Source organism: Akebia trifoliata, chromosome 7 (genome assembly GCF_017979445.1).
Source record: "Akebia trifoliata isolate Shusen 1 chromosome 7, ASM1797944v1, whole genome shotgun sequence".
NCBI lineage: Eukaryota > Viridiplantae > Streptophyta > Magnoliopsida > Ranunculales > Lardizabalaceae > Akebia > Akebia trifoliata.
Genome location: NC_141381.1, coordinates 9,969,382 through 10,113,560, shown reverse-complemented (window position 1 = coordinate 10,113,560; position 144,179 = coordinate 9,969,382). Strand labels below are relative to the sequence as shown.

Here is a 144,179-nt window from a genome sequence, read left to right as displayed (position 1 = left end):
TCTACACTAAACGAGAATGATCCGAGCTTAGGCGCAAGAAGGAAAGTTGTTCCTCTCGCCGAGGGTTACGCGTGGACGCAAAGAAATCCGATTTTCGCCGGAAGAAAATTTTGGAGATTGGCCGGAGGCGATTTTAAAGTCCATTCAACCGTTGAAAATAGCTTGAAGTAGGTTGCCTTCCTTTCTACCTTCTAGTTATGCGATAATTTCATAGAAAATCCATATGATTGTTGATAAATCGATTGTTTAATTAAGTTTATACATATTTGAATGATTTGAATCATGTTTGCATGCTTATTTATGATTGGTTTTAGTTCATTTGATATTATATAATCATTTTATAGTTAGTATAATATTTGAATCGATTTTGGTTGAGTTTCAACGAAAAATAACGAAAAATCAGCAATTCGGAAAAGTATCCGAATGTTGAGTTTGGTTCTAATTTATTTTGTGTTGCTTCCATATAGTATGTATACCCATTTCCTACATTTATTTTATTAAAACTAATTAATTATTACTTTAAGTTCTTTAATAAATAAATAAATAGTTCATTTTCAATTTCGACTTTGAAAAATCATTTTTTTTTTAACACTTAGTTAAATTTTCATAGACTTTTAGCTTTTATGTCTTATGGTTTTATCTTTGTTTTCAAGTCTCTCGACTCAACCAAAACCATCGAATGGAATTGGTTGATGCTTTATGGATTTCGAATTACTTTAAAAGCAAAATTACTTTAATAGACATGTAGGAAATTAGATGATAGATTAATCGATTTAATTAATGGATAGATAGAGAGAACGTATGTTCTCGACTGATTGATGGGACAGTGCCTCCAGTTCTACGTAGTGGCCATGCCACGTAAAACGTGATAGATAGATAGAGGGATGAGATGGTTGATGGATGGAAATGACAGATAACTGTCATTGGAGGGTACTACCAGACTTTGTTTGTATTTTCGATTAAAAAGAAATGATATATTATATACAAAATAAATTATTTTGTTTACTAGTAAAGGTTTGTAGAAAACCCATAAAGAGTGACGCGTTGCTGTGTATCCGGAAGCGGCGAGTCAATCTAGGATAACACTAGATGTCATATGCTCTTCGGTAGTATGGGATACCTTAGAGCATATTACAGCTTATGAAATCCGGGAATTTCTCCTACTTATTTCCTGGGAAACGTTGTGTGTAAAGGCAGTCTCTGTATAGTGTAGAGCTAGGCGGGGTTCACATGCATTGCCTCTTGATAGGCTTCGATGAGAGGGGTCTCCTGGGCTAGTTAGTGATCACTATTAGTCTGTAGTCGTCAAACGATCGACCTCACTGTTAGTTGAACTCAGTATTGGGTTCTTGGTCAACGGCCAGTCTGAGCCGGATAAATGGTCATCCAACCGTGGTATGCTAGACCGGCCACAAAATCAGATTATAACGATGGGATTCTACATCGGAGGTTAAGTTTGGAATATCGTATTGCCATAGCCGAGGCGGTTATATCGGCGTGTTCCTCTGCTCTCTTATCGATTACACCGCCGTGTTTTTATTATGTATCTTTTTCTTATTTTGTAATGATTGATAGATGTTTTCATTTAAAAGATGCATATGCTACTTTAAATGATAGAAATGATAGGTTGAAATTATTTAACTGTTTATTGAATATGCTTAGACATTTATCGTATGTTACATTATGAAAAACTTACATTATTTAACTGTTCAACTGATTACTCGTGCATGTATGACTCGTTGTTAGAACGGCGTTCATCCTGCTGAGTAACATTCCCCTGTTATTCACCCTATCCTTCCCCTTTCAGATTATTCAACTTTTGAAGAACCGTTCTTTGAGGAGTCTTTTTGAGGAGGTCCTTGAGGAGGATCAGATTGATGTCTTGCCGCCGCCATGTCTTTGAGGACTACTAGAGGATCTTAGCGGTTTTTGGTTGTAGATGAGAAACATGGTAGTTTAGAAATTTTTGTAACCTGATGAATTATGAGATTAAAGATCTTGACTTATATCAATGTTTGTCAATTTCTTCTGTTTACTCTAGACTCTCGTATAGATGTTAGTTAAATGTTTATTCCGCTGCGTATATTTTCTTTTCATAAGTATTATTATTTATGAATGTTCTGTCAGATTGTGTGATTGATTACCTCACACCTCGAGATTCTAACCGATGAATCATAGGGATTCGTGTTGGGATTTCGGGGCGTGACAGTTACTCCGGATACAACCAAATACTCATATCGATCAGGAGAAAACAACTTTTACTTGTCCCTTCGAAACTTTCGTGTATCACCGCATGCCTTTTGGGTTGTGCAATGCACAATCTACTATTCAACAGTGTATAATTAGTATATTTTTCAATATGATAGAAAGATATCTCGAAGTATTCATAGACTAGTTTTCAATATTCTAATCAAGTTTTGAGGAATATTTTCATTACTTGATTTTGGTCCTCGTGCGTTGTAAAGAAGTCAACCTAGTACTTAATTGGGAAAAATGTCATTTTATAGTAACATCTGAAATTGTGTTAGGACACATTATTTCTACGAAAGGGATTGAAGTAACTAAAGCGAAGGTAGGTTTAATTGAAAAATTACTACTTTTTAAGACTATCAAAGAAATTAAGTCATTTTTAAGCTATGCAGGTCTCAACCATAGATTCATTAAAGATTTCAAGAAGATCTTGAAGTCTTTATGAGAACTCTTAGGCAAGGATATTCTTTTCAACTTCTCAGAGTAATTATTTTTTGCATTGAACAAGCTTAAGTCTAAGTTAACCTAGGCACTTGTCATTCAACCTCTAAATTGGAATGTTCCATTTGAGGTTATGTGTGATGTTTCAGATTATGCGATAGGCAATGTTTTGGGTCAGCAAATCGATAAACATCCCCATGTTATCCATTACGTTAGTAAAACTCTTAGTGATGCTCAACTTAAATACTCTACAACAAAGAAGAAAATGCTAGTAGTCATTTATACCGTTGATAAAATTTGTCCCTACCTAGTAAAATTAAAAGTCGTGATCTACATAAATCATACTGCTTTGAAGTACCTTTTATCTAAGAAGGATGCTAAAGCAAGGTTAATCCGTTAGATTCTGCTCTTGCAAGAATTTGATATCGAGACCTGAGATAAAATGATACTAAAATGTCGTAGTTGATCACCTATCTAGAATTATTACTAAGTTGTTTGAGAAATCTTTACCTATTTCTAAATCCTTTCCTGATGAGAAACTTATACAAATATCTAATTTTAACATTCCGTGGTATGCTGACACTATCAACTACCTAGTTATAGGTCAATTATCAATCTCAATGACTAGGCATGAGAAACTCTGTTTTCTTAAAAAAGTCAAATGGTATTTCTAGGACGAACCATACTTATACAAGTACTATCCAAACAAGATTATTAGTATAATACCCCAAGTTTTTAGCTCGTATCTTGACAAAATCAAATAGTAAAATTTTGAGAAAATTTTGAAAGGACTTAGGTAAAACACTTGGATTTGGTTATGTTTATTTTTAATGAAAATTGACTTTGCCAATAGATTCAAAATGGTTGGAAAACATACTTTAGCCTGTAAGTACATTCAAATTCAAGTTCAGGTAGAAAAATTAGAAAATCCTTGAATTTTGTGTCAGATGGGATCTAAACAAGAAAACTTTTGTTAGAAAGAGAATTAGAAAAATCTTATTGCACCATTAGGTCTGCAAAGAAAAATTATTAAGGATAGAGTATTCATTCACCAAATTTTGAGTTCGAAAAGTCAAATTACTGTCAAAATAAATATATATGAAGAAAATACTAAAAATACCTCCTTTTAAATTTTTATAAAAGAACCAACTATTTCTTTCATTTCATTTTCTCGTTTCCAACTCAAAAAGAACCAGCTTATTCCCAATCCAAGGGTTTCGACCCATTCTCATCAAGATCCATTATAAACGACTCCGAGTTGAACCTCGATAAAGAAGGAAAAGTTATCAACTTCAATAAGATTTATAACCTCGCCATCACTGATTGTCCATTTCCCTTCTTCTCCATTCTCCATAAAAAAAAGTCAGTCACATAGTTCAAGTGGATTTCAACGCATTCTATTCGAGGGTTCTATCGAGTTAGAATTAGATTCATCTTTCATATCAGAAGGTAAATGAGAGTGCCATCATCGAAAATTTTTGCAAACCATCATTCGTTCGCAACCAAACACACTAAAACTTGAGCTCTCCTATTGTTGATTATTGACTTCCGTGTTAGATCATTACCTCTGACAACCACAATTTTGTAAGGGACTCTCAATTCTTATTAATAACCGTAGATTTCAAAAGCTTATATTTAGATTTTTAACAAAACTTATTGTGTGATTTTAAATCATAGAATATCATTTTATTTATTTTAAATTCACACCAAGAACATCATTTTTGATGTGTTTTCACTGTATTTAACAATTATACATGGGTTAGATAATAAATTTGAAGAGCTATCAACAAAACCAGAAAATTTGGTCAAAAAATCAAATTTTAGAATAAGCTCAAGCTTGTTGACAGCGACGCCGTTAGAGGCTAATGGCGTCGCCATCAACCATCGTCAATATTGACGGTGCCGCCATCAGAATAAAAAGTTGGCCAGAAATTATTTTTTATTTTTGTTTTGTTCTCCCCACAACTTGTATACATTTGTCTACCCTTTATTTTATTAAAAATATTTAAATAAATGATTTGTTACTTTCCATTTACTTTAAGTTCTATAATGCAATTATGGTTTTACCACCACTTTCAAAACAATGGGAATAATTTCATGATCCAAATCTCAAAGGATGAAAATCCAATTTTAGGTTTTAAAAACAAAACATAAATTTCAACGTTTTCATCAGATTTTCAAAATCATATATTTTTCGCATTACTTTGAATTGAATTATAAAAATTACATGATGTCGAATCTCGTGGTCAAGGCTTTCATTTTCAAAAATCTATTTTTAATTTCAAGAATTTTGAAAATTTGAGTTTCTAATTTTAATAGTTTGACTTCGCACATTTATTGGGATCCTGTTTTGACTAAACTTTGATAGTTTTTTTATTAAGTTATCAAAATTAATTTGATAGTTTGAAAAATGAATATTTTGTTTAAAAAAATAAAAAGGAAAAATATCGAAAAAATGGAAAAATGTATGAACTGGTATAATGTAAGAGTCACGTTCGAGGGGTGATGTCTGCATTTTACATTGTTGTGCTGTGTGTAGGTTGGTGAATGGATATCTAGGGATAATCATATTGGTTGAGTATTTATTTATTTTCTATAGCATAAGGTGCAGTTCATACTTCTATTATGTTATTTATTTTAGGTTGTTAGGCCACATTTGCATGGTAGGAAACTGGATATTGCAGACACCCCATTTTTGCATCTGTCTAATTCGACAATTCATCACCCGTTTGTTGTGGACTCCTAATAATGAGCATAAAGAACTCGAAGGCTTGTGAGTATTATTTAATTCCTTCTGTTTCTAATTTTTTTCATCCCCCTACTCGTCACAACTCGACATAGAAGTTTACGCATGCTTAGGATCATTACATCTTACGCTCGACTTAGATAGTACATATGCATAGGTTCGCTACATAGTTCGATAAGTTAGAAACCTCGTTACATTAGAAAAATATGACTTTGAAACTTCGAAATAATCACGCAGGAATTGAAAAAAATCTCACACTAAAATTTTTAAAAAATTGTAAAAATCACCAAAATGATGAAAATACCCCTCATAAATTTCAAACCCTCGAAAAATCTCAAAAGTATCTCCATTACACTCAGAATGTGATTACGAGTCTAGCAGGATTCAAATCGATGAAAACAGAGAAATTCAAGAAAAATCATCAAAGATCGTAAAAATGACCAAAACGCCGCCCCTTAACCTTGATCCCTAGGAAAATAAAATTCAAATAAAAAATTAAACCAAAATAAAATTAAAATTGAAAATTAAACTAAAATTTAACTAAGATCCAATTAAAATCCAAAATTTAAAATCGTAAAATCAAATTAAATTTCAATTAAATTATAAAATAAAAATTACATTTAATTAAAAAAATCAAGAAACCGATTATTAAAATCAAAATCAAATTGAAAATCAAAAATCATTCAACCAATCAAAATGCCAAATTGAATTAAAACCTTAAAATCAATCAACCAAATCGACCAATCAAAGTGCAGTCAACAAATTAAAATACATTTTGATCAAATCAAAATCCAATTAACCGACCAATTAAAATTTAAAGCCAATTTAAAATTTAAATTTAAATTAATCAACCCGTTCAAAATTTAAATTAAAAATTAAACTCAAATTAAACAATTAAAACTCAAATCGAAATTCAAAACAAACCAAATTGAAAATTAAACCAACCTAAATCGGAATCCAAAAAATTTGACAAATCTAAAATTCAAGTTCAAATAAAAAATTCAATCAATCAGAATTCAGCAACAGTAAATTACCATTGTACGGGTAGCGTGGGATCCCTCTCCCATTCTCTTAAAAAAAATTCAAAAAAAAAAAATAAAAAAAATAAAAAAAAACACGTTTTCCTCTTTTTCTTTTCTAAACACTAACGCACCCCTCCCATGTCTTCTTCTCTTTCTCCAACTCCTTCAATAACCACCCACACTCTTCACTCTCTCTCCCTTGATCTCTCCCATCAACCCACGTCTTCAATTCCTCTTCTTCTCCCTTCTCCAACTGTTGTCATGACCCCCACGTTGGAGAGCAACTAAGCTCCATCTCCTCTCTCCCATCTATCCATAATAGCCCGCACATCCGTCCACCTTCTCTCCCATCTCTCCCCTCTCTCTTTTTCTTTGACACACACACGTTTCATAGAAAAACCACCATAAAAGAGGGGAAGGATAGAACAAAGGGAGAGACATTTTTTTGTTGGACTGCCATTGAAGAAAAAAAAGATTTTTTTTTTTCAAAAATCTGTAGCTCTTCTTCTCAATTTAAAAAAAATCTGCTATAGCCTATCTCCATTTCATCTCCCTCACTCCAAATCTATCTTTGCTATCCCATGTTTTTTGAGAGGAAGAAGAAGAAAAACAAAAAAAAAAAAAAAACCTGCAACTCTCCCTCGTTGCACCATTAAAATCAGTCGTCATTTTCTCCTCTATTAACATACCCATTGCTGCCCCTTTGGTCCTTCAACATCTCAGCAACATTGCCACCATTTTCTCCTCCATTAACAGTCCCTTCTCTCTCATCTTCTCCATTAAAAACAATCAAACAACAACCATTCAAAAAGAAAATAAAAAGGTTTCTTTTGCTGCCCTTAACCACATTTTAGACATTTTCTTTTGCTATTTTTTTATTCTAAAAAAAAAAAAGACATTCGTTTCAAATTGCCATTGTCACCTCCAATAGCTACCTTCGGATTCTATTGAACTCGACGTTCACGCTTAAGTCATTGCAACATTTCATTTGGTTCTTTTTTGAAGGAATCCAAACATCCAAAATTATTCGGTGAAGGTAATATTGTTTTTTCTTTTTTATTATTTATTTTAATTTGATTCTTGATTTGGTATTTGTATATGCACTTAAATTGATTCATTGATTTTTGGGGGAATACACGATATTAATGGTAATCTTTAATTTTTCAAAAAATTAATAGATCAATTCGATCATTTTTGTTGATAGATTGATTGGGCCAACTAGTTATTTTCAAGTTAGTGGACCGGTTCATTGATTATTGATGATATCTCTCAAGTCGATTTGCTGATTTTTGATGTTATTGGGTTAACTCATTAATGTTGATCTACTCAATAAAAATTAATGGTGTACACGAATGATAAAAATAAAAAATCGATTTTCACAATAAAATTTACGAGTCAAGTCGCTTATTTTGGGGACATTGAAAATTTGAATAAATTTTTTTTTAAAATTAGGCACGTGGGTTAACTCACCGATTTAATAGACGTGGCGATTTAAAAAAAAAATCAAGATTCTTTTGATTAACAAATTGTGAGCCGACTCACTAATTTTGGGGATATTGAAAATTTGAATCGATTTTTTTATAAATTAGGCACATGGGTTAAATCTCCGATTTAATACACGTGGCGATTCCAAAAAAAAAATTAAGATTCTTTTGATTAACAAACTGCGAGTCGACTCGCTGATTTTAGGGACATTGAAAATTTGAATTGATTTTATTTTTAAATTAGGCACGTAGATTAACTTACTAATTTAATACACGTGACGATTCAAAAAAAAAAATCAAGATTCTTTTGATTAACAAATTACGAGTCAACTCACTAATTTTAGGGACATTGGAAGTTTGAATTGATTTTTTTATAAATTGGGTATGTGGGTTAACTCACCGATTTAATACACATGGCATTTCAAAAATTGAATTTCTTTGATTAAAAAAATATATGTGAGTCGACTCGCTGATTTTAATGCACGTGGTGATTCAAAAAATCGAATTTCTTTGATAAATGTCGTCAATGAGCCAATTCACTAATGTTTTATACGTGGTATTGAAAATCGATTTCATATTATTCAAAATTTGATCAAATTGATCTATTAATTTTTGGCACCATGTAAACCTTATTAAATCGTGGGATTCATTTATGCGAAATTCGAGAATATATGTAATTATCTTAATTGTAAGATTCGTTTGGCAAATCTGACATAAATCGACGATGATGATTGGACCATAGTCTTATCCTGTTGACCATAGGTTAGTTTTGGATCGTAGTAGAGAACGATCATCTCGATCGGGCGGGTTTTGTGTCTAACACCTTCTGAAACCTGTAACCTGACCCCTTACTCATCTTTCTGATCTATGGACTGACCCATATCCCTTTGGAGTTAATTTTGGTTCATACACCTAAACTAGGTAGTGACTTCCTATTCTTTTAAAGTCCTCGACATACGTAGATCAGACCCATATCTACTATTTAGCGGTTTAGCGGTGGTCGAGGCGATTTCAGTGGTGACTTCACTAAGGATCCTTAGGGTCAAACTTGACCCGATCTAAGACTATCCTTAGCTTGACTTTTTCCTCGAGTCAACCTAGTTGACTTAAAAGGACTATTAGATTAAGTTAGATTTTGTCCTTTCTTTCATTGGCATGTGATTAGATATGTTTAATTGTCTATCTTTGTTGATTGGATTGATAATTGGATGTATTTGATTCGTATGGATGAGTATTCGTGAAAACGCCTCGGGCACACTTTGTCCCTTTGCATACACTCACGAGCATGCATACGCATATTTGCATCATGTCATGTCCTTATAAACCTAATATCCGAATCTAAGTTAACCTGGTCCTTTGGGATGCTTATGAACGTTACAACTTCAGTATAGTACTTTTGGGTATATCAAACTGGAGCACCACGTATTGCTTGACCAGGTAAAACTAGGATAGTATACCGGTGTTTCGGGCTAAAGTGACCTAAGCTTTGTCCTAACCTACCATCAATCATATAGTAAGCCTAGAACTTAGGTGCGGTCCTACTAGGCCACAATTTGAATTTACCATAAGTACTCCCAAGTTGTCTTTCTTTAATCTAACCAAAAGGTAAGTAGGTGGATCGGTCCACACCATTCAAATTGAATCCGTAATACGGGTCCAACCCAATAACATAATTGATGAGACATACTGATCAATGTCTATTTAAACCAGTTAGCCCAATTGGTAAATAGATCTCATGGATCAAAACATGGATCGATTGGACTAATTAGCTTAAAAATAGCAGATGAAGTGATTCAAGTAGAATATTCAGATCCATTAACTCAAATGGGTACACAGTCCCAATAATTTTTATTAGCCAATTTAATTCAATGGTCTGAATATTTTATAATCAACAAGGTTGAGATTAGTAGAAAACATATTAAGGGCTGTATCGACTAGCACAATCTAGATCTTACTCTTAGAAGGTTTTAGAACCCTTAATCATGGTTAAATTTCCTAAGATTCCTGATCAATTGATAAATCATCTTCATGCAATTTCTTGCTCGGAATGTGCCATCAGTTAAAGACATTGAATCTAAGGGGTTAATCTAATAAACGTTATCAAGAGGGACATTTAATTTTAATTGCTAAAACCAATCTTCGGGTCAGTAACAATAATCCACCATTGATGGGGTTTAAGGATACTATTGCGCCCAAACTTAAGCATCCGCTACTTAGTTGGAGTTGAGAGTCAGGTCGTTTAGAAAGAATATCAGCGCCAAACAAACCATTAAAGATGGCTTTTGAATCTGAACTCGTGGAAATTCGTAAGATCCTGATAGTCTTTGCAATAGATATGAACAGTATAAAGAGCAAGGTAGAAGTACTAGAACAAATCTCTGAGTCAACAAGAGACCAGCTTGGCGATCAGAGGGGTAAGGGACCAGAAGGAAGCACGGTTAAGAATCTGGTTGAGATTTATGAACTTGACGGAAATTATGAGCATTATAATGAGAATCCAATGTTGGCCAATAGAATGACTCAATTGGAAACAACTGTAAAGAAGATGAAAGGGATTGACGAAATCGCAGCAGGAATAGAGGCTTCAAATCAAATTCCTAAGATTCGTATACTAGAAAAGTTTGTAATGCCGGAAATGGAAAAATTCAATGGAATAGACTGCGCAAAAACGCATCTCAAGGTATATGTCACCAACATGCGCACAATGGGCCTCAGTGATGAACATATGACATTGTTGTTCTAGCGTACTCTATCAGGATCAGCACTTCAATTGTTGATGTCCTAAGATTCAGCTGTAATAGGAACATTAGAAAATATGTCAAGGATGTTCTGGCACCAGTACAAGTACAACACTGAAATCAAAATTTCTCGAAGTAATTTGGAATTCACTAAGCAGAAGAATGGGGAAACATTTACTAATTTTATTAGTCGCTGGAGGGCTAAGGCTACACAAATGTGGGATAGACCATCAGATAATGAATAAGTGGCAATCATCTTTAAAAACCTCTCGTAAGGGTATGCTCAGCATTTAGTTGCCCAATATCTCCTCACATTTGAATCCCTTTTACAAGCTGAAAGCCAACTTGAGGATGCTTTTACCTTTGGGATCCTTTCCAACTCTTCTGACAACAAAGCCAAAAAACCCTTCACTAATTCAAACTCAACGTTAACCATGCCTATATAGCCAACACTTCCACTATGCCAGTTCAACCCCCAGTTTGAACCAATTATCATGCAAATTCGGGTAGAGCCCCTCCTCGGCAGTTCACAAATCTAGGGATAACCCTCACTATAGCCTTCCAGAAACTATTGAAAAAAAGGGCTCCTTACCCCTCTCCAACCTCGACCTCTGTCAAACCTCTTACCAGCTTCACATAACCCTAACGTCTTTTACAAATTCCATCAAAGCTTTGGTCATCATACTGATCGATGGTGTCTCTCCGCAATGCCATCCACAATCTCGTTGATGATAAAAAAAAGTCATCATTCCTACCTCAACACTGCCAAATGTCACTACCAATCCACTACCTACATATCAACCTCCGCCAACATTGAATATGGTCTCAAACACCTAACTATTATTCGACCCAGTCTCTCTCATCCACCCAATATACGTCAAACCACCCAGTTATCCCCTTGTCGGAATAACTTTCACTAACGAGGTCTATACCACAAGTCATGAACCGTTTGATCTAACTGAAGATGAATCATATTGTCTATCCCACCTCGTTACGATAGCCCATCATATACCAGCTACCTCTAGGCACAAATGATATCAAAAAATCCATTCTCTGCAACAGGTGAAGATCCTTACCTATTGGTCGAAGAAGACGAGTCATTTCCACTCTCTTGTGATGAAGTCAAGCACATGACGTGGGGAGGAAGAGTCTTTAAGCCATTGGAACTCAGTGCACACAATCCAGCAACTTTGGTGAGAAAGAAAAAAATGGATCCCATCAAGGAGACCATTGAAGAGGATGATGTTGTGATCAAAAAACTAAAAAAGGCAAGTGGCAATATTTTAGTTTGGGGTTTGCTCATGGCCTCCACAACTCATAGGGAAGCTATTTTCAAAGCATTAAGCGCAGTCCAAGTTTTCCTCCACACATCTCTGGATCAACTAGCCAGTATAGTAAGGGCAACCTATGTTGAAAATAGTCTATCCTTCTCAGACTCAGATCTCCCAAAAGAAGGGTCGAGCCACACAAAGTCGCTACACATTACAATTGACTGCAATGGAATGAGAGTCCCTTTAGCCAAGTGTCGGAGCTTATGATAATACGAAAAGGGATGTACTAGGGACTTTGCAGCTACGAATATCCACGGGTATAACAGACTTCCCAATGGAAATCCAAGTCTTGGATATTCAGTCATCATTCAACCTATTACTAGGGAGATCGTGGCTGCATCAGATCAAGGCCATACCTTGTACTTTGCATCAGAAGATTAAATTCATCAAGGACGGTTCGATAATCATACTTCATGGAGATGCCAAAATTATGGGGATTGTGAACGAAATAGAAATCAAGGATAAGTCGCTACCTAAAATTCAACTCGAACAAAAAGAAATGTAACTCAACGGGTTTGAATTTGAAAATATTCATGCTGTTCAGTGGGATAATTCTGCAAAAGAGCTCGTTCCTATCGATAATACATTCAGTTGTTGTGTGGCCAGCATGTTCAAAAATATGAGATTCTTCCTAGGCATGGGCTTAGGTTGTAGATAACAGGGGATCAAAGCTACACCGGCCATTCAAGAAGTAGTTGGGACATTCGGATTGGGGTACGAACCTACCAAAGAAGAGTGGTCCTGATATTGGAAGATAAGGAAAGATTAGATGAATGCGATGAGGCAAGGGTATGTCATCGATCTAATCAACATGAAGTCTTATCGTAAAACCCTTAATGGACGCTTCGTGAAAGCAGGGGAAGATTTTTCTTATCGTGATTTTCCAGAACCTTTCATCGATCACCTCACGGGTACCCGCCAGCCGGGATTTGAGATTTTCTTTGGAACGAGTTGGCCTGACAAGGAAGAAGATGAAGCAATTAAAGAACTCAAAGGAGCAGATGATTGATAGACAACCGTGGATTCACTCAATATTTCTCAAATATTTCTCAAAGAAGGAAACGTGTCAGTCTTGTCAGTCAAGAGTGGTGCTCAAAACCAACAGTCTATAATCAAACCCGCAGTCGAATCTCTTTTCAATTACCATGTAATAAGTCCTTTACTATATGTCGGGTCTAGTTATGTTGAGTTTGTCGAGTCCGCAATAAGTCCTATCAGCCCATCTATCTTTAATGAAATAAAAGAAATTTCTGATTACCCCGAGTACAATAATGATTTAACTGATAATCTGACTTCGAAGGATGAATCTTCTGATAAAGAAACAACTATCGAATTAATTAAATTACTTGACCAAGAAGATGAATGTCAGATTCAACCTGTAATGGAAGAAACAGAACTAGTCAATCTTGGTACTAAAGATAATTCTCAAGAGATTCAAATTGAAGTCACCTTATCTCTCGAGAAACGCAAAGGGATAGTGAATTTGCTCAAAAAGATCAGGGACGTATTCGCGTGGTCGTATGAGGACATACCAGGAGTAAGTATGGATATTGTTCAATATCGAATTCCATTGCATCCCGATGCTTGGCCAGTAAAATAGAAACTCCAATATATGAAGCCAGAATGGACTATGAAGATTAAGGAAGAGGTCACTAAGCAGATCAATGTCAGATTTTTGGAAGTGGTAGAGTATCTAGAATGGATCACTAATGTAGTTCCAGTTCTCAAAAAAGATGGGAAAGTGAGAATGTGCGTGGACTTTAGAGATTTAAATAAAGTCAGTCCAAAGGATAGCTTACCGTTGCCTCACATAGATGTATTGGTCGATAATACAACATGGCATGCCATGCTTTCATTTATGGATGGGTTTTCAAGATATAACCAAATAAAGATGGATCCTCGTGACATGCAAAAGACTTCATTCATCACGTAATGGGGAACATTTTACTATAAAGTAATGCCTTTTGGTTTGAAGAATGTTGGGACTACCTATCAGAGAGTAGCTACGACGATATTGCATGACATGATACACAAGGAGGTTGAAGTTTATGTGGATGACATGATAGTGAAATCCAAAGAACGATCGGACACGTCGCCGCACTAGAGAAGTTTCTCACAAGAATCTAAAAATACCAGTTACACCTTAACCCACAAAAGTGCATATTTGGAGTGATTTCTAAAAAATTATTAGGATTCGTGATTAGTCAAAAGGGGATCGAAGTAGACCTTGGAAAAATCAAAGCTATACAAGAAATGGTACCTCAAAGACTGAAAAGCAGATTCGAGGGTTCTTAGGCAGAATTCAGTATGTCAGCAGATTTATCGCTTAGCTCACCAATGTGTGTGAACCTATATTTAAGCCTCTCAAAAAGAACGAGCCGACAGTATGGAATGAGCAATGCCAAAAGGCCTTCGATCAAGTTAAAGAGTATCTCTCAAATCTACCTATTTTGGTTCCGTATACCCCAGATGAACCTCTTCTCCTTTACTTGTCAGTCACGGAAGAAGCTATGGGATGCATGCTGACACAGTATGACAAAGATAGTTACAAAGAGAGAGACATCTATTATATCAAAAAAAAGATGTTAGAATATGAACAAAAGTATTTAACTCTCGAAAAGACTTGCCTAGCACTAATATGGGCAACTCAAAGGGTTCGACACTACATGTTCTCTCATTCAGTCATTCTGTTATCTCGGATGGACCCCCTAAAATATCTCTTCGAGAAGTCGGCATTGACAGGTAGAACTACACGTTGGTTGTTGTTGTTATCAGAATTCGATATTACGCATGTTACGTCAAAATCTATCAAGGGGAGAGCAGTAGCAGAATACTTGGCTGATCATCCAGTAGAAAAAGGAGCAAGACCTATTGATCAATTTGCAAATGAAAATATCCTCAACCTTGAAAAAGAATCACGGGAGCCATTATGGCAGTTGTACTTCGATGGAGTGGCAAATCAGAATGGGTATCGAATAGGGATAATATTGTTTTCTCCTGAAGGATGCCACATTCTAATCGTTATTAAGTTAGCTTTCTCCAATACTAATAATACAGCTGAATACGAAGCATGCACCGTCGGGCTCGAGGCTGCTTTCAATCTAGGTATCATAGAAATTGAAGTATTTGGAGATTTAGCCTTGGTTATACATCAATCGTTAGAAGAATGGAAAACTAAGGATGTGAAACTGAAATCCTATCAAGAATATCTACTAAATTTAGTAAGAAAGTTCAAAACCATCCTGTTCCAACATCTATCAAGGGAAGATAATAGATTTGCTGACGCTCTAGCTACTCTTTCTTCAATGATCCATTTGCCTCCAGGCATGGAATTAAAGCCTATCACAGTAGAAATCAAAGATAAACCTACATATTTCCATCAAGTCGACATCGCTGCTCAACTCCCTAATGGAAAGCAATGGTACAATGACATCCAGAAAGTATTGGAAAAATAAGAATACCCAGTTGAAGCGTCAAGGAAAGAACGACAAACCCTACAGAAATTCGCATCCCAGTTCATCATGTGCGAAGAAAACTTATATAAAAGGTCTTATGATGGAATTCATTTGTCATGTGTTGATGAAAATCAAACTGAACAAATAATGGAAGAGTTGCATCCCGGAGATTGTGGACCGCATATGAGTGGGAAAATGCTTGCCAAACGAATCATGAGACAGGGGTATTATTGGCCAACAATGGAAACAGACTGTCATCACCTGGTCAAAACCTGCCATAAATGTCAAGTACACGCTAACCTCATACATGTACCTCCTTCTCACTCAGTTGGTTTGACTTCGCCATGGTCATTTTCTATCCTGGGTATCGACATAATTGGCAAAATCACACCTAAAGCATCGAACGGACATGAGTACATTCTCGTGGCCATTGATTATTTTACAAATTGGGTGGAGGCCACTTCATATACTGTTCTCACTACATCCAAAGTTGCCAAATTCGTCCAAACACATATTATCAGTCGATATGGGGTACCTTCTAAACTAATATATGATAACGGATCATACTTCAAAGCTGAAGTTGTTACTTTATGTTCAAAGTTCAAGATCCGACACCACAAATCATCATCCTACCGTTCCCAGACTAACGTAACAGTTGAAACAGCCAATAAGAAACTTATGACAATCATCAGGAAGATGTGTCAATCGCATAGGGATTGATTTGAAAAATTACCATTTGTGCTTTGGGCATACCGTACCTCGATACGATCTTCCACCGGAGCCACCCCTTATTCATTAGTGTAGGGAATGGAAGCTGTCTTACTAGTTGAAATGGACATCCCGTCCCTTAGGATTCTAATAGGAAGTCAGTTATCAGAAGCAAACTGGATTTGTCACCGGTACGAAGAGTTGAATTTAATCGATGAAAAATGACTTAGAACTCTATACCATGTGCAAGCTTATCAGAGAAGAGTTGCTTGGGCATTTGATAAAAGGGTTAAAGTTTGCGACTTACAAGTTGGGAATCTATTACTCAAAGAAAATCGAGCACCCATCTTCGATCCTAGAGGTAAATTCAAACCCAATTGGGGAAGTCCCTTCATTATCAAAGAGGTGTTGCTTGGGAAAGTTGTTAAACTCCAAGATCACGATAGCATCGAATTACTAGAACCGATAAACCTTGACCAGATCAAGCGGCATTACATTTGAGGAGGCCATCTTCGGTCAAATCAATTTTCCTATCACCCAGTTAAATATCTCCTTTCTCAACCCCTTGTAGTCATTTTAAAAATAAAAAATTTAAAATAATTAAGCATTTTTCTTTCTTAAGCCGATCACCTAACCTAGGGGAGGAAAATGTTCGAACTACGTTTTGGTCTGATCCCAAAATTCTAGGGTACGTAGACAACCTGAGAAATTACTTCAGGCTCGACCAGTTCAAAAAATAAAAAAATATATGTTCCCTCGCAAAGAAAAAATGTCAAAATGGGGAAGGAAAAGAAAACTATTAGCCTTAAGTCTCCTTTTTTTCTTAGCTTACTCCTAAGCCCACCTATGGAAGTCCTCCTAAGTACCGCATGAAAAGGTCGAGAAAAATAGCAAGCGTGATCAGACAGTAACTCCAGAAGTTAAAAAAAAAAAAAAAAAAGACAGCCTACTAGGTTGAAAATCCGAAAGAGTAGTTTAGGCAAAAATTAAGACCAGCTCGTAAGGTTGAAAATCCAAAAGGACGGCCTTAGCAACAATCATAGCAAAGAAAAAGAAAAAATTTAAGCTCGCTAGATCGAAAACCTGAAAAGGCAATCTAGGCAAAAATTAGAGCACACTCGCTAGATTGAAAACCTAAAAGGGCAATCTAGGCAAAAGGTAAAGTCATCGAAAAAAAATCTCCGTTGAGTCGAGAATCTGAAAAAACGAGTTGAGTCAGAGCATCAGAAGTCCGGATGACCAAGCTTCAATGCCCAGTTTAAGTTAGGCAAAGACTCAGAAGCCACATGTATCTCGTCTACGACTAATCTAGAAAAGCTTACTTTCCTAAGCGAGCTAAAGGGGAAAGAACGTAATCTCCAAGATGAATCTCAAAAGTGAATATTTGTTTCCAATAGACTCTTTATCAAATTTTGCTCAAACCTGCCGAGATTCTTTCTTGGATTTTGCTCAGACCTGCCAAGACTCATTATCAGATTTTGCTTAGACTCACCAAGATTTGTTTCGGATTATTCTCAGACTTGCTTAGATTTTGCTCAGAGCCATCGAGATTATTTCTCAAATTTTGCTCAGACTCATCGAGATTCGTCTCGAATTTTACTCAGACCTACTCAGATTTTGCTCAGACCTACTCGGATTTTGCTTAGACCCGCTGAGATTATTCTCAAATTTTTTACTCAGAACTTATGCTTAGTTTTTCTCAAATTATGCTCAGACCTTACGTTCGGTTTTTCTCAGATTAGGCTCAGTTTATGCTCAAATTTTACTTAGTTTTATCCGATAAAAAAAAACACGTTGCTCGGATTTTATGTTGACGTTACACAGTTTGTTATCCTTCCAACATGAATGTGCGGAATGGAGGTGCACATTTTCAAAATCATCACTACACAATGGCACACACATGCACTCGCATTGCATTTGCATTAGTCAAGGAGAATTTTTCAAAATTCAAGGATCTTACATTTTTCCAAGGAGAGATTGTCCTCAAGGATTTGGACGCTTTGACAAATCGTCGAATCAGGCTGTAAAATGGACTATCACTGGCTTTGGCATTCAGATGTCGCACTATTTACCATAATAGATTGAGCATCTAGTTTGCTTCCACCCTCTGCCAAAGACGGGCATCTGTACATACCCCATTTTTACATTTGCCCAATTTGACAATTTGTCATCCGGTTGTTATGGATTCCTAATGATGAACATAAAGAAGTTGAAGGCTTATGAGAACTTCTTGAAGGCTTGTGAGGACTTCTTGATTCTTTTTATTTCTAGTTTTTCTTCATCCCCCTACTCATCACGACTTGACATAGAAGTTTACGCACGCTTAGGATCGCTACATCTTACACCCAACGTAGCGAGCAAGTACGTATAAGTTCGATAACTTAGAGACCTCGCTATGCTTGAAAAATATGGATTTGAGATTTATAAATAACCACACAGGGACTGAAAGAAGTCTCACGCTAAAATATATAAAAATCTATAAAAAAATCATCAAAATGACAAAAATGGCCCTCAAAAATTTCAGACCTCTGAAAAATTTCGAAAGTACCTCCATTCCATTCAGAATGTGATTTTGAGTCTAACGGGACCCAAATCGACGAAAATAGAGAAATTGAAGAAAAATCTGAAAAAATAATAACAATGAGCAAAATACTCCTCAATATCCAACTCTAACATATAGACCCTAATCCCTAAAAAAATAAAATTTAAATAAAAAATTAAACTAAAACTCAACTAAAAATCCAATTTAAAACTCAAATCAAATTTAAATCGAAAATCTAATCAAATCTAAATTAAAAAAAATCAAAGTCAAGTTAAATATCAAAATCCAATGAAAATTAAAAATAAAAATGACTTTGCCAATTAAAATACAAAATCAAAATCAAATTGAAGATCATTCAAAAAGTAAAATTAAATCGAATCGATAAACCAATCAAAATTAAATCAAATCGACCAACAACCAATAATAAAAATTAAAATCAAATTGAAATTAATTAAACAATCAAAATTTAAAATCAAACACAAATTCAAATTTAATTTAAAAAAATCAAATTAAAATTAAAATCAAAATGTCGACAAATCCCAAATTCAAATAAAAAACAAATCAACCGATCAGAATTCAACGACAATAAACTACCGTAGTACAAGTAGCGTGGGATTCCTCCCTCATTCTATTAAAAGAAAATTAATAAAAAAATTATAAATAAATAATAAATAAATAAAATTGGGGGGCTACCCACGTTTTCTTCCTTCATTCATGTCCTTCTTCTCTAACGCCTCCTCTAACACCTTCTTTTCCAACTGTTGCCTTCTCTCCCATCTCTCCATAACCATCCATGATCTTACCTCTCTCCGTCTCTCACGTTCTATGGTGGAACAACCATAAAATCAAAGAAAATGGGACGATTTTGGAGAGGAAAAAAAAAAGAAAAAAAGATCTCCTTCACACTTGGCAACAACCATATCCTCATAAGACAGTCCACTATCCCTCACGTTTGAAAGGACCTTTCGCTGCGTAAAAACTTGCAACATAGCCCCATCCTCTTGGGGGAATCTCACTCACGTTCTACCCTTCACAACAACTTCTTCTTCTCCATCATTAAATCTTTAACACAGCCATCATGATCATTGTCCCAACCCTCTCTCAGTCTCTAACAACATCTCCCTCTTTGCTGCAATAGCCTTCCCAATCTCTCTATCATTCTCTCCACTTCTTCTTCTCCATAGAACCTACAACATAGCAAGCCTAGCCAATTTTTTTCACGTTTTTTCTCTACCCTCTCCTACTTGTCTTCTCTACAAAAATGCCCACTTACTCCTTCCAGACGTTATCTCCTCTAAATCCCTCTCAGACCTTTTTCCTTCTCTTAACCTCCATCTACCTCTCTCATCTACCACCAGCTCTTGGCCTCATACACGAAACAGTAACCCAGCCGTTTTCTTTCTTTTCTATCCATTGCAATACCTCTCAGATCAACCTTGTCTCTTACATCAATCATTAGCGCAATACAACGTCCCAGCGTGCCCACTTCTCTGCTTGGGCTATTAAAGTTTCTGTTACGATATAGTTACAGCATATATAATAGCGTCTACCTCTTTGTCCTCATCTCTTCACAACGAGTACTCACCGATCTTCGAGTTATACCTGAAGGAAACAATCTGCTATTCTTAGGTAAGCCCTTCTTTATTTTATTTTATTTTATTTTTTATATTTTATCTTCTCCTTTTATGTTAAATTTTCCCCCGTTCACATTGAAGTTTCATGTTAATTTTGGTGTTATGATTATCATAGAATTGGTTATAAGATGATCTTATTTTATTTTATTTATTATTATTATTTTTTTCAATACCATGTGATATTTTGTCGCATTTTGAACAAGATGCATTGTTATATGTGTTGTTTGTTTCCGCATGTCAATAAGATTAGGAAAACAATTTTATGAAATCTTATTTTCTTATTTGCTTATGTACATTGGTAGGATTAGAAATTCTTTTATGTATTCCTTATGTTTGCTTATCAATAGAATTAAAAAAAATTTACTTTATGCGGTTTTGAGTTTTTATCGATAAGATTAGATTTTTTTTAACACAGTCATTTATATGTTTTTTTTTTATTTTGGCATGGAGATAGGTTAGAAGAATATTTTTTATGATTTATTTTTGCATGGTGATAGGTTAGAAGAATATTTCTTATGCCTCCGTCTTGTTTATTTATATTTTTTTATTCTTGATTTCGATTTTCAATGTACCTAAATTGATTCGCCAATCTTGGGTATATGTGGTGCTAATGGCAATCTTCACGTTTTTGAGATATTAATGGATCGATTCATCCATTTTTTTGATTGATAAATTGATTTAATTAATTCGCATATATCAAGTTGATGGACCGGCTCATTAGGTGTTAAAACTTATCAATCGATTCATCAATTTTTGATGTTATTGGGCCAACTCATTAATATTGATATAAATCGACTCATAAATTTTTTGTGTACACGAAAAAATTAAAATTTATTTTCTCAATAATAATCAATGAGTCGACTCACTGATTTTGGGGACATTGGAAATGTGAATTGATTTTTTTTTTTAAATTGGGCATGTGGGTTAACTCACCAATTTAATACACGTGGCGATTCAAAAAAGAAATCAAGATTCTTTTGATTAATAATTGTGAGTCGACTCACTGAGTTTGGGGACATTGGAAATTGGAATTGATTTTTTTTTATATAAATCGAGCATGTGGCGAATCCAAAAAAATCAAGAATCTTTTGATTAATAAATTGTGAATCAACTCATTGATTTTTGGTACACGTGACGATTCAAAAAAGCAATCAAGATTCTTTTGATTAATAATTGTGAGTCGACTCACTGATTTTGGGGACATTGGAAATTGGAATTGATTTTTTTTTTATATAAATCGGGCATGTGGCGATTCCAAAAAAATCAAGAATCTTTTGATTAATAAATTGTGAATCAACTCATTGATTTTTGGTACACGTCACGATTCAAAAAAGAAATCAAGATTCTTTTGATTAATAACTGTGAGTCAACTCACTGATTTTTGGTACACGTGGCGACACAAAAAAAAATTCACTAATTTTGATACATGTGACAATTAAAAAATTAAAATTTCTTCAATCAAAATTGTTGAGTTTATTTATTGATTTTGTGTACAATGGAAATTAAAAATTGGGGCATGTGAGTCAACTCTAATTTTTGTATACATGACATTAAATTGATTTCTGACTCTTTCAAAATGTGACTGAATCGATCCACTAATTTTTCGTGCATTGTAAGCCTTATTAAATTGTGGGATTTCATTATGCGAAACTCAAGAATCTATGTAATTATCTTAACCATAAAATTCGTTTGGCAAACCCAACATAAATAGATGATGATTGGACCATAGTCTTATGTCGTTTACCGTAGGATATTTTTGGATAGCAGTAGAGACTGATCATCTTGATCAGGCAGATTCGATGCCTAACACCTTCCGAAACTCATAATCTGATCCCTTACCCATTATTCGTGGACCAACCCGATCCATTTTTGAGTTATCTATGATTCTTATACCTAAACTAGGTGGCAACTCCCTATTCTTTAAAAATCCTTGAGATACGTAATTGGACCCCTATCCTCTATTTAGCAGAAAGGCCGAGTCGAGGCGATTCCGACGTATGAAACCAGAATGGACTTTGAAGATTAAAGAAGAGGTCACTAAGCAGATCAATGTCGGATTCTTAGAAGTGGTAGAGTACTTAGAATTGATCGTTAATGTAGTTCTAGTTCCTAAAAAAGATGGAAAAGTGAGAATATATGTGGACTTCAGAGATTTAAATAAGGCCAGTCCAAAGGATAGCTTTTCATTGCCTCACATAGATGTATTGTTCAATAATATAGCAGGGCATGCCATGCTTTCATTTATGGATGGATTTTCAGGATATAACCAAATAAAGATGGATCCTCACGACATGCAAAAAACTTTATTCATCACGCAATGAGGAACCTTTTGCTACAAAGTCATGCCTTTTGGATTGAAGAAGGCTGGAGCTACCTATTAGAGAGTAGTTACGACCTTATTGCACGACATGATACACAAGGAGGTCGAGGTCTATGTGGATGATATGATAGTGAAATCCAAAGAATGATCGGGATACATCGCTGCATTAGAGAAGTTTCTCACAAGAATCCAAAAATACCAGTTACGCCTTAACCCGCAAAAATACGTATTCGGAGTGACTTCTGAAAAATTGTTAGGATTTATGGTCAGTCAAAAGGGGATTGAAGTAGACCTTGGAAAAATCAAAGCTATACAAGAAATGATACTTCCTAAGACTGAAAAGTAGATTATAGGGTTCTTAAGCAGAATTCAGTATGTTAGCAGATTTATTGCTCAACTCACCAATGTGTGTGAGCCTATATTTAAACTTCTCAAGAAGAGAGAGGGAGAAAGAACGTTAATGGAGAGTTTGGTGCGATTTTTTTTTCCATGGTGTAGGAAGAGGGAGATATAATATTAATGGAGAGCTTGGAAGAAGATGGAGTTGTTATTTTTTTTTAATGGAGCTTGGGTTGTGCATATATTTTTTTGTATGGAAGGTAGTCAAATAAAAAAAACCTTCCTTTTAATGGTTGCTTCTCCTTTATTTTTATAGTGATTCAAACATGATAGAGGGAAAGATAGGAGAGTGGGTGGTTATAGAGAAGAGGTTGGAGAAATTTTGAGAAGAAAATAAGGAAGTTGGAGACCTTGAGGAGAAGAGGATTGCCCACGTTTTTTTATTTTCTTTCTCTCCTTTTTTTTTATAGAGAATAGGAGGTGGAGATCCCATGCTACTCGTAATACGACGATCCTTAACGTTCATTTGATTGATTTAGTTTGCTTAATTAAATTTTATTATTTGAGTTTCAATTTTAATTGCGTTTTGTCGACATTTTAATTTGATATTTAAATTTGCATTTCGATTTGATTTCAAATTTCGATTGTTTAATTCAAATTTAATTTTAATTTTTTTTGGTCGATTCAATTTAACTTAATTTTGATTTTATTATTGATTGATCGGTTTAATTTCAATTTGATTCATAGATTAGATTTAATTTATCGATTGCATTTTAATTTTGAATGTTGATTGTTCGATTAAATTTAATTTTAATTTGATTTGGTCGATTTAATTTAATTTAATTTTGATTTTATTATTGATTAGTCGGTTTAATTTCAATTTGATTCGTCGATTGGATTTAATTTGTTGGCTGTATTTTAATTTTTATTTTTGCATTTTAATTGGTTGAGTGATTTTTAATTTAATTTTAAATTTTAATTGGGTCTTGATTTTTAATTTAACTTTAATTTTATCATGTTTTCCTAGGAATCAGGTTTTTAAGTCAAAGTTGGACATTGAGGGGTATTTTCAGTCATTTTGGTGATTTTTCTTTAATTTTTCTGTTTTCATCGATTTGGACCCCGTTAGACTCGAAATCACATTCTAAATGCAATGGAGGTACTTTCAAGATTTTTCGGAGGTTTGAAATTTATGAGGGGTATTTTCATCATTTTGAGTGACTTTTATAGATTTTTACAAAAATTTTTGTTTTCATTGATTTGGGCCTCGTTAGACTCGAAATGACATTTTGAGTGTAATGAAGGTACTTTCGAGATTTTTCAGAGGTCTACAATTTATAAGGTATATTTTTGTTATTTTGGGTGATTTTTACAAATTTTAGCGTGAGGTTTCTTTTAGTCCCTGTGTGATTATTTCTAAGTTCTAAAGTCGTATTTTTCTAGCCTAGCGTGATCTCTAAGTTATCGAACTATGTAGCGAACCTATGAATATGTACTTACTAAGTCGGGCATAAGATGTAGCGATCCTAAACGTGTGTAAACTTCTATGTATAGTTATGACGAGTAGGGGGATGAAAAAAATTAGAAATATAATGAATCTTGCAATACTCACAAGCCTTTGAGTTTTTTATGCTCATCATTAGGAATTCACAACAACCGGGTTACGAATTGTCGAATTAAACAGATGCAAAAAATGGGGTGTCTACACCAACCAAATTTCGGAACCAAAAGTCGTCACGTCACTGCGTCGCGGTGGGTCCCTACTATTCTGCAGTAATCTCGAAGAATCTTGCCTTGAGATTCAAGTTGTAATTTTTAGACTCTTCGATCATTGTAACTGAAGTCCCTCTTCGAATCGATTCAAGAGCAAACCCAACTCAACAACCCGATTAGAAAAACTATAAATTAAGGGGTTGTCCCTAAATAAAGGGTCCCTCTTCTTCATCCAAATTTTCTATAATTTTCTAGTTTTTCTTCGAGAGTAAGAGTTCTTGTAGAAGTGAGATCCCAAGAGTGTTTTCTTTCATCTTTTTTTTTTAATTTATTTTTGTAACTCCATTGAAAGATCATAAAGTTGGGAATCAAATTGCAACATAGACTTACCTCATCCTTTTCTCTACCATGTTCTCTTTATTTTACTATTGCTGTAATTTATTCCTCACAATGATCAGTTAGACTCTCTATAGAGATATCAATGATGCCGGAGTAAGTTTATCTTATTTTTGTTTAAACAATTCTTTCATAATTATTTTAATTGTGCTTGTGAGAAGTTTATCAAAATTGGATTATCCGATTTATATCGATTGTCCTCATTTTAGTGATCCATGCTTAGATAAGATCAAGCTTGATTATGCTTAATGACAACTTGAGATATAGATCTGATAATACCATTTTGATTCACTAATCACCCATACTATTGGATTCATCTACAAGAGTGTTAATCGAATTATTTTCCAATTCACGAGCAATGATTTGTTGCGTGGATTGAGATCAAATTAGGATTGTTTAGACTACCAAGATGGGTAACGAATGTTGAATTGATTTCTTTAAATCCTCTTACATTGTTTTCAATCTTCATTTTTTATTTCCATTTTATTTACTACTTAGCTGCAATTTTTTAATCTATTTTTAAAAATCTGTTTTCAAAATTCTATTTTGATTTCAATTCGAAGAAAAACTTGAATCACGATTGTCCTTATGGAACGAATCTTACTTACGAAAGTTTCATTTTAATATTTGTTCAATTTTACATTTCTACAATCTACAAAGCATCGATCAAATTGGTGTCGTTGTCGGGGATAGCGGTTTGATTCATTTTTAATTCGAAAGAGTCCAAAATAGAATCGAAACTTGTTTGTTTGAAACAAAAGCTAAAAAAATAGAAAAATTTAAAAATATCTTCATTACAATCTACGAGACATCAGAAATTTGTCCAAGAAATGTTTTTGATTTTTGTCAAATTTCGTGCTGCTGTAATACCCCGAGTTTCTAATTCAGATATCGAGGAAACCAAGTATTCAAAGCTCAATAAATTTTTTTATTATAGAAGATTAAGATAAAATACCCATATTCTATTAAGTTCATTTTTAATGAAATCTAACTTTGCCATTGAACTTAAAATGGTTGAGAAACATATTTTAGCCTGTGAGTATACTCAAATTCGAGTTCGGATGAAAAAGTCATGAAAATCCTCGAATTTCATATTAAGTGGGATAAAAAAATAGTGAATTTATGTTGAGGGGAGAATTTAAAAAATCTGAATACACTGTTAGGTCCGTGACAAAATATTAAAGGGAATGGAGTATTCATTCGTTAAGTTATCATCGAAGATATAAACAATTTAAAATTACCAACTTTGTCCTCAAGTCTAAAATAAAAGGAAATCTGATTTCTTATTCTTCACTTTTCTTTCTCTTTAATAATCCTAAGCCCTAGCTTTTAGAGAACCAAGGGTTTCCACCCTTTTTCCCTTCTAGATTCTTCGATATTGAGTGATCGTTGGACCTCGACAACAAAGAAAGAGTTGAAGATGACATCAAGCTCTACAAGTTCATGGCCTTTGAACCTAACTTATTTTTTGTTCTCTTCATCTCTCACCAAAAAAAGAAAAAAAAATCAGTAAGTGGATTTCAACTCATTCCACTCGAGGTTCATTCACTTGGGAGATGATTTTTTTTCATCATAAAAAGGAGAGGAGTTTTGTCTCTAAGAATAACAAAACCACCCAAGCATTTCGCATTCAAGCTCACCAACTTTGACCTTCATGCCACTATTTGCGTCCAATCAATCGTGGAAAGCTATACAAGTAGAATGTCTTCCCTTCTATCCTCAAGTTGTATGATATCCTCAATAGAATATAATGTTGGTAAATTTATGTTAGGAATAGAGATTTGTCTATTTTAACCAATTTTTACCTTAGTTTCATGAGTGGGTCGAAGAATTCGAAGAGTGGAAGAGGAACTTGAGAAAGGATTCAGAAAGTCAAGAATTAGTGAATGGTTCAGTACTGTCAGTTCCACCGACATCCACCGACAGCCATTCTATCGGTTCCACCGACAAAAACATGTTTCTGCCATCGTCAATTCGGTTCTATCGGCAGGAGCCGTCGGTTCCACTGACATCCACCGATAGAACTAAGCTTCAGTTACCGATAGGAACAGTTCATCAGAACTGACTTCTGTCTTTTGGGTTACCCTCCTCTTTAGTTTTTACTTTCTATTTACTTAAGTTCTGTAATGAAATTAAGGTTTTACCCCCCATTTTGAAATAATGGGAATGGTTTCAAGATCCAAAACTCAAAGGATCAAAATTTGATTTTTGGTTTTAAGAACAAAACGTAAATTTCGACATTTTCATATGAATTTGAAAATGCAATATCGTTAATTTTACTTCGACTCAAGTAATAAAAATTATATGGTCTTTCTCATGTTGTTTAGGACTTTCACGTGCAAAATCTCATTTTTAATTTTGACAACTTTGAAAAATAACTTTTTCCAACACTTAGCTAAATTTTGATAGTTTTTCCAACTTTCTCGTTGTATGATTTTATCGCGTTTTTGAACTTTTCTACTTAACCAAAATCATTGAATGGAATTTGTTGTTGTTATGTGATTTTCAAACAACTTTAGAAATGAAAATATATTGATAGATATGTAGGGAGTTAGACGTTTGATTTATTGATTGATTGATGGATGGATAGAGAGAACGTATGTTCTTGGTTGATTGTTGGGATAGTGCCTCCACTCTACATAGTGACTACGCTACGTAAATCATGATTAATAGATAGATGGATGAAATTGTTGATATATAGAAATGATATATGGTTGTCACTGGAGAGCACTACCAGACTTTATTATACTTTCGATAAAAAGGAACTAGTATACTATATACAAAACAAACTATTTTGTTTACCAGAAAAGAGTCGTGGGAAAACCTACAAAAAATGATTTGTTGCTGTATATCCGAAAGCAGCGGGTCAATCTAGGATTAGCACTAGATGTTATATGCTCTTTGGTAGTATGGGATATCTTAAAGCATATTACAGCTTCTGAGATCCGAGAATTTCTCCTATTTTTTTCTTGGAAAACTTTGTGTGTAAAGGTGGTCTCTGTATAGTGTAGAAGTAGGCGGGGTTCACATGCATTGCCTCTTGACAAGCTTCGATGCGAAGGGTCTCCTAGGCTAGTTAGTGATCACTATTAGTTTATAGTCATCAAATGGTTGACCTCACCGTTAGTTGAACTCAGTATTGGGTTCTTTGTCAACGACCAATCTAAGACAGATAAATGTTGATCCAACCGTGGTATGGTAGACCGATCACAAAATCAAATTTTAATGATGGGATTCTATATCGGATTTGAAGTTTGGAATATCGAGTTTGTTACAGTCGAGGCGGTTATATCGACGTGATCCTTTACTCTCTTAATGACTATACCGTCGTGTTCGTATTATGTATTTTTTATTTAATTGTAATGTTGATAGACGGTTTCTTTTTGAAAGTTGTAAATGTTATTTTGATGATAGATTGAAATTATTGCAATTGCTTGCTAATTATGTTTAGACAATTTCTCGTATATTACATTATGAAAAATCTGCATGATTTAACTATTTAGATGATTATTCGTGCATGTATGACTCGTCGTTAGAATAGCGCTCATCCTGTTGAGTAACATCCCCCTGTTACTCACCCTATCCTTCACCCCTTTCAGATTGCCCAGTTTCTGAGGAGTTTGTTTACGAGGAGTCATTCAAAGAGATTTCCTTGGAAGGTTATGTCGATGATCAAGAACCTTCATCAATTTGAAGATCACTTTAGGAGTTTAGATGCTATCTATCTTTTGATTCTAAATTTCATAGGACATGATGTATTTATTTTTGGGAAGTTATATTTTGGGATATGAGGGATGTTGAGGATCTTCTTGGATGATGATTTTGATTTTTAGTTCCGCTGCACTGATTTGTTGTATTTCAGTATAGTTTCTGCTGCGTATATCTTTATCTCTTAGCATTATTATCCTTGTTGATTATCAGGTTGTGTGTATATTCACCTCACACCTCAATATTTTGACGAATGAATCCGCAGGATACGTGTCGGGATTTTGGGGCGTGACAGCTGCGGTAGGGTCTTAGTTCGTCACGGTGACGTGGTAGCCTTTACTATTGATTTTTGTTGAGCAAGTTTCTGACATCTTTCTTATTGTAATGGTGATATTTGTTTTTTTAGAATTATAATTTGAATAAATCTTGTTATTTTGAAGTGAACGACTCGACAGAATTAACAAAAGGCGACACATAGAATTTTTATCCACCGAATCGACTTCTTTGCCAAGAAGACAACAACTAGCAATTTGCTTTCCATTTTAGTTTTAGTAGAAAATATTTTGTACTAGGAATTTGATTTGTAATAATTATTAATTTCATCCGAGAAGGCTCGGATTATAATAGATCTAGGGAAGGACGACAGTGGGATGAAATTATCTCAGCCCCTCGGGTTTGTACACATAAGTTGGTGTCGGTGTCCCGAGTCGACTCAAATTGTTCATCTCTTGTCTAAAACGGGAGGTAATTTTAGCCCCACTCACGCACCTCTTGCTAATGAGCTTCTGTGTTGATTTTGAATGATTAAACTGTCGACCTTGATTTGTGCATAGTAATAAGGGCATCTTTACGAGGATGTCACCATAAGATAAGAATCAGATTTCATCACTGGCATCTTTCCCTTTTAAGAAATTGGTTTCACAGCCACATAATTAATTAAAATTGATTTGACTTGACGCTAGGTCCAATCGAGCTCATTAAGCAAAACTAATCTAAGTTGCACCAATTGTACTTTTTGGTTTTAAATAGTGCCTAAGCGAGATTCTGCTCTGCTGTACCACGTGTACTAAAAGGACAGACAATGTCTATTCTAGACGAGAGGTGACTTAAGAATGCCTTTGCTCAGCATCGTGCGCCACCTCTCAACTAGGGATTAAACTAGTTGTTTACTATTTTAGAGATTTGGGTTGGAGGCTAAGATTACCACTTTGAAACAGTTAGGAGCTGTCTAATCGTAAGAACCCAATATCATGTGTGAATTCCTTCCTCTCTTGTGTGTAAATCAATAGTGTATAGATATAGAACCCAAGTAGATTTACATTTTCATGGAGTTTAGGAGAGAGTCTTGGATCCTTTGAATCCTATGTGATAATTACGATCATTCTCCCGAGCATTGTCCGAGTCTACTTATGTTTCGTGCTACACAGGCCAATATACATAATTCTCAAAACTCTTATTGGATGTCGACACCTAGTTCGTTCGTGTGACGCCCCTCGAAATACTAACACAAAACCCTATGTCAGATCTTGAGGTACTAGATGGCGCCTTAAAATTTCGGCATGGTCTCCTCTGTTTATGTTAGCATTCCAAGGCGTTCAACCTACTTCACCTGATAAACAAAAATCATAATATCATGTATATATATACAAAATATAATAACTAACGGAAGCCTATATACATCTAATAACGTACGATAAATCAAAGAGCGGAAGGATAAACACATTACAAGATTATACAAAACTCCTCACTTTAACAAAAGTCCTAACGCTCAGTATAAAATCCATAATATTACCTAGACAAACAAACACCATTAGGGGGTATAACCCCAATACTCACCAGGTAACAGACTCTGATCGTCTATCTGACCTACCAGATAGTCTTCACTCATTTTCTACACCTGCCTCACTAATTCGGATCTGAAAGATTAAAAATGGAGAAGGAAATGGTGAGTAACAATGGTTACCCAGTAGGGAAACAAATAATTTCTACGAATAACCTCTCCTAACATGAACGAATAAACATACTAAATCATTTTAATATATGTAAAGTTTTATAGAAGAAACTATTATTAACTAATACATATAGCCAGGGATGGGCAACTAAACTCACATTACATTATTAACAGTACTTACTTTAATATTTTCTTTTTACCCAAATCTAATTGACCAAATGGAAACATTAAACATGCATTTCATTTTATATATCAAAATAAGGTAACAAATATATAATACACAATGGTGAAGTAGTGGAATTAGAAAGTTGGGATTCATGACTAGATCGCTCCCAGTCGGGACATGATGTTTCATAATAAAGTATTAGTTTCTGATTTTGTGCTTGGTTGCTGTTTACCATACTTGTGAGATCATTTATTCGGCTCAGGCTAACCATTTGACATGATGGTAAGCAATGAGTTTCTTTCGATGTGTCAAAACATTCGACTACTATAGATTGTTAGTGATCATTGACTAATCATTTTTGTCTATGCCTATCATACATGTATGTGATTCCCAAATATATGACCCCATTCGTATACGACCACCTTTATATTACAACTTCACTAGTAAAGATAGAGAGGAATAAATCTGGATTTCAGTTGTGACGCCATTTTCATACGTGTTCCATATCACATATGAGTTTGGTTGTCCCTACAATACATCCCAGAATGTCATATCACTCCAGATGATATGCAGACTATCTCTTCATGAAAACAAATAAAAAATTTTCTTTGAAAACAAATAAGAAATTAACATTAAAGAGTTGAGAATGGATATCTAGTTTCTTACTATGCAACTGTGACCACACGGCTTAAAATAATTAAAAGAACAGAACATAATTTGCACCTCATGCTATAGAAAGTAAATAAACATGCAACTAATATCATTATCCCTAGATATCTATTCATCTACCCACACACAGTATCATAATTTAAAATGCAAACATCAGCCCTCGGGTGTGACTCTTATATTTTACCATTTTAATCATTTTTTCCCTTTTTTTTTATTCTTGCACTTTTTTTAATGCTTTTACAAACATCATTCATTTTTCGGATTCATTCACTTAAATATTCATTTTTTCAATATCCAATTCTTTTTCACACTTTGAAATTTATTTTTATCATTTTAATTGAAACTTTACCAAACTTATATCAAAATAGGGTTCGAGAAATGCACCAAACCCAATTGACAAAAATAACCCAGTGAAATATCCTACCCTCGTATAATTTGTTATAAAATACAATTAAACATATCAAATATACAAGTTCTAGCATGAATTTGAAATAAAAAAAAATTCTTTATTTTGAAATATACAATAAATTTTTATTAAAATCCTATATGCAATTTTTATAATCTACGTTATCAATAGAAATTGAGAGCCCTTAAAATTTTCGGTGCGATAAGATTGAAGCACATGCGGGAAAATAGAGATGATTGACATGAAAATTAAGACTAATCAGATGTCGAGATGACTAATTTTTGAATATAGCTTGGTGGTTTCGAAGATCTCGATGCCATCATTTTTTCTCCTTTCTACAACGAAAGATAGTTTGGCCTCGAAACTGATAAAATTCGAGGTTTAAAAATTGAAACCCTTTTATCATATACAATTGATTTTTGATGATACGGGATGAAAAAGAATAGAAAACGAAAGGAAATTGAGTGGATTTTGTAGAGGTCAAGACTACGGACGTTTTTTCCTTCTAGGTTGGAAGCCAACAATAGCTCGTTCGCGACGAATCTGAGGTGGAAAGTAAGGAGAAAAATTAAAAAAAATTTGTTCAAACTTTCAGCTGGTTTTGGATGAAATAAGAGATGATGAATAGTATCTTTTTAAAAAAAATTATTTATATAAGTGCGGGACGAAATCAGTATTTTACCTATTATTTTGTTTGACGATAACTTGAATGTCCGAACTCCAAAAGTGACGAATGAATACTCTATTTTGTATAATTTTTTGATCTGGATCTAATGGTGTGATCAAATTTTATAAACTATGTCTCTAACAAAAATTTACTTTTTTGGTTCGATGGGACCCTAAAAATGGATGTCGTTTTTGTTTTTGACGATAATTCGACTTTCTGTACTCTAAATTTTTTATTACAAATCCAATGGTGTGATTGAATTTTAAAAATTCTTATTATAGTAAAAAGTCATTATTTTAGTTTAGTCCGACTCAAAAATTGAGGATTTTGTAAATTTTCTGTTTGGACTCGTATTTGAGCGTGCTTATAAGCTAAAGTATGTTTTTCGAGCATTTTGAATTCAATGGTGAGGTTAGATTTTATTAAAAATGACCAGAACAAAATTCTAAAGTTTCACCCTAAGTCTTACTTTTAGAATTTTATCAAAATTTTATTATTATTTTTCTCGAGATATAAGTCAAAAACTTTAGGTTTTATAATTCGACCAACCATACCACGTATATAATTGATTTTCCTTGGATACCATACCATGTCAGAATGAGTTCACTCAAGGTAGTCATTTTGGTAATCATGGGGATTTTTATATGCATGACACCTCGATGATAGATCCAATCATAATTCTCCAACAATCCTATGATTTTTAACAATTCTTCGATTATAGAACTGTAGAGCTTGAGTCAACATTCAATCACTCATTTTTGTCCTCTTCTCCAACTTCATCATTAGAGTTTTTGGTGACTGAGTTGTTAAATCAACAACAACAGCTCATCCAACAATAACAACTCCATCAACAATAATAGGACATGGGTCAAGCCTTAGTAAACATAAGAACTCAATTGAGTCAACTAGCACTATCTTTAGAAGAAGAAAATTTTGATAAATTTGAAAATAAGGATATCTCAATCCCAGAAAATCTCCCAATTTTTTCAAAATAACTTTAGTGACCAATTCCATTATTTTTAAGAATTCGATGATTATCCATTAATAATTGATAACCCTGTCTCAATTGAAGTTCAAATTCAAACCAATGAGGTTATACTTCCAACCAAAGCAATGATGGAAGTCCAACTAAGTCAACTCATTGTGCCCTTAGAAGAAAGAGAGAATAACTAGTTTTCAAATAAGATGATTCTCGAGAGTTAAGTTGTGTTTCAAATTCCCAATGAGCAAGTTGATTGTAAAAATTTGACAAAGAAAATTGATCCACTATCTGAGGAGACTATTATTTAGGTGGAATCAAAGATGAACTTTAATTTGTTAGTCACACTAATTCCGACCACTATCGATCCAACTTCGTACCCTATCCAGCCTATCTTTTCATAAGATTGTACAGACCCTGTTTGTCTTACAACTTCCATTCTCTGAGAGAATACGACGGTTAAAAATTATTTCAAATTGGAAAAATGATCTATTTATAGACTTGAGGTGTTCTCAAATAATCCAAATATAGTCATCATTACTCTTACATATAATCTCACATGCAAAATACATAGAAGAAATTCTAAGCTGATCCAACTAAAGTAGACTCCACCACATTTAGGATTGACTTCGTTACATTACTCTAGAGACCTTCAGATCTCAGATTCTGATTGGTTGCTTGATCTAACTTACTGATTGCAGTGCATTCTCACTTATGTAATGTGGTGTTCATCTCGATGAGTTGATCATTGACCTGTATAGTGAACACACGTGATCAATTTTTTTATATTTATAATTATTTTGTGCAATTAAGCTTAATTAACATGATATAAAATAAAGTGTGATAATTTGAGGCTTAACATACTTATTTATCTAATCTAGTGAAATAAGGACAAAAATCTAGATAATGCCTAGGAAAAGGGGGTATAAATCAATGTTTTGAAATACTAATCAATAAATCGTAAGTTTTTTAAGATATCAGATAGCGGGTTGGTTCTAAAGACAATGTCCAAATCTTTCTGGATCGAGCATTTCTCGGATTAAACGAAGCTGTTGATTCAGTTCAACACTCTAACTTTGATGGTAGTAAGTTAACTCTCATTTTTAGGAGATGGAGACATCATGGATCTCTTCCTTATTCATGTGATTAAACAAGTCCGTAAGGGATGTCGATTGGCACCTATGCTCTTGAGTGAGATGTTTCAATTTCTTATGATGTGCTGAATCGGACTTTCCATGGGTGCACTCCATTTTTGCATGTAAACCAAGTTTACTTTGAAGTCCATACTTTGAGTTGAATTTTTAAATTCAAAATGATTATTTCTATGTCTAGAATTGCATTTTTCCTAGCGTAGCTAACGTACTTAGATATTCTAGTAATTTTGTACATTTACGATTTTTAGCATAAAGTTTTTTCTTAAAATGATTATTTCTAAATTTGAGTTGGGTTTTTCCTAGCGTAACATGGTTTCTATAAGTATTTCATCAAATTCAAGATATTTTTTGTGTACCTAAGCGTGTATAATTTCAAGGTTAAGAATTATCGTCAAAATTGTTGGGGACTTGAAAAAGGATCTAAAAATCTAAAGGATTTTGAGAATTTGAAAATTTTGAAAATAATTTTGAAAATAATTTTGAGAATCTAAATGAGAATTCATGAGAGGCTTAACAAAAGCTTTCGGGTTCTGCACCTTATTCTTTACTCAACATTAAGAATCTACAATAATCAAGATGACTCGTTAATAAACTGAGAGATTGCAAAATTAAGGTGTCTACAGTAGTTCAATGAGAGAAAGGGGTTGAGAGATGCGGACGTATGTGGCTACTATGGGGAGAAAGCAATGGAGGAAAGGGGTGAGAGAGAGGGGCTCATCGAGAGAGGAATGAGGTTAGTATATAGACTGTTATAAGGGTGTTTGTTCGAGTAGTAAAGAAGATGGAGATGGGGGTACTATTGCATGGGTAAGGGAGAAGAAGAGAGGTGAATGCTATTCTTTTTTAAAAAAAAAATTTTCTTTCTCTTCTATTTTTTTCTTCTCATTCTCTTATTTATTTCTTCATTTTCGAAGTGGTGACATAGGACTATTTAAAATCTTTGAAGTTTCTTTTTTCGTTTAAATTCTAATTTTTTTATATTTGATTTTGTTTCATCTTATTCTCAATCAAACTTATGAAAGCTTCCAAATTAACTTGGCCCAATGTTGCTTTTATTTCTGGATAGAATATTAACGTGTAGGTTTTCTCTTTAGTATTACTCCTTTTAGAAAGTTTAGGAATCTTAAATGTGTGAGTTTTTTAGCAATTTGGGGCACTAATCTCATAGATCTCGTATGTTTCATACAAAGTTATTCATCTTAATTTTGACTGGCCAACCTAAAGTATTAATAATTTTAAGTTCAATTAACAAATCACTTTGTCAATCTGTCTATGGTTGTAAATTTTATTGGAAGCTTAAGTCATCAATTTTCGATTGATTCAATCGATTAGTTGATTGAAGAATTGATTGATAGTTATTGGTTGGTCTGATTAGTTCAAGTTTTGTATTCATTGGTTCGATTAACTTGACTAGTGATTGGTGTTTGAATTCTTAAATTGAGGTCCCATTGTTTTTACATTTTGTGATTAAATTTCTAGTTAAAATTTCAATTTGACGTTCCAATTTTTTTAATTTAAAATTTCAATGTTTAGGATTACGACTATATTTCACGTTGTCAAATTTATTATTTTATATGATTAAAATTTTCATTTCAACGATGGGAGTGGCAAAATTTATCATTTTATGTAATGATGGATATGATTCCAAGTAAATGGAAATCATTATTTCATGTGGTAAAATTTGTTGCATCAGGCGTAAATATTTCTCATTTAATGTGTAAAAGTTTATCATTTTATATAGTGAAAATTGTCATTTTATGCGAAGATTCAAGTTCTATGTGAAAATTCGTAATTTTCTTTTCCTTAAGCATCAAAGATCTCTAGGTTTCATTGAGTTGCGTAATTATTGGTAAAAGACTTAGTTTTGTTCTGGAATCCTATTTTTCTAGCAGGTGAGGTTTCTAGGTTATCGTTGAATGTCAAGAGTATTTTGGTTATTATTTCAATTTGGATAAATTTTGATATATGACTTCTTTCAATCCCAATGTGATTATTTCTAAATTTTGAGGTCCCATTTTTTTAGTATTACGAGCTGTCTAAGTTATTAAAATGTATTGCGATCCTAAGCATACATATTTTTTCAATTGAATGTAAAATGTGACGATCCTAAACATGCATAATTTCTACGTCGAGCATGTTGAGAAAGACGATAATGAAGTCAAAAGGATTGAGAAAGAGTTGGATGAAATTAAAAAAGGGCCTCTCATAACTTTTGAGTTTTCCGTATATTCTATGTTCATCATTAAGAATCCACAACAACAAGGTGACACAGATTGTCAGATCAAGCAAATGCAAAATGGGGTGTTTACAGTGAGGATTCTAGATAATCAGTAAAAAAGATCCAATAAGCTCCTTGAAATGTTTCTAGAATTTTGACAGAGTTTTTACCCTCTTACTTTCAAAAAAAAATAAAAGAAACTAAAATTCTCAAAGAAGTAAAAGGTCCCCTAACATTGTTCAAGACCTCCCTATTTATAGATTTACAAGAAGGCCTTATTACGAAAAGAATTTTAGGAAAATACCAAAAGGTCCTTAAGATAAAACTATTGTGATCAAAATGAACACCTATTTGTTATCTAAGTGAATGGTCATTTTCAATTGGCAGAAGACCATTATCATTTTTGATTTTTTTGTTTTCTTTCCTTCTTTTGTTGATCTTCCTTCTTTTACTACTTCTTTTCCAAAGGTTGGCAGACATTGTGTCTATTTTAGATAATAAATGGGGTAAGACCAAAATACCCAACAACAGCAGTGCCCTTTCAGATTTTCACCATGCCTTTTCAAACTATGCTCGTATTTTCTTTTGATTTTTTACATTACAATTTCTATCCTTGGAATCTCCGTGTCTCTATGGCTTAGTAACTCAATTTGAACTATGAGATTGACGATTCTATTATTGTAGTGACGTTTTTTCTTGAATAACTAACTGGAATCCCTTATCTAATTCTTTGAAAACTTTTCATATTTTGGTAACTCAAGTTGAGTTACGAGATTAGTGACTCTACACTTTCAGATGATTTTCTTTTTCAAATATCTAATCTAGACTCCCATTCTAAATCTTCCAACAACTAATAAGACTTGAGATTTGAATTGAGCTACAAAATCGATAATGTTTTCTTGTCGCACTGCCACTATCATTATGCTGCTTTAATCATTCTCTGATTTGAAAAAATCTTAAATGGGTCGAAAAGTAGGCTTAGACTATGAGTCGTGGAACGACAAAGAAAAGCAAAATCTGGACTTTCTAAGGTGGGTTGGACACAGGGTTTGTTTATTTTCTTATTTCAAGAATATGATCTATATCTCCTCCTAGTTTCTCACAAACTTGTTTAGGCTTGAAGTTTGGGTAGAGCTCAAGATCAAATATTCGAATCTTGTAGGCTAAGAATTTTTTATTTTGGTTTGTCGTTCACAATTTACCGTCATACGAGCCATAAGTAAACTTTGATACTTTTGACGATTTTGAATTTTTCGATTTTTTTTTTGGTTTTTTCTTGATCTCATTTTGTAGGTAACGATGACTTGCCCTGATCCTAGGTTAAAAATGTGGAGTGATGTCTCAAAGGGGTTGACTAGGGCTAGATAGCTATTCAGGATAACAAAAAATGACCTTTCATCATCCTAGGATCAGATTTTAGGAGTAGTATTTCTTGATGGTGTGGGCATTGATCAGTTGCAAGAATACTTCTGTCAATTTTTGTAAGAATTGAAGCTCTTCCTGATGTTAACTTTTAAGTGATAAATGGTCTTTCGTAATTCGATCGAAACTTTCTTCTAGCATCTTCTTGGATTGATAAAATCTTCTTTAATAAAAAAATCTCTTGGTAAGAAATCTCGAGGCCTAACCTTCTTGTTGTAAGCACGATCTATTTTTCATTGATAAACCTAACTATCTAATTTAATTGGTCAAATCAAGGTTGAACCCATTTTATTTCATCATCCAGCTCTACTTCTTTAAAAATCTGAAGGGAAGGAATCTCAACCTCGATAAGTAAGATTACTTCAATTCCATATACTGACTAGTAAGAAATTTCCCTGGTTCAGGTTTGGAACGACGTTCGATAGGACATGAAGAGAAAAATGTAATTGAAAGCATCCTCAGGGGGAAAATTTGTGATGCATGCGGATTCCCATGTTTTGAAGTCACCATCTAGTTTAGATTTAAAAATCATAAAATGACTTCAAATGAAATTTAGATTGATCTACAATAGAGACAATGGGTAAAGGGTCAGATTATGGGCAGCAAAAGGTATTAGAAATCGAACCAATAGATCGATCTCTATTACAATCCAAGGTTATCTTATATCAATGAGAGGAAACTAAAGTTAAACTAAAACTAAGAGTCCAACCTAAATTCAATTAGGAGACTAAAGTCAAAGTCAAACTCAAACTCAAAGTCAATCAAGAAAACTAAAGTGAAAATCAAAATTCTGGTCAAATGAGATAGTAAATTCAAAGTCAAACCTATGGTCAAATCATCATCGGGATACGAAAAATTGCGGATCAACCCGAAAATAATTTTTTAAGAAAGAAAAATATAATAAAAACTATACAAGAATAAAAATAATGAAATAATATTATGGTCAGGCCTATTTTCAGGTTTCCTACGTACCCCAATTCTCAATATCAGACCAAACGTAGTTTGAAAAGAACTTGATTTGAGGATTTTATGAAAAATCGTTGAAGTTTTCGAGTTGACATGTATTACTTGATTTTTGAAATACTTTTTTAAAATATTTTTGAATTTTTTAATAATAAGTTATTGAAAAGGTAAGTTGACTTACTAGGTTATTAAAAAAAAAAAAATTGTTTTTTTATTTTTGAAAACTTTTTGAGTTGAGTTAACTCGATAAAATTTAAAGGTTTTTTTTTTTTTTTTTTTTTTTTCAACTATATTTTAATCGAAAGAAACTTACCAATGCTGAGGATCCCTTCAAAACTACCAAGTGTGTTGTTTGAGCACAAAAGTCAAAGGCAATGGTGGGTTGCTATGGATTTGCGTTATGAGCTTGCTCGTGGGCCTGTGGACTGCTATTGGAGGTTTTAAATGACTAAACTAAATATGTGTGGGACTGGCTTAAAGGACTTAACATAAGGTGTAAGAGAAGTCTAAGGGATTTGTAACCAAAGGTGTAAGAGACTCTAATGGTGCTCTAAAACTAAATTTGAATGGAGCTCTAAATGGCTCAACTAAATAAAAGATAGGAAGAATACGAAGATGGTGGAGGTGTTGCTGCCAATGAAGTAGGAGGCGATGATAGTGCCATTAATGGCTACAAACAAAAGGTGAGGGAAGTCTGGTTTGGGACTCTTAATGAAGGTGTGAAGAGGTCGGTTTGGGGATATTAATAGAGGTGAGAAGAGATTGGTTTTAATGAAGATGAAGGAGGTTTGTGAGAAATTGGTTCATGAGGTATTTGAAAGTATTTTGTGGTTGTAAAACAAAAGTGTTTGGAAAAAAAGAAGATGAAGGACTTGCGTGTTCGATGGGAGGACAAAAATGGCAAAAGAACTTGAAACGATGGAGCTTGGGTAGGCTGGGGAAGATGAAGTATAGGTTTTAATGGAGAAGAATATAATCTTTTTTTTTCTTTTTTAATGTTACTTTTTGCTGTCAAGAGTTGAGTTCCTTACTACTTTATCGGTTGTTAAGTTCACATGGAAATGGGGGTTCCTCTGTGGGCATATATAGAAGAGATTTGAAAGATCATGTCTCATTAAAAGATGGACAGAAAGACATAGAGGTAGAGTCCTATTGGGGTTCCCTCTTTTAGCTGAAATTCATAGAGGTTGAGTCCCTATGGGACTCCCTCTTTTTATCACTTATTCCCTTGATCAAACCAATGATGAGTTATCTTTACATGAGAAATTCATGGGCAATGATCCAATGCATCTCGATGTATGACTCAAAATCCTTTCCACCAATTGGATTGGTTTCATCGTTTGATCATTGATCCAATTGACCGATTCATTTGATGGGTTATCAATTTAATTTTGAGGGTGTGTTTATTAATTTGATTTAATTTTTTAAATTCAATTTATGGTTAATGGCTTAAGTGGATTAACTTTAATCGAAAACTTTAATTAAGTTTTGAGTTTGAGTTTTTTATATTTGTTTGATTTAATTTCATTCGAAGAATCTTGTTAATTTTTATGATTTTTAGTTTTTCTTAATATTTTAATTTATTTTCATTTTTAAGTTAAGCTTTAAATTTTTGATATTTTATTATTTTGGGTGATCGATGGGTGTCATTTCACGTGAAAAATTTGTCAATTCATATGAGAAAATTTGTCATTTTATGTGAGAAAATTCAGAGTCAAAGTCATGTTTTCTTAGGAATCAAGGTTTCTACGTGAAATTCTAATATTTAAGGGTATTTTAGTCATTTTTACAATTCTTTGTAAACTTCTCTATTTTCATTGATTTTAGTTTCGTTAGACTCAAAATCACATTATGAGACTAATGAAGATATTTTTGAGACACTTTGGCGGTGTGAAATTTGCAAGGGGTATTTTTATCATTTTGTCAATTTTTTTGAATTTTGGCAAACGATTTTGTTTGTTCACAATGTGATACTTTCTAAGTCTGAAGGTTCTTCTCCTAGTTTTTCAAAATCTTTAAGTTATCGAAATGTGTCAAAATCATAATCGTAAGTACTTTCTACGTTAATTATGAATAGCGACGTTCCTAAACGTATGTAATTTCTATGTTGCATGAGTAGAAAAGATAGAAGATGGGATAAGATTGGGAAAGAGAATAGGAAAGGACCTCTTACAAGCATTCGGCTCATCACATGTATCATGCGTTCGTCATTAGGATTCTCGATAATTAAGTGACAAGTTGTTGAATCAGGCGATCGCAAAAATAAAGTGTCTATAGTAACATATCATGTTAATCCTTATAGGTAATTGTCATTTTCTCTATGATTCTCTCGATGTTCTTATTTCCAGTCTCGACTACTCCATTTATCTTGGGTCTATAAGGTATTGAGTTGTGGTAAGTGATCTGGAAATCTTTACACATCTTGGTTATGTCTTTGTTCTTAAGGTTCTTGGTATTATCAATTATTATTTTGCTGGGAAGACCATACTAGTAAATAATGTTCTTTTTGATGAACTTCCGAATGTTGTTCTTTCTAACATTGGCATAAGATGTAGCTTCTACTCATTTTCTGAAGTAGTTAATACCATCTAAGATGAAACGATGTCCATTTAAAGCTTAAGGACAAATATGTCCGAAAACATCCATGCCTAGAGTGAAAAGGTCTAAGGAGATATCATATTGTGTAGTTTTGAGCATGAAGCATTGATCTTGTTGATATATATCTGACATAGATGATATTTTCAAACTTTCAACTAACAATTAATTTTCATGGTCATTCAATAGTATCCCATTCTTATGATTTTCTTGATGAGCATATGACCATTATTGTGTGGTCTGTAGACTCTATCGTGTACAATATTGATTAATTGCTTGGCTTTTATTTTTGACACACATCAGAGAAGGACTTCATGGTGTGACTTCTTGTATAAAATCTCGTTACTTAGAAAACATTGTCTTGTCAGTTTTTGAATGGCTCTTCGATTGTTTGATATTACATCTGATGAGAAAGTCTAATCCTTTAAGTATGTTTTTATGAATGAATACTATGGTTTCTCTTCAGGCCCTTCCACTTTGACAGATAGTTAGTACTCTGGCTTATCCTGAATGTTGATTTCGATAGGTCAATGACCATGTCTTCTAAGATACTAATCATAGAAGTGAGTATGGCCAGTGCATCTACAAACTAGTTATTTGCTCGTGGCATGTATGTTAATGAAATTCTAGTAATGTTTGATCTTAGTTCCTCAAGGTATTTGTGATAAGGGATTAATCTTTGTTCTTAGATCTTCCATTCTACAGTTGTGTAATAGACTATTAAGTTTGAGTCTTTGAATACATTGATTTCATCCACTTTAAAATCAATTGATGCTTTCAATCCTGTGATACATACTTCATACTAAGCTTCGTAGTTAGAACATTAGAATTTCAATTTGATAGCAATCGTTACATGAGATCCATTAGGCTTAATCAAGACTGTCCCCTATTATGTTCCCATTTTGATTGTAGTACCGTCAAAATACATCTTCCAACTTGGTTCTTTGTTATTATCTTCGATTTTAATAAACAACATGGCTTCATTAGGAAAATTCATCTTTAATGGCTCATAGTCGGGGAGTGGATGCTCAACTAAGTGATCGACGATGGCATGCCCCTTAACGGTTTCTTGAGTAACAGGTGGTGTCGAACTCGGAAAAAATTAATTGTTATTTGGTGGTATGATCTATTAGTGTTGGCTTCATAAAGAGATATTTCAAAGGATCCATTTGAGCTATGGGCATAATCAAGTTGCTAAGTAGATAGTGACGTAATTTTTGAGATGCCTAGATTAATGCACAACAAGTTTTCTGGAGCGTTAAAATTTTTGCCTCATAGTTAGTGAACTTTTTGTTTAGGTAGTAGATAGTTTGCTCTTTTCATCCTGACTCATCATGTTGCCTCAGTACATAGTTTATTGATGTTTATTACATTGAGAGATACAATAGGAAATATTTTCTCAGTATGGGAGTGAGTAAGATTGGCGGATTAAGTAGATATTTTTTTATTTTGTTGAAGATTTTTTGAAGGCCTTTATTTCATTTCTTTGGTTTACATTTTTTAATAGCTTAAAAATCAAATTACAGATCGATGTGAGTGAGGAATAAACTGACTAATATACTAAATTCTACCTAAAAAATCTCTGATATCCTTATCTGAAACGGGTGCCTTTATGCTGAGAATATACTTGATCTTTGTTGGATCTATCTCAATACCTCTTCTACTAATGATGAACCCCAATACTTTTCTCGATATTTCCTTGAATACACATTTCGTCTGGTTGAGCTTTAAATAGTATTTCTTTAGTTGATCGAATAACTTTTTCAGACTCACCAAGTGATTTTATTTTATGCTTGACTTGACTTAGTGATTATGTCATCTATAGAAACTTTCATCTTCTTGTGGATCATGTCATGGAATAAAGCCATCATTACATGTTGATAAGTTGCCCCAACGTCCTTTAAATTGAATGACATGATTTTGTAGTGAAAAATGCCCTAAAATGTAATGAATCGGGTCTTGTTTGTGTCTTTCTCTTCCATTTTTATCTTATTATAACTTGAGAAAATGTTCATGAATGAAAACATGCCATGACCTACCGTGTTATCAATTATAATGTTGATGAGTAGTAGTAAATCATCCTTAAGAATGACTTAGTTTAGATCCCAATAGTTAACACATATATGTACTTTTTTATTATTTTGATTTATCGAAATGATGTTAGAGAGCTACTCAAGGTATATAGAAACTTTGAGAAGCCTTACCTAGAATTGCTTCATTACTTCGTCCTTAACCATAAAAGTCTATTCTGATTTCAGTGATCTTAACGTCAAGATCCGTATTTAAACCTGGTATATCTTTATAAGATCATGCGAAGATGTCTTAGTATTCATGCAATAATTTGATCATTTTTTTCTATAAAGGCGTTAACAAGGCTCTAATCTTAACAATTTTTTGGTCCTTTTTGGTATCGAGATTAATGGAGTATGTATCCTCAATGTTTGGCTAAACATCTTTCTTATGATGTTCTATAAGTCTTTTTAATTTCTTTGGGAGAATATTCCACTTCCTCCTTTATATATTTTCTACGATTTCCATGAGGTCAAAGTCGAAGTCATGCTCATCATTTTCGTCTTCTAGTCAGTCTAAATGTTCATTCAATTGAGAAAAGTCCCTTGAATCTTTGAAAAACTCTAATTTCTTTGGATTTTTGAAAATATCTATTTTTTGGGGATTTTGAAATATTTTTTATTTTTGAAGAATTTTGGATTTTTTGTTTTCTTGAAATTTTTTTGTTTTGTTTTGCGAGCTTCCTATTTTTTTAAATATCTAAAATAAAAAGAATAATCATGCAAATTTATTAGTAACAATAGGGATCCTTCAAAATAATATTTTCCCAACGACGAGGGTTTGTTATAATCTTCACGCAAACTAGATTCTTCTGATGATATTTTTCTGGAGGCCTCTACAACCTCAAAACTGATAAGGAATTCCTTCCAATTCTTCAAAAAATTTCCCGCTTCTATGAGGTAGATGAGATGAAAAGGTGGTTCCCTTGATAGTTCAAAAATTACTATCACATCCGGTTGACTGTCGTTAGACCCGTGCATAGTGTCTCCAAAACTTGGTATAATGGCAATTGAATCCCAATCAAGGGTGATGGGAAAATGGGATTCTTCTTCATTCAAGCCAATTTCCACTTTCGTGGGCTTTTTTTTTTTTTTTAATTTCTAGACTCTTGTTGGAATCCCCATTGAATAAGGTATTAGTGCCATCCACAAAAGTGGAATGGGACTCAATAATTTAGTCATCTTTCACGTGGTGTAACTTAAAACTCATAATCTTTGATTTCTTTGCTTACTTCGGTGGTAGTTGCTTAGATAGACCATTGGATCTGGCTTGTGACCTCAAAATGTTGACACTGATATGAGGAACCTTGTCGAGCTTTCGAACATTTGGCTCATGGTTCTGTCTTTTTACTAATCGGATTTGTTTCTTGTTGTTGTTCATATCAACAATGTCTCTCTTGGTAAGCTTGAATATGAGACCAAAGTAAGGGGTGTGCTTCTTTGTAGTAATCAAAGTAGTGCTTCCATTTCCTCTTGGGTCCAACTCTTTCTTAGGTTGATAACCCTCCTTTTTCTTGACTCATCCGATTATTGCATTTGCTTTTGGAAATTCTACCTTCACATTCTCCTTCCCTTTCTCGATATGGTTGACGATAATAAATTGGTAAGAATGGTATATTATTTTTTCCTCATGATCTCTATGTCTATGAATGGAACATTTGGAGATTGAACAGATGGGATCAAATTCTCTGCCGAAATAGATATCACTTTTTGTCCCATAATGAACTTGACCCTTTGGTGTAGGAAAGAAGTCATTGCTCCTATAACATGAATCCGAGATTTCCCTAGAAGAAGATTGAATATCGCCAGTATTTCCATGAATTCAAATGTCACCTCAAAGGTGCAACTATGGTGACAGGCAACTCCAGATCCCTAAGGGAATCTTTTTTTGAACTATCAAATCCTCGGACAACCTTATTGTTTGGCCTAACATGAGACCAGTCGGTGTTTAGTTTGTGAAATGTTTCCAAAGGACAAACATTCAGGGCTAAGCCATTATCAATTAGCACTATTGCAACCATCATACCTTACACATGACCATGATGTTCAATGATTCTATGTACCCTTGTCCCTCAAGACTAAATTCATTTTCGGTGAAGATGATTGGGTTAAGAGCTATGATATGCCCTACCATTTGTTCTAGTTACGATGGTGAAGTGGTTGTGAGTATATAAGACTTGCCCAATACCTTCAAGAGTAGTTTTGCGAATGAGCTTGATGAAGTCTACTACTTCTTTATAGGATACTTTACCTTTTTTCTTTGCTGGCTTTTTCTATCCTTCCATGCTATTTTCTATCATTTTTTTCCTTTTTCTTTCTTTTTTATCATCCTATTCACTCTAATTCATTATTTCTTCAGTTGTTTTCTCAATTTTCAACTCCTTCTCCGATACCTCCATACCTTGCTAAAATGATCAATATTTGTTACCATAGCCTTCTTCATCATCCTTACCCTTGCCAAGGTGATAATACTAGTCTTGAAGCTCCATGGGATGGCTTGGTTGGAACTATACAAAAAAGGTTTAGGAGAAAGTATGGTCATTGGGGAAGGTTCATACTCTACGTAAAGGATAACTGGTGGTGGGTTTGAAGTAAAGGAAGAAGCAGTAGGGGTAATGATTTACGGGGTAGATGGAATGCTTGGTATGACTAGGGGTGGTCGAGATGATGGGTTGGATGATGTGTAGGATATGATTAGAGGAGGTTGGATAGGGGAGTTGGACAATTGACGTAGCTAATTTATTTTCTTAATAGACGTTAACCTTTGATCTTATTGGAACTATTAAAGTATGATTCCTTTCTAGCAAATATGTTTATTGTCGGTTAATTTCTTCCTCCATTATGGGAAGGCAAGGAATTTTGATTGATGTTTCATTGTTGAGCTTGGTTTGCTCAGTCATCCAAGATGATGACTGTCCTATTAATCAAATTATGTACCTGATGCTTGAACTACCAATATTGATCGGTAGAATACCTCAGTGCACCCATATGAAACTTACAAAAAAGACTAGGATTATATCTTGGTCCTATTGTGGCTTGTAGATTTGGTGGTCGCTTAGTGAGGTATTCTTCCTTTAGTTGTGTTGGGAATAGTTTCATAGTGTCATTGGTAGTCGAGTACAAATCCCTATAGATTCTGTTAGGTCTGGTTTGTTGATTTTGGCTGAATGGTAGCATTTGCTATATTGGTATGACTTGTGATGGATTTTCTTGAAAAAGGTTTTGAGGCACGGGCTTCCAGGAAACTTATGGTACTAATAACCAGGAAACTTGCGGTATTTGCGATCTCTAGACTAGTGCCGAAATGAAAAATGATTAGCTTGGCTATACATTTTTTACCCAAGGCTCTTTTTTTTTTCCTTTCCAAGAGGTACTGATTTCCTTTGAGTTGATGTCCTTGTCAACATCCCTAGGCTTATAAAATTGAATATTAGACCATTTTGGATCTTGTCCTCGATCGGATTTGAGACCTATACCAAATTTGAGAAGGTGCCATTAGTGTGTTCCATTAAGTGGGTGTAGAACGAATGCCTAGTGTCGAGATGAACGTAGTGTTCATCTCTTGCTCAGTCATAGGTGGCTTCACCTTTGAAATCGACTCTCGCCACATCTAAGCATATTTCTTCATTGTCTTTTTTGGCTTGCATGTCATCCTTGCCATATCATTTATATCCAATCCCACATCCGTATTAAACTTATAGCTTTTTAAGAACATTTTAGTCGAATCTTGCCAACCATTAATGAGTGAGTAGTCCAACCTTAAGAACCATTTGAGAATCAACCCTATCAGATTCCTTTATAATAGTTGAACCAATAATCCCTCATTTTCACCGAACTAGTACATCAAACCACAATATAAATTCAGATGGGAGAAATGGCATCCCACACCATGATACTTTTCGAATTCTTAACACTTGAACTTGGCTAGTGGTGATGCATAGGGACAAAAGTAGAGATCACTGAACCTTTTCCCTCCTATTGTGTTTGTTCCCTTGATTTTTCTCATCTTTTACTAGAGAGATTCGATCCATTGGGTAACCTTTTTATCCGTATTACTCTTAACTTCAATTACCTTGAAGTCATATTCGCCATTTGGGATGATTAGAGGATGTTGACGGTTTTGTGAAATGTGGACCCGAGGGGTCCTTAGTACCCCAAAACCATAGGAGGTAGGGTACTCTACTACCTTAGTTATTGTTGTTTGGGAAGATCTTGGTTCGATCCAAAAGCCTGGTGGTGGGCAACTTGTGCTTGTACAAAACTATTGTTGGCCAACATAACACTCAAGATCTTCCCATGTCTTTCTATGATTTTTACCAACATATTTATTCTTGTGAACGCTTTAGCCCTCATTTCTGTTGTTCTTAGTTGTGGTTGCTTAGAGGTACTCATCGTGGATAAAGACCGGAGAAAATACAAAGGTTTTTTTTAAAGGTTTGTATTTCATTCGTTTGGCCACCTATGGGTACAAAGACAAAACGTTATTATATCATTTACAAAAAAAAATACATGATGATTTATTAGGTCAAGTTATATTAATCCTAAATTTGGTAAAATTGAGTCAATTATACTTGGTTGGGAAAAGGGAAAAGATAAAGGTACATCAACATAGGACTAGCATCAGTACAGAGTTGGAAAATGTTAAAAAGTTTATCAGCAAAGAGCTAACAAAGTTTGTGAAAGGTTCATCAGTACGGAACTGACATCAGTGCAAAGTTGGGAGAGATTAGAAAAGATGATGGTTTCATAGAAAAAACTTGTAAGCATTGAACTATCGTCAGCACAGAGCTAGAATCAGCACATAGCTGGCATCAACACAGAGTTGGCATCAACACAGGTTTGGCATTAGCATTGAGCTGAGAAATTTTTGAACATGCAATATTGTGATAAAAATGCATGAAGCTAGAAATGATTTGATAAAAAAAATAGAAAATGTATCAGCATGGAAATGGAAATACTTTGATTTGAAGCAAAGGTAAATTCATCAGCATTGAGTTGTCATCAACACGGAGATGGAAATACTGCGTTCGGGTTCTTATGCCCCTTACAAATAGTTTATAAAATTTTGGCTTCTATTTTTTTCTTGAAAAGGGGGTTATCTTGGGTGATAGACTCTATCAGAGTCGATAATGTTTGATTGAGTGATGGTAGACTCGATCGAGGTCGATTGTGGATGATGGACTTATTGGGGTCCACGAAAGATAGTTGACCACATTGGGGTCCATGAAATTAGTGAGTTTGTTGGACCATTTGTAGTCGATAGACCCGCTAGGACCCTATAAAGTGACGTCGGACTCCGTAGGGTCAAAGAAAGTAATAGACACGATCGGGGTTGACAATAAGTTGATATGAGTTGCGTAAAAATGCATAGCCCCGAGTTTGTGTCAAGTGACCACAATTCATGTTGACTTAAAGGTAGGAAGTCAACCTTAATCGAATATGGTTAATAGACTTTCATTTTGCGGTCAAACCTTGGATAGGGTTGACCCCATTTGTATATGGGTTATGAAACCAATTTGGTTGGAGATGGATCCAATTTTTGAGTCCATAGGTTAGAATGGGCCCAATTAAGGCCCAGGGATGAATGATGTCTTAATAGGCCCTTATTCAATCAAGAGTAAGAACATTGAGTTTTTTAGGAATCATGTGCCAAAATTTTATATTTAGAGAAAAAAGTGTAATTTTTATTTGGTTTTCGATATAGGGGTTCTCTTGTAGTCTCAAAAATAATCATATCATTGGGCCTCAAAATAGTGGTCATGAACACAAATGGTTCTCGCCCGTGCTACAATTCTAGAACTGATTCTGGTTTGTATTAACAATTCGGATAAAACAAATAGTCTTTCATTAGTACATAGAACACAGTGAGATCCTTTTACATTTATTAGTATGAAACTTCATAGTTCTGTTCAATCCATATTGTGAGCATGTACCAGAAATAAATCTCAATTTCTGGAATAGATAGAAACTAGTTTTCTAGATTCTATTTTGAGTACCCATTAAATGGCCATTAGTTTTTGGGACTACTTTGTTTTCTTATATATAGGAAACATAATGTTAAAGGTTTTTCCCCTTTTACTTGAGGAGAAGAAATACATAAAAAAGAAAGCCTATGTTCTGTACAAGTATGCTTTCTTGGGCATACAAAAAGAAACTCCATTACAACTTGGCATTCAAGGCCTTAACAACTTGCCAGTGGTAGTCAATATGTTTTTTAGAGACTTGTATCCTAGATTATCTAGTCGGGCAGATGCATGTGGCTATAGAAGGTTTAAAGGTTACTCATTCTTAAACCTTGATGCATACCGAAGTACACACATCATAGATTGGTGATTGAGTTTGATGTGTTTGTCCCCTACAATCAAAATAATCGGTTTCGAACCGTAAAACTATTAAGCATTCTGGTTTAATATTTTTAAGGGTAAGGGTGGTATATGCAATGAGCTATGAGTCGCACGTGCTCATGTGCATTATATATATAGATATATTTTATCGATCCCCTTACAAGTATTTATCTGTAGACACCCCATTTTTGCACTCGCCTGATTAATCAACTCGTCAACCCGATTGTAACAGTTCCCAATGATGGATGATTATTCCAATACTTTATTTTGTTACCAGATATATTTCAGAAATCCGGAAGAGATATCTCAAATTACAAAATTGTAGAAACCACGCTACGTTAAGAAAATATAATCCCAAAACTTAGAAATCATCATTTTTCAAATAAAAAGAAGCTTCACGATAAAAATCACAAAAAATGACTACATTACCAAAATACCCCTAACCTTAAAATATCCCTAGAGCTTACATTACGCTTAGGAAAACCCTTTTGAACACATAAAACAACAAATCAAAATCAAATAAATCATTTCATCAATTTTCAAAGAATTTGACAAAATTACGAAAATGCCCCTCATAAAGTTCACAACCATTTCACACAAATTTTTTTATAAATAATACAAACTAATATTTTCATTGAATTCCATATGAAAAATCGATTCTAAAACATCCTGGAACATCAAAAATCGACTTGAAACACAAAAAGTCCTTTCCGAGGGCAAAACGATAATTTTACAATTTTTATAATTAAAAATTTCAAAATTAATAAATAAAATATTAAATAATTAATGTGAAATAATAATAAAATTAATTTAAAAATTTAAACTAAAAAAATCGATCAATCAGGCTCTCAGGCAAAATTGTTGAGGGTTGCCAAGATATTTCTTCAAGGACCCCTCCATTTGGGGGTCCAAAGAATTAAAGATATAATAGAGGGGGGTTCTCCAATAAATTAAAATCAATCAAGCAAGACTAAAGTCAAGGTATTAAAGCCAATCAAGTAAGACTTAAGTCAAAATTAAAGTCAATTAAGTAAGACTAAAGTCAAGATATTAAAAGTCAACCAAGTAAGACTAAAGTCAAAATCTTAAAGTCAATCAAATAAGACCAAAATTCAAAATCCTAATAGAGTCCTAATTAAATAATAACTCTATTTAATATAATTATAACTAAAATATAACTCTACGTAAAACAATTCTAACTAAAATACAACTCTACCTAAAATAATTCTAACTAAAATACAACTCTAATTAAAAGAATTACAATTAAACACTTATTCTATCTAAACAAACACTTAAAAAAATCTATAAATAGGGTCCTCACACTCTATTTTCATATAAAATCAAAAACCCTAAGAGAAGTAGGTCAAAAAGCTTTCCTAGCCTCCAATAAACCCTAATTTTAAAGCCCTAACTCCTTACCTAACACCCATACTTTGATTTTAGCTCGAAAAATACCTAGAAGCCCTTCAAAAACATCCCAAAATTTATCCGAAAAAAACTCATAGATCCAAGGAGAAGATACTTCAACTTGAAGATATGAAATTAGATCCGACAACAGAATGAAGTGAGGAATACTGTACAAGAAGTTATTCTACCAGATCTGAGGGAACAAGACCGTTGTATTAAAAAATGTATATATTTTTATTTTTATTTACTACTTAGGTCTTTTAACAATGTAGTTTATTTGGGAATTAGTAGAGATCGGTGTTTGCCGGGCAGGGTTGGTGCCTAACACCTTCCAACCCAGTAATGTGATCCTCGGATTCAGTTTTTCTTTAGTAGATTAGTTTCTTTATCCGTTTAGAGTCAGTATTCGGTTCCTAGATCGTAATAATTAGGTGGCGACTCCCAAATCTCAATGGTCAAAAGTAGATCCGCACACCCTGCGGATCGAGGACGCTTTCAGTGGCGACTCTGCTGGGGACTATTGAGGATCAAACTTGAAAAATCCCAAGTATGGGAGCATTGCCATGATGACCTAGTTTTTTTTTATTATTTAGTTCCATTTATTTTATTTATTTATTTCTTTTTGTAGCTTGATTGTGAATGATTTTGGGTATTACATTTTTATCCAATTAAGGATCACTTTTTGATGACACCTAAATAATGAAAGATTCAAATTGACATATGAAAATGATGGAATGATGAAAGTTAGGACAATAATGTTAAAATATTTTTACAAAACATTCTAATAAGAATTAAGTCTAGGAACCTATTAATAAAACGTAGATCTCGTCGGGTAGAATAATTTAGAACCTGAGTTCACTTGATTTCATTATTCGGAGTCTTAGATATCATCGATGCAAGTTCAATCCATAAATCTGAAATTGTTGTTGAATGAAGGTTGGGACAACAATGTTAAAACATTTTTATAAAAAATTCTAGTGAGAATTAAGTCTAGGCACTTATTAATAAAATGTAAATCTCATCGAGTAGATTAATTTAAAACCTGAGTTCACTCAATTTCGTTATTGGAAGCCTTAGATATCATCGATGCAAGCTTAATCTGTAAATCTGGAATTGTTGCTGAATGAAGGTTGGGATAGCAATGTTAAAACGTTTTTATGGAACATTCTAGTTAAAATTAGGTTTGGACACCTATTAATAAAATGTAGATCCCATCAAGTAGATTAATTTAGAACCTGAATTCACTCAATTTGATTATCGGGAGCCTTAGATATCATCGATGTAAGTTCGGATTATATTTTCCTAATTCACAGAAAATCTAAATTTATCTAGTGTTAGCATAGTTAATATTCCTGAGAACGAGCTCATCTCAACAATTATCATCCTATTATCAATGTAACAGCTATTAGAATCTTGATTTATTTTGGATCACCCAAAAGTGATCATTGATTGGACCTTAAAAATTATAAAAATCATGCCTATTGCAATGTTTGTTTGATCAATATGCCATGCTCATTAATTGATTTGCCATTGATCTTGATCAGATATATAGTTGATGTGCTTATTGGTGATTTTAATGATTTTATTGGACTGATATTTTTTTTGACTAATATTCATATGATATCAATGTGTGATGGTATGATCAGGCCCATGGGCCCATTTGTTTGGAAAAGGCCCCGGGCACACCCCACCCTGTTTTGCACACACCACTAACACGTTTATGTTATTGTCTTGCACACTTACACGTCCTATATAGCCAACGTGGTACTAGTACGTGACCCGGTCTCTTCGGAGATGCGACGTCATTCATGAAAACCACAACTCCAGTCACGTATCTTAGGATATATGAAACTGGGGCATCAATACCGTCTGACCAGGTGATTCTGAGAGGTATATTGATGCACCCAAGCTGGAGCGACCTAAGCCTTTGACCTATTGTGAGCCACACAGTCACATGTCCCGATTATCAATGTAGTAGTAGTACGTGGTCGGTCCCCTCGTGGGATGCCAAACCATTTATGAAAACGACAACTCTTGACTCGTACCCGTAGGTATATAAAAGATAATCCAAGTATATCAATTGTACTTTTTGGTCAAAATCGATGCCTAAGCGAGATCCTGTCCCGCTGTACCCTACTGTACGAGAGGGATAGACTACGTCTATTCTAGACGAGAGGTATTTAAGTGGGCCCTTGCTCAGTATTGTGCGCCACCTCTCAACTGGGGATCAAACTGGTTGTTTTTTACCTAAGAGAAGTGAGTTGAGGTTTTAGATTATCACCTATACGGTATATCAAACCAAGTCACCACGTATCAAGAGGTATATAGGTGTGTTTGGACAAGGGTGGCCAGATAAATTGCATTGTACGTAATAAACCTAAAGTCTATAAGCTTTCCTATAGGTCACGACCTGAACTGACTATGGGTGTTCCCGGATTGCTCAATTTAATCCAACCAACAGGTAAGTGGGTGAACTGATTCAGACTAATGAAACAAAACCCACAATATCGATCTGACCCAATCGATGAAATGTAACGATTAAGTTGAACCACTTAAACCAGTTAGCCCAATTGAGAAATGGATCAAACTGATCAATACCAAATCAGTTGGACTAATTGGTTTCACTTTTAAAGATTCAGACTACTTTATATAGAAAGATTCGATCTTAGGATCAAATTAATTTGTCTGATCAAAGGTTTTATCCTAATCAGGGGTAAACCCGTGACTAATCTTTTTCACATTCTTGGTTACTATAACTTATAGTGTATTTGGATTCAATATTTTCCACCGAAGGGTTAATTTATATCAAAATTTTAATCATGTAGTTAAGAGTGAAACCTTCAGAATCGATGGTTAATTTTAGGTGCCCCTAAACGTTTTAAATCCTCATCTGTGTCATTTTGGGTTCATCAAAAGAGTCGTCTAGTCAAAGTACCAATGTCAAGTCCAAGTAGTCTATCTACCTAGAAGGACCTTCTCTCTTTGTAGATAATTGTCCTTGAGTTTTCTTTGAGTTTTAATCCAGTTTTCGTCAGTTTTTAAATCCAATTAGTTGTTTTAGTTACGTTAGTCTTTCTTCAACTTTCAAGTTTTTGTCGAGTTTATCAGTCTATGTTTTTCAATTCCAATAAAATATAGAAACTTTTGATTATCATATATGTAATAATGATTTGAGCATAATATCTAACATGAGGATTGACTTAGAGCTCACTAATCAAACTTAATAACTATTGGAATTAAAGAGTATACTCAAGAAGTGCAAATTGGTGATATATTATCCTCAAGAGAACATGAAAGAATAGTAAACTTACTTGAGAAATTCAACAATGTTTCTTGCATGGTCTCATAAGGATATATGGATGGATCGCATAAAAATATAAATCAAGACATAAAGTCAAGAGTGATTTCAAAGTCAAAGATTATTAGTCAAAAATGATATAGCTGAAAGCATAGACAAAGACATTAAGACTTACAAGTGGATCTACTATGTTTCTCACTCAAAAGAAGAGAGTTTCATTGATAAGAGAATAAAAGATTTTCTCGAAGTTTTAGAAGAGTTGAATAGTCATAAAACTCAATCATACTCAATTTCACAAAAGAAAACTGAAGAATATTTATTTTCAAAAGAAGACCTTACTCGACAGAGCAATCCAGATATCAAATTCCTAAAACTTTGACCAATTCGATCAGCATTCATCAAAGGAGGCCTCCTTTGATTGAATCATTTCCTTGTCTTACCAACAAAAAAAAACTTTCTTTAGCCCCTCGTAGTCTTTAAAAAAAATAAAAATAAATAGCCTCTTTTTTCTAAATCACACCGACCAACCTTGGGAGGGAATTTTAGTATGAACTACGTTTTGATCTGATTCCAAAAGAAAAAGAAATATTTGAGGTACGTAGGCAACCTGAGAAGTTACTTCAAACCCGGTCACGCAAAGAATAAGTGCATTCTCTTAAGAAAAGTGTCATCTAAAAGGAAAATCCCCTATTGAAAGGTTCAAAAGAAAAGAATGTCAAATTAAGGGCATTAGCAAAAAGAATCAAAATAATTGATAAAAATAAAAGAATGCCAAACTAGGGGCATTTAGAAAAAATCAAAATAATTGACAAAAAAGAGAGAATATCAAACTAGGGGCATTTTGGGAAGTTGAGCCTTATATCTTTTCTTTCTAAACCATATCCTAAGCCTACCTATTAAGTTCTCCTGAATGTTAATTGACTCAGTTAAGGTGTAGGGAACCAAAAAGTTGTCGAGTTGGTTATTCAAGATCATCAAGAAAAAAGGAAAGCCCGCTAAGTCGAAAACCCGAAAATGCGACTTAGGCAAAATTTAGGGCATAACCATAAAAAAGAAAGCCTGCTAGGTTGAAAACCTGAAAATCTGACCTAGGAAAAAATCAAAATATCATCAGAAAAAGAAAAATAAAGTCCGCTAGATTAAAAACCTGAATAGGCAATCTAGGCAAAAATTAGGGCATCATCAAATGGGAGGAAAGGTCCCATAAAAAAAAAATTCAGAAGGAACCTTATGCAAAAATTAGAAAATACAGAATCATTCAAGCCACAATATTCATTTTTCAACCAAGAGCTCACATCCGACGAAGACAATGTTGAAGTCAAAAAAATCAGAAGTCATCTTGAACATTATAGGAACTTCAAAGTATGTTTACTTGTTCAAGTGTTCGCTAATGGAAGATGTAGAATCATCAACCACTTTGAAGAAAAAGATATTCTATTTTAATATTTATCAAGATTTTTTAAGTCCAGCTCAAGCATTTTTCAAATGAAATTCGAAAGAAAATGATCAATCTTTTATTACACATATGATAACCTTAAGAGTCTTAAGTGTCATTTCTTCTATCTGTCATACATCAAAGTCCATATTTTTCAAGCGTAATCGATTCCATCAGTCTCGTAGTCAAGTTTTAGTTAAAGTCAACCTTGAGACTAAGGGCATTTTTTGAAAGTCATTTAATTCCAAAGTTTTTTTCTTAATCATATGATAAAAAGAAAAATCTAATTTAAAAGTCCGATGAAGTCCAATGACAATTATGAATCCAGATGCATGATTAGCCAATAAAGGCCTGATCTTTTAAACTTTGAGCTTAATTAATAGGATTGTTTAAGTTCCTATAAATCTAAGTCCGAGAAACGTGACTTAGTAAGTTCGAGTCTGAAAAATGAGACTCTAACTTTTTGAATCATAGAATGAATAGGCTTTTTAAAGTACCTACAAACCTAAGTTCGAGTCCGAGAAACGAGACTCCAACTTTTTGAATCATAGAATGAGTAGGCTTTTTGAAGTGCCTATAAATCTAAATGAGACTCCAACTTTTTGAATCATAGAATGAGTGGGCTTTTTGAAGTGCCTATAAACCTAAGTTCGAGTTCGAGAAACGAGACTCCAACTTTTTGAATCATAGAATGAATAGGCTTTTTGAAATGCTTACTAACCTAAGTTCGAGTCTGAGAAACGAGACTCCAACTTTTTGAATCATAGAATGAATGGGCTTTCTGAAGTGCTTGTAAACCTATTCGAGTCCGAGAAACAAGACTCCAACTTTTTGAATCATAAAATGAGTAGGCTTTTTGAAGTGCCTACAAACCTAAGTTCGAGTCTGAGAAACGAGACTCCAACTTTTTGAATCATAGAATGAATAGGCTTTTTGAAGTGCCTACAAACCTAAGTGTGGGTCCGAGAAGCGAGACTCCAACTTTTTGAATAATAGAATGAATAGGTTTTTTGAAGTACCTACAAACCTAGGGTCGAGTATCAGAAGCGAGACTCTAACTTTTTGAATCATAAAATGAATAGGTTTTTTGAAGTGCCTATAAACCTTAGCTCGGGTCCGAGAAACGAAACTCTAATTTTAATAGGATTGTTTAAGTTCCTCTAAACCTTAGTCAGAGTCCGAGAAACGAGACCCAGCTTTGTTTGAATCATATTGAATTAACAAGATTATTTAAGTTCCTTAGCCCGAGAAGCTTGGCTACAATAGGCTCGAGTCCGATAAATGAAACTCAAACTTTTTCGAAATCTAAAAAATAATTTTAAATAGGATTTAACGAAGTTCCTATAATGTTATGACTCCAATTACCTCATTGTTCAATTTTACCATGATTGCTTTCGTTGCATAAGCATATTTCAATTTTGAATCATTATTGTCACTGAGAAAAGATCTCTACGACCTGACACATTTTTACTTAGTAAGCATCACACCATTGCATACATGTACACTTTTGCATTAGTTAAAAATAATTTTTTAAAATTCAAGGATCTGACATCGTCAGTGAGAGTTCAAGCTCGAGGACCTGACAAACTAGTTCGATGAGAGTTTTACCCTCAAGGATCCGAACGTCTTGACGAATTGCTAAATCAGGCTGCAAAATGAACTGCCACTAGCTTTGACATTCGGATATCGCACTATCTACCAAAATAGATTTGCTATCTAGTTTGCTTCAACCCTCTACCAAAGAGGGGCATCTGTAAACACCCCATTTTTGCACTCGCTTGATTAATCAACTCTTCAACCCGATTGCAACGGTTCCTAATGATGGATGATTATTTCAATGCTTTATTTTGTTACCAGATATGTTTCAGAAATCCGGAAGAGATATCTCAAATTAACAAAACTGTATAAACCATGCTACGCTAAAAAAATATAATCCTAAAAGCTTAGAAATCATCATTTTTCAAATAAAAAGAAGCTTCATGATAAAAATTACAAAAAAATGAACACATTACCAAAATACCCCTAACCTTAAAATATCCCTAGAGCTTACGTTACGCTTAGAAAAATCCTTTTGAACACACAAAATAACAAATCAAAATCAAATAAATCATTTTACCAATTTTCACAGAATTTGACAAAATTACGAAAATGCCCCTCATAAAGTTCACGACCATTTCACACAAAAATTTTTATAAATAACACAAACCAATATTTCATTGAATTCCTTATGAAAAATCGATTCTAAAACATCCTAGAACATCAAAAATCGACTTGAAACACAAAAAGTCCTCTCCGAGGGCAAAACGATAATTTTACAATTTTTATAATTAAAAATTTCAAAATTAATAAATAAAATATTAAATAATTAAACTGAAATATTAATAAAATTAATTTAAAATTTTAAACTAAAAAAATCGATCAATCAGACTCTCAGGCAAAATTGTTGAGGGTTGCCAAGATATTTCTTCAAGGACCCCTCCATTTGGGGGTCCAAAGAATTAAAGATATAATAAAGGGGGGTTCTCCAATAAATTAAAGTCAATCAAACAAGATTAAAGTCAAGGTATTAAAGTCAATCAAGTAAGACTTAAGTCAAAATTAAAGTCAATTAAGTAAGACTAAAGTCAAGATATTAAAAGTCAACCAAGTAAGACTAAAGTCAAAATCTTAAAGTCAATCAAATAAGACCAAAATTCAAAACCCTAATAGAGTCCTAATTAAATAATAACTCTATTTAATAGAATTATAACTAAAATATAACTCTACCTAAAATAATTCTAACTAAAATACAACTCTAACTAAAAGAATTATAATTAAACACTAATTCTATCTAAACAAACACTTAAAAAAATCTATAAATAGGGTCCTCACACCCTATTTTCGTATAAAATCAAAAATTCTAAGAGAAGTAGGTCAAAAAGCCTCCCTAACTTCCCATAAACCCTAATTTTGAAGTCCCAACTCCTTACCTAACACCCATACTTGGATTTTAGCTCGAAAAACACCTAGAAGTCCTTCAAAAACACCCCAAAATCTATAAATAAATCTGAAGAAAACTCACAGATCCAAGAAGAAGATACCTCAACTTGAAGATCCGACAACAGAACGAAGTACGGAATACTGTACAAAAAGTTATTCTACCAGATCTGAGGGAACAAGACCGTTGTCTTTAAAAAGGTATATATTTTTATTTTTATTTACTACTTAGGTCTTTTAGCAATGTAGTTTATTTTGGAATTAGTAGAAATTGGCGTTTGCCGGGCAAGGTTGGTGCCTAACACCTTCCAACCCAGTAATGTGATCCCCGGATTTAATTTTTCTTTAGGAAATTAGTTTCTTTATCCGTTTAGAGTCAGTATTCGGTTCTTAGACCGTAATAACTAGGTGGCGACTCCCAAACCTCAAAGGTCAAAAGCAGATCCGCACACCTCGCAGATCGATGGCGCTTTCATTATCCTATGAACTTTAAATAAAATTACATTCATTCCCATGAAATAAAATAAATAAAAATAAAAAACATCAACCAAGGCGCATGTAATTAAAGAAAATAAATTATTTTTAAAATTGGCCAAGTTTTTTTGTAAAAAAAATGTGTCAAACCTAACTTCCCAGTGAAGTCACCAACTACAACTACGTGATTTTTGAGTCCAAAGATCAAGACTAAGTGGATTTAGAGTCGCCACCATTCTTTTTAAAAAAAAGGGTATGTGGTCATTCGAAAATTATTTTTTAGAAAATTGACGTTTTTGGCATTGTAACTATAGATACGTGGATTTCGTCATTACGACGACCACATCTACTAAGAATTGGAGTCGCCACCATTCATTTTGTAAGTGGGTGTGAATGGTCACTCGATGTACATTTTTCAAAAAATGACATTTTTGGCACGTAGTGACTCACGATGAATAAGGGGTAGTCAAACCTTGAGATTAAGGGTAAGCGGCTCGGTGAAAGCGCCCTCGATCCGCGGGGTGCGCGGATCCGCTTTTGACCCTTGAGGTTTGGGAGTCGCCACCTAGTTATTGTGGTCTAGGAACCAAACTGACTCTAACATGGATAAAAGGAACTAATCTACCATAAAAAATCTGAATTCGGGGATCAAGTTACGGGGTTGGAAGGTGTTAGGCACCAACCCCGCCCGGCCAAAGCCGGTCTCTACTAACTTCCCAAGTAAATTACATTGTTAAAACCTAGATAAAAATAAATAAAAATAAAATTTACCTTTCCGATGGCAAGGACTTGGTTCCCTCAGATTTGACAAAAAGAGCACCTTGTACCGCGCTCCCTTGCTTCGTTCTGTTTCCGGATTTGATTTCGGATCTCCTAGATCAAGGTGTCTCCTTGTTTTTGAATCTGAACTCTTCAAGTTCGTTGCGGATTTGGGGGTGTTTTTAGAAGGCTTTTGGGTGTTTTCTAGACTAAAATTGAAGGAGGGATGTTAGCTAAGGAGTTGGGGCTCCAAAACTAGGGTTTTGGGGGGCTAGGGGAGCTTCTAGACCTACTTCTCTTAGGGTTTATGATTTGATACGAAAATAGGGTGTGAGCACCTTTATTTATAGATGTTTTTAGGGGTTGATTTGGATAGAGTTAGTGTTTAATTAGAGATCTTTTAATTAGAGTTGTGTTTTAGTTTGACTTGTTTTAGGTAGAATTGTGTTTTAATTAAAATTGTTTTAGGTAGAATTGTGTTTTAATTCAAATTGTTTTAGGTAGAATTGTTTTTAAGTTAGAACTCTATTAGATAGAGTTATTAATCAATTATAATTCTATTATGACTTTTGGTCTTATTTGATTGACTTTTAATGTTTTGACTTTAGTCTTAATTGATTGACTTTCAATATCTTAACTTCAGTCTTGCTTAATTGACTTTAATTTTGACTTCAGTCTCACATAATTGACTTTAATACCTTGACTTCAGTCTTTCTTGATTGACTTTAATTTTTGGAGAAGACCCCTCCATTATTTCTTTAATTCTTTGGACCCCCAAATGGAGGGGTCCTTAAAGAAATATCCCACGAACCCTCAACGATTTTGCCTGAGAGTCCGATTGATCGATTTTTTAGGTTCAACTTTTTAAATTAATTTCATTGATGTTTAAATTTAATTATTTAATGTTTTATTTATTAATTTCGAATTTTTTAATTATGAAAATTATGAAATTACCGTTTTGCCCCCGGAGAGGACTTTTCACGTTTCAAGTCGGTTTTTAATGTTCTAGGATCTTTTAGAATCGGTTTTTCGTAAGGAATTCAATGAGAATGTTGGTTTGTGTCATTTATGAAAATTTTATGTGAAATGATTGTGAACTTTATGAGGGGCATTTTCGTAATTTTGTCAAATTCTGTTAAAATTGGTGAAATGATTTATTTGATTTCGATTTGTTATTTTATGTGTTCGAGAGAGTTTTCCTAAGCGTAACGTAGGCTCTAAGGTTGTTTTGAGGTTAAGGGTATTTTAGTAATTTGGTAATTTTTAGTGATTTTTATCGTGAAACTTCTTTTTGGTTTGTAAGATGATGATTTCTATGTTTTTGGAGTCGTATTTTCCTAGCGTGGCGTGGTTTCTAAGGTTTTATCAGTTCGAGATACCTCATTCGGATTTCTGAAACAAATCTGGTAATAAAGTAAAGCAACGGAATACACATCCATCATTGGGAATCCTTGCGATCGGGTTGACGAGTTGATTAATCAGGCGGATGCAAAAATGGGGTGTCTACAGATGCCCCTCTTTGGCAGAGGGTTGAAGCAAACTAGATAGCAAATCTATTTTGGTAGATAGTACGATATCTGAATGCCAAAGCTAGTGACAGTTCATTTTGCAGCCTGATTTAGCAATTTGTCAAGGTGTTCGGATCCTTGAGGGTAAAGCTCTCCCCGAATCAAAAGGTTGTCAGGTCCTTGAGCGCAAACTCTCACTGACGGTGTCAGATCCTTGAATTTTAGAGAATTCTCCCTGACTAAAAAGTGCAAATGTGCAAGTGTGTGCACTGTGTGAAACTGAGTAAAACCTGAGCATAAATTGAGCATAGTCTGAGTATAAACTGAGCATAATTTGAATATAATCTAAGCATAAACTGAGCATAGTTCCGAAAAAACCCTCGGTGGTAACTGAGCATAGTTCCGAGAAAACCCTCGGCGGTATCTGAGCATAATTCCGAGAAAACCCTCGGCGGTACCTGAGCATAATTTCGAGAAAACCCTCGGCGGTATCTGAGCATAATTCCGAGAAAACCCTCGGCGGTATCTGAGCATAGTTCCGAGAAAACCCTCGGCGGTATCTGAGCATAATTCCGAGAAAACCCTCGGCGGTATCTGAGCATAGTTCCGAGAAAACCCTCGGCGGTATCTGAGCATAATTCCGAGAAAACCCTCGGCGGTACCTGAGCATAATTCCGAGAAAACCCTCGGCGGTATCTGAGCATAGTTCCGAGAAAACCCTCGGCGGTATCTGAGCATAATTCCGAGAAAACCCTCGGCGGTATCTGAGCATATTTCCGAGAAAACCCTCGGCGGTATCTGAGCATAATTCCGAGAAAACCCTCGGCGGTACGAGCATAATTCCGAGAAAACCCTCGGCGGTAACTGAGCATAATTCCGAGAAAACCCTCGGCGGTATCTGAGCATAGTTCCGAGAAAACCCTCGGCGGTATCTGAGCATATTTCCGAGAAAACCCTCGGCGGTATCTGAGCATAATTCCGAGAAAACCCTCGGCGGTAACTGAGCATAATTCCGAGAAAACCCTCGGCGGTATCTGAGCATAGTTCCGAGAAAACCCTCGGCGGTATCTGAGCATAATTCCGAGAAAACCCTCGGCGGTATCTGAGCATAGTTCCGAGAAAACCCTCGGCGGTATCTGAGCATAATTCCGAGAAAACCCTCGGCGGTATCTGAGCATATTTCCGAGAAAACCCTCGGCGGTAACTGAGCAAAATCCAAGATAACCCTTGGCGGAGACTGAGCAAAATCCAAGATAACCCTTGGCGGAGACTGAGCAAAATCCAGGATAACCCTTGGCGGCAACTGAGCAAAATCCAAGATAACCCTTGGCGGCAACTGAGCAAAATCCAAGATAACCCTTGGCGGAGACTGAGCAAAATCCAAGATAACCCTTGGCGGCAACTGAGCAAAATCCAAGATAACCCTTGGCGGAGACTGAGCAAAATCCAAGATAACCCTTGGCGGCAACTGAGCAAAATCCAAGATAACCCTTGGCGGAAACTGAGCAAAATCCAAGATAACCCTTGGCGGCAACTGAGCAAAATCCAAGATAACCCTTGGCGGCAACTGAGCAAAATCCAAGATAACCCTTGGCGGAGACTGAGCAAAATCCAAGATAACCCTTGGCGGCAACTGAGCAAAATCCAAGATAACCCTTGGCGGAAACTGAGCAAAATCCAAGATAACCCTTGGCGGCAACTGAGCAAAATCCAAGATAACCCTTGGCGGAGACTGAGCAAAATCCAAGATAACCCTTGGCGGCAACTGAGCAAAATCCAAGATAACCCTTGGCGGAGACTGAGCAAAATCCAAGATAACCCTTGGCGGCAACTGAGCAAAATCCAAGATAAACCTTGGCGGAACTGAGCAAAATCCAAGATAACCCTTGGCGGAAACTGAGCAAAATCCAAGATAACCCTTGGCGGCAACTGAGCAAAATCCAAGATAACCCTTGGCGGAGACTGAGCAAAATCCAAGATAACCCTTGGCGGCAACTGAGCAAAATCCAAGATAACCCTTGGCGGAGACTGAGCAAAATCCAAGATAACCCTTGGCGGCAACTGAGCAAAATCCAAGATAACCCTTGGCGGCAACTGAGGAAAATCCAAGATAACCCTTGGCGAAAACTGAGCAAAATCCAAGATAACCCTTGGCGGAGACTGAACAAAATCCAAGATAACCCTTGGCGGAGATTGAGCAAAACTGGCAAAGGAATGAATGAATTTGGGAGAAAACTGATTAGAACGAATCGGAGAACGAATAAATCTGGAAGATCTGGAAGAGAAATGATTGATTCCAAGAATGATTGAATTTGGAAAAGAATCTGGAGAACGAAAGAATGTTATATCTCCTATGTGAGATCCAATATGCTTTTGTTTGAACCTCAAGGATTTATCAAAAAGTTTTATGAATTTAAAACCTGAGTTTTTATTTCTTTTGAACCTCAAAAGTTTTTCGAAAGAACTGTTATCAAGAGGGTAACCTTAACTTGGGGTTCCTATTATTTTTTGGATTAACATTGCTCGAAGACAAAATGCCCCTAGTTTGACAATGAACATGGCCTTGAAAATAATTGAACACATCGTGCAAAAAAAATGCCCCTAGTATAAGGGGGAAAAGTTACATTAAAAAAGAAAGAAAATGCCCCTTGTATGAAGATTTGAAATAATTGATTACCACAAGCGCAATAAAGACTCAACTTTTAATTTTGATTAATTTTATTGAAGGTTTTGAGTCAGCCTCAAGAGTACAAAATTATTTCCTTTCGAGACTCATCATAGAATTCACCCTTATCTCCCTTGGTTCACTTAGGGTAGTAAACATTTTCAGATCGATCGTAGACAAGATACTTGGGGCTTCTGAGTCTATGCCTGGTTTAAGCTAAGTATTGAACTTGATTATTCGGACTTCTGATGTTTCAGCTCGGACCGCTCTCAGCTTGAGATTTTCTTCTGTTTTTCTTTGTTGCTCTAACTTTTGCCTAGATCGCCTTTTCAGGTTTTCAATCTAGCGAGCTTGCTCTAACTTTTGCCTAGATCGCCTTTTCAGGTTTTCAATCTAGCGAGCTTTTTCTTTTTTTTCCTTGGCTCTGATTGTTGCCAAAGTTGTCCTTTCAGATTTTCAACCTTGCGAGCTTGCCTTAATTTTTGCCTAAGTCGCCCTTTTCGGGTTTTCAACTTAGCAGGCTTCATCATTTTTTATCTCTTCTTCTCTTCTGAACTTATGGAGTTGCTGTCTAATCATGCTTTGCTATCTTCCTTGACTTCTCGCACGGTACTTAGGAGGACTTTCATGGGTAGGCTTAGGACTGGGTATAAAAAGAAAAGGATTTTGAGGCTCAAAAACCCAAATGCCCCTTGTGTGGCATTTCCTTTTAAGTTATTTCTTTTCTTTAATTTTCTTTCCCACTTTGAATTTCTTTTTCTTTTGAATTTTCTTTGATTTTTTGATTTTTTGTGTGGGGAAATAGATTTTTTTTTTATTTTGATGTGGTCGGGCCTGAAGTAACTTCTCAGGTTGCCTACGTACCCCAAAATTTTGGGATCAGACCAAGACGTAGTTCGAATTTCCCCTCCCCTAGGTTAGGTGATCAGGCTAAGAATAAAAGGCACAATTTTTTTTTTTTTTTTTTTTTGAAAAAGGCTACAAAGGGTTGAGAAAGGATATGTTGAACAGGGTAACTGGAATATGAGGATTGATTCGGTCAAAGATGGCCTCCTTAAATGTAGTACCGCTTGATCTGGTCAAGGTTGGTTGGTTCTGGTAGTTCACCTCCATCATGATCTTGAAGTCTGACGACTTTTCCAGACAGTATTTCCTTAATGAATGAATTTCTCCAATTTAGACTTTCTCCTATAGTCGATGAGGAGTGTTCAATTTTCTTTGAAGTCTGATAGTTAAATCTTTGACTTGTAAATGATGAGCTTTAACCTTCTTTTCAAATGCACAGGTGACTCTTCTTAGATAAGCTTGCACGTGGTACAGGGCTTTAACTCGTTTTCTTCGATCAAGTTTAATTCTTCATACTGCTGATGAACCCAATCTGTTTCTAACAAATGATTTTCTAACAAGACCCTGAGAGACGGAATTTTCATTTCAACTGGTAAGATTGCTTCCATGCCATACACTAAGGAGTAGAGAATAACTCCAATAGAGGATCGAATTAGAGTTCGATATGTCCACAGCGTGAATGATAATTTTTCTGACCAATGTCGATGTAATTGACTCATTTTCCTGATGATAATCTTGATACTCTTACTAACTGCTTCAACCGTTCCATTGATCTGAGGACGGTAGGAGGATGATTTGTGATTCCGGATCTTCAACTTTGAACACAGAGTAATGATTTAAGCTTTGAAGTACGACCCATTATCAGAGATCAGTTCAAAAGGTACCCCCATATCGATTGATAATATGTGATTTGCAACTCAAGATGTAGTAAAGATAGTGCTGATATATTTTATAACATCTTCTTTGATTCCATCGATATAGACGAGTATCTATTCCGTGTTGAACAACACCCAAGCTTGTACCTAACATACCCTCATATGATCACACGAACAAGTCTTTTGAAATTTCTGAGAAAATTCATTATCCCCTTGTGTTCTTCTAGAGATAAGATGGTTTCTATTTGAATCTCTTTAGGAATTTATTTCTGTTCCGAGGTCAATGACCTTTGCTTTCTTGAGCCCGACTCTTATCTTTCTTGTCTTTGAATCTAGATTATTAGTTAATTCGTTAATGCGCTCGAGATATTCAAAAATTTCTTTTGTACGATCAATTCAGAAGGGGCGACAGACACCTCTATAAACTCGACGAACTAACTTGACTCAATAAGAAAGAGTAGGCTCAATCTAAGGAAGACATGACCTTGCTAGAAAAAAGGACTCGAGTTAACCCAAATGACCCATGAAAACTCAAGACTACCCAAAACGGGCTTGATGAGAACTGAGACATTACTTACAACCGGTAGGATTGAAGCACTATGATTTTCAAAGAACAATTAGATAATGTTGAGAAATTTTGAGGTCATTTCTAACTGTTGACTTGATATTGACGTTTACTCTAACTGACCGGATTTACAACCCTAGCTAGAAGATGGACGATTGAGCTTAGATACAATGATAACCCTTAAACCTCTTTGAAGGTGAATTTAACCAATTTCAGTGTCACCCCCTTGATAACATTTTAAATTAACCCTGAGATTTTATTGAATTTTGTGCACCAATCCATTAAAAAATTCATCCATTCAATGATTATTCAGAAGAAAAATAATTATGTTGCACTCTTGAAAAATATTGGAAAATAATGTTTTTATTTCACAAATCTGAACATTTTTTGGTAGTTTTCCACGGTCCATAAAAACTTTTCATGCAAAAATAGATCTTTTGCAAATTTTTCCTTTTTTTTTCTTTTCTTTTGGAAAATATTTTCTTCTGGAAAACATTTTTCTTTTAGAAAACATTTTTTTCTTAGAAAACATTTTTTCTAGAGAATAACACTTTTTCTGGAAAACACTTCTTTTGGAAAATATTTTATTCTGGAAAATATATTTTCTGAAAAATGTTTCTTCTAAAGAAGCCTTCTTTTGGAAAATAATCTCTTTTTTTTTTTGAAAAATATTTTCTTTTTCTTCTTTGAAAATTCGATTTCCATTTTGATTTAACTGGCCCGGTCCATCATGATTGTTGGATCTGGATGGAATGGGTCATTATTGTAAAAGAATGGATTCTTTACTGGGTCGGTGCACCCGTTTTAATTTTCAAAAATAAAATTTCTTTGATCCTTGAGGACAATCATACACTTTGATCTCATCATTCACATCACTCACATACATTCATCCAACAACAGGCATTCATTCAATAAACAACCCGGGAACACCCACGATAAGTTCGAGTCGTGACTTATGGGGAAGGTTTCTAGACTCTAGGCTTACTACGTGCAATGCATTTTTATCTGGCCACCCTTGCCCAAGCACACCTATATACGTGGTGACTTGGTTTGATATACCGTATAGGTGATAATCTAAAACCTCAATTCACTTCTCTGAAGCCAAAAAGGGCCAGTTTGATCTCCAGTTGAGAGGTGGCGCACAATGCTGAGCAAGGGCCCACTTAAATACCTCTCGTCTAGAATAGACGTAGTCTATCCCCCTCGTACAGTAGGGTACAGCGGGGCAAGATCTTGCTTAGGCACCGGTTTTGACCAAGAAGTGCAATTGATATACTTAGATTACCTTTTATACCTACGGGTACGAGTCAAGAGTTGTAGCTTTCATAAATGGTTTGGCATCCCACGAGGGGACCGACCACGTACTAGTACTACGTTGGCAATCGGGACATGTGACTGTGTGGCTTACAATAGGACAAAGGCTCAGGTCACCCCAGCATGGGTGCATCAATATGTCTCTCAGAATCACCTGATCAGACGGTATTGATGCCCCAGTTCGATATACCCTAAGGTACGTGACTGGAGTTGTGGGTTTCATGAATGACGTCGCATCTCCGAAGAGACCGGGCCACGCACTAGTGCCACGTTGGCTAAATGGGACGTGTAAGTGAGTAAAGCGGTAAACGTGCATGTGGTGTGTGCAAAGTAAGGTGGGGTGTGCCCGGGGCCTTTTCCAAACAAATGGGCCCATGGCCCAATCAAACCAATCATTATAACATGAATTATATGGATCTAAGCATCATTCCAATCACATAAACATCTAATCATGATCAACATTGTGACCAACATCAAACATGCATTCCCAATGATATTATGGCATATTAAATAGGCAATCATCATGAATTAATAATATGGTCCGCTTCACGATTTAAACATGCACATATGATATGTGGCAATCAATTAGACCCGATCATCGCAATGATTTGATAAATTTTATAGTCCAATCAAGGGTGTTTTGGGGCGACCCGAAATAATTCGAAATTTCTAAGGGTATTGAATTGAAGGTATAATGATGATTGATGAGATAATGAGGATGGTTTTGTTCATTTATTTCTTAATTTTTTTTCTAAAATAAATTGAGCCCAATCAAGGAAATTCCAAAAACAACACAAAGAAAACTTGCATATATGTTGCTATGGGTAACATTTAGAAAATGACTTTGTTGTTTTTTTTTTGAACTCCTTTTTTTATGAAAAGAAAATCTCCAATCTTTTTTTTATTATTTTGATTTTTTTTTTTAAAAAAATTTTGTTTTAAAACAGCAGGATAACGTCGAGCTCAACGTCGAGCTCAACGTCGAGATCATCGTCGAGATCAACCCTTAACAGCAGCATAATCGTCGAGATCAGCAGCTTAGTTATCGTCGAGATCAAGCGTCGAGATCATCAGGTTAAACCGTCGAGATCAGCCTAGAACAGCAGCTAATCGTCGAGATCAGCCTAGAACAGCATACCAGCGTCGAGATCAGCATGCAACATGGGATTTTTCGACGGATCATTCGCCATTTCAGCGCTGTGATGAGAGAGATCTCTTCATGAAATTATCTAATGGCGATTATGTAGAAATCGAAGTCGAAAACTCGCGTTCGAAATCGGAGTCAAAACCGCTTGGTAATGAAAAGAACGATCGGGGAAAACTCCACAACTACTTGGAAGACGATGTTCGACTGAAACAAAACGCATGGGGAAGATCAACATTGAGTGATCTCTGATTTCCATCGAGCATCTCATCTCACAAAGCAGATCATATTCCCTGCCTGAACTTCAATCCATCGTTCTCGTTCGACCAAGTGGTGAAGGGTGACAGCAAACTCGATCGTCCGTTCGAGATTCACGGAAACAACGATCGGTTTTGGAATTCTCGAAGTGCAGAGTTCTTCGGTCTGCTGAGAACGACAGAACTAAATGGGGACGAAGAGATGTATTCGGTTCTCTTAAAAAATTGAAGAAAAAAAAACAAAAACAATGAACTTCACTATCGGCACCCCATTGAAAGTCATTGGATTTTAAAGAGTTCAAAACGACTTTATACTAAAGCCACACCATCACAAGTTGCTGTTGACAGAAATTGAAAATTTTTTTTTTTTTTTTTTTTAATTTTTTTAATTTTTTCCTTTGAAATTCTGTATACTGCCAAAGGGCAGCATATATTGACTATAAAAACATCTTAAAAGAAATAAAAAATAAAAAAAAGGTTAAATATCGAACATGCTTCTTTAAAAAAATCCTTTGTTTTCCAAACACAGATCGACATTCCTTTAAAAATAAAGAAAACAACCTTTTTTTTGGTTTCATTATTCCATCATCATTACCCTCAATCACGTTATTCTTTGAAATTTAGTATTATTTTGAGTTACCCTAAGTGACTCTTAATCGAAATACCAAACATGTGCCACGTTACCATACCCGGAATTAGATAGAAATTAATGATTGGGTCAGTAAATAAACGAACAAAAAACGGTAACCAGACAATAATAAGAAACTACCTAAAAATCAAATGGAATAGAAAGAGAGCAAAAACAAATGAAATCTAGGTCAATGGCAATATTCCCAAACTTGGGGTTTTTCAAGTCTGATCCTCAATGTCCCCAGTGGAGTCGCCACTGAAAGCGCCCTCGATCCGCGGGGTGCGCGGATCCGCTTTTGACCCTTGAGGTTTGGGAGTCGCCACCTAGTTATTGGTCTAGGAACCAAACTGACTCTAACATGGATAAAAGGAACTAATCTACCATAAAAAATCTGAATTCGGGGATCAAGTTACGGGGTTGGAAGGTGTTAGGCACCAACCCCGCCCGGCCAAAGCCGGTCTCTACTAACTTCCCAAGTAAATTACATTGTTAAAACCTAGATAAAAATAAATAAAAATAAAAATTTACCTTTCCGATGGCAAGGACTTGGTTCCCTCAGATTTGACAAAAAGAGCTCCTTGTACCGCGCTCCCTTGCTTCGTTCTGTTTCCGGATTTGATTTCGGATCTCCTAGATCAAGGTGTCTCCTTGTTTTTGAATCTGAACTCTTCAAGTTCGTTGCGGATTTGGGGGTGTTTTTAGAAGGCTTTTGGGTGTTTTCTAGACTAAAATTGAAGGAGGGATGTTAGCTAAGGAGTTGGGGCTCCAAAACTAGGGTTTATAGGGGGCTAGGGGAGCTTCTAGACCTACTTCTCTTAGGGTTTATGATTTGATACGAAAATAGGGTGTGAGCACCTTTATTTATAGATGTTTTTAGGGGTTGATTTGGATAGAGTTAGTGTTTAATTAGAGATCTTTTAATTAGAGTTGTGTTTTAGTTTGACTTGTTTTAGGTAGAATTGTGTTTTAATTAAAATTGTTTTAGGTAGAATTGTGTTTTAATTCAAATTGTTTTAGGTAGAATTGTTTTTAAGTTAGAACTCTATTAGATAGAGTTATTAATCAATTATAATTCTATTATGACTTTTGGTCTTATTTGATTGACTTTTAATGTTTTGACTTTAGTCTTAATTGATTGACTTTCAATATCTTAACTTCAGTCTTGCTTAATTGACTTTAATTTTGACTTCAGTCTCACATAATTGACTTTAATACCTTGACTTCAGTCTTTCTTGATTGACTTTAATTTTTGGAGAAGACCCCTCCATTATTTCTTTAATTCTTTGGACCCCCAAATGGAGGGGTCCTTAAAGAAATATCCCACGAACCCTCAACGATTTTGCCTGAGAGTCCGATTGATCGATTTTTTAGGTTCAACTTTTTAAATTAATTTCATTGATGTTTAAATTTAATTATTTAATGTTTTATTTATTAATTTCGAATTTTTTAATTATGAAAATTGTGAAATTACCGTTTTGCCCCCGGAGAGGACTTTTCACGTTTCAAGTCGGTTTTTAATGTTCTAGGATGTTTTAGAATCGGTTTTTCGTAAGGAATTCAATGAGAATGTTGGTTTGTGTCATTTATGAAAATTTTTATGTGAAATGATTGTGAACTTTATGAGGGGCATTTTCGTAATTTTGTCAAATTCTGTTAAAATTGGTGAAATGATTTATTTGATTTCGATTTATTAGTTTATGTGTTCGAGAGAGTTTTCCTAAGCGTAACGTAGGCTCTAAGGTTGTTTTGAGGTTAAGGGTATTTTAGTAATTTGGTAATTTTTTAGTGATTTTTATCGTGAAACTTCTTTTTGGTTTGTAAGAGGATGATTTCTATGTTTTTGGAGTCGTATTTTCCTAGCGTGGCGTGGTTTCTAAGGTTTTATCAGTTCGAGATACCTCATTCGGATTTCTGAAACAAATCTTGGTAATAAAGTAAAGCAACGGAATACACATCCATCATTGGGAATCCTGCCTTCGATCGGTGGACGAGTTGATTAATCAGGCGATGCAAAAATGGGGTGTCTACACTCGGTTGGAGAAAAAGGAAGGGGTTGGGCACCCTTTTTTCCCCACCAAGTAGCAATAACCTAAAAAAAAAACTCGATCATTTTGATTTTAAAAAAAATAAAAAAGGAAGTACCACATGTTGTCCATTTGTACCCTAAGTAGGGATTTATTTTTGACTTGATCATAGGGTCATCTCATTGACGGAGATGATCCTTATAAATCCTTAGCCTTGAGGTCCATTCATCATAAGTCATCTAAAATAAAATGAAGGGGAGAGGGGATAATAGAACAAGGAGGAGGAGAGGGGGGTATGGAGTCTTGAACCCACCTTGAAGCTTCTCTTCTCTTCTTTCTTTCTTCTTCTATGTCTTCTTGAGTCCTTACTAGGCTATAAGAGAGTGTGTATATATATATTTTTTTAAAGATTATTGTGAAAATAGAATAGTAGAGAAGATGTGAGTAAAGATTTGAGTTCTTTTTTTTTATGTGAGACTTGGTAACCATTTTTGAAAGGAGGGGAGGGGTATTTATAGATGCTTGGAAGATGTTGAGAGGTATAATGGGGTAAAAGGTTAGGAGAAGGGATAATGACATTGGTTTTAGAGGTGAAGGTTATGAAATTTAGAATAGAAGTGGGGTAATTATGTAATGAGTGGAAATTGGTGATGTTTAGATCCAAATGGTTTAGATCTTACCCAAATCCATTTGGGTAGAACATTTGGTAGGGTGAGATGAGTGATGGTTGATGGAAGGAGTGGGGGTGTAAGGGAGTTGTTTGGAGAATGAGTATTGAGTTGGTTAAAGAGGTGAGGTGTGTAGATTTATGAGAAGGAGTTAGGCAAGAGGTTGGTAGATTGGTTTTTGGGAGGATTAAGAGATGAAGACATGTGGCAATCATGATGAGCATGTAAGGTGATGAGATTGGTTGATTGATTGATGATGGTTGTTTGATTAAAAAGAAGGGCATATGTTAGTTAGTTGATAATGAAAGGGGGTATGGGTTAAGGTGATTTTGTTGGAGTATTTTAAGGAAAGTGATGAATAGAGATATGGATTGTAATGTGGGTGGTTGATGATGTTAGAGAATGATAATAGGTTATGGGGTGTAGATATGAGTTGTGATGTGGGTGGTTGATGATGTTAGAGAATGGGGATAGGTTAGATTAGGGTAGGGTATGGGTTGATGTGATTTTAGAGGGAAGTAAAGTGGGTTAGATGAATTATTTGGAGAATGATGATGGGGGTAGGTGATTAAATGAGGGAGGTAAAAGGGGATGATGACATGTGTCATCTTTTGATGTTGAGAGGGTGATTGGTTGATGTGGGTAGTAGTTAATGGGTTAGGTTTGTGGGTTGAATAGTAAATTGGGTGTGGGTAATATCTTGTCGGCTTTGTAGTGTTGGGCTTGGGTTTTAGGAGGGTTGTAGATTGTTTTGGAATGGGTAGGGTTTGTTTTGCATTGGATTTTGAGGATGGGTAGGTTTTATGGTTTAGGTGATATGGGATTAATTTTAGGTTAGGGTGTAAGGTGAGAAATTGGTTTTTGGATAATTTAGGGTTTACGGGCTTTGAATAAGCCTAAGGTGTTTGTGGGTTTTGAGGCGGAGCAGTGGAAGGTAGATAAAGGGTAGGTATCCTAAGTCTCACATTTTTTTAGTTTTTTAATTTTTTGAAATTTTTGCAATCATTGGTTTGATCAAAAAATGCCACATATTGGCAAATTGGGCCTTTTAGGCTTGTTGGAGAATTTTATCGATATTTTTTATGCAAGCGTAGAACGGTGAAGGTTGGGATAGCGTAAGATGGGTCTGGTCCCTTTGATGGGTCCCTTAGACCATTGGGTGGTCTTAGGAGTCTCGATTCAATCAAAACTATCATTTTTTAATGTTTTGGGCCTTAGAAGCCCGTTGGCCTATCTTGTTGGAAAATCGATATTTTGAATGGAACGGGATAGATGGGAGCATGTCCGATCTTTTCATATGGGTCCATTAGACCCTTAAGGGGTCTTAGAGGCATTGATTTTGACAAAAGTGTTACGTTTCAATGATTCGGACTTTTGAGGCCCGTTGGCCAAGTTTATTAAAAATTACTGTTTTTGGGCCCTTTCAAGTGAGGGTCCGTTCAAATTGGGGTGTCTACAGTAACGACACTCGTACGGATTTGTACATTGATCTACCTAAGATCTAGGTAAGGGTTCGATTAGATCAGTCAAGGTGTTAGGCACCCATCTTTCTATCCACCAAAAAGTGATAATCTTAGAAACATGGCAATTTTTTAAAGAAATAAAATTTTTTTTTTGAATAAATGATGATTTTGTACGAACAAGTTTTGAAAAGTGTTGACTTAGACTATAAGGATCACCTTATTGACAGGGGGGCCTAAACATGTCTTGTCTTGAGCGAATAAGTTTTGAAAAGTGTCGCATTTGTGGTTATGGGCCCATTACCATGGAATGAGGAGGACACAATCAACTTTAGCCTCTAAAACAAGTTTTGTGCTAAGTGCACAAAGTGTTTGCGGGTTTAAAATGATTTTTTTTGGAAAGTGGTTACAACCCCTACATTTTTGAATGAGTCGGAGCTCGATCTATCAGAGGTAGGAGAGGGTATTCATTGCATCCTATGGCTTTCTAAACCAAAATTAAATAAAGGAAAGTGAGAGATAGAAAATGGAGATGGAGAAGGGGAGAGAGGAGAAAGGGGGGCACAAAATAAAATTCCAACTCTAAAACTCATCTTAAAGCTTTTATTTTTTTTCTTCTTCTTAGGTCCTTAGTAGAATAATTTTGTTTAATCATTTTTAAAAGAGAAGTGAATCAGTTAGAGAAAGTGAGGAGATTAATAGTGGTTTTAGGATTTTTAGAATGAGGAAGGGGGCTTGATAGTATGTGAGATTGAGATAAGACTTATAATATAGGGTTCAAACATGAGTTTTTAGAGGGAGATGGGGGTTTATAGGTGTTGAGAGTTACTTTTAGGGTTAAAAGGGTTAAAGGTAAAAAGTGAAGGGAAATGATATGTGTTTTTCAACATGGAACATTGGATTTTGAAGTTAGAAGGGCAAATGTGGCAAAGGGGTTAACTGGGTTGCTTTTGATCCAAATCCATTGATAAAATCCAATTGGATTGGTTAGGCAGCCCAGACCTAAGTTAAGTGTTGGTTAATGTTGAGGGGTAAGGGTGTTTAGTTAAAAAAATGATTTGTGTAAGAGATTAGATGGTTATATTTTCGGAGGATGAACTTGGTGATGACATGTGGCAAATGATATGAAAATGAGTAAATTAAGTGGACTAATTAAGGAGAAGGTATGAGGGGATGGCTTGTGATGAAAGTTTAGATAAAATGATGTGATTTGGAAATGACAAGTGGTGTGAATTGTATAACTTTTGAGGGTGATGAATGGGTTTGATAGATTGATCTTGAGAGGTTGATGGTGGTGTTGTCAAGTGTCCTCCTTTGTGAGTATGGGCTTTTTGAGGGCTTGTGGATCTTGACCTTGTCAAATATGATATTGGTTAACTTAATGGACATGAATATTATATTGGGCTGGAGTTGGGCTTCAATTTAAAGAGGGCCCTTGTAGGTTGAGCTTAGGATTTGGTTGTGGTTTGGTTAGAAATTTGATTAGAATTGGCTTAGATTAAGGGATGAGTTGGAATAATTGGTTTAGGTTAGGCCTTGATTTAAATTAGTGTTAAAAAAGGGGTTTGAGGTGGTTTTAGGAATGGTGGATTTTAGATAGGCTTGGAAATGGGTTTAGGACTAAGTTTTAGGTTTGGGGTTAGGATGTTGACGGGTTGAGGAAGTGGTTAGATTTAGATGATAAATTAGTCTTATGGTGGGTCCCTTGGGCTTTTGGAAGTCTAAGGGCTTTTGACATGAACAAAAAGATTGAATTTTCAAGATTTAGTTCCTTAGACCCGTTGATGGTTTTTTGATAAAAATATGCTTTTGTGGACCCTCTTTTTTAGTAGCCGTCCATCCAAATTGGGATGTTTACAGTCTCTATTCAACTTGAATTGTTAGATGTAGCGAGCTTGTCCAACATGTCGGCCGTCTTTCCAACCAAAGACCAAACATTAGAATCAGCCCAAGTTTGATCCAAATCACGCTGAAGGTGGCTTGCATCCTTATGCAATGATTAGGTGATCGTGATGACCTCCTCTTCGTGGCAGACATTCTAACTTTTTAGTCTTATTTGTACTTAGAACAAAAAAAATGGTCTTGGTTTTTCCAACCCTGAGGTTCAAGATCAAGTTGTGGACATCTTCTCAAACATTTGTCAAGTTGAAGAAGATGATGGGCATGCACTACTTAGTTAATCACACCATGGTGTGTCCCTCTCTTTGCCTTCATACTGCCTAAAAACAATGATTGTTGAGGTTGTTCATGGTCTCTTTTTTTAGGTGGTTGAGAGCCTCAACTACCAACCTTGGGTTACTATATCTTCCAATCAACCACAAACAACCAAAACCACCACAAATGAGAGAAAGAAAAAAAGGCAAAGAGAAAGAGAAGTCAAGTATGATCTCGAGTTCTTTTCCCTAGTTCTTACCCCAGGGATGATGGATTTGAATCCTCCATCTCAAGTGATAAGTTTGTTGTTAGTCCATCATGTTAGGAAGCAAAAAAGAAATAGAAAAGAACTTGTGGCTTGACATCCATTAATTTACAAAGAAAGAAAGGGCTACAAATGAAAACTAGATTAAAAATCTAACCAAGAAGAGCTCAAAATCGAGGCAAATTCACTATAGATGGTTTGAAATACAACTTTGATAGGGTCCTCTCCACCCAAAGAACCTTTTAAGACTCCCTCTAAAAACTCCAAAAAATTTCTGGAAAAAGAACCTCATTAAAACTCTATAGAACTCCCCTATTTATAGAATCATAGGGAGTTAGTTACAAAGAAATGAAATTACTAAACTGTCCTAACATTTTTCTGTCAAAATAGTGAATGAGCATTCGCTCTCTGCTTAATGAAGCCTTCTTAGTCTTCTTTGTTGTTGAATTCTCATCAATTTTTCTCATTTCTTCAATTTCCTTGCTTGTACTCCAACTTATGGTGAAATCTATGTATATTTCAAACACCAAATGATGTGGGACCATGGCACCATACAACACCCAGATCTTCTAATAGTGGTCGACCTATTTGGTTTTTAGTGGGACTCAAAAATTTGGTTTCCAATTTTCTTTACAAATAAGGGGTTAAGGTAAATTTTAAGCATCCTCAATATTGTGCATGCATCTTCGGGAAAATTAGGTATCTCTAGGCTTATAAGTGTTTCAATTAGGATTTTGTAGGTTGCATGTAATGGATTTAAAAAATGAGATCTAATTAATCTGTAAATTGTTCAATAACATAGTGAAAGTTCTTGATTGTCTATATCCATTGACTAGTTCTAACTGTAAACTACGCATTTTTCTTCTGCGTTGAAGTGATTGTTTATTTTTCTCTTTAAGACACATGTAGTCGTTATCAAGAGAAATTTAGAAAAAGAAAACGGAAAAAATGGAAATAGAGAATATTATAATCTAGGATCCTCTGTAATGTTCCCATAGAATAACCCTTTGATGTTATAAATATTGTTTTACACTCCTTTGAGTCTAACGGAATTGATAGTTATCCAATCCAGGGAATGCCCTTTACTGAGCCAAAACTAGATTAGGACCCCAAAACAGTGTCCATCAGTTGTGTTTACTCGCTTACTTCGTTCTCAATCGAAAATCTTCCCTCAAATATCCTCTCCCTTGCCTTTATTGCCTGCAAAATGGACATGGAAATCACCTCACTAGTTAAGAAAAGGTAGACACCCACAAAGTATTTTGGTTCATTTTTTACTTTTAGTGATGATTTAAGTTCCATAGTCACCTAATTCCTTATTTATTTGACACACACAAATGAACTATTATGCTCGTAAAACAAATGCAACAACAACAAAGCCTTAACCCAAAGACTTGGAGTCCGTTAAACAAATTTTCTTCCTCCAATCTACTCAGCCCAAACCTAAGTATTTTGTTATTGACAATGAGTTCATATCTTCTTTCACTATCCACCATCCAGGTTCTTTTGTAATTAACTAAAGTGAGTATTAATGAATGATAATGTGCGAAAACTAAGATCATTATCTATAAGGGATGAATTACAGACCTGTTGTTGCCAATTTGTACAACTTGTTAAGAGAGAAAGTAGAATTGTTTGTATAATTTCCCCACTTAGTATTCCAATCCATAATCCTTTTCCTCTTAGATGTAGAACAAAACCCAATAAAACAGCTACCGGAATCCCTACAAGATAGAACGCACCAAGGTTCGCATAGGCGCCTAGATGTTGCAACCCACAACCTCTAGCAATACCTAGACATATAAATAAAAACATATCAAAGCTTCATTTGTTGAATGATAATACTAAAAGAAATTTTATGGCGATAACCAAAAAGAAATTTAAAGCTAAGGTTAAAGAACTCTGGTGGGATCGTCCTGTAGGATTTGGTTTTTAGATGGAATTTGTTAGGAGCCTTACGTTAAGAATTAAACTTTCCACTCCATTAATGCTTAGGTATTTTTTCAGCATTGGTTGGGGCCATAATGTTTGGTATCAGAGCAAACCCCACATCAAAGGTTCGAGTCATGCACTATGTGAAAACTAAAAATTCGATGGGCCAAGGCCACAATTTTAGAAATTGAATTTCCACGATCCATGACCATCGAAATTCTTGATGGTCCACAAATTTGATGGCTTAGAGCCATCGGATTTCTCCCATCTCCCATTAATTTGACATTTCGACTCGTCGACAAAAGAAATTTGACAATGAAAATTTTGATGCCAATTCAGCCCCTTGGTCCGTTAAATTTTATGAAATTCAACAGACCTAGACCGTCAAATATGGGCTTTCTTCACGTTGTGATGGAATGGGGTCTTGAAAAAAAAAATAGAATTAAATCAAGAAAGGACTCCTCTATAGTATGTGGGATATGGAAGGGGTCCTACAAGAAAAAAGGACTCTGCTATAATATGAGAAATGGAAGGGGTTCTAAAATAAAAACAAAAGAGGGACTCTACTATAATATGGGATATGGTAGGCCATAGTAGGCTACCATGACTAGTCTGACCAATGGGCTTGGGGGGGGGGGAGGCTTGATATAAGGTGGGCCAACGAGGGTATTGGCCTCGATACATGGGGGTATGTTAGGATCCTTAGGTTAAGACTTAAACTTTCCACTCCATTAACTCCAAGGTATTTTGAAGTATTGGTTTGGGCCTTAATAAAAAAATAATTGTTGGCATGATTGAGTGGGTCCCTTGTGCTTTGAAGGTTGTGGGCCTCGCTGTTTTGGTTTCGAAAGAGTTTTATGCTTGTTGAAGTTATCTTCGATAATGAAATCTTTTTTAGTTGTAAAAAAAAAATTGAATTACCTGAGAGGACACCTTGTAGGCTGTCCATGATAATTGAGAGAGAAAGGAAAGGAGCCATTACAGTAACATAGTCTACAACTTCCTTCTCATTGCTATAGGCATATCCCCAAATGTGACGGCTAGCAAATATGATTGCACTTACAATAACTGCCTCCATGACAGCAAGGCACATCGCGACACATATTGCCACACGAACCGCTTGTGGGTTCCCTGCTCCCAATTCGTTTGAAACCCGAGTGCTACATAATGGAGGTTGTTGTGTCTAATTAATACAAGCCTTATGTGTAGAGATATATAAATAGAAATTTACAATACAACACATTCAAAGGCTCCTTTTGCATGTGCACACATTCATGGAAAGCAATAGATCAACAAAGAGAGTTTATTTTGCCATACCAACTTTTGTTTTGTTGGGTTAGATGTCATGAATTAAGGTCGTGGCATTATTGTTCATACCCGACTCAAGGAAACTCTAATATATGGATATTTGACTTAAGGGAAAATATGGAATTTTGGGTTTCGGGAAAATTGATTTTGGATTACCTGCAGTTGTATATGTTAGGGCTGCAATCATTTCAATATTAGTGAAACTCTTTTATTTATCATCCGTGGACGTGGACGTGGACATGGACGTGGACATAGGCTTGGCTGTACTTTAAATCTTACGTTAGTTGATTTAATATTCTTGGTTATCTTGCATTGGTATACTGTTAAATCTAGGGATCCAAAAACTAATGTTTATAACATTAAATTAAAAAAAAAAAAAAGAATTATATCTAACGCACGTACTAGGAATATAAACAAAACGAAAGGGTTTCTGAAATGAAAGGCGTATAGAGGAGGAGGAAGAAGAAGAATAAGAAATAGAAATGAGTGTTGTCGTTATAAATTAGAATGGTTATCCGCACCCCAGACAGTTTAAATTCATTGTTATGTCTGTAGTAAAATAAAGTAGGTTTGGAAAAATAAGTTAACGAAAATGTATGAGAAAAAAGTTTTAGAACTTACCTTGCAGCAGATCCAAGTCCAGCAGGTACCGTGTAGAGAAATGAAAGAGTAGTGAGGCTGTTCAAATTGAGCAACGAAAAATAATTGAGTTTGTATCTTGCAGTGATACAACCATACAACTAATAATATCATCACTCCAAATGAAATTTATGACAACATTTAAAGACTTAAACTCCATTTAACTTTACTACATCAGACCATCAAATTAAAGAAAAACTTCCAACTTATCATACCATATAGAGAGAACTGAAGTTTCAAGCTGTGGATTAGGTAAAATCCCGGACAGAAGGACAAGCAGCTCGAACGACCAATACTCAAGACTACCATCATCAACACGTAGAGCTCATTAAAAATAGAATGTATTATCCCATTGGAGGGCAACCATAAAAGCTAAAAAGTAAGCATTGGATGTTAGCAACCTTCAACACCATATTTTTTTTTATATTAAAATGTTCTTAAGAACATTTTTTTTTTAATCTTTTAATTACAAAAAAAGGTAAAACCTTCATTTCCATTGTGTAATTCTGTCTTTGTGCAGAACTTTCTGAGGCTTTCTGAAATTTAATAAAATATCATTGCATAATGACAATAATACCCATTCTCAATCTTGTGATTAGAAGACAAAAAAGATAATTTTCTTTTTCAGAACTTAAATGAAAAAAAAGCATGGTGTTGGAGGTTGCAAAAACTCAACTTATAAAAATAAGACCTTAAAACATGAAGTAGAGAAACTTACCAAAGCATTAAAGTGGAAGGGAGTGCAAGGCGGAAGAATCCGCCAATACCTTTGAATGCCTCCTTTGATAGTGGTGCACGTGTTTTTTCACAGGAAGGAGAAAACATGATGTATAAGGCTAGGAAGATCACATTCAACCAATACGATATACCAATTGCTAAAGCAGCTCCAACATTTCCTAAGCCCGACTTAAATAAGAGAACCCAACAGAGAGGAATATGGAGACAAAGAGATGCAAAGGATCCCAAAAGCAAGGGGAGGATCAAACTTTGAGACTGTAAGTATTTCGTTAGCGCTTGAAGATTTGCATATGCGAATAGTGCAGGGATCAACCACATTGTATATTTGCCAACTTCAAGGGATCTTTGATGGTCTTGGCCTATAAGAATCAGTAGTTTTCCAATGTTGATCCATATGAGAGAGAGAGGGAGACAAACCAAGCTGAGAGATATTATAGCGTTGTAGGTATGAATTCCAAGCTTTTGATATTGTTGTGCTCCATAAGATTGGCCACATAAAGTATCCAGTGCATTTGCCATTCCTAACTGCTTGTCATATACAAAATTAAACCTGTTCTGATCGACTCAAATAAATTTCAAGCATATAAACTGTTGTGAATTTAGACATACCTGTTAATACGTTAAGAAGAAAATAACAAAGAAAATCAAGAAACAAACCAAAGAACACCAAGATTAATGTGAGTTGTATTTAGAAGAAGAAGAAAAGAGAGAGAAGAGAAAATGAAAATAAGAAAATGTTGAGATTTGGGTTGATCGCCCCTTTTTTCCACCTTTTATATTTGATTAATAATAATTACAAATAACCCTCTGAAACATCTAAATAATATCAAGGAAACCTTGGATAAATGTAACTCAAGAGTCATGACACAATGTGAAAAAAGCTCAAATTTGATGGCCTTCGGCCGTCAAATTTCATAAAATTCAATGGACCAAGAGATCAAATTGGAGTTGAATTTTTCATTGTCAAAATTTTTTTTTAATGGGCCGAAACTATCAAATTAATGAAGGATGAGAGAAATTTGACAGCTCTAAGCCATCAAATCTAGGAACATCAAAATTCAATTTCTAAAATTCATGGGCCTTGTCCCATCAAATTTTTATGTCGAATTTTCTAGTTTTCACGTGGTGTGAGGGGCTTTTTGAAGAGCAAAGAAAAAAAAATTCTTCTAAAAATCCCTTAAAAACCCAATTCAAGTAGGAATAAAAAAGGAGGAATTATATTTGGGAATAAACCCCTCACAAGTTTGGTCTCCATTAGAAACAAAAAAGGAAAAAGTTTCTAGAATTGGGTTGCCTTCTTCACATTGATAGTATATTTTAAAGAATTTTGGTAATATGACGTAGTTTGTGGCTAACGCACTTAATGCCATTTGTGTGTTGTAAAATTTACGCATTCAAATATTCAACATGACTTTCATTGTCCCAATAGAAACTAATCAATACATATCTCAAACTTACATATTCATGTTAAATTAAAATTGGGTATGGTTACTTACCTTGTGTCATCGCAATTTAATCTTCGATTTAATGTGTTGGAGGTGCATACTTCAATCCACCTTCCCCATAGCCTTCAAAAATCCCAATCGAATTTGATTCTTTTATCGCTAGACTCACCTTCCCCCTTCTCTCTATGTGGATTGACTGGATTAGTGATTGATGAATATCACTTTTTTTATTTTGTTGTTCTCTACAAATCGTTATGTGTTCAACTTTTCAATAAGGGTAGCTGATCCCCTTTTATAGATAAAGGATGAGTGTCTAGAATCATTCTTTTAGTTAGTCGGTTTCCTATCCATCAAGATCTCCTACTAATCTTTAAAGAATATAGAATTCTAATTATATTGGGTTTCTATTAATATCATATAATTCTTGTACGATTTGAAAATCAAAATTGTGGAGGTCAACTTGCCCAAGGTAAATGACATCGCACGTTACATGGGATTCTAACATTCATCCACTTGACCCATTAGACTGGTCATGCTAATAGTAAGTTTCAAAAATATTTTGAAAAATGACTCAACTTTAGGTTTCTATAATTAAAAATATTTTATATGTATTACGACTTTTTAAAATCATCAATATTCTCAATGTGTAATTAGATTTCTTAATACCGCATTTCGATTAAACATTAATGTGAGTCATGACAGTTATATGTCATCTATGCTATACATCCTTCCACGTACCAGGTCATTTATACCTTCTCTGATATAACATTTAATTGTACCCCTTTCATTTGTCTTGTAATGACATTTCCTATATTACTTAAATTAAAACAAAATATGCATAATATAATTGGAAATAAGAAATAAACAGAAAAAATAAAACTTTACTTAGTACTAATATTAATGTCAATTACATAACCACTTGAAAATAATCTATTCCATATACATAAAAGATTTCCCAAAAAGACCTATTCAAATAACAAGTTCTCTGTAAACTTTTGGTGATGACCCTTTTATTAATAGATCAGTTATCATTTGAGTAGTACTTGTAGACATCCCATTTCGTCTAGACTGATCCCAAGAATACCAAAGCTTTTCAAAAAAGGATTCGACTTGAGTTGATTTTCAAATGATCACGAGGGCTTCACGTTAAGCCAATAGACTATCTAAATTTGTGATTTTGGCTTGGTATGGAGATAACCAATGGTTAGGCTTAAATTTTAGCCAGGTCATAGGTTTCCAATGGCTAGAACAATAATTTGGACAGTATAGGTAACCTACAACCAAGTTTATTTTTTTACCCTGGCCAAAGGCCACCAACGACCAGAAGAATTTTTAATATTGTATGGAGTGACCAACAGCTAGAAGGAAATTTTGAATTGGCCATTAGTTACCTAAGACCAATTCTGTTAGAGACCCATGTGTATTTGAACTTATTAAGGGTTAGTTACCCTTTAAGCCTCATGTTAATTGCTTATTCCTCAATAAAATCTTGTCATTTTACCTTTTCATCCTTGTTTTATTTACCTATACAATGTTGTTATCTTTCTTTATAGTAATTCAACAAGTGCTCTAACAAGGACCTTTGGTCAAGTTTGTCTCCACTTGAGGCCAATTGCCACACTAATCTTGGTTTGTTGAGATACATTAGATACAAATTCTCCTTCTACCCATCCTAAATTATTCACTATTCAAAGAACTTCCATGGCATTCAATGTAATATGATAATTGTCCATAGCTTTTGACTAATTTGTTCACCCAAGAAAACTCTCTATTACTTGTACCTAATAACCAACCTATCCTTAATTTGTTAGAAATTATCTCATGAGAAATGATTAAAAAAGCCAAAAACCTACCATCTAATTATATGTCATTTGGGTTGTTTCCTTTTCAATTGACTTACGATCAAAGTCTTAGGACCATTTTAACATTCATTAAGAATTCTTTAAAACTTTTGGGATGATTACCATCATACCCATTGATGATTAAGATTGGTGAGATTCAACAAGAGAATAATGACCATCAAGGCCAAGGTTAGAAGATGAAAATAGCTTTTTGTTTAGAGGTTTTGTAGAGAATATTGAGAACTCCAAAATTTTGGACAATTCTATCCCTAAGGGTATCCCAAACTCCTATAAATAGGACTCTTATCCAAGGCAAAAAGAAAAAAAAAAGAGGGAGTAAAAAATAATCCAAATTTCTCTTCAAGGGAAAATGAGTAAAGGGTCATCAAAAATTCTGCCCAAAATCTCCCAAACCTCTCTAAGCCTCCCTATTCTCTCCAAATCTCTTGAAAACCTCTAGAAGTTTAAACCAAAGAGAAAGAAAAAGAAAAAGAAAGAGAAAAGAAGAAAACCAAGGTGGGATTGGACTCCCTTCTCCCTTTTTAAACTCCCCCTTCAATCTAAGCCCCCTTTTTTACATTCTAGTAAGTTTATTTCATATTTGTCTTTTTTACAATAATGTAAATCGTAGATTTGTTTTGTGAGGCTAGGAGGTAGATAGTAAGACCTCTTAAAGACAATCTCCTCCTATAAACCCTCAATAAGCTTTTTGAGAGCACTAGTTTAGATTTTTCTTTTCTTGCTTTATGTCTATGCGATTTAAATTTATATTGTAGATATTTTAATCTCTTTACTCTACTTGTACTTTAAGTTTCTTAGTTTTTCTTATTTTACTTCTTTGGTGGCAATAGAACTAGAGAGTAAACCCCCCTTGGAGGTGATCTTTTCTTTTTAAGTCCATCACATGCATACACTTTGCACACACTTACTTAGTTTTAAAATAGCTAACGTTCAATGGTATGGATCTACCTAGATCTACACCTAAATCCCTAAGCTAACAAAAATAATCCAAAATAGACACATGGCATGCATAAGGTCTTTAGCCTTCCCATGGTGGTGTCCAACTCATGGACGCCCTAAAGATTAAACCAACAATAAAAATGCTCCCATGTAAGCACATAATCTCTAAAAGAGCCTTTGGATTTTCACCAAAATCCTAGGCTCATAAAAATTTTCAACAAGCTACATTTTTTTTTTTAGCTTGCTTATTGCTTCATTTCGTTTTTCATCTAAAATTAGACTATGGATCTTTTAAAAATAGCCTTTGGATCCAAGATAAGGTGGAATCCTCATGGATTCTCACCAAAATCCTAGGCTAACAAAAATTTCCAATAAGTACTTACTTCTAATAAGGGCTTGCTCATCATATAAACTGTCCATTTTTCAAAACAAAACTATAGATGATTTTCCTTAATTTTCTGTATTATTTCTTTTGTTTTTCAAAAATAAGTTAATGTTTCAAAATCACACCTATGGTCGTATATTGATAACCATCTTTGGATGGGTGGGATAAGGTGCCCAACACCTTCTTTATCCTTCAACCTAATTTCCTTACCATAGATCTCTAGATAGACCATTTCCTTTATCTTTTAGATATGCGAGTCACTACAAGCTAAAAAATAGATTTCAAGAAAATAAATTTTATAGTGTCCATTTACACTTTAATTGAATGATGGTAACTCTTAACCCTGTGTAGATGAGTTCAAACCTTCCCCAAAGGTTTCGATAACTGCATATCTACAGCCTGGTGACTCCGCTAGGGACATGCTAAGGGTTCAAACTAGAAGTTGTTATGACCATTAGTGAAGTTTATTTTTGAAACATTAACTTGTTGTTTTTTATTCTCCTGTAGCTAACATATTTTCTTTGTTTTTTTCATATGAGGAATGTTTGTATTAATGTGGGTTGATTTGTTATTGTTTTAGGAATTATTTTACTTGTAAGTTGGCACACCTCTTTTTCAAAATGTATTTGTGCACATCTCGATCATAGCCAATGCACAAACCACCCGTCCTATAAAAACTCTCTAGTCCCAGATCAAAAAATCTTACGCCTTGAGGTCGTAAGTCTTAAGGTCATTTACCTTAAGACATCAAGATGAAAATATCCTACTCAATCACCAACCTATGAAATACTTGCTTCGACTTGTGTGGAGGTTTGAAGATTTGAGAACCTTCAACCTACCTATCACCAATCATGCATAGTTTGCGGTTAGAAGTCTAGGACACGTTTTGAAAAAAATTCCAATGAATTGTGTGCCAACTCTTGAAATTCTTGTAAATTCACAGGACCTTTTCGAATGACTTTGACTCCCCAAAGTCAGTTTGCAACTTGAAGAGGGTCAAGCCCCATCAAATCTAGTTGAAACCTAATATTGGAAAGAAAAAAAAAGATGCAATTTTTTTACAAAAAAATATTTTTGATCCATAGGCCAGAACAAAATGTTTGCCTAGTCGTTCCTTAGTGATAGCCAAGGCAAAAAATTTGTTTTGGCCATTCCTTACTTGTGGCCAGAATAATTTATTTAGCCTGGTCGTTCCTAACTTATGACCAGAACAGAATTTTGTTCTAGTCGTTCCTAACCTTTGGCCATAACAAAATTTTGTTCTGGCCATTCCTTAGCCAGGCAGTTTTTTAGCCTGGATAGACCTCACCTGTGGCCAAAGGCATTTTTTGGTGCTTTCTTTATTCACTTTTGGCCCAAACAATTATGTGGCTAAATTTGAATAATGGCCATGGACCAAAACGAAATCTTGACTTTTCCCACCCTTTTGACTTATTGTGGTGAGCTTTAATCCAAGTCCAGTATGTCTTCACATTCCCTTTTAGAGTTAAGCCAGTTAGCGTCAAGAGTAGCGTTGTTTTTAGATCCAAGCCTCATGTTCATCAAAGTCTTCCAAATTTTCTCAAGTATAGGATTAAGACCCAGTGCCGTCACTTCTATCACTATATGTTTCCCTAGGTATTCAATTCGTTAATCCTTACTTGTATAAACCAACTGATTCAAACAAAATAATAAAAATAAAAATCCTAAAAGAAGTTAGGAACCCATTTCGCATTTCGATCATACCAACTTCTAGGATTTATAGAGTTTTTCAAAACCAAACTTTAGGTTTCGATTTTTTAGACCTAGGCATGTCCATAGGTCTTAGAGTATTTATTATTTCAAATTCAATCCAAATTCCTAAGTCCAAGTTTTGAGTCATCCTAGATTACGTTTCAACTTAAAAGAGATGAAAAGTTTTTCACCTCAACTTTTAAGATAGATCTCTACTCTCTTTTCCTTAGAACTACAAAATTCGTAGGAAATGTAGCACTATCAATCTTCATCCATTTAAGGTTTATTAGAACCTCTCATAATTGACCCTACTTGTGGGTCACCCCAATTATTCCTCGTTGGCAAGGGTCGTACCATCAATCTTTATCTATTTTAGGTTTGTTAGAAACTTTCATGAATGACCCCACTTGTAGGTCACTTCCTTAATCATCAACGGCAAGGGCCGTGCAATCATATAAAAAAAATTCATGGCTTCAAATCTCATACATCCGAGATACCCATTTCCAAGGTTGAAAGGCAAAACGACCCTATACAATGAACTTATTTCAAGACCTTTCAGGTTCAAATCTCATACATTCGAGATACCCATTCTCAACGTTCAAGGGAAATGTGGCCCTATACAACGAACCTTTTTTAAGGTCTTTCAGGTTTTGCCATATATACTCGAGGCGCCCAACTCAAAGGTCCGGGCATATAACACCCATACAAGGGACCATTTCCTCTATGTCTCCTACATTCGAAATATTTTCAAAGATTAGGTCTCTTAAAAACCTTTGGACCTCTAAAAGTCAACTTAGATCGTAGATCAAGTTTTTTAAAACCTTTGGGTCTCTTAAAGGTCAATTTACTCATTTTTTTTTTCATAGTTTGGGTCTCTCAAAGATTTTTGGACCTCTTAAAGGTTATTAGATAGTAGATCGGGTCTCTTAAAGACCTTTGGACCACTTAAAGGTCAACTTAGTATTACTTTTTTTTCGTAGTTTGAGTCTCTCAAAGATCTTTGACTTTCTGAAAGTGCCCTCGATCCGTGGGGTGCGCGGATCCGCTTTTGACCCTTGAAGTTTGGGAGTTGCCACCTACTTAATACGGTCTAGGAACCGATCAATGACTCTAAATAGATAAAGGACTAATCTAAAACAGAAAAAATTGAATTCGGGGATCATGTTACGGGGTTGGAAAGTGTTAGGCAACAACCCTGCCCGGCCAAAGTCGGTCTTTACTAACTTCCCAAATAAATTACATTGCTAAAAACCTAGATAGTAATAAATAAATAAATAAAAAATTATACATTTTCTATAGCAAAGACTTTGTTCCCTCAGATCCGACAAAAATTGCTCCTTGTACCGTACTCCTTGCTTCGTTCTGTCTCCGGATTTGATTTCCAATCTCCAAGGCAAGGTATCTCTTCTTTCTTGGATCTGAATTCTTCAAGTTTGTTAATGGATTTTGAAGTGTTTTTTTTGGGGGGGGGGTTTTAGGTGTTCTTTAGGCTAAAATCAAAGGAGGGATGTTAGGTAAGGAGTTGGGGCTCCAAAACTAGGGTTTATAGGAGATTAGGGGGGCTTCTAGACCTATTTCTCTTAGGATTTATGAGTTGATACGAAAATAGGGTGTGAGCACCTCTATTTATAGATTTTTTTATGGGTTGATTTTGATAGAGTTAGTGTTTAATTAGAGTTGTGTTTTAGTTAGAATTGTTTTAGGTAGAATTGTGTTTTAATTAGAATTGTTTTAGGTGGAGTTGTATTTTAGTTAGAACTCTATTAGATAGAGTTATTATTTAATTATAACTCTATTATGATTTTGACTTTTGGTCATATTTGATTGACTTTTAATATTTTGACTTTAGTCTTAATTGACTGACTTTTAATATCTTGACTTCAGTCTTACTTAATTTACTTTAATTTTGACTTTAGTCTCACTTGATTGACTTTAATACCTTGACCCTAGTCTTTCTTGATTGGCTTTAAATTTTTGGAGAACCCCCCCTCTATTATATCTTTAATTCTTTGGACCCCCAAATGGAGGGGTCCTTAAAGAAATATCTCACGAACCCTCAACAATTTTACTTGAAAGCCCGATTGATCGATTTTTTTAATTCAAAATTTTAAATTAATTTCATTAATGTTTCACTTTAATTATTTAATATTTTATTTATTAATTTTGAAATTTTTAATTATGAAAATTGTGAAATTACCGTTTTACCCCCAGAGAGGACTTTTCACATTTTAAGTCGATTTTTAATGTTGTAAGATGTTTTAGAATCGGTTTTTCATAAGGAATTCAATGGAAATATTAGTTTGTGTCATTTATGGAATTTTTTGTGTGAAATGATTGTGAACTTTATGAGGGGCATTTTCGTAATGTTATCGAATTCTGTTAAAATTGGTGAAATGATTTATTTAGTTTCGATTTGTTGTTTTATGTGTTCAAAAGGGATTTCCTAATCGTAACGTAGGCTCTAGGGTTGTTTTGATGTTAGGGTATTTTGGTAATTTGGTCAATTTTTAGTGATTTTTATCGTGAAATTTTGTTTTTGGGTCTGCAAGATGATGATTTCTATGTTTCTGGAGTCGTATTTTCCTAGCGTAGCGTGGTTTATAAGGTTTTGTCAGTTCGAGATACCTCATCCGGATTTCCGAAACATATCTGGTAACAAAATAAAGCAATGGAATACACATCCATCATTGGGAATCATTGCGATCGGGTTGACGAGTTGATTAATCAGGCGAATGCAAAAATGGGGTGTCTACAAATGCCCCTCTTTGGCAGAGGGTTGAAGCAAACTAGATAGCAAATCTATTTTGGTAGATAGTGCGATATCCGAATGCTAAAGCTAGTGACAGTTCATTTTGCAGCCTAATTTAGCAATTCGTCGGGGTGTTCGGGTCCTTGAGGGTAAAACTCTCCCCGAATTAGAAAAATGTCAGGTCCTTTAGCGCGAGCTCTCACTGACAGTGTCAGATCCTTGAATTTTAGAAAATTTTCCTTGACTGATGTAACAACTGTGCAAGTGTGTGATTTCAAATCTGAGCATAATTTGAGCATAATCTGAGTATAAACTGAGCATAATTTGAATATAAACTGAGCATAATTCCGAGAAAACCCTCAACGGTAACTGAGCATAGTTCCAAGAAAACCCTTGGCGGCATCTGAGCATAGTTCCGAGAAAACTCTCGACGGCATCTGAGCATAGTTCCGAGAAAACCCTCGGCGGCATCTGAGCATAGTTCCGAGAAAACCCTCGACGGTAACTGAGCATAGTTCCGAGAAAACCCTCAGCGGCATCTGAGCATAGTTCCGAGAAAACCCTCGGCGGTAACTGAGCATAGTTCCAAGAGAACCCTCGACGGCATCTGAGCATAGTTCCGAGAGAACCCTCGGCGGCATCTGAGCATAGTTCCGAGAGAACCCTCGACGGTAACTGAGCATAGTTTCGAGAGAACCCTCGACGGCATCTGAGCATAATTCTGAGAAAACCCTCGGTGGCAACTGAGCATAGTTCCCAGAAAACCCTCGGCGGTAACTGAGCATAGTTTCGAGAAAACCCTCGGCAGCATCTGAGTATAGTTCTGAGAAAAGCCTCGGTGGTAACTGAGCATAATTCTGAGAAAACCCTCGGTGGTAACTAAGCATAGTTCCGAGAAAACCCTCGGCGGCAATTGAGCAAAATCCAAGATAGCCCTTGGCGGCATCTGAGCAAAACTAGCAAAGGAATGAAGGAATTTTGGGAAATAAAGAATGAATTTGGAGAAAACTGATTAGAATGAATCGAATAAATCTGGAAGATAATGAATCTAGAAGAGAAATGATCAAATCCAAGAATGATTGGATCTGGAAGAGAAACTGGGAATGAAAGAATGCCATATTTCCTAATGAGTTATTAGTTGATCTCTGGACACAGTCAAATGTGAGATCCATAGTGCTTTTGTTTAAACCTCAAGGTTTTATCCAAAAAGTTTTATGAATTTAAAACCTGAGTTTTTTATTTCTTTTGAACCTCAAAAGTTTTACGAAAAACTGTTATCAAGAGGGTTACCTTAAATTTGAGGTTCTCATTATCTCTTAGGATTAACATTGCTCAAAAGCAAAATGCCTCTAGTTTGACAATGACCATGGCCTTGAAAATAATTGAACACATCATAAAAAAATACCCCTAGTATAAGGGGAAAAAGTTACCTTAAAAAAAAAAGAAAATGCCCCTTGTATGAAGGTTTGAAATAATTGATTACCATAAGCGCAATAAAGACTCAACTTTTAATTTTGATTAATTTTATTGAAGATTTTTGAGTCAAGCTCAAGAGTACAAAATTATTTCCTTTCGAGTCTCATCATAGAATTCACCCTTATCTCCCTTGGTTCACTTGGGGAAGTAAAAATTTTCAGATCGATCGTAGACAAGATACTTGTGACTTCTGAGTCTATGCCTGGTTTAAGCGAAGTATTAAACTTGATTATTCGGACTATTGTTGTTTCAGCTCGGACCGCTCTCAGCTTGGGATTTTCTTCTGTTTTTCTTTGCTGCTCTAACTTTTGCGTAGATCGCCTTTTCAGGTTTTCAATCTATCGAGCTTGCTCTAACTTTTGCTTAGATCGCCTTTTCGGATTTTCGATCTAACGAGCTTTTTCTTTTTTTTTTCTCAGCTCTGATTGTTGTCAAGGTTGTCCTTTCAGATTTTCAACCTTGCGAGCTTGCCTTAATTTTTGCCTAAGTCGCCCTTTTCGGATTTTCAATTTAGCAGGCTTCATCATTTTTTTTCTTCTCCTCTGATCTTTTAGAGTTACTGTCTGATCATGCTTTGTTATCTTCCTTTACTTTTCATACGGTACTTAGGAGGACTTTTATGGGTAGGCTTAGGACTTGGTATAAAATGAAAGGAATTTTGAGACTCAAAAACCCAAATGCCCCTTGTGTGGCATTTCCTTTTAAATTGCATTGTTATTCCTTAAATTTTCTTCCCCATTTTGGATTTTTTTTCTTTTGAATTTTTTTTCAATTTTTATTGTGTGGGGAAATAGATTTTTTTTTATTTTGATGTAGTCGGGCCTGAAGTAACTTCTCAGGTTGCCTACGTACCCCAGAATTTTGGGATCAGACCAAAACGTAGTTCGAATTTTTCCCTCCCCTAAGTTAGGTGAACGGGCTGAGAAAGAAAAAGGCATCATTTTTTTTTTGTTGTTAACGGTTGCAAAGGGGTTGAGAAAGGATATGTTGAACTGGGTAACTGGGTAATATGAGGATTGATTCGGCCAAAGATGGCTTCCTTAAATGTAGTACCGTTTGATTTGGTCAAGGTTGGTTAGTTCTGGTATTTCGATTCCATCATGATCTTGAAGTCTGACAGCTTTTCCTGATAATATTTCTTTGACAATGAACGGACCTCCCCAATTTGGTTTGAACTTCCCTCTAGGGTCAAAAATAGGTGTCCGATTCTCTTTAAGTACTAAGTCCCCGACTTGTAAGTGACGAGTCTTGATCTGTTTGTCAAATGTGCGGGCAACTCTTCTTTGATAAGCTTGCACATGATACAAAGCTCTTAGTCGTTTTTCTTCGATCAAATTCAATTCTTCATACAGTTGGTGAACCCAATCTGTTTCTGACAACTGACTTTCTAACAAAACCCTGAGAGACGGAATCTCCATTTCAACTGGCAAGACTGCTTCCATGCCATACACTAAAGAGTAAGGAGTAGCTCCGGTGGAGGATCGAATTGAGGTTCGATATACCCATAATGCAAATGACAGTTTTTCTGACCAATCTCGATGTGATTGACACATTTTTTTGATGATAGTCTTGAGATTCTTATTAGCTGCTTCTACTGCTCCATTAGTCTGAAGGCGATAAGGAGATGATTTATGGTGTGAGATTCTGAACTTTGAACACAATTTGATAACCTCAGCTTTGAAGTGTGACCCGTTATCAGAGATCAGCTCCGAAGGTACCCCGTATCGATTGATGATGTTCGTTTGAATAAACTTTACAACTCGAGACGCAGTGAGGACAGCATAAGAGGCAGTTTCGACCCATTTGGTAAAATAATCGATGGCAACTAAAATGTATTCATGCCCATTTGATGCCTTAGGCGATATTTTACCAATAATGTCAGTTCCCCAGACTGAGAATGGCCATGGTGAAGTCAGACCTATTAATTGAGATGGTGGCACATGTATAAGGTTCGCATGTATTTGGCACTTATGACAGGTTTTGACCATGTGATGACAATCTGTTTCCATCGTGGGCCAATAATATCCTTGTCTCATAATCTTCTTAGCTAACATTTTTCCGCTCATGTGAGGGCCACATTCTCCTGAATGTAGTTCAATCATTATCTATTCAGCTTGATCTTCATCAACACACGACAAGTAAATCCCATCATAAGACCTTTTGTATAAGCTTCCATCGCTTTCCATCAGGTAGTCGAGTAGCAATGTTGATCTGATGGCAGTATGCGGGTTTGTCTTTGACTTCAATAGTGATCGGTCTTAATTCCATGCCAGGGGGTAAATGGATTATTGAAGATAAAGTTGCTAAGGAGTCAGCAAATCTGTTATCTTCCCTTGACAAGTGTTGGAACAGGATAGCTTTAAACTTACTGACTAAGTTTAACAAATACTCATGGTAAGGTTTCAACTTTTCATCCCTAGTCTTCCATTCTTCCAATGACTGATGTATGACCAAGACCGAGCCCCCAAAAACCTCAATTTATGTAATGCCCAGGTTCAAAGCAACTTCGAGCCCCGCGATGTATGCCTCATACTCAGTCGTGTTATTAGTGTTCGAAAAGGCTAATTTAATAGCAATAGGAATGTGGCATCCTTCCGGAGAAAACAAGACTGCCCCTATTCCATACCCATTTTGATTGGCGGCTCCATCAAAGTACAACTGCCATGTTTTGTTCTACGGTTCTTCTTTAACGTGCAAGATGTTCTCATATGGGAATTGATCGACGGGCCTTATTCCTTCTACTACAGGGTGATCTGTCAAGTATTCTGCTACAGCTCTCCCCTTGATGGATTTATGTGTAACATGCGTAATGTCAAACTCTGATAGCAACAATAACCATCACGCGGTTCTCCCTGTTAACATCGGTTTCTCGAAAAGTTACTTGAGAAGATCCATCCGAGATAACAGGATAATTGAATGAGACAACATATAGTGCCAGAGTCTCTGAGTAGCCCACACTAGTGCTAAGCAAGTTTTCTCCAAGGATGAATATTTTCGTTTATACTCTAACATCTTCTTGCTGATATAGTAGATGGCCCTTTCTTTGCGAGTATCTTTGTCATACTGTGCAAGCATGCATCCCATAGCTTCTTCTGTGACTGACAGATAAAGAAGAAGTGGTTCGCTCGGTGTGGGTTGAACCAAAATAAGCGGGTTTAAGATATACTCCTTGACTTGGTCGAAAACCTTTTGACATTGTTCGTTCCAAACTGTTGGTTCATTCTTTTTTAAAAGCTTGAAAATAGGTTCGCAGACGTTGGTGAGTTGAGCGATGAATCTGCTAACATACTGAATTCTGCCCAGAAAATCTTGAATCTACTTTTCAGTCTCGGGTAGTGGCATCTCTTGGATAGCTTTAATCTTCAGAGGGTCTAGTTCGATCCCTCTTTGACTGACCACAAATCCCAACAGTTTTCCAGAAGTTACTCCAAATACACATTTCTGTGGGTTGAGGCGGAGTTGGTACTTTTTGATCCTTGTGAGAAACTTTTCTAACGCAGTAACATACCCTAGTCGTTCCTTAGATTTGACTATCATATCATTTACATAGACTTCGACTTTCTTATGTATCATGTCATGTAGTAAAGTCGTAGCTGCTCTTTGATAGGTGGCTCCAGCGTTCTTCAAACCAAAAGGCATGACCTTGTAGCAGAAGGTCCCCCACTGTGTGATGAATGAAGATTTTTACATATCTCGAGGGTCTATTTTTATCTGATTGTACCATGAAAATCCATCCATGAAGGACAACAACGCGTGTTTTGCTGTACTGTCCACTATAACATTTATGTGTGGTAAAGGGAAACTATCCTTTAGGCTTGCTTTGTTTAAGTCTCTAAAATCCACACACATTCTAACTTTTCAATCATTTTTCGGTACTGGGACAACATTAGCAATCCACTCAGGGTATTCTACTACTTCCAAAAATCCAGCGTTAATTTGCTTCGTAACTTCTTCTTTGATTTTCAAAGTCCATTCCGGCTTCATACGTCGAAGTTTCTATTTGATTGGTTGAGCATCAGGATATAACGGAATCCGATGTTAAACAATATCTGTGCTTACCCCCGGCATATCCTCGTAAGACCACGCGAATACGTCTTTGAACTTTCTGAGCAAATCTACTATCCCTTTGCGTTCATCAAGAGATAAAGTGACCCCTATACGAATTTCTTGAGGACTTTCTTTTGTTCCGAGGTTGATAACCTCTACTTCCTCTATTAGAGGTTGAGCCCGACGTTCCTCTTCTTGTTCAAGTAATTTGATTATTTCAGGGGGAGGTTTTTCGTCAGAAGATTCTCCCTTCAAAGCCAGATTATTAGTTAAATTATTATTGCGCTCGGGGTAATCAAAAATTTCTTTCATTTCATTAAAAAGAGATGGGGTAACAGGACTCATTGCAGATTTGACAAACTCACTAGAAATAACAGACTCAACAGAAACAACTAACTTACTCGACTCAATAAAGGACTCAACTGGCATGTCAGATTGAACAGGACTAATGGGACCGACAGACCCAGCCTTGACATGCAACACAGGACTGATTACATGATAATTTGATAGAGACCCAACAGCGGGTTTGATTACAGACTGAGGATTTAGGATCCCTTTCTCAACTGACAACACTAAGATACTATGATCTTCACTGAATAACTGATCGATGTTGAGGGAGTCTAGATCGAGTTGCCAGTCTTCAACTTTCTTCTCCTTAACCTCTGTGCTCGCTTCCTTTTCAAGCCATTCCATGCCAAAGAAGATTTCAAATCCCGGCAGACGAGTACCAGTGATGTGATCAATGAACGGCTCTGAGAATCTACAGTAACGGAAGTCTTCTCCTTCTTTCACAAAATAACCATTGAGGGTCTTTCAATAGGACTTTATTTTAATGAGATCTGTGGTACGTTTTTGCCTTTTAGCAATGGCCTTATCCCGTTTTGTCTTCCAGTATTGGGCCCAATCTTCCTTAGTAGGCTTATATCCTAGTCCGAATGTGTCGATGGCCTCTTTAATCACTGGTGCCTCTTTAACACCTTGCTGCTTGCGACCTAAGCCCATACCAAGGAAGAATCTCATTTTCTTGAATATATTGGCCATGTAGTAATTAGAGGTATTTTCCATTGAAAAATATTCTTTCATGGCTTGATCCCATTGGACTGAGCATATCTTTTCAAATTCGAACCCACTGAGCTCTACTTCCTGTTGTTTTGGTTGAATCTCAAGCAATGGCTCATCCTTAGCCTAAGTATTATTTACGATCCCTACCATTTCAGCGTCTCCATGAAGAGTAATTACTAGCCCATCCTTGATAAACTTGAACTTCTGGTGTAGCGTAGAAGGGATGGCTTTGATCTGGTGTAACCATGGTCTCCCTAACAGTAAATTGAAAGAAGACTGGATGTCAATGACCTAAAATTCCACAGGAAATTCAGCTATGCCTGTAGACAATCGAAGGTGAAAAATTCCCAGTACATCTCTCTTGGTGTTATCATAGGCTCTAACACCTTGATTAGTAGGTTTGAGATCTTCAGCCTTAAACCCGAGACAAGTAGCCTTTTTCAACGGGCAAAGGTTCAGTGTACTCCCGTTATCAATCAAAACCAGAGGTACCCTCATCCCGTTACAGTCAACTGTAATGTGCAACGGCTTAGTGTGACTTGCCCCTTCTTTTGGGAGATCTGAGTCCGAGAAGGATAGGATATTCTCCACGTAAGTTGTCCCTACTATACTGGCCAGCTGATCTGGAGAAGTATCAAGGGAGACTTGGACTGTGTTTAGTGCTTTGAGAACAGCCTCCCTATGAGCAGTGAAAGCCATGAGTAAACCTCATACTGAGATATTGGCCCCTGATTTTTTCAACTGCTTGATCACGGAGTTATCTTCTTCGATGCTTTCCTTAGTGGGATCTTCTCCTTCTTTTCTTGCCAGACTGCAGGATTATCAACACAGAGTTCTTGTGGCTTAAAAACTCTTTCCCATCGAGTCATATGTCTAACTTCATCACAGGAAAAGGAGAAAGGCTCATCTTCTTCAGTCAACAAGTATGGATCTTCGTTCGTCAAAGGTACAGGGTTTTTCAGATTCATTTGAGCCAACAGGTAACTAGTGAATGCGGGACTATCGTAACGGGGCGGGGATAAACAATACGTATCATCCGAGGTTAAGTCAAATGGTTCATAGTTCGTAGTGAAAACCTCAATAGTGAAGGTTATCCCGGCAAGGGGGTAACTAGACGGTTTAACTTGGATTGGATAGATGAGAGAAACAGGGTCGAATAGTAACGGGATGTGAGAAACCATGTTCAGGGTTGGTGGAGGTTGATAAGTAGGAAGTGGATTAGTGGTGACATTTGGTGGGCTAGGGATGGTAATCTTTTTATTGTCAATAAGGTTTTGAATGGCATGGCACAAGGTGATACATCGATCCGTGTGATGGCCAGGATTTTGATGGAACTCGCAGAACACGTTAGCATTGTGTTCAGCTGGCAAGGGATTAGGTAAAGGTCGGGGTTGGATAGGGGTAAGAAGCCCTTTTTTCATCAATTTATGAAGCGCTACAGTGAGACTCATCCCTAGATTGGTGAACTGACGCGGAATTCGAGGTTGACTTGGGTGAACCTGGTTATTAGTCTGGGCTGGGGGTTGAGCTGGGGTAACTGAGGTATTGGCGATGTAAGTATGGTTGATATTGGGTTTGGGAACATATGGTTTCTTAAGCTTGTTATCTGAGGGGTTAGAAAGAATTCCAGAGGCAAATGCATCCTCGAGTTGGCTTCCGGCTTGTAACAACAATTCAAAAGTAGGGAGATATTGGGCCACTAAGTGCTGAGCATATCTTTGAGAGAGATTCTTTATGATAATCGCTACTTGTTCCTTCTCCGAAGGTCTATCCCACATTTGAGAAGCCTTGGCCCTCCAGCGACCAATGAAATCAGTGAATCTCTCCCCATTTTTCTGTTTAGTTGCTTCCAAATCCCTTCTTGAGTTCTCAATTTCAGTATTATATTTATACTGATGCCAGAAGGCCTTTGACATGTTCTCCCATGTACCCACAGTAACTGGATCTTGAGACATTAGCCAACGTAGTGCTGATCCTGATAAAGTTCTTTGGAACAATAATGTCATATGTTCGTCGCTGAGCCCCATAGTGCGCATCTTGGTAACATACACCTTAAGATGCGTTTTCGCACACCCTGTCCTACTGAACTTGTCCATTGCAGGCATCACAAACTTCTCTGACAAATAAATTCTAGGGATGCGGTTCAGAGCTTCAATGCCTGCTGCAATTTCATCAATACCCTTTATACTCTTCATAGCTGACTCCAATTGAAACATTCTATTAGATAACGCCGGATTTTCATCAACATACTCTTCTTCTCCGTCGAGCTCGAAGACTTCACGTGGACGTTTCTCTTTAACCTTTTTTCCTTTTAGGTCATCTAGAGGAATTCCCGTCGATTTCGAGGTCTGTTCCAACATTTTCACTTTGCCTTTTATGTTGTTGATATCATTGGCAAAGGCTGCCAAGATTTTACGGATCTCTGTGAGCTTAGATTCTGAAGCCATCTCTGCTTGTTGACTTGGCACTGTGGTTCTTTCTAACCGACTGGACTTACGAATCCAACTAGGAGGTGGACGCTTGAGTTTGGGCGCAATGATAATCCTGTATAACCCCATCAAAGGTGGATTTAGTCAATTTCAGTATTACCCCCTTGATAACATTTTAGAAAATTATTTTATTGAGGTTTGTGCACCAATCCATTAATTAATTCATCCACACAATGAGTATTCGAAGAGAAAATAAATATTTATTCAAAAAGAAAGATAGTTTTATAGAAAATGATTGACAAACAATATATTCTTATTAAAACATCTTTCAACAAATTTGATTTGATCTATTTTTGCATGGACGCTTGACTTTGTCTTGATGGTCATCAGGATTGTTGTCAGGCTTGACCCTCTTGGCTCTAACAACTGGCTCTCTGAATTCTGCTGGTCCGTCTGCATACCCTAAGGTACGCTTGTTCCAAGCTTTCTCAATGAGGTGTACCAACTTTTCAGTCAAAGGTTCGGGGAAAAGAAAGCTTTGTGCTGAGGTAAGGATAACTCTGTAGGTACATCGTACTGTTCTGGGATCAGATTAGGGTGGTAAAAAGATGTTTCTTCTAAACCCATCAGAAGGACATAATAAGATCCTTTGGTTCCTAGAACAGGGGGATCAGTCATCCACCAAGGGCACCTAAAATCAATATGATAGGCAAGGCGAGAGTTTAACCATTTGCTCCAAGCTTTGACTGAGTTGTGACGCACTAACAGGTTTCTCTTGGAAAAGTGTTCTGGCCCATATTCGAGGTTTGAAGGAACATCTACGATTTTTAGACGGTCGCAAAGCCACATATAGAGTAAGTAGGGGCTTCCTTTGAAGCTCTCCCGCTCATCATTTTTTATGGCATCTAAACCTGAGAAGGTTTCGACTAGGATGAGAGGTATCGGGTTAGCTTTCCTTGAGAGCTGAGAGGCTATATCTATGAAAGACTCAGAGATAGTTTGGCCATCACTATTAGAAGTCAGTATGTATTGGGCTAGGATTCCTAACCATAATCGGTAGTCTCTAGTGGCTCGCCAGGCTTCGGGTTTTACATTGATAGGATGACTGCGGGAGCGATACGGGCCCATTAAAGGTACTAAGTCCAATCTCCCATTATGAACTAAGGCCTTAGCTTCTTCCTTAGAAATGTTCAGTTCGGTGGCGAGGTCACCAGAATATCCGGTCTTCAATGAGGACCGGACTAGAGGTCCTGAAGTGGATATCCTCATGATGCCACAATAATCCTCGTGAGTGGGGCACAAGTGCATATACCCCATATGGAATATGTGAAGATAGGGGTTCCATCGCTTAGCCATAGCATTTAATAGGTTCCAATCTATCTCAAATTCGTGGAAGTAGAGAGCACTCCTTAACATGAATCTCCCAAAATTGATCTTCTCTACAGGGTGTTTTCCTATGACGGTCGTTTTGACTAACTGATCGATTGGGTTATCGCCTGCGACTAGCATCCTGGTTTGACACGTAAGGGTATTTTAGTACTCTTCCAAGGTCCATGTAAAAGATCAATTTTTTATTTTCTTCTAGAAAATCTTGTTCTTATGGAAAATATTTGCTGGAAAATATTTTATCTTGGAAAATATTTTTTCTAGAGAACACATTTTTTTTTTTTTTGGAAAACTTTCTTTTCTGGAAAATATTTTATTTTTCTTCTTTGAAAATTCGATTTTCATTTTGATTTAACTGGCCGGGTCCACCATGATGGTTAGATCGGGATGGACTGGGTCATTATTGTAAACGAATGGATTCTTTATTGGGTCGGTGCACCCATGTTAATTTCCAAAAGCAAAATTTTTTATCCTTGAAGACAATCATACACTCTGATCTCACCATTCACATCACTCACATACATTCATCAATCAACAGGCTCCATTTAATAAACAACCCGGGAACACCCACGATAAGTTCGAGTCGTGACCTACTGGGAAGGTTTCTAGACTTTAAGCTTACTACGTGCAATGCATTTTTATCTGGCCACCCTTGCCCAAGCACACCTATATACCTTTCGATACGTGGTGACTTGGTTTGATATACCGTATAGGCGATAATCTAAAACCTCAATTCACTTCTCTGAAGTCAAAAACAACCAGTTTGATCTCCAGTTGAGAAGTGGGGCACAATGCTGAGCAAGGGCCCACTTAAATACCTCTCGTCTAGAATAGACGTAGTCTATCCCTCTCGTACAGTAGGGTACAACGGGGCAAGATCTTGCTTAGGCACCGATTTTGACCAAGAAGTGCAATTGATATACTTAGATTATCTTTTATACCTACGGGTACGAGTCAAGAGTTGTAGCTTTCATAAATGGTTTGGCGTCCCACGAGGGGACCGACCACGTACTAGTACTACGTTGGCAATCGGGACATGTGACTGTGTGGCTCACAATAGGTCAAAGGCTCAGGTCGCTCCAGCCTGCGTGCATCAATATATCTCTCAGAATCACCTGATCAGACAGTATTAATGCCCCCAGTTTGATATATCCTAAGGTACGTGACTGGAGTTGTGGTTTTCATGAATGACGTCGCATCTCCGAAGAGACCGGGCCACGCACTAGTGCCACGTTGGCTATATGGGACGTGTAAGTGAGTAAAACAGTAAATGTGCATGTGGTGTGTGCAAAACAGGGTGGGGTGTGCCCGGGGCCTTTTTCAAACAAATGGGCCCATGGGTCCAATCAAACCATTACAGCATTGATATCATATGAATATGAAACACCAATCCAATCACATTATGATCAATATCAAACATGTATTTCAAACAAGATTATGACATGTTAGAAGGGGATTAAAAATTAATAATTAAATTGAATCATTGAAATAAACCCCTAGTTCCAAGTCTCAAAGAATTATATGGTCCAATCAAGGTTATTTTGGGGCGACCCTAACCAAATTCAATACTGAAACGTGCACACGGAAAGACCCTTTATCCAAATCAAATGGATTTGCCCCATTTCCTTTTTTTCAATCAAAATTATTTTGGGTGATCCTAAAATAATTCAAAATTTCAAGGGACGTTGAATTGAGGATATAACAATGATTGAGAGGATGTTTTTATTTTTTTTTATTTTTTTTTTAGAGAACAAGTTAATCTCAATGAAACCAAACAAGACAAAAAGATATACACCCATGTTGTTGTCGGCAACATTCAAGACTCGATTTTTCTTTTGAAAATATGATTTTTTTTTAACTTTCTTATCGATTCAGGGCCTTGATGGAGGTATAATTCGATGTAAGTTAAACCTCCTTAATTGACAAAAAATTGTAATATTTTTCCGGAATCAAATTTTAAATCAAAATTGTTAGATCGATATTTCCCAATTGATAAAAACCTGCAAAAATAGAAGAATAGATCAGGAAATGTCTTGATGCAACAACATTATGCGATTGATTTTTTAGAACCAATGGGTGTTTAGCAGCCATCCCCGTTGTGATATGTTGCAATCAGTGTTGCTGTAAAGAAAGCTGATTATCTATTTTGTTCTACCATCTCCCGTCCAATTAATATTCGGCCATTAACATTTTCAACTTTCCAAAACCGAGGGCAACAAAGAAAAGAAATCCGAAATCCCACAAAGCCATTCAAGAAGAGAGTCGAGAGCATGTAACGATGTAAAAAAAAACAACTCACAGAATCTCTTGGTGATCCATCTGTCATATTAATTTGTTGGGAAAAAATCTTTAATTTGGTAATAATCCTCCAACAAACTGATTTAAATCCAACATCCGAGATGAAGTTCTTTCTGAAATGTCACTTTAAGTCTTTCGTTTGAAAATAAAAAAAAATCGAAAATCAAACTCATCTCTACGAAGAATATTGCACTCAAAGTCGAGATCAAAAGAACATCTAGACCATAAACGATTGATGGAGAGAGTAAAAAGAAAGTAACAAACACAGCCATCAAAACCGAGAGGCAAGATGATATTCGAATGAAAAGAAGCATAGGGGTGGAGGTTGAAATCGAGTTGATCCGTGCAATCTCTGATTTTCGTTGAATATCTCATCCCACAGAGGAAATCGCACCATCTGTCAGCCCCTTTTGTTGGTAGTTATCCGCTCGATCGAGGAACAACAAGATGAGAACGAACTCGTACAGCAGATCTCTCCGTCGATTGAGATTCATGAACCTAAATATGGGTTAACGACACTTGGGGAGTCGATTTCTCTGTTGAGGCCGACAGAGACAAATGGGGAAGAAGACGATGGATTTTCTTAGTTTAAAAAAAAACTGTTTTAAAAGGTGAAAAGGAAATAAATGAATAAAAAGGGTTTTTTACTACCAATTCCCCATTGAACATTGTTGGGCTTAAATAGTTCAAATTGACTCGTACTAGAGCCACCCCATCAAAAGCTGCTGTCGGCAGAAACTGAAATTTTTTTTTTTTTTTTTGTAATTTTTATTGTTTGAAATTCTATATGCTGTCAATGGGCAGCATATCTTGCCTATAAAACATCTAAAAAATAAAAAAATGAAAAACAACAAACTAAAAAAAAAGTTATATATCGAACATGTTTCCCTTTTTAAAAAAAAAAAAAAATCCTTTGTCATCCAAAAATGGATTGACATACCTTAAAATAAAAAATAAAAAAAAATCTTTTTCGTTTCATTATTTCATCCTCAATGATCGTTATTCCACCCTCAACAAAGTATCCGTTGAAATTTGGTATTATTTAAAGTCACCCTAAGTGACTCTCGATTGAACTATAGATAAGAATAATAATATGCCAGATTAACATATCCAAAATTAAACCGAAGTTAATGATTGGACTCACAAATATATCAAAACAACAATAAACGAACAATAAAAAAAAATCACCTAAAAATTAAATAGAATCAAATAAAATAAAAACTAGGTTATTGGCAAAGTTCCCATACTTGGGGTTTTTCAAGTCTGATCCTCAAGGTCTCCAGCGAAGTCGCCACTGAAAGCGCCCTCGATCCGCGGGGTGCGCAGATCCACTTTTGACCCTTGAGGTTTGGGAGTCGCCACCTAGTTATTACGGTCTAGGAACCGATCAATGACTCTAAATAGATAAAGGACTAATCTAAAATAGAAAAAACTGAATTCGGGGATCATGTTACGGGGTTGGAAGGTGTTAGGCACCAACCCCGCCCAGCCAAAGCCGGTCTCTACTAACTTCCCAAATAAATTACATTGCTAAAAACCTAGATAATAATAAATAAATAAATAAAAAGTTATACCTTTCCGATAGCAAAGACTTTGTTCCCTCAGATCCGACAAAAATTGCTCCTTGTACCGTACTCCTTGCTTCGTTCTGTCTCCGGATTTGATTTTCGATCTCTGAGACAAAGTATCTCTTCTTTCTTGGATCTGAATTCTTCGAGTTTGTTAATGGATTTTGAAGTGTTTTTGGGGGGGCTTTTAGGTGTTCTTAGAATTGTGTTTTAATTAGAATTGTTTTAGCTGGAGTTGTGTTTTAGTTAGAACTCTATTAGATAGAGTTATTATTTAATTAGAACTCTATTATGATTTTGACTTTTGATCTTATTTGATTGACTTTTAATATTTTGACTTTAGTCTTAATTGATTGAATTTTAATATCTTGACGTCAGTCTTGCTTAATTGACTTTAATACCTTGACTTTAGTCTTGTTTGATTGGCTTTAAATTTTTAGAGAACCCCCCCTCTATTATATCTTTAATTCTTTAGACCCCCAAATGGAAGGGTCCTTAAAGAAATATCTCACGAACCCTCAACAATTTTACTTGAAAGCCCGATTGATCAATTTTTTTAATTCAAAATTTTAAATTAATTTCATTAATGTTTCACTTTAATTATTTAATATTTTATTTATTAATTTCAAAATTTTTAATTATGAAAATTGTGAAATTATCGTTTTGCCCCCAGAGAGGACTTTTCACATTTTAAGTCGGTTTTTAATGTTGTAGGATGTTTTAGAATCGGTTTTTCGTAAGGAATTCAATGGAAATATTGGTTTGTGTCATTTATGAAATTTTTATTGAATTCTGTTAAAATTGGTGAAATGATTTATTTGGTTTCAATTTGTTATTTTATGTGTTCAAAAGGGTTTTCCTAATCGTAACGTAGGCTCTAGGGTTGTTTTGATGTTAGGGGTATTTTGGTAATTTGATCAATTTTTAGTGATTTTTATCGTGAAGCTTCTTTTTGGGTGTGCAAGATAATGATTTCTATGTTTTTGGAGTCGTATTTTCCTAGCGTAGCGTGGTTTCTAAGGTTTTGTCAGTTCGAGATACCTCATCCGGATTTTCGAAACATATCTGGTAACAAAATAAAGCAATGGAATACACATCCATCATTGGGAATCATTGCGATTGGATTGACGAGTTGATTAATCAGGCGAGTGCAAAAATGGGGTGTCTACACTTTCTTAAAAGTCACTTTAGATCTCTTAAAGATCTTTGGATCTCTTAAAGGTCAACCTAGATTGAATTTTAATGTTAAAAGGTCTTGGTAGGGACCTATCTTCATTTCTATGGCTTAAATTCACAATCTCGCATTTCTCTTCGTAGTTCAAAGACCTTTGGACCTCTTAAAGTTCAAATTAACCCTTTTTCCTTTCGTAATTTGGGTCTCTCAAAGACTTTTGGACCTCTTAAAGGTCAAATTAGTTGTGTTTCCTTTTTGTAGCTTGAGTCTCTTAAAGACCTTTGAACCTCTTAAAGGTCACCTTAGCAATTATTTCATTCTTTTCTAATTCTTTCATCACTTAGGGGTCTTTAGTAGAACATTTTAGATTCGTTTAGGATAGTTCCTCTACATTCCTTTAGGTGTCAAAAAAAGTAGATAAACAATAAAGGGTTACAACTAGGATCATCATTTTTCCCAAGGTTTTCAAGTTTTTTTTTATCTCACCATGAGAAGGCTAGCTATTGATTTAAAACAAAAAATAAAAAATAAAACTTTACAAAGTTATCATTTCTTTAGAATTAAAATCAAATCCCAAGGTACCTACGCTTCAAAGTGAGCTTCTACATACAAACATTAGGCATATAAAGAGCAGGGATTTGAGAAGAGGGGCTACAATACAATTTTGATATTATCTCAAATCCAAGACTGCTACCATGGAGCAAACAGACAGAACTGAGCCTTCGACTACAGAAAACCCATTTGTTGCAAACAATTTGACGAACAATCGTCCAGTTAGTGAAGAAACATTTAAAAAATTGAATGATCAGGTAGCATCAGTTGGGAACATGCTATTAGTAGTTTTACAGTTTCTAGGGGTTACTCATGCTATTCAGAATCATGCCAACAGTTGAGGACAATCCAGTCGACAAACACCCATAGCAGTCAAGTCGATAGTAATACTCCCTCAATGGCATCAATCCACGACCCTGTGTCAGCTCAAGCTCAGCTAGCACCAATGCTGACACTAACACAAGCTGGAAACAACCATCTCCTCGTCCTTACTCAATGCCTGCCTCCACAGCATGCTGAGATGGCACATGAGGGAGAGTCAACCTGGGTTAGAATGCCCGAGAAAAATCATGTTGAAGACAAGTTGTCAAGTAGCATGGATGCAATTATGGAAGAGTTGAACAGATTGAAAAGGGGAAGATTCCCAAGATAGCTTTGGATTTGATAAACTATGTTTCTACCTAGACTTCGTACAACCAACAGATTTCAAACGTCCGGAGTTTGAGAAATATAATGGCATCAGCACAATTTGCCAATTTGGAAAAAATGACAAGCTCTTAATACAAATGTTTTAGAGGAGTTTAACTGGGGTAGCACAAAGATGGTCCACTCAATTAGATCATAACAAAATTAGATGTTGGAGAGACTTGGCCATCACCTTCATAGGTAACTATATACTCAACATAGATGTGGCGTTGGACAGACAAGGTATAGCTACGCTGACAAGGAAACCCAAAGAAATCATCAGGGAGTACGCCCAACGATGGAGGGAGTCTGTTTTGTAGGTGAAACATCTCATAATGAAAATCAAGATGAACACAACGTTTATCTCCACATTGGGGTAACACTACTATACTCACCCCATAGGGCACGTCGCATCCAATCTCTTCTCACTATTTCAGATTGATGATAAGATTGAAAATGGTTTGAAGTCAGGGATTATTATAAATTGGATAGTTCCAAAGCAAGGTGCTTCATCTAGTGGAACCGTACAAAGGAAATCGATAGCTCTAACAAAAAAAAACGATGAAGGAAAGGTCAACTACATACAACCAGCTTAAGCACCAATTCATTTCCCAACTACAACACTAAAAACACCCATGATGTTTCAAGCACACCAAACCGACCATATCAAACACAGCAACCCCAAGCAAGGCCATACAACAACCAGTAACAATTTCGGTTCTAAGCACAACCATAGCAGTAGCAACAATATTGTCAGCCTTACTACAACAATTAATACAGCAACAACTAGCAACAAAGAAGAAGAAAGTTCACTCGACTACTAATGAAATTATCAGAGCTTTTTCCTACCATTGTCAAAAGAGGTTATGTTACACTGAGACGGCTGTAGACACCCCATTTTGCATCCGCCTGATTAATCAAGTCGTCAACCCGATCGCAAAGGTTCCCAATGATGGATGTCTATTTCAATGCTTTATTTGTTACCAGATATGTTTCAGAAATCCGGATGAGGTATCTCAAACTGACAAAACTTAGAAACCACGCTACGCTAGGAAAATGCGACCCCAGAAACATAGAAATCATCATCTTGCAAATCAAAAAGAAGCTTCACGATAAAAATCACTAAAAATGATTAAATTACCAAAATACCCCTAACCTCAAAACAACCTTAGAGCCTACATTACACTTAGGAAAATCCGTTCAAACACATAAAACAACAAATCGAAACCAAGTAAACCACTTCGCCAATTTTCACAAAATTACGAAAATACCCCTCATAAAGTTCACGATCATTTCATACAAAAAACTTTATAAATGATAAAAACCAACATTCCCATTGAATTCCTTACGAAAAACTGATTCCAAAACATCTTGGAACATTGAAAAATGACTTAAAACGTAAAAAATCCTCTCCGAGGGCAAAACGGTAATTTCACAATTTTCATAATTAAAAAATTCGAAATTAATAAATAAAACATTAAATAATTAAAGTGAAACATTAATGAAATTAATTTAAAAAGTTGAACCTAAAAAATCGATTAATTGGACTCTCAGGCAAAATTGTTGAGGGTTCGTGGGATATTTCTTTAAGGACCCCTCCATTTGGGGGTCCAAAGAATTAAAGATATAATAGAAGGGGGTTCTCCAAAAATTAAAAGTAAATCAAGCAAGACTGAAGTCAAGGTATTAAAGTCAATCAAGTGAGACTGAAGTCAAAATTAAAGTCAATCAAGCAAGACTGAAGTCAAGGTACTAATCGAGTCAATCTCATAAGACTAAGGTCAAAACCCTAATCTAAATTATCAGTCAATCTCATAAGACTAAGGTCAAAACCCTAAATCCAAAACCCTAATCTAAAACTAATCAAGTCAATCTCATAAGACTAAAGTCAAAACCCTAAAACCCTAAAGACTAAGTCAAAACCCTAATTGAAACCCTAAAAGAAACCCTAATCAAACCCTAAATGCTTCTAAAAACTTTATAAATAGGAGCCTCCACACCCTATTTCGTATCAAAGAAAAAATCCTAGGAAAAGTAGGTAAAGAAGCCTCCATAGCCTCCCCAAAACCCTAATTTTGGAGCCCCAACTCCTTCCCTAACACCCCACTCCGATTTTAGCCTAAAAAAACACCCAAAAACCTCTAAAAAACATCCAAAAATCCACAAAAAATTCGAAGCACCCAGATCCAAGAAGAGATACCTTATCTCGGAGATCAGAATCCGATCCGGAGATAGAACGAAGTAAGAAATACGGTACAAGGAGCCGTTTTCACCAGATTGAGGGAATAACACTTTTGCAGATCGAAGGTAAGTTTTTTTTTTTTTTTTTTATCTAGGTTTGTCAAATGCAATGTAGATTTATTTGGGATAAGTAGAGACCGGCAATGGCCGGGCGGGGTTGGTGCCTAACACCTTCCAACCCCGTAACATGATCCCTAGATTCAGGTTTTCTGTAGTAGATTGGTTTTTATCCATTTTAAAGTCAGTTTGGTTCCTAGACCCTAATAACTAGGTGGCGACTCCCAAACCTCAAGGGTCAAAAGCGGATCCGCGCACCCCGCGGATCGAGGGCGCTTTCAATGGCGACTCCACTGGGGACTATTGAGGATCAAACTTAAAAAAAACCTCAAGTATGGGAGCATTGCGAAGATGACCTAGTTTTTTTTATTATTTAGTTGGATTTATTTTATTTCTTTTTTTCTATTTATTTATTTTTTATCTTGATTGTAGATGATTTTGGGTATTGCATTTTTTTTTCCAATTAAGGATCACTTTTTGATGACCCCTAAATAATGAAAGATTCAAATTAACCTATGAAAATGATGGAATGATGAAGGTTGGACAGAAATATTAAAACGTTTTTAGAGAATATTCTAGTGAGAGATTAAGTCTGAGAACCTTTAATAAAACATAGATCTCGTCGAGTAGATTAATTTAGAATCTGAGTTCACTCAATTTCGTTATCGGAAGCCTTAGATATCATCGATGCAAGTTCAATCTGTAAATCTGGAATTATTTCTGAATGAAAGTTGGGACAGCAATGTTAAAACGTTTTTACAGAAAATTCTAGTGAGAATTAAGTCTGGGAGCCTTTAATAAAACGTAGATCTCATCGAGTAGATTAATTTAGAACTTGAGTTCACTCAATTTCGTTATCAGAAGCCTTAGATATCATCGATGCAAGTTCAATCTGTAAATCTGAAATTATTTCTGAATGAAAGTTGGGACAGCAACGTTAAAATGTTTTTACAGAACATTCTGGTGAGAACTAAGTCTGGACACTATTAATAAAATGTAGATCTCATCGAGTAGATTAATTTAGAACTTGAGTTCACTCGATTTCGTTATCGGGAGCCTTAGATATCATCGATGCAAGTTCAGATTGTATTTTCTAATTCACAGAAAATCTGAATTTATCTAATGTTGGCACAATTAATGTTATTGAGAGTGAGCTCATCTCAACCATTGTCATTCTATCATCAATGTAACACCTATTGGAATCTCGATTTATTTTGGATCACCCAAAAGTGATCATTGATTGGACCTTAAAATTATAAAAATTATGCCTATTGCAATGTTTGTTTGATCAATTATTATATGCCATGCTCATTAATTGATTTGCCATGCCATGATCTTGACAGATATATTTGTGATGTGTTTGATTTCATCTTAATTTCGATGTGATGGGTTTGGGATTATTTTCTTGATCAATATTCATTTGATATCCATATGTGATGACATAATCTGGCCCATGGGCCCACGTGTTTGAAAAAGGCCCCGGGCACACCCCACCCTGTTTTGCCACACCACATGCACGTTTACTGTTTTGACACTTACACGTCCCATTTAGCCAACGTGGCACTAGTGCGTGGCCCGGTCTCTTCGGAGATGCGACGTCATTCATGAAAACCACAACTCCAGTCACGTACCTTAAGGGTATATCAAACTGGGGGCATCAATACCGTCTGATCAGGTGATTCTGAGAGATATATTGATGCACCCAGGCTGGAGCGACCTGAGCCTTTGACCTATTGTGAGCCACACAGTCACATGTCCCGATTGCCAACGTAGTACTAGTACGTGGTCGGTCCCCTCGTGGGATGCCAAACCATTTATGAATGCTACAACCCTTGACTCGTACCCGTAGGTATAAAAGATAATCTAAGTGTATCAATTGCATTTCTTGGTCAAAACCGGTGCCTAAGCAGATCTTGCCCCGCTGTACCCTACTGTATGAGGGGGATAGACTACGTCTATTCTAGATGAGAGGTATTTAAGTGGGCCCTTGCTCAGCATTGTGCGCCACCTCTCAACTGGAGATCAAACTGCCTGTTTTTGGCTTCAGAGAAGTGAATTGAGGTTTTAGATTATCACCTATACGGTATATCAAACCAAGTCACCACGTATCGAAAAGTATATAGGTGTGCTTGGGCAAGGGTGGCCAGATAAAAATGCATTGCACGTAGTAAGCTTAGAGTCTAGAAACCTTTCCAGTAGGTCACGACTCGAACTTATCGTGGGTGTTCCCGGGTTGTTCATTGAATGGAATTATGAGACTTTGTGATTGATATGAATGTATGTGAATGATGAGATCAGAATGCATGTGAATGATGAAATGGATGTATGTGAATGATGAGATCAGAGTGTATGATTGTCCTCAAGGATAAAAAATGTTATTTTTTGAAAATCAAAATGGGTGCACCGACCCAATAAAAAATCCATCTCTTGCAAATGACCCAGCCCAACTCGATCCAACAATCCTGATGGACCGGGCCATTTAAATCGAAATAGAAATCAAATTTTCAAAGAAGAAAAATAGTTTACAAAGGGAAAGTATTTTCTAGAAAAAAATATTTTCCAAAAGAAGTGTTTTCCAAAAAAAGTATTATTCTCTAAAAAAAATGTTTTCTAAGAAAAAACGTTTTCAAAAAAATATTTTCCAAGAGAAGATACTTTCCAAATAAAAAACTATTTTCCAGAGAAAAAATATTTTCCAGAAGAAAATGTTTTCCAAAAGAAAAGAAAAAAGAAGGAAAAATAATTTGCAAAAGATCTATTTTTGCATGAAAAGTTTTTATGGACCTTGGAAAATTACCAAAAAAGTTTGCAAAAAAATATCAGATTTGTGAAATAAAAACATTATTTTCCAATATTTTTCAAGAGTGCAACATAATTATTTTTTCTCTGAATAATCATTGAATGGATGAATTTTTAATGGATTGGTGCACAAAATTCAATAAAATCTCAGGGTTCATTTAAAATGTTATCAAGGGGGTGACACTGAAATTGGTTAAATTCACCTTCAAAGAGGTTTAAGGGTTATCATTGTATCTAAGCTCAATCGTCTATCGTCTAGCTAGGGCTGTAAATCCGGTCAGTTAGAGTAAACGTCAATATCAAGTCAACAGTCAGAAATGACCTCAAAATTTCTCAACATCGTCCAGTTGTTCTTTAAGATCATAGTGCTTCAATCCTACCGGTTATAAGCAATATCTCAGTCCTCAGTCCTAATCAAACTCGTATGGGTACTTATCTTAGTTTTCAAGAGTCATTTGGGTTAGCTCGAGTCCCTTTTTCCAGCAAGGTCATGTCTTCCTTAGATTGAGTCTACTCTTTCCTATTGAGTCAAGTTAGTTCATCGAGTCTATAGAGGTGTCTGTTGTCCCATCTGAAATTGATCGGATAAAGAAATTTTTGAATACCTCGAGCGCATTAACGAATTAACTAATAATTTGATAGATTTCGTTTTTGAACAAGAAGATAAGAGTCGGGCTCAACCTTTAATCGAGAAAGGAAAGGTCTTTGACCTTGAAACAAAAAATAATTCTTAAAGAGATTCAAATAGAAACCATCTTATCCCTAAAGGAACACTAGGGGATAATGAATTTACTCAGAAATTTCAAAAGACTTGTTCGTGTGATCATATAAGGGTATGTTAGGTACAAGCTTGGGTGTTGTTCAACACAGAATAGATACTCGTCTATATCGATGGAATCAAAGAAGATGTTATAAAATGTATCAGCACTATCCTTACTACATCTTGAGTTTCAAATCACATATTATCAGTCGATATGGGGGTACCTTTTGAACTGATCTTGTCTGATAATGGGTCGTACTTCAAAGCATAAATCATTACTCTATGTTTAAAGTTGAAGATCCGGAAGCACAAATCATCCCCCTACCGTCCTCAGATCAATGGAACGGTTGAAGCAGTTAGTAAGAGTCTCAAGACTATCATCAGGAAAATTGTCAATCACATCGAGATTGGTCAGAAAAATTATCATTCACGCTATGGACATATCGAACTTCAATTCGATCCTTTACTGGAGCTACTCCCTACTCCTTAGTGTATGGCATGGAAGCAGTCTTGCCAGTTGAAATGGAAATTTCGTCTCTCAGGGTCTTGTTGGAAAATCATTTGTTAGAAACAGATTGGTTCGTCAGCAGTATGAAGAATTAAACTTGATCGAAGAAAACGAGTTAAAACCTTGTACCATGTGCAAGCTTATCTAAGAAGAGTCACCCGTGCATTTGACAAAAAGGTCAAAGCTCATCATTTACAAGTCAAGGATTTAACTATCAGACTTCAAAGAAAATTGAACACTCCTCCTCGACTATAGGAGAAAGTCTGAACCCAATTGGAGAAATTCATTCATTAAGAAAACTGTCAGGAAAAGTTGTCAGACTTCAAGATCATGATGAAATCGAGTTACCAGAACCAACCAACCTTGACCAAATCAAACGGTACTACATTTAAGGAGGCCATTTTTGGACCGACCGAATCATTTTCCTATTACCTAGTTCTTTATCTCCTTTCTCAACCCCTTTTGCAGCCTATTCAAAAAAGAGAAAAATTGTGCCTTTTATTTCTTAGCCCGATCACCTAACCTAGGGGAGGGAATATCTGAACTACGTTTTGGTCTGATCCCAAAAATTTGGGGTACGTAGGCAACCTGAAGTTACTTTAGGCCCGACCACATCAAAATAAAAAAATAGATTCCCTGATGAAGAAAAAATCTAAAAAAAAAATGCAAAAAAAATATCATCCAAAATGGGGAAGAAAATTCAAGAAAAAGTTTAAATGAAATGCCACACAAGGGGCATTTGGGTTTTTGAGCCTCAAAATCCCTTTCATTTTATGCCTAGTCCCAAGCCTACCTATAAAAGTCCTCCTAAGTACCGTGTGAAAAAGTCAAGGAGGGTAGTAGAACATGATCAGACAGTGATTCTAGAAGGTCAGAGGAAAAGAAAAAAAGATAAAAAAAAATGATGAAGCCTGCTAAGTTGAAAACCCGAAAAGGGCGACTTAGGCAAAAATTAAGGCAAGCTCGCAAAGTTGAAAATCTGAAAAGACAACTTTGGCAACAATCAGAGCCAAGAAAAAAAAGAAAAAGCTCGCTAGATTGAAAACCTGAAAGGACGATCTAGGCAAAAGTTAGAGCAAGCTCGATAGATTGAAAACCTGAAAAGGCAATCTAGGCAAAAATTAGAGCAATAAAAAAAAAACAGAAGAAAAATCCCAAGCTGAGAGCAGTTCGAGCCGAAACGTCAGAAATCCGAATAATCAAGTTCAATACTCAGCTTAAACCAGGCATAGATTCAGAAGCCACAAGTATCTTGTCTACGATCGATCTGAAAATTCTTACTTCCCCAAGTAAACCAATGAGAGAGAATGGTGAATTCTATGATGAGTCTCAAAAGGAAATATTTTGTTCTCTTGAGCCTGACTCAAAATCTTTAATAAAATTAATCAAAATTAAAAGTTGAATCTTTATTGCGCTTGTGGTAATCAAATATTTCAAATCTTCATACCAGGGGCATTTTTCTTTTTCATCTAGATATGTAATTTCCTCCTTATACCAGGGGCATTTTTAATGATGTGTTCAATTATTTTCAATGCCATGTTTATTGTCAAACTAGGGACATTTTGTTTTTGGAGCAATGTTAATCCTAAAAATCTCAAACTTAAGGTTACCTTCTTGATAACAGTTCTTCAAAAAACTCTTGAGGTTCAAAGAAATAAAAATTCAGGTTTTAAAACTTTTGGATAAATCCTTGAGGTTCAAACAAAAGCACGTCGGATCTCACATTTGACTGTGTCCAGATATCAACTAATATGGTATTCCCAGATCCAATCATTCTTGGATTCGATCATTTCTCTTCCAGATTCAGTATCTTCCAGATTTATTCAATTCACTCTGATCAGTCTTTTCCAAATTCATTCATTCTTTCCCAAAAGTCCTTCATTCCTTTGCCAATTATACTCAGATACCGCCAAGGGTTTTCTTGGAATTATGCTCAGATGCCGCCGAGGGTTTTCTCGGAACTATGCTCAGATGCCACCAAGGGTTTTCTTGAAATTATGCTCAGATACCGCCAAGGGTTTCTTGGAATTATGCTCAGATGCCGTCGAGGGTTTTCTCGGAACTTTGCTCAGATACCGCCAAGGATTTTTTGGAATTATGCTCAGATGCCGCCGAGGGTTTTCTCAGAACGATGCTCAGATACCGCCAAGGGTTTTCTTGGAATTATGCTCAGATGCCGCCGAGGGTTTTCTCGGAATTATGCTCAGATGCCGCCGAGGGTTTTCTCGGAACTATGCTCAGATGCCGCCAAGGGTTTTCTTGGAATTATGCTCAGATGCCGCCGAGGGTTTTCTCGGAACTATGCTCAGACGCCGCCAAGGGTTTTCTTGGAATTATGCTCAGATGCCGCCGAGGGTTTTCTCGGAACTATGCTCAGATGCCATCGAGGGCTTTCTCGAAACTATGCTTAGATACCGCCAAGGTTTTCTTGGAATTATGCTCAGTTTATATTTACCTCATGCTCAGATTAGACTCATTTCCAACTCAAACTCTTTGAAATCTATTTTTTTGAGCCCACACACTTGCACAGTTGTTATATCAGTCAAGGAGAATTTTTTTTGAAAAATTCAAGGATCTGACACTGCCAGTGAGAGCTCGCGCTCAAGGACCTGACATTTTTCTAGTTTGAGGAGAGTTTTATGCTCAATGATCCGAATACCTCGACGAATTGTTAAATCAGGCTGCAAAATGAACTGTCACTAGCTTTGGCATTCGGATATCGCACTAATCTACCAAGATAGATTGGCTATCTAGTTTTCTTCAACCCTCTGCCAAAGAGGGGCATCTGTAGACACCCCATTTTGCATCCGCCTGATTAATCAAGTCGTCAACCCGATCGCAAAGGTTCCCAATGATGGATGTCTATTTCAATGCTTTATTTTGTTACCAGATATGTTTCAGAAATCTGGATGAGGTATCTCAAACTGACAAAACTTAGAAACCACGCTACGCTAGGAAAATGCGACCCAGAAACATAGAAATCATCATCTTGCAAACCAAAAAGAAGCTTCACGATAAAAATCACTAAAAATGATTAAATTACCAAAATACCCCTAACCTCAAAACAACCTTAGAGCCTACATTACACTTAGGAAAATCCGTTCAAACACATAAAACAACAAATCGAAACCAAGTAAACCACTTCGCCAATTTTCACACAAAATTTGACAAAATTACGAAAATACCCCTCATAAAGTTCACGATCATTTCATACAAAAAACTTCATAAATGACAAAAACCAACATTCCCATTGAATTCCTTACGAAAAACTGATTCCAAAACATCCTGGAACATTGAAAAATGACTTAAAACGTAAAAAATCCTCTCCGAGGGCAAAACGGTAATTTCACAATTTTCATAATTAAAAATTCGAAATTAATAAATAAAACATTAAATAATTAAAGTGAAACATTAATGAAATTATTTAAAAAGTTGAACCTAAAAAATCGATTAATTGGACTCTCAGGCAAAATTGTTGAGGGTTCGTGGGATATTTCTTTAAGGACCCCTCCATTTGGGGGTCCAAAGAATTAAAGATATAATAGAAGGGGGTTCTCCAAAATAAAAGTAAATCAAGCAAGACTGAAGTCAAGGTATTAAAGTCAATCAAGTGAGACTGAAATCAAAATTAAAGTCAATCAAGCAAGACTGAAGTCAAGGTACTAATCGAGTCAATCTCATAAGACTAAGGTCAAAACCCTAATCTAAATTAATCAAGTCAATCTCATAAGACTAAGGTCAAAACCCTAAATCCAAACCCTAATCTAAAACTAATCAAGTCAATCTCATAAGACTAAAGTCAAAACCCTAAAATCCTAAAGACTAAGTCAAAACCCTAATTGAAACCCTAAAAGAAACCCTAATCAAACCCTAAATGCTTCTAAAAACTTTATAAATAGGAGCCTCCACACCCTATTTTCGTATCAAAGAAAAAACCCTAGGAAAAGTAGGTAAAAAAGCCTCCATAGCCTCCCCAAAACCCTAATTTTGGAGTCCCAAGTCCTTCCCTAACACCCCCACTCCGATTTTAGCCTAGAAAACACCCAACAACCTCTTAAAAACATCCCAAAAATCCACAAAAAATTCGAAGCACCCAGATCCAAGAAAGAGATACCTTATCTCGGAGATCAGGAATCCGATCCGGAGATAGAACGAAGTAAGGAATACGGTACAAGGAGCCGTTTTCACCAGATCTGAGGGAATAACACTTTTGCAGATCGAAGGTAAGTTTTTTTTTTAATTTTTTTAATCTAGGTTTGTCATTAGCAATGTAGATTTATTTGGGATAAGTAGAGACCGGCAATGGCCGGGCGGGGTTGGTGCCTAACACCTTCCAACCCCGTAACATGATCCCCGGATTCAGATTTTCTGTAGTAGATTGGTTTTTATCCATTTTAAAGTCAGTTTGGTTCCTAGACCATAATAACTAGGTGGCGACTCCCAAACCTCAAGGGTCAAAAGCGGATCCGCGCACCCCGCGGATCGAGGGCGCTTTCAACGGCTGCATCCAAAAGCTGAGAACACATTTGGGTACTCACCCTACTACCAACTGTGAGTTCCATATGGGAGCTCCCGGTCATTTCACAGATCAATGCTGGTAGTTAAGGAATATTGTTCAGACTTTGATAGATAGGAAACTCATAGTTCTAGATTTTGTGCCAACACAACAGAATATCAATCAAAACCCACGTCTAGCTTATAATGGGAATAGTGTAGGACCAGCAAACGCAGTGAACACAATTTCTAAGGAGGCTTCATATTTCGATCCTCATAGTTGATCATTCCTTAGGGATCAAAGGTTAGATTGTATCTCAAACCCAACACCTCAGTCAATACCATCCACTGTCAAAATCAAAATAACACTCCCATTTGTATCACTTCCAACTCGCCACTTCTCATCTTATCCTCGAATCCCGTCACTCCACCCAACATCATACCCCTCCTATTACCTTCCAATCCACCACCACTCATCCTTTATGTGGAACCAGAACTTCCTCAACTCACTTTTAAAACTCCCAAACACTTTATTTATGTATCCAACAAGGTTGTGCCTTGGAATTATGAAATCGATTTGGTTTTCTTAGAAGGAGGACAGAAAGTTAAGGAGACAAAGAGAGTTGAGAAAAAAAATAACCAAGGATGTATACCACATTAACAAGGCTGGCAAAGTGGTGAAAACCACCAAAAATGGGACTGCATGAAGAGTCAAAGACAATGAGAAAAAAATTGAAAAAAAGAAGGGGAGGTAGGTAGTGATAGATGTGGGGCAAAGCAGCAAAGAGGTACAGAATGAATAGGCTTAGAAAATAGAACAGGCAGTTGACAAAAAATATGTTGTTGATACAGAGCAAATGAAATAGGCAAAGAAGATAATAGAAACTGAAGGTATAGTTGACCAAGAGCATGCAACAGTCAATGAAGAAGTAGTAACAGATGAGGTAGAAAAGGTAATGGAAACAAAAGTGATAAAGACAGTGATAGAGAAAAATGACCAAGGAAAAGGATAGGCCATCATCACAGAGGGGCGAAACAAACATGTAGAGAAGAAAAAGAAAATAACAGATTTCGTTATGCTAATTAAGAAAAGTGAATACAACCTTGTAGAGCAATTGAACAAAATACCAACCCAGGTGTCAATGCTAAGGTTGCTACAAAACTCAGAAAAGCACAGAGAGGTGTTATTCAAGGTTCTTAGCGAGTCACACATGATAGAAGCCACTTTACCTAAGCAATCGGGTAGGATGGTAGGAATGATCACATCACCGAATGTCATCCCATTCATGAAAGATGAATTCACTCCAGACGGTTGTGGTCACATAGAACAATTACATATCAAAGTGATATGCAAATGTATGATCATTGCTCACGTGTTACTTGATAACGAATATGCATTGAATATTTGTCCTTACACTACTTTGAAGAAGCTAAGCGTGGACTGGCCTCTCTTAAGACCTAATGTTAGGCAAATTTAAGCTTTCGATAGCTCAAAGAAAGAAATAATGAATGAAATGCACTTACTAGTCACAATTGGACTTTGTACATTCCAAATCGATAAGCTATGGATCCATTCAACCGGGGCAATACTATCATCTCTTCATCAAAAGGTGAAGTTCATCATCAATCAAGAATTGGTTTTAGTAAAAGTGGAGAGTTTATTGTCAATAGACAGATCTATGGATGTGCCATACATAGATGTTTAGGGGTCGAGTGAACAGCTCATGTATCACTTCTTCCAATTCGATCCAGTTAATCACATTTCGAAAGGGACAGAGGTCAAGAAAGCGAGTCTATCGTCAACTGTGATGATGATAGGAAGGGTAATGAAACAGTCCGAATTTCATCCAGAAAAAGGGTTAGGGAAGAAAAATCAAGGGAGAGCGAAGACCATTACAACTTAAAAAGCCATGCCATTGTTTGGTCTCGATTTCCAACCCACTTGAAAAGATAGGCAAGTAATAGAAACAAAGATAAGACAGCTAAAGCTCGTAAGAATGATGCATCGAGAACCAATGATCTAGGATCTCAAAAAGGTTCCTCATATTAAGGAAACATTTCCCTGGCCAGCTTATATGATGATCAGTAATGAAAGCATAGTAGTTGACCAACAAGCGCAATTACAACAACAACGTCAGAAAGAGCTAGAAGTACTCCCCGCACATGAGATGTCCTTTGAGGATGACATTAGTAACCTATTCAGGGAGGATTTTTGGCAAAGAGAGCCCAAGAAAATAGATGGCGCTCGTAATGACAGTTTTTTACTTCGCACCCACTAATGACTAGGATTATGTTGTAACCCTACCTCTAGGAGAGGTGTTACTATCAGATGACCATTACAATTCTATGATGGTCATTATGACTGAGTTAGGGGAGGTCTCCTTCCCTTCAATAGTCTACCTTGCGAAAGAAGCAAATGCTATTCGCAACTGGGACATCGTCTCGATTACCTTTGAGGCCACTATGGCTTAAAAAAATGTTTTTAGTTTCTTGCTTTCCTCCCGAGGATCCTAATGGACCTTCGTCCTCAAAAAGTATTTGTTTAGAAAGTCCACCTTTATTAATAAAATCTCAAAAAATTTAGAAAATCGAAAGCTTGCAAAGCTATCCGAGCCAGAAAAAATGTGGGATTAAAGAATTACAACCTCAAACCCAATTTTGATCTCTTGGAGATCGAGGAAGAGTTTGATGCACAAGAGGTTGATGTGCCAACATAACTGAAAAAGTTTGTAGAACGTCATTAGGAAGATCATCAAGTAAATGTTGAGAAAATAGACTCAGTAAACCTCGAATCCGAAGATGACCCAAAAATAGTCAAAATTGGATCTATTCTAACCTCAACTCAAAAGACATAAATGATTGAATTCCTTCAACAGTACCAAGATGTATTCGTATGATCCTATCAGGATATGCCGTGGCTCAACATTGATCTTGTAGTACACCATCTACCTATTCTTCCTAATGCAAGGTTGAAACTAGAATGGACTCTGTAAGTCAAGGATGAGGTTACAAAATAATTCAAGCAGGATTTTTAGCAGTATCAACTTATCTAGAATGTCTTGCAAACCTAGAATGTCTTGCAAACATAGTACTAATACAAAAAAAAGATGGCAAAGTAAGAATGTGTGTAGATTATTGAGACTTGAACGAAGCTAGTTTAACAAATGTCTTCCTACTTTTGCACGTCGACACGTTTGTCAATAATACAACAAGACACAGTATGTTCTCGTTTATGGATGATTTCTCTAATTCCAATCAAATCGAGATGATAGAAAATGACCAGGAGAAAACTGTATTTATCACACCTTGGGGTATTTTTCATTACAAGGTTATGCCATTCGGTCTCAAAAATACTGAGGCAACCTATCAGTAAGCCATGGCCGCTCTCTTTCATGATATGATTCATAAAGAGATGGATGTTTATATGGATGATATGATAACTAAATCTGATTTGAAAGAAAGTTACCTTGTCAACCTACACAAAATATTTGATCGCCTGAGGAAGTTCAGTTTGAAGCTTAATCTTTTAAAGTATGTATTCGGGGCAAATTCAAGGAAGTTTCTAGGTTTCATCATAAATCGAAGAGGTATTGAAGTAGATCTAGCTAAAGCGAAAGCCATCATTGAAATGCTAGCACCAAAGGCAAAATAAAAAATACAAGGTTTTTTGGGAAAGATTCAGTACATTAACAAATTTATCGCACAAGTCACATCAATTTGTAAACTTGTTTTCAAACTTGTAAGGAAGAATGAATATTTAGAATGGAATAACGACTGTCAAGAAGTGTTCAAAAAAATGAAGAAGTATCTGTTAAATCCTTCAGTCTTAGTTTTTCTTACCCCAGGAAGACCTTTATTAATGTACTTGTCAATACTTGAGACATCCATGGGATGTGTACTGGGGCAACATGACGAGATGGGTCACAAGGAAAGGGTCATATACTACCTCAAAAAAAAAATTTATAGACTACGAGACAAAGTATTCTCTGCTTGAGAAGGCATGTTGCACCCTAGTTTGGGTATCTCGGAGATTGCACAACTATTTTCTAAGCTATAAAGTACAATTTATTACTAGGTTGGGTCCATTGAAATACTTGTTTGAGAAACCTGCACTCACTGGTAGCACCGTTAAGTGGCAACTGTTACTATCAAAATTTGACATCAAATATGTCACACAAAAAACAATCAATGGACAAGTTATCGCAAACCATCTAGTAGAGCACCCTCTTCCAGATTACGAACTATTGAAGATCAATTTTCCAGATGAATCCATTCTCTTTATAAAAACTGAAGAAGATGAAGATGAATCGGGTTGGAAATTGTATTTTGATGGTGCAGTCAGTCAAAAGGATCAGGACTGTTTTGGTAAAGCTCAGTGGATCACACGTGCCCATAGCAGTTAGGTTACGTCTCCAATACATAAAGAATCAAGTAGAATATGAGGTATGGATAGTAGGTTTTAAGGCAGTAGTAGAGATGGAAGTCGATGAGATCGATGCATTTGGGGACTCTAGCCTAGTTGTCTACCAGACTACCGAATAATGGTAGACATGAGAACAAAGACTAGTATCGTACGATGAGTATATTGAAGAACTAAGTACTAATTTCTCTCAAATCACTTTCAATTACATGTCAAAGGTCAAAAACCAATTTACAAATGTACTTGCAACCTTGGCCTCAGAGTCATTGAAGAAACCACCATCAATCCCTTGGAGATAGGGATTCAAGATGAGCCAGCTTACTGCTTACCAATTGAGATAGATGATGTAGAAATAGAAACTCTATGATTTTTCGATATCAAGGCTTATTTAGAAGATAAAAACTACCCTTAGAAGCTACAGAAGTTGAAAAGAGAACAATTTAGCGATTAGCAGGGCAATTCTTCTTAAGCAATGGGATACTTTATAAGCGATCACACCACGAGGTCTTCCTTCGGTGTGTAGCAAAAGTTGAAGCTAAACGTCTCATAGAAGTTATCCACAGAGGAGTCTATGGCCCTCACATGAATAAACACATACTAGCAATGAAGATAATGAGAATGGGTTATTATTGGTCTACAATGGAGAGTGATTGTTTTCAGCATGTCGAGAAATGTCATTTATGTCAAATATATGCCAATAAAATCAATACACCATCAAATGAACTTGACAACATAACACCACCATAGCTTTTCTCACTCTGGGGCATGGACGTCATTAGTCTGATCAATCATAAAGTGCCGAATGGTCACAGACTTATCTTGGTCGTTATTGACTACTTTACTAAGTGGTGGAAGTCATGTCTTCCACTAATGTTACGAAAGGGAAAGTTATCAAATTCTTGAGAGGGAATATCATTGCAGATATGGCCTACCTAACACCATTGTATCAAATAACGCTTTCAATATGCAGATAAAGAAATAAAGAAGGTCTCTAAAGATTTTCAGATAAAGCATCATAGGTCAGTGGTTTATAGATCGAAGATAATGGAGTAGTGGAAGTAGCTAACAAGAACATTAAGAAGATGGTAATGACTTACAAAGATTAGCATAAAATATTATCATTCACTCTCCATGTTTATAGAACCTCGATTAGAACTTCTATGGGGGCAATGCCATTCTCACTCGTATATGGGATGGAAACAGTCCTTTTAGTTGAGGTAGAAATTCCTTCTCTTAGAGACCTTATGGAAGCAGAGTCGGAAGAAGCTGAATGGGTTAGAACACAGTATGATAGTTGAACATAGTCGAGGAGAAAAAACTCGTTGCAATATGTCACGGACAATTATATCAAAAGCGAATTGCACAAGCTTACAACAAGAAAGTTAAACTAAGATATTTTCAATCGGGTGATTTAGTTCTGAAGAAGATCCTCCCAATTCAAGAAGATCCAAGAGGTAAGTTCAAGCTGAACTACGAAGGTCCCTTCGTATTCAATAAGGTAATGTCAAGAGGTGCATAATCCTTGTAGAAATGGATGGTGAAGTATTTTTTGAGCCACTAAATGTTGACAGAATTAAGAAATATTACTCTTAAGATCTGATACTTGAAAGGAAGAGATGCAATTTTTCATTTCCCATCATTTTAACAAAATTTTCCTTAGTCAAACCCCTTAGAGCTTGATCGTTTCTTTGGCCAACCAAAATTGGGACAAGCTAGTAAATACGCTGAAGCAAGCCAGAGAATAAACTAGGTCAATTTGGGGGCATAGCTAGGTATTTTCAATATAAAAAAAAGCAAGAGAAAAAGAGAAAGAAAAAAATGTTCAGATAACTCTTGGCCTACATGAGGATAAAATGTGAATGATTAAAACTAAAAATACAAAAAAGGAAAAAAGTCAAAAAGAAAATTTTCAATCTTGGGCTCAATTCACATCTCGAAGGCCAAGAGAAAGTCGAGAGGATAACATCATTAAGAGTTCTAATAAAATGGTAGCTTAGGAAATAATAAGGGCACCCCTAGTTCTTACCTAATACATTTATTTTCTTTTGAGATCGAAGGTAAGATCCTAAAGTTACCTGGCTGGTGATGACAAAATTTAAAATAACATCTAGCAACAACAAAAAGAAATAGTTAAGAGTAATAAAAACACATCGATTTTGTGCTTGCATCTTGGACACAACTCACAAGATTCATCACTAGAAGGCGTAAAAGGGGATATCAAATCGGGTATTTGAAAGAAGACACAACTACCAGAACAAGAGCAATATTGAATCACCAGAAGAGTAGTTACGGAGTAGAGTCTTTCATCTACTAACCCAACTCAAATCACCAGACCACTAAAGTCATTGGGAATTCGTATGGACTCAAGTCTTGGTATCCATTTTTACTTTATAATGTTAATAAATATAACGCAGTCTAAAAGGGCACAGTGAATACCTGAAAGAGCGTTATGAGTAAAAATATTAGCTGTGGCAAGATCAAAACTGCCGATATGATGAAAATCCCAGAAAAAAACATTGATGTGTAAAAAGGGAAAAAAACTAGACTTGGTGAAATCCTTAACAAGTACTAAGGGTAAGATTGGTAAGAAAAACAAAAAAAATATATATAATAAAAAAATAGAAATACTGCCAAGAGTTTCTTTTAGATACTGCCTACCAACCCAATCACACCTTTAAACCTTCTACCTCAACTCCTTGAGCTCTCAAAGACAAACTTTGCCAACTTTGGGGATGAGTCTAAAAGAACTAGGAGGAGCTAAAAATGAGTCCACATCATCGGCTTAACCTTCTATCTCAATGACTACAAGGTGTTTAGGCTTGGTATACTCATGTCCTGAACCTATCTGACTCGAATAACTTTGCAAACCAAAAATAATCTACTTGCTTTCTTTCAACTTTACTTCACAAATTCAAAAATTCAAAAAAATCTTAAAACCATCAAAAATCTATATTTTCAGCTTATGAGGAAAAATCTAGAATTTGTATCAAAACAAAAGGTAGATACATCTGAGGCCAATAATACCAAAAAAACTATTTTCTCATTCATTGTATAATTTTACCGTTTGTTCAAACGTGCAGAAAAAAAAGATGCAAGAAATACAAGAAAAACACATCTAACTACGTGAGGCATAAGAAGCATCGAGGTAAAGTTCCAAATCATAAACTATAGCCACCAAATTGATGATTACTCTATTATCATCAAAAGGATCTCAACTAACTAGATATGATGTCTTATCATCAACACGAGTACTAGAGCTTAGTCTCATCCTGAGATCATCAATCTCAGTCTAGTACCTCTCAGCATCACTACATCTCAAAGTTTCTCTATCACTCAAAATGACATTCAAACTATCAATGTCAGATTGTAGTCTCTACTCAGATTGTACCCAGATATGATTGATACGACGGTGATCTACTCGAAGCTTCTCAATCTGATTTTGGTAGTCGTGGATACGAAAAACACATGAGCCAAGACGAGAACCATGAGTAGGAAAAAGTTGACCACCCATCAAATCTCTAAGCCAGGATTGGTACATAACAAAGGCGTGAGAAACAAAGATAAGAGCACCAAAAATTTTTACATTTTCCTAGAGCCTACAAAGTTGATCTCATAAGTGGGTATTAGAAGAGTCGAAATCTCCAATCAAGTCACTAAAGTCCTCCGAACAATGGACTCCCTGAATGTGACCAAACTGACAGATGACTCAAAATAAGAAATAATACGTAGACCCCGACAAACCAATCAAGATCAAGAATTGGCAGTTACTAAAAAATAGATAAGGTTGGGTAGAGTGTTGAAAAAAGCCTACCCATCTAATCATGATCTCATCGACAGATCGAAGATAAGTGTATTAGTTCTCCTTTCCCACCATGAAGAGCGGATACTCTCTTGTTGACATCATGGAAACAAAATCAACACTATAAGAGAAAGGATGCTCAATCACTTCGGTAGAGGAAAGATGATCAAAGAGTCAAAAGTACATCAGAATAGGGAATTAATCAAATAATAACTAAAACTAAAATTTTAAAAAAAAAATCCATAAAAATTCATAAATTTACAAAAGATTTTGAAAAATAATTTAAAATAAGTGTGTTTTGTTTTACTTGCAAAAGGGGAGCACATCTTGAGAAAAAACGATGTCTCTCAACATCACAAACTATCAAAGCTCTATAGAGCTCAGTTAGAAACGTTGGAGCTAACCAACGACTTTCATGAACTTGATTGATTATGCTTATCAAGGAGGGACCCACCAAGTTATCACCTTTAGGAAACAAGATTTGATTCAAAACCATCAGAGATAAGACATTAAATCTGATATCTGACTTAGTACCAGAGAAAGTGTGTTAAAAAATATAGCATTTCGATAATCGAATTAAGGTAGAATCCCCATTTAACTTCTCTAGCTTAGAATGATGAATTCTAAGAAATTGCGTTATTTCATTCCTATAACTAGGGCGTAAAGGAAGGAAGACTACCTTGTGTGAGAAGTATAACTTGAGAATCCTCTCAATTTCTTTGATAGTGGGTGTAAGCTCATACTCTTCAGATTGAAATACATTAGAATCCAAAATCCAACACTCGATCAAAGTTTCAATCAAATCCCATTTTACTTTCACCTTTTATAAGGAAATAACAAATCCTAACTTATTCTCACCAATCCATCTCGATCTTTCATCCATAGACATAAATTGAATCCATCGAGTGGTGTGATTTTCTTTGATAGAGTACCAATTCAAATTAAAAAAAGTGGGATCTGAGGCATTGGATCCTTCCCCGATCTCTTTACCACTCATTTGTGAATAGTTAGTGTGTGCCATCTTTGACTCAAATCAAGAGAGTCACAAGTTTTGGAGTAAAAATTGCAAGTTTTTTTTTTAACAAAATCGTAATTTTTTCGTGCAAAAAGTTAATTTTCGGGCTTTAAAACATAAAAAAGTTATGGTTTGTATCTTACCTACATTGGGGCAAAATTGTGCACTTGCCATAGGTAAGCAACGGTTAGAACAAAATTTTGAATTGACCATTGGTAACCAACAGTCAGAACAAAATTTTGAACTAGCCAAAGGTTACCAACGGCCAGAACAAAATTTTGAACTGGCCATTGGTAACCAATGGCCAGAACAAAATGAAAATGATGAAAAAAATGACTTTCTATTTTTCTGTAATTTTGTTCATAAATTCCTCTTAGAGTGCCCCATTCCTTTCACTTTTACGAACCTAATCTGTCAATTTTGTAGAAAATAAGCATCTATGGAAACATACATCCAAAAAGTAAGACAGGTGAAAATCGACGAATTCAACTCCAATCTCACAGATTCAAGGAGTTAAATGAAAAATTAAAAAAATTCAGAGATTACTATGTACCTTATAAGGAAATTGGGGGTTTAAAGATAAAAGGATCAGATAAAATTAGTCACAATTAGTTGTGAATCTTCAAATCGTCATAAATCGGACGTGGCAAACAAAATCGGATTGAGGTGACTCACTATGAGTTGAGTTCACACCGTGGGTCAATCTTGGAAGTGAAAATATAAAAATTCGTGGGTCGAAGTTCGAACAAGTCAATGAGTAAATGAAGTTCGGATTACAAGAAAATGAGTAAAATGAAGGCGAAGTTAGATTTAAAAAAAAATTGAGAAAATGTTCTGGTATAGGGATCACCTACGACCAAGCAAACAAATTTAGCCTAGCCGTACCTCACCCATAGCCAAAAGGAAAAAAATAATAATAAAAAAAAGTTAAAGTGAAAAATGTCAAAAAAAAGAGAAAAAAAAAGTTTTCTTGGTTTAATGCAAGGACATATAACTCAAGAAGAAGGAAAAATTATATCAAGGCACACAAAAAATAGAAAATCAAGAGTGGAAGATTCCTGAACGTGAATCAACAGTATCTCGCCTATCAAAAATATGACATAGTAATGAGCTTGAGGTCCTTCAAAGGGCGAGCGTTCTAATCCAAACCTACAAAAAGTACGATGTAGTTGTAAGAACTTGAGGTCCTCAAAGGACGTATGTTCAAAACTCAGGTCACCTCTTCAAAAGCGAGATTCTAGTAAAATTCTCTTCACTTCATAACCTCATATGTGGATGTGCAATCATCGAAAAAATTTTAAGTTAAAACCAGTCTCGAACAATTTTACCAAATCCAACTGAGAACTCAACTTTTACTAAAGTGAACACATATTGAAATCCTTACTTTCAAATCATTTCCTTTATCAAACAATTTCAAGAACCTTACATCATGCCACAAAACTTATTATTTTCGAAAGTTTCGAAATATATCGAGCCAAGAAGTCTAGAATTTTAAGTTTAATCCTTGTCAGGCCCAGAGCTTGGGATGACCGACTCTATATTTTAACAGATTCAATATGAATTCACTAAAGTAAGATGTAAACAAGCAAGCAAGCTCAAGCTTGATCAAACAAAAAAGTTTGAGTCTACATCTTTGTGATTTGCAGTATGTAACTCTCATAAAGAAAGACAACTGTAAACTCATCTAAGGTAAAAACTAATTTTATTCATCTTATAAGATTAACATAATCTATATAATTTATTTAGTCAGTTTTATTACCTTTAGGTATCGAATCCTACTTCTGTTAAATTATATAGATTATATTACCTTGCTTAGAGTTCAATTAGTTAAATGAAATTCTCTTTTGAAGTAATCCCATTTACCTAATTGAGTTTACAACGGTAAACATTATTTACAGTTCTCCAAATTGTTCAATAATATTTATATAAAGTTTTGATCAATAAAATGTCCAACATCAAAACAAAATAATGCTAATAGAAAAAATGAGAATCACATACTTATAATAAATCCAAAATTCAAGAATCCAACATCTAGAAATATATATACACGTGGAAACCGAAATTCATAAACCAAAATTGAATTGTATACTCACGTGGCATTAAAAATTTTAAAACCATAATTGGCATATTACATATCAAAACACAAAATGAAATTGGTAACTTATGTATATGCATGCTAAAAAAAAATTCCAAAATCGAAAATGAAACATACATGAAAATTCCAATATCAAATATATACATGAATAATCCAAAATTCTGAAATTTGAATATACATGTGCAAATCAAAAAATTCTGAAATTAAATATTCATGATGAACCACAATCTAAAAGTGAATATAAACCGAAATCTGAATTTGAATATATACATGTATAAATCAAAATTTTGAAATTGAATATTCATTGATAAACTGAAAATTTGAAATTCAGTACACATAGATAAATCGAAAATCTGAGATTGAATATACATGTATGGTCTGAAATATGAAATCGTGTATATATGTGCAAACCGAAATTCTGAAATTGGATATACACTTGTATAAATCGAAAATCTAGAATTTTAACATGCATGTATAAATCGAAAATTTCTGAAATTGATTAAATGTGTATAATTCGAAATCTAAAATTTTAATATATACATGAACAGTCGAAAAAACTGAAATTTAATATACATTTATAAATCAGAAATCTGATTTAAATATACATGTATATTTTAGAAAATCTAATTACCAATTGAATATATAAACCGCAATATATTAAAATTAGAAATCCCCAAAAATTATCGATTGTATATATCTATACATTAGAGAACCCAAAATACCAATCGAGCATATTGATAAATCAGAAAACAAAAATACCGATTGAGTATGTTGATAAATCAAAAAATCCTAAACATCGATTGAATACGTTTATAATTCAGAAATTCTAAATACCGATTGATTATATATACAAATTAGAAATTTCATGCATCAATTGAACTTATATAAAATCAGAAATCCAAAATATCAAAATTGAAATCAAACACATATATCAAAATTCAACAATCATGGTCATACGATGAGATAAAGAAATTGGCACAAGAATTTTATGAAAATCTTAGCTCTGATATGGAGATTTAAAAATCGTAGCTCTAACACCACATGTAAAATTTATGTATTCAAATATTTAACATGACTTTCATTGCCCCAATAAAAATTAATCAACGCATATCTCAAACATACATATTCATGTTAAATTAAAACAGAGTATCGTTACTTACATTGTGCCATCATAATTTAATCTTTGATTCAATATGTTGGAAGTGTGTACTTCAATCCACGTTCCTCGTATCCTTCGAAAATCCTAATCGAATTTGATCATTTTATCATTAGACTCACCTTCCACCTTCTCCCTATGTGGATCAGCTAGATTAGTCATTGATGGATATCACTTCCCTTATTTTGTTGTTCTTCACAAATCATTATGTGTTCAATGTTTCAATATTGGTAGTCGATCCCCATTTATAGAGTTCTAATTATATTGGATTTGTATTAATATCGATATTCCTAAATATCATAGAATCCTTGTGCGATTTAGAAATCAATATCGTGAAGGTCAACTTGACTAAGGTCAATGAAGCCACATGTTACATAGGTTTCTGACATTGTGAAATAAAGAAAACTTTCTGATCTGATCACCTTGTGAGATTAAAATCATGATCCGATGCAATACAGTTGTAGATGACAAAATTATATGAACTTTAAAAAAATTATATTAAAAAAATAATTATTTTTCACCATTGAATTTTATTTTTAAATTTGGGTGCTCGTTGGCCGTCCATTTTCAACACCTTAGATCAAGTTAAAAAATACTACTAACTTTTTTTTTAATATGAATATTTTCATGAAATCTAAAAGACTGTGTTGTTGGATTGTAAATGTGATAATCAATGTAGGCCCAACGACCCTTTCTAAGATTTAAAATCTTAAAAGATAAATATGTGGGCAGCGGACAAGAGAGAGAATCTCTCTATTTCTGATGTCATTCAAGCCACATGTCAAACATTTGTTGGACTATGAGCAAACTCGTCAAATGCGGGCACATATTATCAGTACTCAATTTCCAATAATGGAAACTTCAAGGCTTTAAGTAGAGGTTTGAGCTTTCTCTTGATAGGCATCCAATAATCCAATTTTTCATCGAGAAGCACTCCATCCTTCAACTTTAGTTTCTTTCTTTCTCTGGAAGATATTCTCTGGTTCATTCACCTTGGAAGGATTGTAACAACTTATATCTCTTTCTTCAATAGTAGTATTGTATTCATTATTTCATTCCAGGTAAGTATATATTATTTTCTTTGTACCGATGGTAATAACATAGTCACAAAGTCGGAGTATAGGTTTAAATCTGCAAAGGAAAACTTCAAAAAAAGGGGAAAAAATGATAACATGTAAAAATAAAAGTATTAAAAATTATCAATATTTATCATAAATTATTCATTTATTTTACATCATCTCTATCATATCATTGAAATCATCCAAAAGATTGAAAAAGTTTGATTTTGGGTGGGAGAAAATCAAGATTTTTTTGTCGTCACGTAGAAATTTTTGATTAATCTATGAGATAAGATCAAGGTCAAGGGGACTTTCATCAAAGTTTTATCATAAAAATATCTTATCTTAAATATTAAAATGTGGAGGGGGATTTTATATATATATACATATAAATTGTGTGGACTTTTATTTTTTAAGGTGATTTAAGGGGTATTTCTGAGATTTTATTAAAATAATCCTCATTATTGTCCTTGGTTGGAACTTGGAAAGAACAATGTTTGAAAAACTTGCCTTTTAGTCCAGATTATATATATATATATATATATATATAAACTTCTAACCCCATAAAAAATGATTTACAAAAAATAAACAGTCCATGATTTTTCAACTTGTAAACATGGGGCTAGAAATTTTGGAATGGGCTGATTTTTGGTGAGGAGGATCTCTATGATTAGAAGATCCTCCTCACCAAAAATCAGCCCATTCCAAAACTTCTAACCTATGTAGGACAAAACACTTGATAAAGCGTCGGGTAAAGTGTAGGGTGTTGAACATTTCCCATATATATATATATATATATATATATATGGGTCCCATTCAGCACCAAACATTTTGGCCAACATTTTAGCCAACCATTTTTGTCCTACATGGGTTAGCTGATTTTTGGTGAGGATGATCTCTACGGTGAGGAGATCATCCTCACCAAAAATCAGCCCATTCCAAAACTTCTAGCTCCATGTTTACAAGTTGAAAAATCGTTGACCGTCCATTTTTTGTAAACCATTTTTTATGGGGTTAGAAGTTTTGGAATGGGCTGATTTTTGGTGATGATGATCTCTTCACCGTAGAGATCATCCTCACCAAAAATCAGCCCATTTCAAAACTTCTAACCAATGTTTTGCCAAAATGTTTGGTGCTGAACATTTCCCTATATATATATATATACTAGTGGGTCCTTCACATGCAGGCTGTATGACTCAAAATTCAAATTGAAAAATAATGAATTAAACAATATGTTTAGTAGTGATTAAAATTTTAAAACAACTTTCTAACACAAATACATGAAATTCGAGGTGAAAATTTTGAAACCATTCATAAAAATCTGAAATACACATATATATACACACATAATGTCCTGATTTTGTCATCATAACCTCTATTAGGAATTTGATCAAACACGTGAATCTCAAATCTATCATATGCACACACACACACACACACACACACACATAAAAAAGAAGAACAAGAAGAAGGAAGCACCACAATTATTTAATGCCAACTTTCGATTTTGAGATCATTAATAAAAATATATTAGCCATCCACCCTCCAATCATACTTGAAATTATATTTTTATTAATGAAAACTGCCATAAAAAATTAAACCACCATGAATATTTGCAGCAATAAATAGTGATCAGAAAAAAAAAAAACAAAAAACCCCAATGCCAGATATAAATAAGAAGCATCATGATTAGAATTAATTATCTAACAAACATGACTTCTTAAGTGGACACCTGCATTGTAAAGAGATAAACTTATATCCCAAAATCTCGCCTGCAGAACAAATTCTCATATTTCACACCATAATTCTAGAGGAAAAAATAAAACGTGAATTCTAAATTCTAAGAACAAATAAAGAAACATACATGAAGCAAAGAAAAATCTATAAAACAGTAACTAAAAAATCTGATCCTTTTTGAGATAATATTCAGATCTAATTTCATACCCAATGAAACCATATAGATATCAAGAATGAAAATAATTGGTTATCCACAAAATAAAATGAGGGAAAGAAAAACAAACCCACAAGAGAAAAGAATAAAATATTTAGATATTAAACAATCTTTAATAAACAAACCAAAGAAATAAGAAGATACCTATTCTTCTCGAAGGACTCTATTTTTTTCTTCTTTTTTGAAATTCTAAGCTTTGCTAGAATCAAATGGAAATGATTTTTTGGGTGTTATTTGAGGCATTTGAGATTGTTTGAGAATCTGTAAGTGGGGTTGCAAGAACACTGGAGAGAAATAGAGAGAGAGAAAGAGAGAGAGAGAGAGATTTGTGGGTTTCATAAGGAGATTGTTGTACATAAATGATTCAAGATTCATACTGGATCGTGAACGAACGAAGAGTCGTGAATAAGGATTTAAAAAATATTTTTTTTCGAAATAAAAAAGAGATTTGTTAATAATAATTATTAAATTTTAAATTAATTTTTTAAAATAGAAAGGTAGACGTATCCGTAAATAAAAAAATAGTTAATAATAATTTAATTATTAAAAAAATATTAATTTAAAAAAAAAAAACGTAAGATAAATGTGTAAAACGTTTTCAGAAGGGTCGTATCCTCTTCAATCCAAATAAAAAAGAGTGTTAAACACTATGAGAAGAGACGTATCCGCTTGAATTGAAATAAAAAATAGATTTGTTAATAATAATTATTAAAAAAATATTTTTAAATTAATTTTTAAAAGAGAAAATCGAACCAATAAAATTAAAATTACAGGTTGAAATATTTTTTAATTAATTTATTTGAAAATAGAAAAAATCAATACAAATAAAAAAAATTAATTTCTATATTTTTTTAAAGATTTATTATTTTTAGAGTTTTAATTTTACTATATATATATTTGATAAGAATCAATTTCCAGATTTTCTAAGATTTTAGTTAAATAAACTTTAAAATTGGATTCACGTTGAATTTTTAATTTTTAATTTCTAATAGAATTTATTTATTAAAACTGGTAACTTTTTATTTTTTAAATATTTATTTGAAAATAAAAAAATTAATACAAATAAAAAAAATTAATTTCTATATTTTTTTAAAGATTTATTCGATTTTTAGAGTTTTAAATTTAGTATATTTCTATATATATATATTTGATAAGAATCAATTTCTAGATTTTCTAAGATTTCAGTTAACTAAAGTTTAAAATTGGATTCTCGTTGAATTTTTAATTTTTAATTTTTAATACAATTTATTTATTAAAACCGGTTCTTAAGTAATGATGTTTTTAGTTTTTAAATATTTATTTGAAAATTAATTTATTTTAAAATAGAAAAAATCAATACAAATAAAAAAATTAATTTCTAGATTTTTTAAAGGTTTATTCGATATTTAGAGTTTTAATTTTAGTATATTTCTATATATATATTTGATATGAATCAATTTCTAGATTTTTAAGAGACTTTTAATTATTACAAAATATTTTTAAATTAATTTTTAAAATAGAAAACGTTAATAAAATAATAATAATAACAATAATAATAATAATGACGCTTTTACTTTTTAAATATTTAAATATTTATTTGAAAATTAATTTATTTTAAAATAGAAAAAATCAATACTAATAAAAAAAATTAATTTCTAGATTTTTTAAAGATTTATTCGATATCTAGAATTTTAATTTTAGTATATTTCTATATAGATTCTCATTGGATTTTTTAATTTTTAATTTTTAATTTTTAATAGAATTTATTTATTAAAATCAATAGTTAAGTAATAACTATTTAAAAAAAAAAATCAATATAAATAAAAAATAATAATTTCTAGATTTTTTAAAGATTTATTTGATTTTTAGAGTTTGATAAGCTATTTCCAGATTTTTTATTATCAAATATATATATATATATATATTGATAAGAATCAATTTCAAGAATTTTAAAAGACGTGTCTGCAAAATAAAAAAGAGATTTGTTAACTTTTAGATTTGTAAGAAACGTGTCCGTGAAATAAAAAATAGATTTGTTAATTTTTAGATTTTTAAAAGACGTGTCCGTGAAATAAAAAATAGAGTTGTTAATTTCTAGATTTTTAAGAGACGTGTCTGTGAAATAAAAAAGAAATTTGTTAATAATAATTATAAAAAAAATATTTTTAAATTAATTTTTATAATAGAATATGTAAGAAAATTAATTTTTTTTAGAGGAGGTAGAGAATATGGGAAATGTTCAACAACAAACGTTTTGGCAAAACATTTTTCGAAACATGGGTTAGAGGTTTTGAAATGGGCTGATTTTTGGTGAGGATGATCTCTACGATGAGGAGATCATCATCACCAAAAATCAGCCCATTCCAAAACTTCTAACCCCATTAAAAATAGTTTACAAAAAATGAACGGTCCATAATTTTTCAACTTGTAAACTGGGGCTAGAGGTTTTGGAATGGGCTGATTTTTGGGGAGGATGATCTCCTCACCATAGAGATCATCCTCACCAAAAATCAACCAATTCCAAAACCTCTACCCATGTTTTAAAAAATGTTTTGCTAAAATGTTTGTTGGTGAACGGGACCCTATTTATATATATATATATATATATATATATATATATATATATATAGGGTCCCGTTCGGTACCCTAAGTTTTACCACACACTTTAACAAACGTGTTTTGTCTTACATGGGTTAGAAGTTTCGGAATTAGCTGATTTTTGGTGAAGATGATCTTTATGGTGAGGAGATCATCCTCACCAAAAATCAGCTCATTCCAAAACTTCTAACCCCATCAAAATTGATTTACAAAAAATGGACGGTCCACGATTTTTCAACGTGTAAACATGGGGCTAAACATTTCGGAATGGGCTGATTTTTGGGGAGGATGATCTTCTAATCATAGAGATCATCCTCACCAAAAATCAGCTCATTCCAAAACTTCTAACCCATGTAGGACAGAAAACGTTTGTTAAAGTGTGTGGTAAAACTTAGGGTGCTGAACATTTCCCTATATATATATATATATATATGAGAAAACATATGTAAAAACAATGTAACATTAATAAAATTTTAAAAGATGGGTTAGAAATTTCGGATTGAGCTGATTTTTTGTGAGGATGATCTCTATGATAGGAAGATCATCCGGAAAAAAAAATCAGTCAAATCTGAAACTTCTAACCCCATTAAAAGTGATTTAGAATGTGGACCGTCGATATTTTGCCAATTTTTGTCATTAATTTGTAAATCACTTTTGATGGATTTAGAAGTGTCTGATTGAGCTGATTTTTTGTGAGGATGATCTTTTCATCATAGTGACCATCCTTGCAAATAATCAGCTCTATCCAAAACCTCTAACCCATATTTTGAAAAATCATTGTCTTTTCATATGTTTTTACATATGGCCCTTGAACCGCTTAATCTGAAACTTCTAAATCCATCAAAAGTGATTTAAAAATTATTAACAAAAATTGATAAAAAATCGACGATTCACATTCTAAATCACTTTTAATGGGGTTAGAAGTTTCAGATTGGACTGAATTTTTTTTTTCGGATGATAGTCCCATCATAGAGATCATCCTCACAAAAAATCAGCTCTATCTAAAACTTCTAACTCAGATTTTGAAAATTTATTAATGTTACATTGTTTTTACATATGTTTTTTGATATGTCCCTTATATATATATATATATATATATGGGGGCGGTTCAAGGGCCATATGAGAAAACATATGAAAAAACTTTCGCTTTTCAAAATAAGAGTTAGAGATTTTGGATTGAGCTGAGTTTTTGCAAGGATGGTCACTATGATGAAAAGATCATCCTCACAAAAAATCAGCTCAATCAGAAACTTTTAAATCCATCAAAAGTGATTTACAAATTAGTGATAAAAATTGGTAAAAAATCGACGGTCTACATTCTAAATCACTTTTAATAGGGTTAGAAATTTCAGATTGGGCTGATTTTTTTTTTTGGATGATCTTCCCATCATAGAGATCATCCTCACAAAAAATCAGCTCAATCCAAAATTTCTAACCCATAATTTAAAATTTTATAAAAAACGAAAGTTTTTACATATGTTTTCTCACATGGCCCTTGAACGTGACCCTATATATATATATATGGGTCAGGTTCAAGGGCCATGTGAGAAAACATGTAAGAAAACTTTCGACGGTAAATAAAATTTTAAAATATGGGTTAGAAATTTTAGATTGAGCTGATTTTTTGTGAGGATGATCTCTATGATGGGAAGATCATCCAAAAAAAAAAATCAGCCCAATCTGAAACTTCTAACCCCATTAAAAGTGATTTAGAATGTGAACTGTCGATTTTTTTTCAATTTTTATCACTAATTTGTAAATCACTTTTGATGGATTTAGAGGTTTCTGATTGAGCTGATTTTTTGTGAGGATGATCTTCTCATCATAGTGACCATCCTTGCAAAAAATCAGCTCAATCCAAAACCTCTAACCCTTATTTTGAAAAACGAAAGTTTTCTTACATGTTTTCTCACATGGCCCTTGAACCTGACCCTATATATATATATATATATATTCTGATGAGAAATTGAAAATCTCGTTTTTTTCAAAAAATAGAGATTTTCGAGATAAATGTTAAAATTACGTTTTTATAATATAGCGTTTTTTTCAAAATATCGAGATTTTTTGACGTTTTAAACGATAAAATCATTTTACACGTTTTGAACGCCACTTTGGGTCATAGTAAATTAACAATATATTCTATGAAGATTTGATAGTCTCCATGAAATTTTTTTTTATGTTATTTATCAATAAGCTGAGGTTATAGGGATCTCACCCTTTTATTAATCAATCATTTATGAATATAATTACAAGAAAGATATTCAATGATAATTTGCTTCAATTCTTGGGCGACATTATCTACATCCTCCCTTACATAGAAGCTGTCCCCACGATTAGTTGCATTGTCGTAGGTATACATAATTAAGTTGAGGGGTGGTCTTGGTTATCTCATGTGATCATCACCATTCTTTTACTTTTCTCTCTCTTTTTATTTTCTTTAATGTGGATTGATTATTTGGAAGGATGTTGTTCTCAAAATGTAAAATCGCTTTTCTCAGTAACATTTTTTTGATTCTCTAGTCGTGTCGACATAAGGTTTTGAAGGAGAAAACGATTTTTACTTTTTAGAAAAAGAACTAAGAAATTGATCTCCATCATGTATTCCAATAGATTTTGGTGGTTTGAATTAAGGAAAATGCTGGAATGACACAAACGGAGATACAAAGGTGACAAAAATGATGTGGTGGCACATACATAATCGTAGATGCTTTTTACTTTTGTCTCACAAAAAAGCATATTTCTAAAGTAATGTACCCGGCACCATGCCATTTTTTCACTTTTATGTCACCCCAGCACCACTCTTGAATTAATGGAGGATTGGACCTCGTGTTGGTTTTCTTCTTTTGATGAACTTGAATAGTTTTGAATCCGTCTTATTGGTATTTTCCTTCTTAGTCCAACTTGATTTTAAATCGATCCCAAGTTTGAGATCAAGGTTTTAAGCCATGCCATTTGTTCAATTATCCTTTCAATTCATTTTTTCAAAAGAGAGACTTAATTTTATATATATATATATATATACAGAGAGAGAGAGAGAGAGAGAGGACTTACAAGGAGGCTGAAACCCATAACACTGGCGAGAGAGGCAGCGATGGAAGTGCTAGAGAGGGCAAGTTCACCGAGATGACCAACCATCATAATAGAGATGAGTTGCAACAAAAATTGGCACAAGTTGACTGCCACTATGGGTCCAGCTAAGTAACCAACCTTCTTCACTTCCCCTCTCAATACTTCCCATCTTACCCACTCTACTCCTCCCTCTAATATTTTCTCCTTCACTGGCAAACCCTCTTCCATCTCTCTCTCTCTCTCTCTCTCTCTCTCTTATAGACGAAGAAGAATGAAAGGACTCCAGTGAATCTTGACGCATTCGGCACGCGGGTACTTGGTGATCCTCCAGTGATATTGGTTATTTGAGGTGATGGTGTGATGCCACAAGTGGATTACCACATCAGAAATCCAACACCATAGCAAGTTTCATCTAAAAACTTAGATTAAAAAAAGAAAAGAATTTCCACATAACTCTCAAACTTAAAAAATGAAATTCATTGTAAATTTTTATTTTTCTTTTTTTTTTTCCAAAATTCAAAATTTACATTCTTCAAATCATAAGAAAATATATAAATGATGATGACTAGCTGAAGTTTGAAATATGAATTGTGAATGAGAAACAAAAAAATATTTTTAAATTATAATCATATTAAGATGGGTTCCTGGTAAATCATGCAACCCGATGTGCATGCCCAAACTCAACCTGGTTTGATTTAGTTAAAAAATATTTTTGCCCGAGCCCGAGCCTGAGCCTAAGCTAATTATGCCCATACTTGACCCAATGTCAGCCTCTATCCACCAGGTTCATGTTTGGCCCCACCCAAGTTTTAGCTCTATATAAAAAAATTTGATCATCTATGAAGAAATTCTATTGATTCTTTGATTATTTAAATGATACAAATTATATGGGTTCACATATGTGTGAAGTGGACTTACCATAAGTGAAGTGGAATAACAGTCAGTTGGGCCCAAGGAGGACGGGGGCTTAGAAGTCATATCACTCTTATTTTTCTTATAAATACGACATGAGTAGAACAAGAAGGGGGGGGGGGGGGGGGGGTTAATAATTTCAAGTATAATGGAATGATTCTTCGGAGTCCGGGGACATAATTTAGATTTATTAGTATAAAATTCTAACTTTATTTCTCTATCACAAGGGGGTTTTTTCCCTCTCTTTTTCTATGTATTATTGATCATGTAATAATTTCAAGTATAATGGAATGATTCTTCGGAGTTCGGGGACATAATTTAGATTTAGGACAAATCCCATAAATAAATTTTGTGTATTATCCTCTTTCTCTTTACCTTCTCTTTGATTATATTAGTATAACTCATTTTAATCTTACACAATACTATGAACATAAGAACATTGCCGAAGGTGACATGCCACATTCAGAGCACTCAAGAGGAAAACGTACTGGGACAATAAAAAATCGACATAATATCAGCACCGAACAACTAAGAAACATGGTTTAATTAGGCGGTAGTGAGATCACCCTAAATTTTACTTGGCACATGACTAGCATAAAGTCATTATCCTCCATATACATAACCAAAGTTGAGCATCATCATTTAGCGAATCTGGTGAGGACGGGTACCAATAAAATCATGACTCAGAACACAAAAAGCCGTACAAAAATATTAAAATGAAGATCATTGTCCAAGCCAACAATGCATCAAAAGTTTTATTTTTGAGATGGAGTCATATCATGCTTTTCCTTTTTATTAATTTATTATTGAGCCTTCGTTCTTCTATATTATCACTTATCTTTTGAAAAAAAATGAAAACATTAAATAATTAGTCATATTTGACGACAGCTGTACCCAAAGTGGGTTTAAATATATAATAATGTTGTTGTCAATAAGCATTAAACACCACCCACGCAAAATTAAAGAAATAATGATGATTATAGTATATTTTTAATGTTATCTTACGCTCTTTTATTATGTATTTGTTGTAGATAAAATACAAACTTGAGAAGGGTTGCATTTGGACCGCCAACAAATTTTCTTGGCAGAACACCTTTCGCCAAGCTGTAGCGGGGAAATTAGAAAGATTAATAATAATAGTCCCAATTCCCATCTCATTAAATAAAGTATCTTCTATAGATGGCGCCTTCATACAATCATATCATGATGACGTCTTCCACTGATTGCACCTTTAGCAGCACCATTAGAATCTCCTTGGTCCTCCTCAACATGATGATTTCCATCAACTTGAATTTATACTAACGAACACACAGATATCAAGCTTCAAATCGAACAAATTCGATTAGCCACCATTGTCGAACTAAAGCTACTCTCTATCTCACCGTGCCAGTCGTTATAGTCTTCATGATTAACAATCTCATGTCCATGTCCACACAAACTTTTGTTGGTCATATTGGCAATCTTGAACTTGCAGCAGCCTCACTTGGCAGCACTTATATTCAAGTCTTCGCCTATGGACAAGCTGATGGGGCCCGAAAATTAGATATGCAATATGCTAGTCGTGGTTGTCTATCTGCAAAGCACAACAGTTCTCCTTATGGCAACTGAGGACCCACTTATGTGTTGAACACAATGTCCTTAAGACAATTTTAATCCCGCAACTTGGTGCACACGGATCAATGATTAAGCCCAACCCAAGCTCAATATGAAAATTAGCAAAAGGGCCCGTCGCGCCCACCCACGTGAAGCCAAATTGACGAAATTTGCACCCCCCCTGTGCGCGCATCGTGTGCCCGCACACGCATTAAGGATATTTTGGACCAATGGATCAAATCCTTCTTGAGCCCATGGGCCCTTTGTGCGCAGGCGTGGGCTTATCCAAGTCTCTCTCTCATATACACTTAAGTGATATAAGAAGTTCTATATAAGAACTAGACAATTTTCTTATTCCTATCCGATGTGGGACTAAAGAGTTTCTCTTATAAACTCAATAATCTTATAAACCACATACAACAAACCATGGCTAATAGGGGTTTTTAGGAGCCAATTTTTCATTCACCCATAATGGATTTTTGACAACTTAATACATGAAACTATTCTCTTCAATGAGATGAATAAGTTTCCAAGTGGTCTGACCTCAAAAAACTAATGGGACCCACTTGAATTGTAGCTCAAATATCCCTACTTGGTCACAAAAATCTGGATTAAAAAATACAGATTTTTTTTTTCAACAATCCCCACATGAATGAAAATGGCGACAAATAAAAATCGATAAAATAAAACAAAGAGAGTACAAATAGGAAAGATACTGCATCGGGATAGGTAGCTTGTGGCTTTGAACCTTCCCTAGTAAAACTTATAGGATTTACTAGCTAAACAGTGAACACGGTGTCTTGAACTGTTCAAGCTTAAGTGTAAATCTAGACAATAGAATTCACATAATTCTTTTCCTGACATAGTCGATTCTCACGGTTGTGTTCATTTTGGCCCTGAACATTCCTAGATTCATGAGTGTTGTAGAGAATTTTAGCTTTTATAAATTCTCATGGAAACGGCCCAACTTCACACTCACATAAGTGATTCCTATTAAGAGTACCCTGTTGTACCCCACTTGAAAATTAAGTTATAGGCATCATTAAAAGCAAAGCTTAACCTAAAAATTGTTACAGGCAGCACCGTTACATCATAGGAGTGGATAAGAGGATTTTTCTCTTTAGTGCTACTAGCGAATCACAAACAACTAGTTGTCCCATTGAACCAAGATCTTGGGATCTCCAATCAACTAGGTTGGGTTTCCATTGTGATGATTCTTTTATGTAGGCATTAATCCCATTCCCCTCGATGTGCAGTATATTTGCTCTCTTGTTAAACCTTTGATAAGCGGATCCGCGAGATTTTCCTTAGACTTTATATAATCAATGGAAATAACTCAATTTGAGAGCAACTGCTTAACAGTATTGTGTCTACGACGAATATGTCTAGATTTACCATTATAAATATTATTTTGTGCCCTTGCTATCGCTGCTTGATTATCACAATGTACGCAGATGGCGGGCACGGGTTTTTGCCATAAAGGAATATCTTCTAAAAAATGTTGAAACCACTCAGCTTCTTCTCCTGCTTTATCTAACGCTATAAATTCCGATTCCATGGTAGATCGGGCTATACACGTCTGCTTAGAAGATTTCCAAGAAACGGCTGCACCTCCAAGTGTAAAAATATATCTACTTGTGGATTTTGATTCTTCAGAATATGATATCCAATTCGCATCACAATATCCTTCAAGTACCGCTGGATATCTTGTATAGTGCAACCCATAGTTTAGAGTATATTTTAAGTATCTTAAAACTCTGACTAATGCCTTCCAGTGATCTAATCTTGGATTACTTGTATATCTACTCAGTTTGCCTACTGAGTAAGCATTGTCTGGCCTTGTGCAGTTCATGAGATACATTAAACTGCCAATTATACAAGAATATTCTAATTGAGATATACTCTCACCAGTATTTTTCTTCAAATGAAAATTAACTTCTATTGGTGTTTTAACTGGACTACAATCAAATTGATTAAATTTCTTAAGTATTTTCTCAATATAATGTGATTGAGATAATAACAAGTCCTTCTGGTGTTCTACTAATTTTTATCCCTAGTATAACATCCGCAACACCTAAGTCTTTCATTTCAAACTTATTAGTCAACATTTTCTTTGCTGACTTGATGATATTTT

General features: G+C 35.0%; 1 protein-coding gene across 1 annotated transcript; it reads right to left on the bottom strand.

The window, feature by feature from the left end:
• Positions 1-78,289: 78,289 nt before the first annotated feature.
• LOC147398201 (protein DETOXIFICATION 14-like) lies at positions 78,290-139,768 on the bottom strand. Its single transcript, XM_086448950.1, has 7 exons — positions 139,523-139,768; positions 81,753-82,297; positions 81,250-81,336; positions 81,017-81,073; positions 80,009-80,247; positions 78,743-78,948; positions 78,290-78,355 (listed from the first exon to the last, which is right to left on the bottom strand). Exons 1-7 carry the CDS (start codon positions 139,766-139,768, stop codon positions 78,290-78,292), a joined length of 1,446 nt encoding a protein of 481 aa, XP_086305076.1.
• Positions 139,769-144,179: the final 4,411 nt, after the last annotated feature.

Bases quoted from the DNA above. Each gene is read 5' to 3' on its own strand.
- LOC147398201 (XM_086448950.1), bottom strand. From the start codon at position 139,768: ATGGAAGAGGGTTTGCCAGTGAAGGAGAAAATATTAGAGGGAGGAGTA. The intron at 81,337-81,752 runs GTAAGTTTCTCT...TGATGATGGTAG, and splicing joins CCTTCCACTTTAATGCTTTG to TCTTGAGTATTGGTCGTTCG. The intron at 81,074-81,249 runs GTATGATAAGTT...CAATTTGAACAG, and splicing joins ACTTCAGTTCTCTCTATATG to CCTCACTACTCTTTCATTTC.